We start from the raw sequence: 138,351 nt of genomic DNA on the forward strand, positions 1-138,351 counted from the left end.
ATGAGCCAAATGACACCTTCACTCGCGAGGCGTCACGTGAACGCACGCAGCCCAACAGGAACTGAGAAGCCCCGGGCGGGCCGCCGTGTGGGCGGGGCCCGAGGGGGCGGGGCGGGGCCCGAGGGGCGGGGCAGGGCGGGGCCGGCGGCCAGGAGGCCGCTCAGGGGGCCGGAGGGGGTGGGGCCGGGGGCGGGGCCGGCGGGGCGGGGCCGGCGGCCAGAGGCCGCTCAGGGGGCCGAGCGGGGCGGCGGGGGTGACGTCACCGCGTGACTGGGTTTTTATGAATGAAAGGAATCCTGTGAGTGAGTAATTCCGGGAAGCGCTCCCTACAACTCCGCGCGGCCTCCCGCGCCGCCCGCCCCACAACAAAACTCGGCGCGTCGTCGCTCCCGGAGCCAGGAGCCGGGCTCGGAGCCGGAGAGGAGGCGGACCGGGGAGACGGACCGGGGAGCGGGCTCGGACGGCAGCGAGACCCGCGCGTGCCAGGGGCGCCAGGAGGAGCGGCCCGAGGACGGGTGAGGAGCGCGGGTCCGGGCGGGAGCGGGGGCGCGGGCTCCGAGGCAGCAGGGCTCCCGCACCCGAGCTCGCGCCTGGGCGGGGCGCCGGGGCCAGCGCTGCCTGTGCTGTGTCCCCCGCCGGTCAGTTGCCGGGGGGGGGGGGGGGTAGCGATCCAGGGACCGATCGGGGCCGAAGCGAGCTTGGCCGGGCGCTGGGGGGCTGGGGGCCGGGGGCGCCGGCCGGGAGGCGGGGAGGCCCGGCAGGAAGGGCTGGGGGGGCGGCTGGCGTCAGCGTCTCCCAGGAGGGCGGGGGGGCCGTGTGCACGTACGTGACTCGGTGAGAACATTCCCTGGCCGGGCGCCCGCGGCCGGGCGTGCGCGGTTTGTTTACGTCCGCGGGCGCGCGGCGGCGAGTGCGTGTGTCCCGCCGGGGTGCCCAGCCGCGGAGTGCCCAGCCGCGGGGCGCCCGCGCCGGGAGAGGGCGGTGCGGAGACCACCCGGCGGGCAGGACCCTGGGCCTGCGGACCGGCCGTGCGTACCTGGGAGGAGGGTGCTCGGCGAGGGAATGCGGAATAGGGACCCGAACTGGGGAAGCGGCCCCACTGGTCACACGGCGTCCGGGGATTCTCGCCCCGCTGTCCCCGCTCCACCAGCCGGCGACCCCGCTCTCCCCGGAGTTTCCCAGGCCCGGGGCCACGTGACCTCGGTGTTTGCCCCCCTCCCCGAGCTGGCGGCTGCAGCCCCGGGGCGGGGGCGGGGCACAGTATAAAGACCCCGCCGGCAGGGCTGGGGGGAGAGGAGGGGGCCACCCCCTGGGGGGCTGGCACTGCTCAGGTCCTTACCCCGGGTTTTCCTGCCACTTGGGGCAGGCAGACCCTCAGCCTCTCCTTCGTCCCCAGCCAGCCCTTCAGCCTGGGGTGGAGGGGGGAGTGGGAGGGTCAGGACACCCCGAGCAAAGTGGGAGCTGGCACGGGATCCAGGCTTCTGTGTGCTGGGACTCCCGCTGGCCCGGGTTTCGGAGCTGGTGCTGCTGGGTCTGGCAGGGTGAGACCGGAGGAAGGGGTGGGGCTGGTTTCTGTCCTGCTGCTGGTTTCAGTTACATGTGGGACTAGTCAGACATACCTGTGGATGGCCGGACCTGAGGAGCTAGTTGAGGGCCCGGGCCAGCTGGTGTGCCCGGAGTCCTCCCCCGGGGGCACGATCAGCAGGTGGGGCAGGTGGCCTTGGTGGTGAAGGGCTGATGTGTGAGGGTGAGGGGCCCAAGCCAGCCCTGAGCCCCTTTATCAGCCCTGGGAAGCTCCCCTTCGCCCAGTAAGTAGCCTGAAGGACAGGCTGGGGCTAGGGAGTCCTTGGTCCTATCCTGCCCTCCGTTTTTCCCACCCGTGGCACTACTGAACCATGGGGGAGGGGGTCAACTGAGCTTGGGGGGTGAGGCACCAGCTGATCTTTGAATCTGTGAGCCCTGGTGAGCCCTGCGACCGCTGTGGGCAGCCTCAGTGTCCCCGCCTGCAGCACCCAGGGCGGGAAGGGGTGAAATGGGAGGAATGGCAGTCTCCACATGGAGCCTGTTTCCCAGGGAAACTGGGGGAGAGAGAGCGGAGCCTGCGGCCCCGGCCAAGGCCTGGCACGTCCAGGAATGTGTGGGGTTCCGTGAGGCCCATCCTCAGAGCGGGCGGGAACATCCTGAGCAGGTTGGGGGGCCGGGGACGAGGAGAGGCGGCTGGCTGCTCTGTCCCCCGTGCAAAGGCTTACCCTTCCCTGGCTCCCCCTGGGTCTTCCCGAGGGCCGGGGACCCCACAGGCCGCCCACGGCCCTGCGCCTCCCTCAGTCCCCCTGCTTTCGGCTCTGAGCCTGTCCTGGGCCAGAGGCTGGGGTGGGACTGTGCCCGAACCAGACCCCGAGCCGCCCTCCGCGAGCTCAGGAGCTTACAGTTGACTAGAGGAGCCGTGGTTAAAGGGAGAGCCGACAAAGTAAATACAGAGCCGCGGGGGAGCTGGCTGTGAGGGGGAAGTCTGTGGTTTGCAGTCTAAGCAGCTAGTACGAAGGCATGCAGGCCGCTGTGCGCCTCGCAGATACCGTGTCTCTTACTGCAGGTCAAGCAAGCACCAGCACCCTCTTCCCAACAGGCCCAGGTGACGATCAGCATTTTTTTTTTTTTTTTAGCAACGAAGAATTTTCTAATTACGATAGGTACATGTTTTCTCAGGTATAACGCTATGGCACACTTCACAGACGGCCGGATAGCGTAAGCGTCAGTTGTGTGCACTAGGAAACCAAAAGCCTCCTGCTTAATTGCAGCGCTTGCTTTATGGCTGTGGTCGGGAACCCGACCCACAACATCTCCAAGGAGTGCCAGGGACAGGGCTCCGGCGTGCCCGGGGCAATCACGGAGGGCTCCCCTGAGAAGGTGGCCAGGGACCCAGGTGGTCAGATGGGGTGAGTGATGACTGTCTGTGGAGCCTTTGAGGGCCTTCAGAGCCTGGCAGAGTGGCTGCTTTTTGTGTTGGCCGATCGAAGGAAGGGGCACTGGGTCCAGGGGATCCTCGGAGGTAGTGAGTGGGAAAGGGACACGGTGGAGGCCTGACGGCCAGCTCTGGGCAAGGAGGGAGGCTGGCATGGCAGGGTTTTGACGGGAGCCAGCCAAACACAGGCTTGTAGGCTTTCTCCATGACGATCCTCCTGACGGCCTTCGGGAGAAGGTGGTGGGGGGTCGGAGGTGGAGACCAGAAGCCAGTGAGGGGGCGGCTGTGGTCATGGAAAGACCAGAAGCCAGTGAGGGGGCGGCTATGGTCACGGTTCAGCTGAAAGAGGAAGTGGTCTCTGCGCAGAGGGATGGTCCAGTCTCCGGGTTTGTGTTCTCATTCCCCTGCCTCCAGGAAGCCTTCCCTGATTTCCTTTCTCTTCCTCTGGGACCTCCACTCTGGCAGTGGTGGTCCTGTCGCTCTATCCCGGGCCCGGATCGGACACGCCAGACTCCGAGACTGCCAGGTGGAGGTCTGACGTGCTGGGACACTGAGGCCCCGAGAGGGCACGGCAGGGAGTGTGCGTGGGTGGCACAGCGGGAACTGGGTGCCCGGCTCCTGCTTTCCTGAGGGGCTGGGTCCTCCCGGCTCCACTCCCCCTGCCAGCAGGGAGGCGGCTCCACCAGGGCCGCTGCCAAGGCCCCAGGAAAACACATTTTTTCCCTCTGGCCTCACAGAGGAAGCGGAGTGGCTCCGCAGCCAGAGGAGCCCGTGCCAGGGGGCAGGCCGTCTGCAGGATGTCCCAGAGCGGAGAGGGGAAGGGGGGGCAGGGGGTGTGGGAGGCCATGGCTGCAGACTGGGCAGGGCAGCTGTCAGTCCCCCAGGAGGAAATTCGTTCTCCGTGCCTCAGAGAATTGCAGGAACCTGCAGCGCCTGGCACGAAGGATGCTCTCTGGCCTCTGGGGGAAAAGGGGGGGGGGGCATTGAAGAAGGAGCCCTGAGCTCGGGGGTCAGGACTCCTGGGTTCCAGCCCACCACTGCCACCGAACAGCTGCTCGGCGGTCTGTGACAGAACGAGGGGGTGCACCAGCCCCTGGCTGAGGCCCGTGTGGCTGAGCGGCCGGCGGAGGGCCAGGCCCCATGGCACAGCGCAGCGGCCCGGCCGGGGCTGGCAGCCTGAGTTATCAGAAAGTTCCCCCTTCTTGTGACTCTGAGTGCCCGCTCTGCTGAGCTGGGGACATTCCTGGGCAAACATGAGAGCCTCAGCTGACACCAGGATGTGGGTGAGGGGGCCGAGGCCAGAACACGAGAGGGAGGGAAGGCGAGGACAGGTTTGGAGCCTCGGGGCCCGCAGGGACTCAGCACCCCAGCCAGCCCGCGGGCGGGGCTCCGGCACACAGAACGGGACCGGCCAGCAGCTCCCCTCCCCGGCCTCCGGGAGGCTGTGCTGAGGGGGCCCGGAGGCTGTGTCCACGCTCAGGGGAAGCAGGGCTGTGGGCGATGCGGTGTCTGTGTGGGGAGTGGAGGGAGGGAGGATGGAGAGAGAAGCGGACCGTTTGCCACTTCTGCTCTTGTCTGAGCCACTTGTGTGTCTCACACGAACGCCGTTATAATCGTCCCCATTTCACAAGGGGGGGGTCTCGGCGCAGGGAGGGAGAGGGACTTGTCTGAGGGACCAGTCCCCAAGGCTCTGCATCAGCCCCGACACCCAGTGCTCAGCACCCAGCACCCAGCACCCAGCAGGCTCGGTGAACCCGTGCAGTGGGGGAGACTTGCCCTCTCCCCCGGGTCTCTCTGTAGAGCCCGGGCTGCGGCATCACCGAGCCCCCACAGCCAGCACAGCGGCCTGACTGTCTGCTGTCTGTCCGTCTGCACACGGCCAGGCCATCAGAGCAGCGGCCCGTGGGGGCTGGGGAGCCACCTCCTCTCCACAGAGTGGGGGGCGGAGCGGTGCCCGGTGAGGCCATCGTGGGGGGAGGCACGTGGCTCGGCGTGGCCTCCGTCCTGGGCCCCACCCTTTAGCTGTGTGACCTCGGACTGCTCTCCTGACCTCTCTGGCCATCACCTCACAGGGCTGTTGGGAGGGTCGGGGTGATGAGGGTGTGAAAGGGACCAGGATTCAGTGTTCAGAATCCTCCTGATTTGGGGGGCAGCAGCCACTCACCTGCTGTGTGGCTTCTTCTCTGGGCCTCCCCCCCCTTGGGCAGAGTGAGGGGGGGCCTTTTCTGTGTGACCCGGCCAGCGGTTAGCGGGGAGACGCTGTGGAGGCGAGGGCCAGTGACTGCTGCAGGCCTGACCCCTCCTGGCCGGCCTCGGCCATTCCCATAACCCCCCACACGCGCACTGACCTGCCCTCGGCTCCACCAAGACTGGGCGCAGGCGCTGTGCTTCCAGATGGGGACGTGGAGACCAGAGAGGTGGGGCAGCTTGCACAGGTCACACAGCCTGGAGAAGGAGATAGGACTCAACCCGGAGCTTGGCTTTCCATCCAGAGCCCCTTTCCTGTTCCCCATGCCGACCTGGGCCAAGCGTGGTGAGGACAGGGCCCCTCCCGCGCCCGCCCCTCCTCCCGGCCTCTGTGACAGGCGCTGCCATGCAGAAGCCGGGAGGCGGGGGAAAAGGAGGAAGAAGTGGGGCCGGGGCCAGGTTTTTCTCTCAGTGGCACTCACCTGGGCTTGGGCTTGGCCCTGACAAGCCAGATGGCGGACGGTGTCAGAGACTGCCCCCATCCACACCCCGTGGGGGCCTGCCCCCTGCCTGGCCCCGCGCTGGCGACATCAGCACCCAGACCACCTCGGCCTGGGTCCTGCCCGTGGAGCGCCCTGTCTGGTGGGCAGACGGGGAAACAGACCATTACACCGAAGGGAGAGTGCTGGGTGGTCAGTGCCCAACAAGCCCTAGCAGTCAGGGAGGGCTTCCCGGAGGAGGAGGCATCTACACCAGCGGCTGCCAGATAGGTACGGTGGCACAGGGTGAGGGCGGCACAGGGGCCAGAGGGAGTGGAAAGGTCCACGTGGCTGGAATGCAGGACGCAGGTGGGCTGCGGTGGAGAGGGAGCCCGGGAGCCGGGCGGGTGGGCCTGGCCCCGGCCCCGGGGTGGTAGGGAGCCGTGCGAGTCCGCGTGTGGGTGGCGCCAGGTCAGTCACAGGTGAGAGGACGTGCTGTGTGTGGGACCGGGGCTCCCCAGGTGTGTGTTGGGGCGGGTGGGCTTTTCACTGGCCTGTGTTTTGGTGGGGTCTGTGGCAGGGTAGGGTCCTGACTGGGGCTCTCTGGGCCTCAGTTTCCCCCAGCTGTCCCACAAGGAGCTCAGGTTGCTCCTGGAGACCCTCCTTGCCCGAGGGCCCGGGTGGCTGCCTGTCGGGGGCTCTCGCAGGGCCGACTTCCCTTTCCTGCCCCACGCGCTTCCCCTGGCGTCAGGTCCCTGGCTGTGTGGGCCGCGAGGGGCCGGGGATTTCTGAGAACCCTGGGCTGTCCCCACCTCGGCCTGAGTCACGCTGAGGACGCAGCTTCTGCTCTGGGCCAGGCACCGGGGACACAGAGTGGGCGAGACACGGTCTGTGCCGTCCTGAGCTGGCATCCCAGCGGGGAGGCAGGCTCTGAACAAACAGGTGAGATCCATGCGCAATAATGACTCATAGAAGAGCTGTGGAGAGACAGGAGGCGGGGAAGGGAGACAGGGAGTGCGTGCGTGTGTGCGTGTGCGTGCGTGCGTGTGTGTGTGTGTGTGCGCGCGCGTGTGTGTGCGTGTGTGTGTGCGTGTGCGTGCGTGTGTGTGCGTGTGTGTGTGTCTGGGACTGGGAATTCTAGGTCGAGTGAGAACACGAGGTTTGAAGAGCGACCTGCAGGAGTGAGGAAGGCCGCTCTGTGGCTCTTTAGGGGAAGAGGAGGGAGGCCGGGCGGATGGACCAGCCCGTGCACGGGCCCCGGGGCGGTGCGTGCGGGCGGGGTAAGGAGGCGGGTGCAGAGGGAGGCAAGGGGAGCGGAGCAGGAGCTAACGGCAGAGGGGCGTTTGCTGAGCCCCCCCATCCCCCTCCCCCCCCCGCCCCGCCCCGCCCCGTACGTGGTGCCTTGTGAGCCACTGGGATGCTTTTGGCTGTAACTGGAGTGAGATGGGGACCGTGGGAGAGAGGAGTAACATGATCTGACTTAATGCACAGCCACTGGGAGACACCGAGGCGCAGGGAGGCTAACTGATGTGCCGGAGCCCCACGGCCAGTAAGTCGGACTCCCTCCGAAAGGCCATGTGTGTCTCCTGCCGAAGTCCGTGCGCTCGCTTCTCCCCAGCATCTCTGAGGCGCCCGGGCTGCAGAACGGGTCAGACGCGGCCCCACACCGCTCAGGGAGCCAAGGTCTGGACCGGCCTTCACCCCTGCTGCACTCTGTCAGACGGGGGGTCATAGTGAGACCTGGTCTCAGATCTCCACCCCCCTCCTTTGCTCCTCACCGTCCCCTTCGCCTGGGGATTACCGGCTGAGAAAACAGCGGAGACTGATGGGGAGAAGGGCAGGGTGGCCGGGCACAGAGGACTCTCTTCAAAGGGAAGTTGGGGAGACCATCCCTTTCCCCGCCCACAGCAATGGCATTGGCCCGCCGAGTGTGAAATGTCATTGACTAGTACACGTGTTCTGTGCACTTTTCTGTACGTAGTTTGTACTTTAATGAAATTATATGTTTATTGGTTTCAGAGAGGAAGGGAGCAGGAGAGAGAAACATCAATGATGAGAAAGAATCATTGATTGGCTGCCTCCTGCACACCCCACACTGGGGATGGAGCCCACAGCCCGGCATGTGCCCCGACCAGGAATCGAACCGTGACCTTCTGGTTCATAGGTGGACGCTCAACCACTGAGCCGCACTGGCCGGGCAGTGAAAATGCTTTAATAAGACAAAAGGCGTGTGTCTGGGCTCCATGTGGGAGGATTGCTGGGGAAGAGGGAGCATTTGCTTGGTGCAGATTTACCGAGGACTGACCATGAGCCCGGCACTGACAGGCCCATGGAGGCAGCGGTGGGACAGGCAAGGCCTTGACCCTGTAGACTCACAGTTCGGTGGAGGAGAGGTGGGAGGGAGAGAGACAAACCATAAACAAGTCATCAAACAAAATAGTTGCACAACAGCCTGGCCGGCCGGGGCGTGGCTCAGGGTTGAGCATCCGCCCAAGACCCAAGAGGCTGTTGGTCCCATTCCCAGTCAGGGCACTATGATCCCCAGTAGGGGGCATGCCAAAGGCAGCCAGTCGACTGTTCTCTCTCATTGATGTCTGTCTGTCTGTCTGTCTCTCTCCTCCTCCTCTCTGAAATCAATAATAATAAAAAATAATAATAATTGCAAACAGGTGACTGTTATGAGGGTTGGTGAATGGGTTTTATGATATGACACAATGGGGTGTTTTAGCCAGATAGTTAGACCTCTTTGAAGAGGTGGCACCGAGCAAAGACATACCTGCTGAAGGGATGCCACGAGGCAGTAAAGGGACGGGAGTGGCACGTGCAAAGGCCCTGGGGCTGATGTGAGCCATTCGAAGAGGCCGCAGTGGCTGGGCCGCTGGGAGGGAAGAAAGTGGTATGAGATGAGTCCAAGCCACAGGGGCCTTGAGTGGCAAGGAGTGAGTCAGGATTGTGAGTGAGAGGGAGAAAGTGACCTTGGCCTCCTCTCTCCCCTAGGTCTCAGCCCAGAGGGTACCTTCTGCAAACATGTCTGTGGATCCCTTATCCAGCAAAGCCCTGAAGGTGAGGAGCCGGCCCCTGTGGTCCCAGCCCTTCCCTCCCTCCCTGCCCAGCTGAGCTGCCCAGCCCGCTTCCCCTTCAGGCCCTCGAATCCCCCAAGCAGTTCCACGGACAGGAGGCATCATGGGCACTGGCTGGAGACCAGGAGGCCTGGGCTCGGCCAGCGAGGCTGTGTCCCCGGGGCAGGCCACTTCCCTCTCCGGACCGGCTTCCCCAGCGGACAATGCCCGCTGGGCTGTGGGGCGGGAGGTGCTTTCCCGGGTTTCTTACGGGTTCCTGCCTCTCTGCGGGGTCTTAGAACAAGTCCAGCATCTCCGTGCCTGCGGCGGTGGAGGGGGAGCCATCCCCAGCACCCGATGCATGCTGGGCCCAGGGTTTCGGCCCCTAAGGCAAGGACGCGACCCTGGGCCTCAGTTTCCCCATATGTCCCTCTTCTCTTCCCCCCCTTCCCCCGCGCGCTGCCCGCAGATCAAGCGCGAGCTGAGCGAGAACACGCCGCACCTGTCGGACGAGGCGCTGATGGGGCTGTCGGTGCGCGAGCTGAACCGACACCTGCGGGGGCTGTCGGCCGAGGAGGTGGCGCGGCTCAAGCAGCGGCGGCGCACGCTCAAGAACCGCGGCTACGCCGCCAGCTGCCGCGTGAAGCGCGTGTGCCAGAAGGAGGAGCTGCAGAAGCAGAAGTCCGAGCTGGAGCGCGAGGTGGACAAGCTGGCGCGCGAGAACGCCGCCATGCGCCTGGAGCTGGACGCGCTGCGCGGCAAGTGCGAGGCGCTGCAGGGCTTCGCGCGCTCCGTGGCCGCCTCCCGCGGGCCCGCGGCGCTCGTGGCGCCCGCCAGCGTCATCACCATCGTCAAGTCGGCCCGGAGCCCGGCCCCCGGCCCCGCCCCGGCCCCCGGCCCCGCCCCCACCCCGGGCCCCGCGCCCGCGCCCGCGCCCTGCTCCTAGTGCCCGCTGCGCCCCCATCACCACCGCGCCCCGTTCCCCAACCACTCCCCTCCGGCCCTGCTCCTTCCCCAAGTGCCTCAGCGCCACCTGTCCCAGGTGCCATTTCTCTGCAGCCACCAGCCCTGCGGCCAACACAGGGCTCTCCCCGGAGCCTGCCTTCCTGTGCAGCCCAGAGACTGGGGCCTAAGCCCCGGGAAGGGGCAGCTTTGGTGAGAGAGGGGGCAGGTGGGTCAAGGTCTCCCTTGGCCGAAAGCTCCGCCTCCCTGGGCTGGGAGGAGGGATACAGAGCGGATTAGACTAGAGAAGAAGCGAATCAGACTGGAGAAGAGTCGTGGAGGACTGGAGGGCCTCCCTTGGGGAAACTGCTCAGATTGTGCCCGTGGCCCCTGCCCGGCCTGGGCAGCGTTAGGTTTGGCCCTGTATGTCTTGCAGGGCTGCCTGGCTGGGGAGCGGGTGCTCCCCGCTCTGCTTTGGGGCTGGGGTAGTTGCCTGCCCCGTTAGCAGGCAGATGGGAACCGGCCTCCCCCCATGGGCCACCTGAGCTTGTGGGTGAGCTGAAACCTGCAGCCAGGTCCTCCTCCTGCCGTCCTGAGACCCCAGCATGGCCAGGGGCAGTGGACAGGGACTGGGAAGGGGAGGCAGGGCCGCCGTGGCCTGGGAGACTGTGAGACACGGGAAGAGAAGTAGAAGGAGAGAGAAGGGGATGTAGATGGAAGAGAGGGAAGGGGCTGGCTAGCCAATTAACAAAGGGAGGGAGGAGGCAGGTGGGGAGATAAGATGACAGGTCCTGCCATCTTGCAGCCTGGGGTGAGGGGTCCTCAAAAGGGACAGTCCCACCTCTTCCCCTGAGACTGTCCCCCCGCCCCGGGGTGGAGGCTGGCCACAGCCATGGATTGTTCTGAAAGCCCTCGCCCTCCCTCCCTCCTCACACACTGTACACAGCCGCCCCCCGCTGTTATTTATTGCACGAATCTAAGTTATTCTCTCCAGCCGGAGCCCTAGCGCCCTCTCCCTGGGAGAAGTGGCGTGTGGCCCTGAGCTGGACTTTATATTTTATATCTGCAAATAAATCACATTTTATCTTATATTTAGGGAAAGCCGGATGGCAACAACCAAAAAAAAAAAAAAAATGTTTTTAAAAAAATTGCCCCGGCCTCCAGAATTTATTTATTTTCTGACTTACAGTAAGCGAGTTATCCGCCTTCTGTATTTTGTAGACTTTCTGAATAAAGTCAAGTTCTCTTTTTCCACAGTGAAGCGCGTGTCCTGAGCTATGGTTTGTTTGTTGTTGTTGTTGTTGTTTTTTTGGGGGAGGGGCGTTCTGAGGGGCCCAGGAAGGAGTTCTGCTCTCCGGACCCTCTGCTGGGTGGGAGGGCTAACTCCAGTTTGCAGGTGAAAGAGAAGCACCATCCTGCTCTGCGCGCACTGGGGGTGGGCTGGGGGTGGGACCCAGATGGGTGATGCCAAAACGTCCTTCCTTCTGGGCGCCCCAGCCAAGGGTCCTCCGTGGGGAAGGCAGAGCCAGGAGCACAGTGACATGTCGGGCTAAGCTTCCCGGGCATCCCTTTAGCAAAAAAACAGCCCTCTCCGAGAGGAAAATTCCGATGGAAGCCATCTCTCCAGCACTTTCACGTCCAGGGCTGACCGTCTACAGCCAAGTAGAAAATACTTTCCTCATGTTCCGGAAGGCACGGGGTGGGGCGGGAGGGCGGGGGGGGGGGTGGGGGGGGGTGCTTCCTCAGCCCCAGCCTGCAGGCCTACCGCGCAGCCGCGTCCCATCCTGGGGCCCGGGACAGGGTGCAGTGCGTCAGGGAAGTCAGGGCTTGAATCCAGATGTGCTTTCCTGGCTCTGTGACCTCTAGTGACTTATGTGGCTTCTTGCAGCCTCGGTTTACCCGTCTGTGCCAGGAAGGTGCTCTGAGGGCACAGGTGACGCGCGCCGGGAGCGGAGTGGATGTTGACAGGGGTGCGTGTGCTTCGCCGTGAGGATCTGAGTGGCTGCCGCGGGTGTGGAGGTGGCGGGGCTGGGAGAAGGCCTGGACGTGGAAGCCGGGGAAAGGCCAAACCACAGAGGTTGGCTTGATCCACAGGCCTCCCTCCTCTTCCTCCTCAGGTTGGGGCCCTGGACCCTGGATGCTCACCCGACGCTGCGATGCTGCGTTCAGGCCTCAGGAAAAGGCAGCCGGAAGCTGCAGGAGGGCCAAGCAGAGGCTGGGAATTTCCCTACCCCCACGGCATTCCTGAGGGCCCGAGTCAGCAGCCAGCACACACACACACACACACACACACACACGCACACACACGCACCAGGCCCGGGAGCGTGCGGAGGTGGCTGCAGGAAGGTGCCCTACCCAGCAGGCCCTGCTCCAGGCCTGGCGCCAGGGGGAGGCCCCCAGGGCCCCACAGCGGAGGCTGGATTCAGGGGGGCAGTGTTAGCCTCTGACAATGTGCCGCCCCCCATCACCTTCACGTTCACACCGAAGGTCAGGGTTTCCTGGCATCCCTGCTCCCCACCACGAAGCCCACCCCAGCACGGGCGTGGGAAGAGGAAGGAAAAACTCACCCGCAGGCAGAGCAGGTTTCAGTACAATCTATATTATCTCATATATATATATTTCTTCCTCACTTTATTTGCTCACTTCTGTCACGCGTTTAAAATGTCACAGAGACCAAAATAGAGCGACTTTCTGGTGGAGCTCACGGCAGTCATACACGAGATATAAAACTAGGGGGCTCTGTCTTCTCATACATCATACAATTAAGTTTTCAAGTATTTCTTATGTACAAAGAGCTACTCTATTGGGAGGAAAAAAAGTTTAAAAAAAGACAAGGTGGGTTACGAATCCCAGGAAGTAGGTGGTGTGGTCAGGCCGTTCCCAGCCCCTCTGCTCTGGGCCTGGCTCCCGCCGGGAGCTGCAGAGCAGACGGGCAGGAAGCAGCCGCACACTTTGGCCTGGAAGGAGGATCAGAGGAGCACAGGGAAGGGCAATGGTGGGAGCGAGGGGGAATGGGGGGGGGGTGCGCGCAGAGGGTGTCTCAGGCAGCCGGCACCGGCCTGCCTTCCCAGGCAGCTTGGGGCTGGCTGGCCAAGCCCACCAGACAGGGACCTGAGAGCTGGCCTCCAGTACCCCTCCCCTCACGCAGGCCTGGCCCCGCCCTGCCAGGAGGGCTGCTTGGTCACAGTGCCAAGTGCTCAGGAAGATGACGGGGATGGAACCCACCCGAGCCCGGGCACAGCCCTCCCAGGAGGGGCCACGGGGAAAGGTTCCACCGTGAAGTCTGAAGCCGCAGGCAGGCCTTCTCCCTGCCCTTCCCGCTTCTCCGCTGCCGCCGCCCAAACTCCGCTCTCGGGATGGACGCGCTGCCTGTCCAGACAAGCCGTGTCCATCAGCCTCTTCCCGGCGGCGCCGAGGTGAGCCCAGGCTGCAGAGGGCTCTGGCCCCGGTGTGTGGGTGTGGAGGCGGGAAGGGGAGGGCCTGGTGTCCTGGCCACTCGAGGCCGGTCCGAGGGCGCCCGGCCAGCACTGCAGGGGCCTGAGGCCAGCAGCTCAGCGGGAGCCCCAGGGAGGCCGGGACAGACCGAGGCGGGGAAGGGGCGTTCATTGTGACTAAGGCACAGAAGAGACGGGCTGGGCCAGGTGAGCAGGGCGCCAGGCCTGTGGGCTTGGGGCCGGGGCCCTGCTGCAGGCCCAGCCCTTGGTCCTCCCTCCCACAGAACCGTGTCCTCCGGAAGCTGGTCTGAGGTGTGGAGACTCAGACTGTCCCTGAAATGGGAGGAGAAGCCCAGCAATGACGGGGACCGGAGAGGCCTGACTGCTCAGCCGGGAAGGAAGGTGGGAGCCCTGACCCTCTGAGCAGCCAGGCAGGGAGGGCTCTGCCCAAATGCTCCCAACAGACCCAGGAGAGGGCAGTGCGGCTGCCCTGTCCTCTGCAGGCCAGGAGGACGGGGCGTGCGAAAGAGGAGCAGCCGGAGGACACCCGGGGGACGCAGGGGCCTCACCTGAGGCCACACGCACAGAAGAGGGGCCCGAAGGCACCTGAGCGCCTTCCTAGCGGGACCTGTGGCTCCTGGCGTCTGGCTGAGCTTGCAGCAGGCCAGGCAGGCCGGGTCAGGGCTCCACAGACGGCTTCCTCTCCTCCCCCCCATCTCCGCCCAGCAGAGCTAATGCCGTGCGAGGCGGAGGGAGCGGGGGCAGAGCTGAGGGCACGGTGTTTGGGGAGGAGCTGAGTCTCTCGGGGACGGCAATGAGCTGGGGACAGAGCTGAGAAGCTGTGGCCACTGTCCACGCCACAAGCATCAGGGCCTGGGGCCTGGCTGGTCCCACCACGCCGCCCCGCAGCGCGAGCCGCCGGGCACGGAGTCGCTCGGTGTCCCTGCTCCTCGCCGGGGCCGGCGTGGCGTGTGGAAATGTTCCTGAAGGCTCGGTGAGCCTGGCTGTTCTCTGGGCGGACAACGAGGCTGTCCTCGGGAAGCGACGTGTGAGTGCTCTGGGCCAATAAATTAAAGGCGATGCCCAAGGGGGCAGCCTGCGCCGGGCCGGGAGGGGGGCCGGAGGGCGCACCTGCCCTGGCCGAGGGCCACCCTCCCCGCAGCGCTTAGAACTCGTCGTCCGAGCTGAGCAGGAGCGTCTTCTCGGTGTCGCGGGCGCCGCCGAGGCTGGCGCGCAAGGGGCCGTGGGCGCCGTGCCGGGCCGGCCCGGGCTCCAGCGTGGCCTGCTGCGTGTACTGCTGGTAGGCCGGCGAGAAGTTGTGGATGGCGTCCTGCACGATGTCGTGCGGGTTCATGGTCTCCTTGAGGCTGCTGGAGATGCTCTTCATGGGCGCGCAGCGGCCTGCGGGCGGAGGAGGGTGAGGCTGGGCGGAGGAGGCGTGGGGCTCGGCCCCAGGTTGTCATCCAACCGCCTCCGATCCTGGAACCCACCCCCAAGGCTATCCACCCAACCACCCCTCCTGGGGCAGAGGGTGCAGGCAAAGACACGGCCCCCTGGCGGGCAGAGCGGAGAGCACCCTGAGGGGGAGGTAGGCAGCCCTGGGGCTGAGGCCAGCAGGTGGGTGGGCCGGCCAGAGACCACCCGATGCCGCAATGAGCCCAGGATGCCCCAGGAGGCACGCCAAGCCGCCCGAGTGGAGGCGGGAGTGCTGGGACGGGGCTCACTGCTGGCCCTGCCCCTCTCCGGAGGCAGTGGACCAGGGACCCGTTTCATCGGGGCAGCTGTAGGGCTGGACCTGGCCGTGAGGAGCAGACATCTCCAGCTCACCCGAGAGGGCGGGAGCCACTGCCAATAAGCTCATCTTACTCCCTCTCCGATGAGTCACCCAGGCCAGGCACACTCTGAGAGGTGAGGGAGAGCTCAGCTCGCAGCCAGGTCTCCAGACTCACACACGCCTGCCCTTTCTGCCTGCACACCTCCGCCATGGACATACGAAATGGCCCTGGTTTCCCAGGAGTGGGTGCTGTGCCCCAGAACCACACAGGGCACATGCCAGACGACAGGCCGAACAGAGCGGGCTCGACAGAGGGCGGCCCTTGGCAGAGTGCTCTGGGCACTGCCTTCAGGTGCCTGTGGTGACAGAACCAGGCAGAGAGGCGTGCCGGTGACAGTGACCAGGACTGACATGCAGGACAGACATGCAGACAGAGAGCAGAACCTACCGTAAGGACCATACGTTGGCACTGCCCATGGCCAAACCCGGGACAAAAGCAGGGCGGGCAGGGAAGGGGGGAGAAGCAGGAGAAATAGAGAAGACAAGAGACAGCTGAGTGAACACCACGGCCCACCACCGAGGCCAGGGCACACCACGCCCCCTGCGGCCCACCCCTGGCCCTCTGGCCCCCCGGCAGCCCCAGCTTCCCCTCGGGCCTGGCACACTGACCACCGGAAGAGGGCCCTCCTGTGGCACTCCCCTCTGAGGGCGGACAAACAGCGGACACCAGAATGGCGGGCCGAGTTCACCTCGCCCCAAAGTCAGGGCCCCCCCCCCCACTTCTCCAGCTGAGGCTGGAACTGCTAAGCCTGTGCCTTGTGCACACAAACCTCTCCCCACTTCACAGACAGGAAAGAGGCTGGGGCGAGGGTTCTTGTGCAGCTCCCACGACAGAGCCAGCTCTGCACCCGCGCCAGCCTGGAGAGCTGAGGGGCCGGGCACCGTGGCTGGCGGGCACCGTGGCTGGCGGGCACCATGGCTGGCGGGCACCGTGGCTGGCGGGCACACGGCCGGCCAGGACCACGCGGAGGGGCAATGGCAGCAGCAGCTTCCCCTGGCGGCAGGGCCCGCGCACAGCCGCGCGGCTGCGGGTGGGTGTGTCGGGAAGACAGCCCAGGCCTCCAGCGGAAATGGTCCTTAAACCGAGCCCCTCCCAGGCTCTGGGCACAAAGGGGCTCTCCCAGGGACAGGGTCTGTCAGGCCCAGGCCAGGGGCATCGCCCTCAGCACTGGAAGCTGACCCTCCAATGGGCCTTGGTGGGAAGCAGTGGCCACCAGGGCAGTGCTGAGTGGGCAGCACAGTGGCTGGCACTGACAGGGTGCGGTCAGACGCGGAGAAAGCACCCCCAGCCCAGCCAGCGTGTTGGGGAAACGCGGCCGGGCCCACCAGTCACGAGGCCTGCAGTACGGTCAGCAGCTGCGCAGGCCCCCGAGGCCTCCCACCAGGGAAAGAACATGGCAGGAAGGGGTGGGCGTCGAGGAGCCGGCCACAGGCCAGGCGGTCCTCTGTACTCTCCCAGGACGTGGCTGCCCGGCCCGGGTGGGCATCAGTGCTGCGCCTGGGAGGTGGGCTTCCGCTTCCAGCCACGTGGGAGGGGCGGGGCAGCAGCCGAGCCCAGGCAGAGGCCTCCCTTCCAGGCCCGCCCACTCCTCCCATCACCCAAGCAGCCAACTCCTCTTCCTGCTCCCCCTGGGCATCCTCCAGGCCCGCTGGCAGCAGAGGCACCCAGGCCGGGAGCTCTGCCAGGCCGAGCCACATCAGTTACTCCGGAGCCTCTGAGGTGGCCCAGCACGGAACTCTGTCTGGTTCTGCTCTGGCCCAGGAAGGTCAGCAAGTGTAAAAGAAAGCTGTTCAGAGCTACTGCCACCCACGTCTGCTTCTGAGAGGTAATCAGGTAAAAAAAAAAAAACACAAAAAAAACAGAACACTTAAGAGCAGAGGATTCTGGGACAAATGGAGAACGGCTCATGTCGGGAACCCTGAGGGACTGCTTTTCTAGAATCTCCGTCCTGACCATCCCACAGAGGTACTGCGCCTGCCAACTTCATCTCCGTACTCCAGGCCGGCTGCCAGAGACAGGGGGCCTCGCTCCCGGGGCCTCCCTCACGTGACCAGGACGCCTGGCCCCTCCGGCCTGCAGGACGCCGCGGGGGGAGGGCTGGCTCTCACCTTGCGCGTCCAGCCTCTTGTCGGCGTAGACCTTGTAGGTGAAGGCGTGCCGCAGGGCCAGCGCCGCGAAGAACATCTCCACGCAGATGATGAAGTCCTGGTAGCCGGCGGCCACGGTGCCCTCGCCCACCGACACGCGGGCCGAGTGGATCTTGGGGATGGCCCCGCACTTCTCCAGGATGGCCAGCAGCAGGCCTGGGGGGCAAGAGGGTGTCAGACCGCCTCCCAGGCCCTCCTCCTCCGTGCAGCCCCCAATGCCCGGCGGCAGAAGCAGGGGCCCTGGTCGCTCCTGTGAGGCAGTGTTGCCAACACAGGCTGAGGCCCCTTGGGAACCCCACACCCCCTGACCCTTTCCAGCCACTAACACTGAGATGTCACAGATTATGTGGGGTCCCCGTGTCCCCCATCCATGAAGCAGCCCCACTAAAGCTCTGCCCTGGCTCCTAGGGCCCCTGAGGGACCAGTCTTCTGCCCGAGTGGGCACCCAGTGGACGGAGGCCCCTTTGAGCTCCAGCTGGGATCCCCAAGGACAACCCCGGGGCCTGGGCCCCAGGGGTCCGGGGGTGGCAGGCAGGAGGAAGGGGTGCGGGGTGGCAGCAGGAGGAAGGGGTGCTGGGGTGGCAGCAGGAGGAAGGGGAATGGGGGTGGCAGGCAGGAGGAAGGGGTGCGGGGGTGGCAGCAGGAGGAAGGGGTATGGGGGTGGCAGCAGGAGGAAGGGGAATGGGGGTGGCAGGCAGGAGGAAGGGGTCCGGAGGTGGCAGGCAGGAGGAAGGGGTGCGGGGGTGGCAGGCAGGAGGAAGGGGTATGGGGTGGCAGCAGGAGGAAGGAATGAGGTTCAGGGGACAGCCCCTCGTGGGGCGGGGCGGAGCTCACCCTGCCAGAAGGAGAGGAAGATGACGGACTTGACCATGAAGAACTTGAGGACGGGGCTGTAGGGGCTGAGCAGCTCCCGGGTGGCGAAGTAGAAGAGGAAGAGGGCGTAGAGGGCCAGGCTCACCGAGACGTTGTAGATGATGGTCACGTACAGGTAGCCGCTGGCCACGCTGCAGAAAAGGGAGCGTTCTGGCTTGGACAGACCCCCCGAGGGACAAGGAGCCCCCCTCCCTGGGCCTGCCGACGCCGATCCCCACGGCTCTGGCCGGGCTCCCCAAGCAGCGCTCCCCGAGCCACGGTGATCCAAGGGGCCAGGACGTGAGGCCGGGCCCCTGCCTCACGCAGGGGTGTCCCCCACCTGCCCGCAGCTCTGCTGGGGGACACGCCCCGGGCGTGGAAGCCAGGCTGGCCTGGGTGAGGGCTCAGCCTGACGGTCAGATGGCGGTGTCAGCGTGACGGGAGCTCAGCCCTGCTCTTTCCAAGTTGAGCAAGTTACATCCCACTGAGCCTCCGTTTGCCCCCCTGCCCTGCGGGCTGCTGGGCACCGTCCAGCTGAGCCTCCGTTTGCCCACCTGGCCTGCGGGCTGCTGGGCACCGTCCAGGCGGTGCTGCCGAGCGCACGCCAGCACACGGCCACCCGGTCACTTCCCTCACGCCCAGTGAGGGGCTGTGGGCAGCCCGCCATCCGAGGCTTTCTACACGAGGACTCAAGGCCGGCCTCCCGGGCTCCAGCCCCGCCGCCTGCCTGGATGGTCACTGTCCCTTCTGCCCCAGGTGCCCCCACCCCCTATGCCAAGGGGATGGACGCGGAGGGCTCCTGTGCCAGAGGCAGGCCTCGTGGGCGCGGAGGCGGGAGGAAGGCTAGGAACGTGCGTGGCCTCCATTCAGAGAGGTCCTGAGGGCGTGGTGTGGCCGGTCTGTGGCCGCCTCCTTCCCTGGCCAGGCACTGCCTCTGGGCAGGGACATCTACCCTGGCATCAACTCCCCCCACGCCCCTGCGGGGCCCGCTGCTTACTCAAAGTCGCCGTCCTGGTACTTGCCAAAGGCCTGGAGGATCACGGTGCTGACGGCCATGAGCGGCTTCACCACGCAGAACTGCAGGGTAGCCTGCGGGGGAGACGCCCAGGGTCAGGATGGGGACAGACTCCGGAACAACAGCTCCTCTGGCCGGGAGGCCTGTGGATGCTAGGCCTGGGGGAGCCCAGGGTCCTCCCCGAGGGGACTGCTGTCCGGAGAATGCAGCGTGAGGGAGAGCAGCTGGGTGAGAAGACGGATGTGGAGGAGGGGTGTGGATGGATGGTGGAATGGAGGAGAGGGGACAGGAGATGTCCCTGGAGCAGGGGCAGCAGGAATGGGAGACAAGGGACAGGCAGAGGGGACAACTCACACCGAGGCCAGAGGCAGCGTGGATAGGCATGGCCTCGTGCTGGGCGGGCGGCAGCAGCAGCGAGGTGGCCAGGGGAGTGGGTGGGGGAGAGCAAAGCCGGGGCCTGCTCCGGGGACTGGCCACATGGGAGCAGGGTTGTGCCATGGTTTCCTCTCGTGCCCCTCGCCCGCCCCCGGGGTCTGGCTCCCTGCCCCTTGCTCTGGGCCTGGGCCCAGGGTTTGTTTTGAACCGGTGCTGCTGGGGACGGAGATGACTTAACAGGAGCACAAAACAGGCAGCCACCCAAAGCCAAGGTCTGGTTTTGACATCTGAGTTTGAATGCGGCCTCGCCAACTACCAGCGACAGACGCTCGAGCGGGCGCCACCGAGCCTCTGGCGGGTGGACGTAAGCAGCCGTCGTCACAGGGCGAGCCCCTGCCCCGGCGAGGCCCCGGCGGACGAGGGGCACCCACAGTGCCCGTGTGTCACTAGACTCGCCTCTCTCTCAAAGTCAAATAAATCTAAACGGGGCCTTCTGTGGAGGCGGGAGCAGCTGAGAAGGCTAAGCTGGTGTGGCTCCAGATGGGCAGGACCCCAGAGGGGAGAGCATGGCCTGCTGAACCCAAAGTTGTGGGAACCGGTGGCCAGAGCTGTGGGGTGCCACCAGGAGGGAGAGTGTGTGACGGGGCTAGAGGGGTGATACTGTCACACCCCCCACAGAACCTCCCCCCCTGGAGGAGGCGGGACTGCACCGACAGCCCAGAGAGGCAGCCCTCGCATGGAGTGAGCCAGCGAGGGAGGGAGCGTTAAGAGTCAGGCCATCGGCTGGTGGGCCCCGGTCAGCCACCCGATGCCCACGTCCCTGTGGAGCCTGACACAGAGAGGGAACTGAGGCACAGGGACCCTGAAGTGCAGCGAGGACAGCAGGAGGTGGTGCCCTGGGACAAAGCTGCCACCCCGGGGGGGGGGGGGGGGGGGGGGGATTTGTTCTCTCCCCTTTTCCTACCTCTCCCTGCCACCTCCAGGAACAACGGTGGATATTCGGGAACACCCAGCCCACAGGCCTGGGGGTAATTTATAACAAGGCGGCTTGGAGCTAGTGATCTGGGACCAAAACTTTGTACACAATATAATCATCAAAGAGGGCATGAGTCACCGCCCAGGCGCCCAGCCCTGGGTAAACAATGGCCCTGCGAGCCCCACCCTGAGCCCGGGACAGTTTAACTCTTTCCCTGCAGGTCCCTGGGGGAGAGTGTGAGTTGAACAACAGCCTCAGGAAGGAAGACCTGGAAGCCGACCTGGAAACCCAGGTCCAGGCAGGCGCTTGGGGGGGGGGGGGGGGGGTGCCTGGCCCTACCCAGGAAAGCCAGCTCCAGCGGGCAGTGCCCCGCTGTGGGCTCACCTCCCCTAGGTTACTCTGGCGATGCCGGAGGGGCTGAAAGGCCTTGGAGGCAGAGGAGACTGAGCTGAGGTCCTGCTGCTGGGCATGACACCTGACCCTCCCTCCCGAACAAGAGACGGGGGCTCTGTGCCAGGTGCCAACGCCGTGCGAACACTCCGTACCCACCTCACCTGTCCTTTAAGCCATCCCTTGAGATAAGTCACATTACGCACATTTGACAGAAGGAACTAGGCTGAGAGGTTAAGTAACGACCCAAGGTCACAGTCAGAAGCTGGAAATCAAGCTCAGATGGTCAGATGCGCAGACCCATGCACTTCACCACCACATCACACTGCCCCGCCCAGCCTTCCTACGCTGGGGGGGGGGGGGGGGGGGGGGGGACCAGCAAGGAGAACGAAGCTGCTGGCAGCCAACCGGGAAATGGGGAAGGGACTGGAGACTGCACACGCCTGGTTCGTCATGTATCTTTTTTTTTTTTTCAATCCTCACTTGAGGATATTTTTTTAAATATATGTTTTGATTGCTTTTAGAGAGAGAGGAAGGGAGAGGGTTAGAGAAATAGAAACACTGAGGGAGAAACATCAATTCAGCTGCCTCCTGTACGCCACCTACTGGGGATCGAGCCCACAACCGGGGCATGTGCCCTGACCTCTTGGTTCATGGGTCGATGTTCAGCCACTGAGCCACAGCAGGGCTGGTCTTGTATCTTTAATGCAGAAGCCCTCCTGCCTTCTAGCCCCAGCTGATGAGAAGTTTTCAAACGGAGATCCCAGAATCCCCTTCACATCCTCTGATTCTCACACACACAGAGACATGGTCAAAAAGAACAAGAGTCTGCCGGGACCGGTTTGGCTCAAGTGGATAGAGCGTCGGCCTGCGGACTGAAGGATCCCAGGTTCGATTCCGGTCAAGGGCATGTACCTTGGTTGCGGGCACATCCCCAGTCGGGGGCGTGCAAGAGGCAGCTGGTCGATGTTTCTCTCTCATCGACGTTTCTAGCTCTCTATATCTCTCCCTTCCTCTCTGTAAGAAATCAATAAAATATATTAAAAAAGAAAAAGAAAAAAAAAAGAACAAGAGTTGCCCTAGCTGGTTTGGCTCAGTAGATAGAGCTGATGCCTGTGAACTGAAGGGTCCCAGGTTTGACTCCAGTCAAGGGCACATGCCCAGGTTGTGGGCTTGATGGAGTGGGGTGTGCAGGAGGCAGCTGATCAATGATTCTCTATCATCATTGATATTTCAGTCTCTCTCTCTCTCTCTCCCTTCCTCTCTGAAATCAATAAAAACATTTTAAATAAATAAGCAAATAAATAAATAAATAAAAGGAGCAAGAGCCTGAGACCACTTCGTGCCCAGGACGCCTCTCCCTCCCCTGAGCACACCTGTGAATGCAGGGGCACCCCAACTGTGTGGGGAGTGGGTGCTGGTACTTGGGGGGCTCACAGGAAATGGGGACTCCAAGGCGGAGCCAGGGCAGCCGGGCAGGAGCTGGGCACACACCTGCTTGCAGAACCGCAGGAATCCAATGGAGTACGTCTTTCCCCAGAGGCAGCAGGTGCCGTACATGCAGCTGGACCTGGAAGAGACCACGGAGGGGTGGTGAGCAGAGAGCTAGGACTCAGGGGAGGGGGGCTGGGGGCTGCCCTCCCTCACATCCAGACAAGCCAGGGCACGGGGGGGGGGGGGGCGCGGGGGGACGACAGCTTTGAGCCCAAGGCCAAGTACAGGGAGACTGCGGAGAGCATTTGGAGAAGCATCAGGGAGAGGCTGCTCCGGCCAGCCTCGGGGTGACAAACCACCTGTGAAGGCTGAATGTAAACAGTGCAGGAGGGAAACAGAAGCAGGGAAAGATGGGGAGGCAGAGGAGAGAGAGCCGGGACCCTTCCAGAAGTCCCACTGAATGGCCCTGCTGGGGGAGTCCGGGCCGCAGGCGCAGAGGGGCCGTGTGCGGCCGCCGCCAGGACAGCGGGGAGAAAGGCAGGCAGAGGCAGGCAGCGGGCTGCAGGGCTGTACTCACTCGATGGGCTTCCCCCTGATCTCTGACATGATGGCGCTTTCTCCGCCGAGGTACTCGTAGCACAGGCTCAGGAAGTTGTAGATGACCAGGGCTGTGAAGAGAGCACCCACAGTGAACCCGGTCACAGGACGGTAAGCAGACGGTAAACAGACGGCAGGAATCTGAGCAGCAACGGAGCACCCCAAGGGCCAGGAGAACCCACGCGAATACTCCATCTCACCCGGACCAGGCAGAGACAGCTCATATTGTCCAGGGATGCGTACACCCTGCTGCTCACTCTGTACAGCACGGGAGTGACTACCACCAAAGTCAGGGCTGTGTGGGGAGACGGGAGGAGGGCAGGTCAGGATGGGCACGGAGGGGACTTGGGGGAGATGGCAGTGTACCAGCTTTCTAATTCACCCTACGCTCTTCTCTACTGTGTATGGGCCACAGAGTTACAACAGTGACACCCTCTCCAGGGGCATCTCAGGAGACCCCTGAGCAAGGAGACAGCGGCACCTCCGCCCGCTCACAGCCGCATGCCCGTCTGCAGAGCTCAGGAGAGCGCGGAGAGAGGTGCGATGCCGAGCGGCTGGGTCAGCTCCCTGAGGCAGGACGCGCTGGACACCCCGCAAAGACAAAACCTGCGGGAGGACCGCGCCGCGGAGAGGTATGTGGTAAATTCTACGCTATAAATAGAGCAATGCTCCTGGTCGGAGAAGTCTGCTGGCTCAGCAGAGTGAAGGCTGTGCCAGGAGCGAGGAAGGAGAGCAAGCGTGGAAGAAAGAGTCAGTGTGGCAGAGGGCACCACGAAGGACGGGGCAGGAGGGGCAGGGGCCGAGAGCAGGGAGCAAGGAGAGGCGTCCAGCCAAAACCGGTTTGGCTCAGCGGTAGAGCATCGGTCTGCGGACTGAAAGGTCCCGGGTTCGATTCCGGTCAAGGGCATGTACATTGGTTGCGGGCACATCCCTGCTGGGGGGGTGTGCAAAACACAGCTGGTCGATGTTTCTCTCTCATGGACGTTTCTAACTCTCTCTCTCCCTTCCTCTCTGTAAAAAAATCAATAAAATATATATTTTTTTAAAAAAAAAAGAGAGGTATCCAGCAAAGCAAGGCCAGTGCAAGGGTCCAATGGGGCCAGAGAGGCCCCTTCTCCTCTGCCCAGCGGCCCCTGCAGCCCGGAGGCCTCGGGGCTCCCGGCGCAGCCCCTGGTTTGCCACTCAAGATCTCCCCACAGGTGCCGTGGTCCCTGCCCGCCCCTCACCCTTCCTTCCCGGCAGCACTGGGAGCCCCTTGCCCTCAGCAGTTATTGCTTTTGCACTGGCTGTTCCCCTGCCTGGGGTGCCCCTCCCTCCGCACTCCCATCAGACGAGTCCTGGCCACCCTAGGCCAGTGCTGTCACCAGGGCCCCGCGGACGTGCAGACGCTGTGCAGACCTCAGCACGAAAGCCTGGCACAGCAGCCAGAGGCGAACGTGGCCTTCAGTTTGGAGAGGAAGGTATTTGGGTGTTTTCTGCCACTCACAGCTGCTCTAACCTACGAAGGGCTCATGTCTCAGCTGGGATAGGACCCCAGGGAGCACCCTCTATAAATATGGCCCCTGGCACCTACCATATGTGCTGGGACCATCCCTCAGCAGACACAGAGCGGAGGGTTTACCGCCTGGGTCTGCCACTGGGTTAGCCGTGAGCCTCAGTTTCCTCATCTGTTAAATGGGGACAGGAGTCCCTACCTTCCCAGGTGGCTGAGAGGTTGGAGTGAGTGTGCAAAGAGCTCGGAAGAGTGGGCAGCGCTCAGCAGCGCTGAGTGTTGGCTGCTACCTGCCTGTCTCCCTCGGGGGCCAGCCTCCCTGGATAGGCTGGGGACCCTGTGCTGTCTGCCTGGCACAGGAGCAGCTCAGGGTGGCTGGTGACTGCAGGCATGCCCACTGATCACTCAATGACAGCAACTACTTTGGGGTCTGCGGAGGGGGCATCTAGCCAAACCCAGTCAGCCTGCTAATAACCTTTGTCCAACCCACACAAGGCCCTGTGGAAGGGGTGTGTCCATCCCGGGCTGGGGCCAGCCATATTGTGGCCGATGGTATTTTCCAAAGACGGCCACACCCTCCGACACTGATAACACCGCTGAGAGATGGGGTCTCGTCATTCCGCTCGAAGATGGTGGCCCGGGTGACAGCAGAAGCGATGCTTCGTGACATCTGACTCTGGGGTCAGAAGCCTCTTTCCTCTGTTCTTTCCCGAGATGCCTGCCCTTGGGCCCAGTCACCGTGTGGGAAGCCCAGGCTGACCCCCATGTAGGAGGAACCAGCACCCACTGCCGGACACATGAGTGAGTCAGGTTCCAGAAGGATCTGGCCAGCTGAGACCCGGTACCGCGGGCAGGGGCAGCCCATGCCACGTGCGCCCCGATGCCTGGCGGCACTGCCAGCAGAGATGGACGTGGTTTTACACGGGCTGTTTGGGATAGTTATCTACACGCCACGTAAGTAGAACCTTTACATAAAACCACTTCCGGCATGTGCCCGCTCTCTAAGCCACACATTGAGTCCCTCTGACTCTCAGAGAGAGCCCGCTGAGGGGCCGCCTTCTCCTTGGCGGCCACCTCTGCCCTGCGGCCATGCTCACTTCCCACACGGCGAGCTCTCTGCACCCCCGATCCTTCCAGCACGGCGGCAGCGTGAAGCGGCAGGAACGCAGGGAACGCCCAGCCAGACCTCCTGGGCGTGGGCGTGGCTCTGCCAAGGAGAGCTGTGTGGCCTCGGGCAGTGTCCCTAGACCTCCGTGCTGCCAGGACCCCTCCTCTTGGGGCTGCTGGGAGGCCGGAGGGGATGAGCACAGCCCCCGCCTTGGATGAGCCGAGCTCGCACTGAGCAGAGTCCACAGCGTGTGGCCTGCTGTTCCTCCCAGACTGTCAAGTCCCTGCAGGTAGAAACGGAGCACCACCCCCAACAGCTGCCCGAGGCCCGCGCTTACACGCGGTAAACACGGAAGAGATGAGTGATGGGCGTGGGCCAGGGATCCGGGGAGGCAGAGCTGCAGGGCAGGCAGCCTCGCCCACACTCAGTTCTGTGCCAGGTTCGCCCTCTCACGGATGCTGAGCAGCCTTCCGCAAGGTGATCGGACTTCAGGCCCGAAAGACAAAACCCTCCCGGGAACCCCCAGGGGCTGAAGTTCACCAGCCCCTCCGCACGGAACCACTCCCACAGGCCTCCTGCCCTCCACGGAGAGGAGCTGGCACCTGAGCCCACACCCTCCCCTGCACCACGTACGCCAGCGTGCAGCCGAGCTCTGCTCCGCGGGTCAGTACCGTCCGACCTCACCCACCTCTGGGCTCAAGATCCTCCACCTTTTACCAGAGCTCTGGCCGGCGAGTCTGCGTCATACCAAGTTGGTGACACTTCCATTAAAGAATCATGAGTGAGTCGGTCATGCATTCTCAGAGAAGGGAGGCAAGACAATCTCTCCCAGATGGTCCAACCAGCCCACGCCGGACCGTCTGGACAGGCCCATCCCTTCCCAGAAAGTTACAGAGCCGCCCAGCTCCGGCGAGGGTGTGTAAACGGACACGTCAACCCACCCAGCAACAAACGGAGGTATGCTGGCCCTGGACGCAGGAAAGCACAGCGGGTTGGAGTGAGGTTCTCAGCCAGCGGCCTTGTCGCCTGACTACCCTCTGGCCATGCTTTCAGTTCTGGTCCCCCCTGGAGAGGCCTCAGAGAAACCAGAAAAGGGGGGAGGGAGGGAGGGAGGGAGGGAGGGAGGGAGGGAGGGAGGGAGGGAGGGAGGGAGGGAGGAAGACATCAATTGGTTGCCTTCCACACAGGCCACAACCTGGGTATGTGCCCTGACCAGTATGAACCCCTGAACCCACCACCTTTTGGGGCACGGGACAACACTCCAACCAGCTGAGCCATACCGCCCAGGGCACGGCAGCCACTTAACAGACATCATAAAGGGGTCTGAGCAGCTGACAATTCACAGGTCCTTCCTTTCCAACCCGGGACTCCTGGCTTTCTTCCTCACCGGCAGCGTCTCTAACCCTGAGCAGCTGGACAGGAAGCCGCTGTCCACGGCCCTGCTCTCACCAGCCCCGCCGGCACGCCCGCGGAGAGACCACTGAGCGGCACCGCCCAGAGGCCCGGGCCGCACGGAGAGGCCCCCGAGAGGAGCCCCGGGCCAGGAGTCCTCATCGCCCCCCACCACAGGTAAGTGAAGCGCTCTGGCTGCTCCAGACACTCCTGGCCCCCATGTTGTGCCCTGGGTGCCCCTGGCCATGGCGGCCCCGGGGCCTCGCTGTCTTGGCTACACAGAAACTGGTTATTTGGAAAGACTTGGGCATTCTTATTGCAGACAGCTCATGAGGAGCCCGGAAAACTCTTTTTGAGCACTTGGACAGAAATCTCTGCTCATAAAGAGGCTCAGGACAGGCTTTGCTCTTTTCTCAGTGACTGATGGTCACACGGACAATAAAGGGCACGATGTGCTACAGCCATGGCGAGGCGGGCTCTGCCTGGGAAAGGCCCCGGGCCCAGCGATGCTGCCAAGCTGTCCCTCCTCTCCCCCCTCACCCCCGGGCCACGTCTGCCCTTTGCCGACCCTGCTTCCTGCCCCTGGAACGCTGTTCTCTCCCGGGACCTTCTGCTGGTTTCTTCTGCAAACCTTCCTTTGTTCCGAGCTCCTGAGCGTCCTGGCAGCACGGCCCGCGGGCCTCCTGTGGCCGTGTTTGCGGCTCTCGGCTGGGCTCATCCTGGCTACACTCTCTCCACCGAGAGTTTCATTTGGGGCCAGGCTCCAGGAAGCTGACCTTGTCCAAAATCTGAAACTGGGTGAACGAAGGGGCACTCTTTAATCGTTTCATCCAGGCCTGTAAAATCTCTTCCCCTAACAGGAGTTCACAATCCTCGCTGAGAAACGCATCCTGTGTTCCTTCACCAAGCCCGGCACCGGGCGAGCCTGGCCTCGGCAAGCACCCAGGAATCCCGGGCCGGTTTCTTAGCCTCCCGGATTCCTTCCCACGGTTGTAAAACGGGGGTGACATGTACTCCTCTGGGCCCTGGGAGGTGAGAATGCGCTAAGAGGAATGAAAAAGAGGTGGTAAAGCGTGACGGCCACAAACGTTACTGGGACACAGCGCTGCATAAGGCGCGGGGAGCATCTCCTCTGCACCCTGCCTCCTCACCCTGCTCAGCTCCCAGCTCCTCAGGCTGTCTCAGTGTTGTCTCTAGGAGCTCCCTCCCACCCCGCCCCAATCACTAAACGCAGGAAGGGGGCTGCTTTCTCCGCTGCTCCTCAGCCTTCAGCCCGGCTGTGCGGTGTGAGTTACAGCCTCACCAGATGGCAGACACTCGATCAGAGGGACCCTGAGCTGGCCGTTTACTTCTCTGAGACTCAGCCCTCTCCTTGGAAATGGCAATATTCCACCCATCCACGCTGTTTATCTCCACTCTCCCTCCTCCTCTCCCCCCAGAATGCCACTAGGATGAGAATGAATTGGTGGAAAAGTACAAGCCTTCAAGGACAAGGAGATGGCACTGGAGGCAGCCGACAAGCAATGCTAACCAAAGCTCTAAGATACAGAATGGTGAGCGCGGTCCCTGACCAGAGGGGAGGGAGCTGGCCAATGAGAGCCTCGAACCTCGGGCCTGCGGGTGAAGGTGCAAATGGAAAACCTGGCTGCAAGTCTGCACGCGGCTTTACCCTCCAGGAGAGGGGACAGCGCCTCTGAGAACTGAGCTCAGCGAGGGCAGCAATGAGCACACCTGCAGCAAACAGACGAGGTCTGAGTGCAAAGGGCGAGGTGTCTGGGTCCCTTCCCCCAACTGCACCCTTACCTCGGCTCGCCCAGCGCTTACCACCCAGGGAACATTATCATCCGGGGAAACAGGCCCAGAATAAAAATAAAAATCTTCATCTGGTGCCTGTGCCCACCACTGCACAAAAACGGCACCGGAAAGCCGTGTCCTGTCACCCAGCTGGGAGGCTGGCCTTTGAGGGGAGCTTCCAGCACAAAGGTCAAAGGCCAAGACAAACACACAGGGAAGTCCGGGACAGATAATGCAGGGAACAGAAGAAAACTGCAATCAGCGTCCGGGGGAGGGAGATACTCTCCAACACCAGCACAAGGGACTGTAAAATGGAACGGAAAGAGCGCCTGACGCTTTACAACAAGATAAAGAAAACAAAACCTTCCGTAGAAAGGCTCAAAGGTAAATATTTAAAATGAAAGTTTAAAGCTCCTGGGAAATAGAACAAAAGAAACCGTAAAGAAGACTTAAAGGTCAATCCAGAAGTGCAACATCCTACTCACAGGAATTCCAGAAAGGAGAATAAAGGGGGGGGGCCTAGCATAGGAACATGCACGAACACCGCTCAGCACTCAGAGAGGGGCCCGGGCACCCACACAGTGGACATCCCGTCTCCTTTGAGATTTCAGAACTCTGGGGGTGAAGATCCTGGAAGCGAGGGTTAAGCAGGTCACATACAGACATTAAGCACCAGGATCCAGCCCTGGCCTGGTGGTTCAGTTATTTAGTGTCGCTCCACTATGCCGAGGTTGTGGGTTCCATCCCTGCTCAGAGCACATACAATTAACCAATGAGCGCATAAACCAATGAAACAACACACTGATGTTTCTCTCCTCTCTCTCAATTTAAAAAAAAAAAAGAGAATCAGAATCCAGCAGACTTTCTGAAAACAATGCTGGAAGCAAAAAGACTGAAAAACACGCCTTCAAAATTCAGAGGGAGAATAATTTCCAACTTAGAATTGTACTCCCATTGATAACTAACCAAACAAAACAATATCATATGTACTTTAGACAATTTTCAGGTTTCAAAAAACTGAACTCCCACACCCCTCTCCTCGGGAAGCTCCTGGGAGCCGAGCTCTCACCGGGAAAACTGGCCCCGGGGCCCGGCGGTCAGCACAGGCGCGGGAGCCAGCCCCGCCCAGAGCCGGGGCAGGCGCAGGAGGAGCAGCGCGGAGGAAAACCCAGCGGGAAGAGGTGTGTGCCTCTTTAGAGAAGGCATGCTTCTGATCGGATGAGGCGTTAGGGAACAAAGTGATGACAGATACATAGGAAGCAGCAAACCAAACAGCACGGCAAGTGGCAAGAGGAAAAGCAGACGAACAAGGAAGTGTCACCTCGAGACCCCAGCAGGCTCAGCTGAGCCACGGTTACAGACACGGAGCCCCGCAAACACGAGCTGCGGCTCAGAAACGCCTGTCCCGCCTCAGAGATGGAGCAGGAGAGCGTGCGGGTGTGCGTGCGGAGGTGAGCGCCTGAGTCCCAGCTCCCGAGGATGCCTTCCCACCAGGAACACTGAGACATCCACGGCAGCAGCCGCCGCACGTTTGTAGGTTATTCAGGGGGAAAGTTTAAAGAACTGAAAGTGGCCCTGGCCGGGTAGTCCATTGATTAGATGATCATCCCGATTTTAAAAAAACAATAAAAATAAAAAAGAGTTGCAAGTGCAGTGAATGTGGGAGTCAGAGGAGTTGGGGCAGCCTGTTTCATCCCTATGCATGTGTGACTTTAATGAAAGTAAAACGCTAGTCGTTTTAATTTTATTAAAAATAAAAGCAAATGCCGCCTTATGGCCAGTGAAGAGGAGCTCCTCGGCCGTCCGGCCACTCCTGCCTTCCCGTCTCGGGAGACTGGGAGGAAGGGGGGCCGATGGGGCCGCTTTCTGAGCTGTGAGGGACGCGCCACCACCACGCCTGCTGGGCAGGTCCTGTGGGGCTCAGCACTGCAGACACAGGCACGAAGGGAGAGGGTCCCAGAGGCGGAGCAGAGGTGCGGGAAAGGGCGAGGCGAGGGCCGGGCGTGTGGCCTCTGGTGGCCTGTACACTGCCTGGGAGGGGCGGGACAATCGCGCTGCTAGGAGATGCAGACTTCCTACAGCCCTTTCTGAGCTGGGAGGAAGGACTGGCTAGGCAGGGCCTGAACAAAGAGGCTTCTGAGTGGGAGGAGCCGCCAACCATCTGCTGCTGCCTCTGGGGCCGGAGTGAGGGCCATGCGAAGGCTCCCTGGCTGTGCCCCTTCTGCCATGCACCCAGCCTGCAGGGCCTGTCCCCCCACCACAGGAGCTCCCCTGGCAGGCACCGCTTCTTTATTCTGAACGAACAAGAAGCAGAGGCTGCACCACGCGGGGCTGGCAGGTGAATGGAAAGGATTCTGGGCTGCCCCTTCTCCACCCCCAGCCTGTGTGGCTCCCCGGTACCAGAGGTCTCGCTGAAGGTTCTGCTGCTTCCAGGAACATCGGGACCGGAGCCCCCCCCCCCCCGCCTCGGCACCCTCCCCTGGCAGCGAGGCAGGGACACCAGCCAGGGACTTAACGAGGCTGCATGTGGATGAATGCAAGGCTCATAGCAGGTGCTTCACCAAGTCCCTTCCTCATTCAAACTTCCAGAATGGGTAGCACCTGCCATGTGCCCGGCTCTGCTGGCACTGCCCTCAGGAGGGGAGAACCAGCCAGCACTCCCTGCGAACCGCACTTCACTGCACAGGGTCTGGGAGTGGAGCCGCCGGGAAGCCTCTCTGAGGGGACACAGGGTCCAGATGGAGGAAGAGGAGGGGCCGGCGGAGCAGAGCTTGCGGGCACTGGGCAGACGCCCGCTGCACCCAGACCGGAAAGGCGGCCAGTGTGGCTGAAGGGGCAGTGGGCGCAGTGTGCTGGGCACGGAATTTCCTCACCGGTCCTAAGGCACCTCCTGGCCCTGTGAGTGCCCAGGGACACGCAGGTTCAAACTGGGACGGAAACAGACTCGTTTCTCGGGGGATGAGCGTGAAGCCCAGGGCCAAGGACCACGCTCTCCCCGGCCAGGAGGCTGACAGCGGTCACGGCCAGAGCTGCCTGGTCACAGCCCAAGAAAAGATGCTTCTGGTCACTTTACCAGAACAGCAGTGCAGGTGCAGGAGACGGGGAACACACGGCCGTGAGGGGGAGAGCATCAGAAGGGATCTTGAATCCAAGGACCCCTCCTCCCCCACCTGCTGGCCGTGACCTGTCCTGGGCCTCTGGCCCCTCCGTCACCCACAGTCCACGTAGAGAGCTTTGGAGCCTGCCGTTTCGCATCATGCTTTTATGCATCAGCAGTAAGAAAGAAGCTCTGGCTTTCTCTGTGCGGCCTGCAAGGCTGTGTATGTCCCGGTCCCTGCCTCCCGGTGCAATCCCTTCTCCAGCCCCCGGCCCCCCACAGCCACCCACCCTGGCTGGGCACACGGGGACTCCTCCCTCCCCTCAGTTTAGCTCTCCTCTCGGCCCAGAATGGACTCTGCTCCTCGGCCAACCTCTGCCGGCACCAGCTCATTCTCCACGCCTTAGGCCGGAGGCCACCTGCCCTGCGGTGGCTGCAGGTGGCACAGGCTCTGGGAGGGCTGGCGGCCCAGGGCCTGGCTGGGCCTGGAGCTCGGCACCAGAGCTGGTGATGCTCCCACGTCACATGCGAGAGCGGAGGCCCCAGGAGGCACCTTCTTGGGTGGCACAGCAGAGCGCCTCCAGGGCAAAGCGCTCAGACTTAAGGCACATGGAGGGAGGCCCAGCGCTGCCCGCACACCAGACCCCAGAGAAACCCCAACCACCTGCACCTGGAGCTCCTAGCTACACGGGTCCTCATTCGCTGCCTGTGCACCCATCTGACACAGAGCTGAGAGAGGGGACTCTGGGGTCTGTGACGCTGCTCTGGGAGCCCCTCGCAAAGGGCATCTGAGGGGGAGACCGGCCACACCTGTGCTGTCACTGTCCCTCCAGGCCTGACGGTGGGTAAAGGAGGGGCGGCCCCTCGAGGAGAAACCAGGAAGGGGCCCGCGGCTCTCAGACGCAGGCGGGAGGGGTGCCCCCGGGAGGGCCGCCACAAGTCTCACCCTCGTAGCAGTCGCGCACGGTGCCGAAGTACACGTAGTACTGGTCGTTGGTGAAGAAGAGGAGGCTGAGCCAGGAGTCGAAGGCGTAGATGGGCACGATGAACAGGATGCGCACGATGTAGCGCTGCTCGTTGGGGCAGCTGTAGCAGCGCAGGTGCATGTAGATCTGCGGGCAGAGGGCAGCATCAGCGGCCCGTCCAACCACCCTCCACCCCTCCGCCCCTCACTCCTCCGCCCCCCACCCCTCCGCCCCTTCGCCCCCTCGTCACCCACCCCCCGCCCTGCACCCCCCCACCCCTCCTCCCCTCCGCCCCTCGTCACCCCCCCCCGCCCTCCGCCCCTCCGCCCCTCCGCTCCAGGGGAGGAGGCGGCTGGCCGAGGGGTCTGGCTCAGCCATTTTCTAGATCTGTGACCGAATTACTTCCCCCCCGCCCCCCCAAGCCTCAGCCGCCTCCTCTGCAAAACGGGTTGATGAAGCTTCCGGGTGAGGCTGCTGCAAGCATCAGACCCCGGGGTGCAGAGAGCTTGTGGGGTGCAGCGAGCTTGTGGGGTGCAGCGGTGGCACCAAGGCCGGCCTCACTGACACAGGAGCATGCGTCCACGCCCGAGGCTGTCCAAACCCGAGCCGGGGAGCCGGCTGAAACCAGCACCCTGGGCCCTCGGCACAGCCAGGCTCGTGTGGTGCAAGAGGCTTCAGTGTGGTCCCCACCCCCACCTTCCGAACACCTGGTCCCTGGAGCTTCTCACAGGCCAGGGGTGGGTGCCCACGGGGGCCCACCCTCTCCCTAACGTAAGACGGGGCCGACGGGGCCTCACTCTGCGCAGGGTGGACGCACTCCCTGGCGAGCGGCTGCTCGTCCTGTCTGACTTCCCACGGAGCAGAGGCCGCGCTCCTGCCGCCCGGGCGGTTGGGAGAATGAAACGCGGTTTTCAGAAAGCAGGGAAAGAAAAGCTACACACAATGCCAGGACCTGCTCTAGCCAGGATCCCGTCCCAGCCCGATCTCCCAGCCCAGCCTCATGACTTCACACTTGGCCCAGCCGAGGGGCTCGGGAGGAAAAGAACACAATATTCCCGTCTGCAGGGAGCCAGCTGCCTTGGAAGCCACTGGGCTCTGGAAAGGAGGGGACGCAGGGCGGCGGAGAGGGGCTGAAAGGCACTGAGCGAGCTCAGCCTCCGTCTTTGCCGGAACCTTCCGCCCTCTCCTTGCTCGGGCAGCCGAGGCCCGTCTCAGCCACACCAGGCTCCTCTGGCCTGTGAGCAGGGGGACGGGACACCCCAGCTCTGCCAACGACGAAGGAAATAGGCTAGTCCTCCCCCTTCTCCCTCTCTGGGCCCCCATTTTCTCATCTGCCAAGGGTGCTCACGCACAGTCCCGGGCCCCTGCAGCTCAGGATGGCCACGGACCAGTCCTGGCGCAGGGACAGTGAGCAGAAAGCGTCATTTCTGGATCCGGAAAGGTAAACTTCCCAGAGTGCCTGCCCACGTGACCTCCTCCCAGGGCCCGGGTGGGTGATGCTTGGAGCTGCCGGACGCTGGAGCCACAGGCGGAGCCGGAAGGCACTGGGCTGGGAGGTGAGCCATCCCCTCTCCAGAGGAGCTCGGAGAGCAGGGTCTCTCTGCCGCTGCACGCTGGCGCCTCCTAACACCTTTCGGACCAGAAACCGCTCAGGACCTCGGCTCGGGTCGGGCTCCTGGCCGGTACCTGGTGGCAGGTGAGGAGCAGCGCCGTCCACACGAAGAAGCCGGAGATGGCCTGCGCGGCCGTCGTCATCAGGAACACCGGCTGCTCCATGGCCGTGGGGCTGCCCTCGGGGATCCCGGAGACGCTGGGCGAGGCCGCTGCCGTCGTGGGCGCCACCGGGCCTGGGGCCAGCGCGGCCCCCCTCACTGTCATGGTGCCGGCCGCAGGGGCTCCCTGAGAGGAGCCTGGGAGGAGCGAGGAGCCGGCCTGGAGAGAGGAAATCACAGAGTTAGCCTCCTCCCTCTCACAACTTCCAAGTCCAAGCGGCTATCCTCAGCCGAGCTGACCCTGACAGGAGCTCTCCCTGGGCCTTCCCGGGTGCAGCGGGCCCGCAGCCTGGCCTGTGGGTGTCTCCCCACACTCCCGGCTTTGTCCCCCTCCGCCCCAATGTCGCCGCATCCCCTCCCACCATCCACACCGTGTGCGCGCTTAGCGGTAAGCTTCACCCCTGAGCGCCCTTTACATGTCTATTTTCCTGTAAAAATAAATTATCTCTAACACACCGACACGGAGATGTATCTAGACTAGAAACCCAAATGGAGAAGATATCTATATAAAGAAACTCAAAAATGGAATTGTCTATATAAAGACTGGTGACAAGCTTTGAAAAAGAGACACAGTGACAAGTCTAAGAATAAATAGTTCCTGTAGGAATGACTGCAAAATTGAAAACCAAGTGCCAGAAATAGTCCTTAAAAAAGGAGACTTGGGCCTGGCTGGTGTTGCTCAGTGGTTTGATTCCCAGTCAGGGCACATGTCCGGCCGGGTTGCTCAATCCCCAATAGGGGGCGTGCAGGAGGCAGCCAATCAATGAGTTTCTCTCATCATTGATATTTCTCTCTCCCTTCCACTCTGAAATCAATAAAATTAAAAACAAAGAGGAGACTTGGGTTGTAAATCATCTTTGCCTAGCATCCCAAATTAGACGAACAAAGGAGAATCGAAGGGGGATGGGAGGAGGTGGTACAAAGACTCCTAACTCCTCACCTTCTGAGCAAGCGTGTGTCAGGGCTGTTTGCTCTAAGGCAGAGCTGAGAGGGCCCTGGGTTGCCTCCCCAGCCAGGCCCGTCTCTGAGCTCGGACCTGCCCCCCAGAGGGGGCCCAGCAGCTCCAGGCCCAGCCTCTCCCCGGGGCCTTGTCACTCACACTCAGTGCCTCCCGCTTAGCCCAGGTGACACTGGACACTCAGCGTTCTCTCCTTCCCTCATGTAGTCACCCGTTCACAGGAAGAAGTCCGCTCAGGGGCACCTGCTCCAAATCAGAGCCGGGGCTCAGACGCAGGTCCTATAAACACGCTGCCTCCCACAGGCCGGGGGAGCCAGAGGAGCTGCCTCCACTGCAGAGCCCCCTGCAGACAGGGCCCCGTCCCAGCATAGCGGGCTGTCCTCACAGGAAGGGGGGCTCAGGGAGGGGGGCCACGGGGCCGACCCACGCCGCCATGTTGTTGCGCCGTGCCCTGTGGCTTACAAATCATTTTCCCAAACATAATCTCTCGTTTCCTCTCACAGCAACTTTGAAGGAAGTAACATCTCCAACTGGGAAATGAGAAAAATCACGTGGGCTTGGGTTTGCAGTCTCCTGGGGTAGCACGGAATGATGTGAAGGTTTCCATAATATCCCCCCAAAGCACTTGATGCAGTACTGTCTTTTTTATCAGTTTCTTTTTTAAAGCATGTTTTTATTTATTTCAGAGAGAGAGGAAGGGGGGAGGAGGAGAGAGAGAGAGAGAAACATGGATGAGAGAGAATCACTGATCGGCTGCCTCCCTCAACTACATAATTGACAAGGGGGTTGTTCTGCGTTACATAAGTCCCCTTAATCCAAGGACACAGAATAAAATAAAAAAGGACCATTTTACAATTCCTAGTACAAACAATGGATGGGGACCTGGTCCTCAGTGGATGATAAAACCACCAGGTGAACGGCTGGCGGGGAAATTGGTAAGGGATGGATCGGGCTGCAGAGGCGAACCCAGTCAAGATCAATGTCACTGCAATGGGGCCCTGGAAGCGTCGGGCCTCCTCATGCCTGCACGGGACGCGCACAGCCTCCTAAGAAGGACCCTTGCCCAAACAGTGAACTGGGATGGAAACCAGCCTCTAGAACTAATCACCAGGACCAGGAAATATCGAGGGAAGTGGATCAGATTAAATGATGCCATGGGGCCCTAGCTGGTTTGGCTCTGTAGACAGAGCGTTGGCCTGAGGACTGAAGGGTCTTGGGTTCGATTCCCAGTTGTGAGCTAGATCCCCAGTAGGGGGCATGCAATGATTCTCTCTCATCTTTGATGTTTTTTTTTATCTCTCTCTCCTTCTCCCTTCCTCTCTGAAATCAATAAAACTATATATTTTTTGAAATGATTCCATGAGCAAACAGCAGCCAAATCTAGACCACAGAACAGTCTACAGGATGAATGACCTGGTTTTTCCAACAAATTAATGTTTTACCAATAAATGTGGTTGGGGGATTGTTACAGAAAAAGAGACTCTAGAGACACTACACCAAATGCCATGTACGGAACTATTGGGTCCTGAAGCTAAGACATCTTAAAAACACTCAGCATATAGAACTCCTGTCGGTTTGGTCCAGTGTGATAATGGCATGGCGGGTGTGTGAAAATAAAAGGCCTTACCAATGAAAGAAGAATAATTTTTTCAATAAATAGTACTGGAACAATTGGATATTAGAGACAAAAAAATTTAACCTTAACCTAAAACTTTACCTCTTACACAAAAATTAATTCACAATGAATCACGAACTTAAATGTAAAATGTAAGACTATAAAACTTGTAGAAGACACAGGAGAAAAATCTTTAAAACCTAGGGCTAAAGTGTTCCTAGACTGACACCTAAGCATGACCCATAAAATTGAAAAAACTGGACTTCACAAAAAGTGAAAATGTAGCCAAAGCCGGTTTGGCTCAGTGGTAGAGCGTCGGTCTGCAGACTGAAAGGTCCCAGGTTCGATTCCGGTCAAGGGCATGTACGTTGGTTGCGGGCACATCCCCGGTAGGGGGTGTGCAGGAGGCAGCTGGTCGATGTTTCTCTCTCATCGACGTTTCTAGCTCTCTATCTCTCTCCCTTCCTCTCTGTAAAAAAATCAATAAAATATATATTTTTTTAAAAAGTGAAAATGTACAGTGATTCAGGTAAGAGATTGAAAAGACAAGCCACATAGTGGAAGAAAACATTTGCAAGTCACATATCTGACAAACGATTAGCATCTGGAATATAGCAAGAATGGTCAAAGCTCAACAACAAAAAAAAGCATCAATCAAATTGGAAGATGGGCAAAAGACATGAATGGACATTTCACTTAAGAAGGATATATGGCCACCCTAGCCGGTTTGGCTCAGTGGATAGAGCGTCGGCCTGCGGACTGAAGGGTCCCAGGTTCAATTCCGGTCAAGGGCACATGCCTGGGTTGCGGGCTCGTTCCCCAGTGGGGGATGTGCAGGAGGGAGCCAATCGATGATTCTCTCTCATCATTGATGTTTCTCTCTCTCTCCCTCTTCCTTCCTCTCTGAAATCAATAAAAATATATTTTAAAAATAAAAAAAGGATACATGGCCAATCCTCCTATATAATAAAAGGGTAATATGCAAATCAACTGAACCCCAGACAACCAGTTGCTACGATGTGCACTGACCCCAGGGGACAGATGCTCAATACAGGAGCTGCCCCCTGGTGGCCAGGCTCACTCTGGCGAGGGCAGTGGCAGTGGCGGGAGCCTCTCCTGCCCCATGGCAGCGCTAAGGATGTCCGACTGATGGACATCCCTCAGAGGGCTTCCGGACTGCGAGAGGGCACAGGCCGGGCTGAGGGGTTCCGCCCCCCCCCCCCACAGTGCACGGATTTTGTGCACCGGGCCTCTAGTAAATACATAAATAGCAGCTGTTTCACATCCCTAGCCATTAGGGAAATGCAAACTAAAACCACAATGAGTTGTCATTACACCTTATAAATAAAAAGCAAAGACAACACCAAATGCTGGCACAGATGTAGAGAAATGAGCTCATATCCAATGCTGGTGGGAATACAAAATGGTACAGCCACTCTGGAAAAAGTCTCTTATGAAAATCAGTCTCTTATAAAAGCAACACGCACTTAGCACGCTAAGCGCTCTCGGGAAATGGAGAGTCAGGCTCACACAGAAACTGTGCACAGGAGCACGGCAGCTGTACTTACCATCGCCAAAGCCCGAAGGCAACCCCAATGCCCTTGGGCAGGTGAAAGGTTGGACACTGGCGCGTCCTGACTATGGAGCCCCTCGGCAACAAGGGGAACTCCCACTGGCACAGGCAGCCACCCAGATGGACTCGGGACGTGGTATTTACTGAAAAAACACCCCCCCGGCTGCCTCGTTCCCACCGGGTAACATCTTCAGAACGGTAAACCTATACCGATGGAGAACAGGTGACTCGCAGGCGCAGAACAGCAAAGGGGCGCATGGACACAAAGGTGCTGAGTCTCTGTGTCCTGATGGTGGTGCTGGCTCGTCCACAGGAGAGGGAATCATACAGGACCACACACATGCAAAAGCGGCGAAGGCTGAGTACCAGGTACCTGCATTGTCCTAATGTCCACTTCCTGGCTTTGATACTGTCCTACCGCAACTACGTCACCATGTGGGGGAAGAAGGGTCTGTGGGACTCGACATACTGCTTTGGCAACTTCCTGTGAGCCTACAAGTACTATTTCATTTTTTAAAAAATATATATTTTATTGATTTTATACAGAGAGGGAGAGAGACAGAGAGTCAGAAACATCGATGAGAGAGAGTCTTGCACACCCCCTACTGGGGATGTGCCCGCAACCAAGGTACATGCCCTTGACCGGAATCGAACCCGGGACCCTTTGGTCCCCAAGCCGATGCTCTATCCATTGAGCCAAACCGGTCCCGGCACAAGTACTATTTCAAAATAAAAAAGGTTTTGCCTGAACTGTGTTCACAACGGCCATCGCTCTCTAACGCCTGCGCTGCCCCCGCTCGCCGAGCTCCAGCGTTAGGAGAAGCGGGTAGGAGGTGTCTCTCTGTATCATGGCTCCTGCAGAGCAGACTGCCCACAAATGGACCAGTGGTAAAGCAGGGAGGAAGCAACTGGCTACCAAAGCCGCTCTCGATGGTGCGCCCTCTATTGGGGGGGTGAAGAACCCTCATCGTTAGAGGCCTGGTACCCTGGCCCTTTGTGAAATTAGACGTTCTCAGTCCACTGCTCTTCTGGTCCCCACGTCTGGTGCAAGGAATGGCTCAGGACTTCACACCAGACCTGCTTCCGGAGAGCAGCCTGCGGTGCTTGGCAGGAGCAGGCGGCCTGTCTGGCTGGCCTTTTAGAAGACACCAACCTGTGTGCTCTCCATGCCACACGTGTGACAAGGATGCCAAAAGACAACCAGCCAGCACGCCACTGACGTGGAGAACGTGCTTAAGAACCCACTGTGATTGGAAACATTTCATTCTTTTCAAATAAAACTTCTCTCCTACCTGCTGTTGGTAGTTCTGAGTGTTAAGTATCTTTTCCCATGGGGTCGAAAGGTACTAAGGATATGACTGCAAGTGGAAAAGAGGGGACAGAAAGCAGGTGTTGGTAGTTTTTCCACTTTCATTTGTGTGTGAACTTTTTAAATATAAACGCAAGTCAAATGTTTCAGTGAACGCGTTTCAGCAGTTGAACTTTATAACAATACAAAATAAGACTTACAGTAGATACCATCCATTCACTATACTTCTTTGAGTTGTCCTACATGCAAGTACATGTTTTTAATGTTGTCTGTCTTCTGTGCTGTTCCTGTAAGTTTGCTATTAAAATATATTAAGTTACTAAAAAAAAAAAAGTTTTGCCGAAACCGGTTTGGCTCAATGGATAGAGCGTCGGCTTGGAGACTGTACGTGCCCTTGACCGGAATCATGTACCTTGGTTGCGGGCATATCCCCAGTAGGGGGTGTGCAAGAGGCAGCTGATCGATGACTCTCTCTCATCGATGTTTCTAACTATCTCTCTCTCTTCCTCTCTGTACAAAATCAATAAAATATATTTTTTTTAAAAAAAGTTTTGCCAAGCTGGCATGGCTCAGGCATTGAGTGTCAACCTCTGAACAAGGAGGTCATGGTTCGATTCCTGGTCAGGGCACACGCCTGGGTTGTGGGCTCCATCCCCAGTGTGGGGCATGAAGAATCAATGGTTCTCTCTCATCATGGGTGTTTCTATCTCTCTCTCCCTCTTCCTTCCTCTCTAAAATCAATAAAAACATATATTTAAGTTTTAAAAGTAGAGATGTATATTGAACTATTTGAGGGTGGAAAATAACACGAAGTCTGGAATTTATTCTTTAAAAGGGGAGAGATAGATTAATTAATTAAATAAATAAAAGGGGAAAGATGAGATGCAGGGCACATGCCCTGGTTGCGGGCTCGATCCCCAGTGTGGGGTGTGCAGGAGGCAGCCAATCAATGATTCTTTCTCATTACTGATGTTTCTCTCTCTCTCTCTCTCTCTCTCTCTCTCTCTCTCTCTCTCTCTCTCTCTCCCCCCTCTCTTCTTCTCTGAAGTCAATAAAAATATTTTTAATAAAAATATTTTTTTAAAAGATTGCAAATGTTGCTAATTTCGAATGAAGTGGCTGACAGGAATTCATTATACTATTTGCTCTATTTTTGTGCATTTGAAAATTTCCATAATAAAAACTTTAGACAGTAGAACAGCAGAGTTTTCCACAAAACTTGTAATGGGATGGGCAATAACTCAGGAAATTGTATCAGAGACTGACTGCTTATCTTACAGAAAAACAATTAAAAAAACACTTGTCCAACCTAATGAGCGAGTTTAGCACAGTTTCTTTTACAAAAAAACTGCTCCAAATTTGCCTCTTTTTTTCTACCACCAATGATTGTCAGAGATGTGCTCCTCGGTGATGTTTTCAAAATATGTGTAAGCGTGTTTAGCATGTTACCACAATGTTATCACAGTGAACGGGAAAGGCACAGCTCTCTGGAAGAAACCTAGGCTAGTGCTATTCAGAAATGCTTCTACTGAGTAGGATTTCGTTACCAAAAACACTATCAGTCTGTAACTTACAAAAACTCTCATGTCTGAAGTCCTATGAACCTATGTGACGCAATTTTATGATCTGTTTAAAATTTCCAAAGCATTTCAGTGGGTCTGGGACTCCTTTGTTGAGAACTTTAAAATCAAAATAAAATACCTTCCATTTCGTTTACAAGGACATCTGGCAGCAGGGAAGATGGAAATGTACTAGGCAAATTTCAACAAATCCCCTGCACACGCGGGGGACAGGATGGAAAGATGAGGAACTCGATTTAGAAAGAAAGCCAGTGATGCGTTTCCTGTGTGCGGCTGCGTGGCCGGGCAGCGAGCGATCCTTGCCAGGGAGGGCAGCCCTAAAGCCAGGTCTCTGAACCAAACGAACGTAAGAGCCAGGCTCTCAGTAAAGCACCATTCCCAAAAATAACCAAGCACATGCAGACAGAAGGCTTTTTATGCCACCAACAAAATGATTTAAAATGTTGGTAATGATTTCATCCTCGGCTTGTCCTTCGGTTTCTGTTTTTGGTGCGGGTTTTATTACGCACACAGTGTGACAGTAATGTAATGCATGCGGACAGTTATGAGCACATCGGAGTAAGTGGCAGGGGTGTGCACGCCAAGTGTGAAGAGCAGGGCCGTACGCACAGGAAAAGCTGGGGCCGGCACCTCCCCTCTCCTCCGCACACGTCTGCCTCTCTGCCCCGTCCGCGGGGCGGGCAGGCAGCACGGTCAGGGCCTCTGCCTGGAGGCCCATCTGCCAGCCTGGCGGCTCCACACCCTTGTCCTGACCTGCATACCACCCGGAGGCTGTGAAGAGGCCAGGCGCAGTCTGTGCTGTCCCAGGGACACTGGGCTCCGAGTCAGGGACCTGGGCCGGAATCCCGGCACCGCACTGCCACCGGCCGCGACGGGGCAGGTAACGGGCTCTGAATTTGTTTCCTGGGTGCACCGTGCGGCAGCCAGGGCCCCTGGGCCACGTGAGTTTAGGGATTCCGGGTTTTTCAGATTTTAGAAGGACTGTCTGTGCTGCTGTGTGTGGTGTGTGCGTATGGTGACACCCTCACAGGGGTGTGGGCAGCATCCCAAAATCAAACACAGAGTATTTCCATAGAGAAACGTGAGATATTTTTAAAGACCATAATTAGTCTCGCATCAATTCAGGTTACATTTTTGCCACAAAATTAGTTTGTTGCAGACTTAGGAAGAACCGCTGGGACTTCAAGTGTCCTGGATTCCAGGAAGGTGAAGGTGAAGGTGAAGGTGAGGGTGAGGGTGAGGGTGAGGGTGAGGGTGAAGGTGAGGGTGAAGGTGGGGGTGGAGGTGGAGGTGGAGGTGTGGGTGGAGGTGTGGGTGAAGGTGAGGGTGAAGGTGAGGGTGAAGGTGAAGGTGAAGGTGAGGGTGAAGGTGAAGGTGAAGGTGGAGGTGTGGGTGGAGGAGTGGGTGAAGGTGAGGGTGAAGGTGAGGGTGAGGGTGAGGATGAGGGTGAAGGTGAAGATGAAGGTGGAGATGTGGGTGAAGGTGAGGGTGAGGGTGAGGGTGAGGGTGAGGGTGAGGGTGAAGGTGAGGGTGAGGGTGAAGGTGGGGGTGGAGGTGTGGGTGGAGGTGAGGGTGAGGGTGAAGGTGAGGGTGAGGGTGAGGGTGAGGGTGAGGGTGAGGGTGAGGGTGGGGGTGGAGGTGTGGGTGGAGGTGGAGGTGTGGGTGAAGGTGAGGGTGAGGGTGAGGGTGAGGGTGAGGGTGAAGGTGAAGATGAAGGTGGAGATGTGGGTAGAGGTGTGGGTGAAGGTGAGGGTGAGGGTGAGGGTGAAGGTGAGGGTGAAGGTGAAGGTGAAGGTGAAGGTGGAGGTGTGGGTGGAGGAGTGGGTGAAGGTGAGGGTGAAGGTGAGGGTGAGGGTGAGGATGAGGGTGAAGGTGAAGATGAAGGTGGAGGTGTGGGTGGAGGAGTGGGTGAAGGTGAGGGTGAGGATGAGGGTGAGGGTGAGGGTGAGGGTGAAGGTGAAGATGAAGGTGGAGGTGTGGGTGAGGGTGAGGGTGAAGGTGAAGGTGAAGGTGAGGGTGAAGGTGAAGGTGGGGGTGGAGGTGTGGGTGGAGGTGTGGGTGAAGGTGAGGGTGAAGGTAAGGGTGAGGGTGAGGATGAGGGTGAAGGTGAAGATGAAGGTGGAGATGTGGGTGGAGGAGTGGGTGAAGGTGAGGGTGAGGGTGAGGGTGAGGGTGAGGGTGAAGGTGAAGATGAAGGTGGAGGTGTGGGTGGAGGAGTGGGTGAAGGTGAGGGTGAGGGTGAGGGTGAGGGTGAGGGTGAAGGTGAAGATGAAGGTGGAGATGTGGGTGAAGGTGAGGGTGAGGGTGACGGTGAAGGGACGTGGGCCGGGCCATCCTCAGGCCGCACGGAGGCTGCTGCTCAAGCATGAAGGGATCAGTGTGGTTTGTTTTTTCACTTTGTTTTCAAAGTGACCAAGCCCCTCCCCTGCCTTGCGAGCCTCTGAGAACATGAGGATCTGGGGGAGCTGCAGGCCAGACTCCGCTGCAGAGCCCAGGGCCCTGGCAGCTGGTCCCACCTCCTGCCTCTTCCCTGCAACACTGGTCCCTGCACACACAGCCCCACTGGACACCAACGTGCCCTCCCCTTTGCCCGGTCCCCGTGGAGAACGCCAACTCTTCACTCCGCGTCACCATGACATCACGGCCCCACCCGGGGGCCTGCAGCTCCCGCCCCGCGGACTGCGCTGGTCCTGGAACTAACAAGCCAGTTCTGACCAGGCTCCTCCTCCCACACCCGAGTTTTCCATCTCTAGCACCAGGCGGTGCCAGCACACAGTAGGGGTTTAGAAGAGAAGAATCAGTCCATCAACAGAGTGACTGAATGCCTGCCATGGAGCCACCTGCCACACACCGGCTTCCCGTTGCTCAGTCCCCTCCCCACCACCGACACCTCCAGAGCTCGGCCGGAGAAGGTGGACACTGGGCTGGAGGGAGAGAGGGATGAGGAGGGCAGGCGGAGGCTGAGTCACACCATCTCACTCATCTTCCAACGTGGAGGCCACGCCAAGGAGGGCAAAGGACTTGTTCCACATGTTCCATCAGGACACACCTGGTCCCTCTGATGGGAGCAGCAGGAAGGAGAGAGATTTTTTGTTTGTTTGTTTGATTGTTTTTGTTTAGTTGGTTAATCTAAACCCGAAGGTCCTTTTCCATTGACTTTGGGGGAGAGTGGAAGAGAGAGGGAAAGACAGAAACACTGATGCGAGAGAAACACATCATTAGTTGCCTCCTGACCAGGGCCTGGGCCGGGGAGAAGCCTGCAACCAAGGTATGTGCCCTAGACTGGAATCGAACCTGGGACCCTTCGGTCGCACGCCGACACTCTATCCACATCCACAGAGCCACACCCACCAGGGCTAGTGATGTTTTTAAGAACGGTCTAATCTGGGGGAGATAAGAGATCAACCGAAGGACTTATATACATGCATATAAGTATAACCAATGGACACAAAACTCTGGGGAGGGAGGGGATGTTTGGGGGGGGGGGCAATGTTAAAATATGTACACAGATAATAATTTAATTTTAAAAATGTAAAAAAAAAAAAAATGGGTCTAGCAATTTCTGGTTGTTTCTAAAATAAGGAGGCTCCCAATCAAAGAGGACTAGAAGGCCCGGAGCAGAAACTGGTGGAGGGACCTCTGTCAGCAGTTTACTCTCGCCAGTCTTCTCCCCTACTGGCCTCAGCCTTCCGGAGGTCGGGGGCCATGTCTCCTGTGCAGCTCTGATCCCCAGCACCTACCTCCGAGCCTGGACAGTTAGCACTCAATATGCTCTGCCTGGATGAGGAAACATTTGCCCTTTGCAGTTTCTTCCAGTTCAGTTCTCAGCCTCTGTGCTAAGCTCCACCACCTCCGTGTCAACCTCGGGGATGGAACGTTCTCTCCCCACCACCACCACCCTTTTACCCGCCCTGACAGTCATCACCTCTGAGATCTATTACAGTCTGTACGTGGCACTGACCACGCTGTGATTAGACTTATTCCATCAGCGCCCTGTGAGTCAGGCTGCGTGCGGGCAGGGACCGTGTGCCATGCTGAGGTGTGTGCTGCGTGATCGGTTTGGGGACAGAGGAAACAGCAGGGACAGAGGCACGAGACAGCACGTCAGCAGACACTCGGACAGAGTGTGCCAGGCTGCTAACTAGCCGCGTGGCGGGCAGTGTGACCTGAGGGACTGCCCTCCTGGTGGCAGTGAAGTGGGTGTGGAAGCCACGGGGAACGCCAGGACACAGGCCCTGTGAGGCCACCAGCCACCGGCTGGACAGAGCTCATCTCGGGCCAGCTTTAGGGTCAGGGGATCAGGATCGGGCACAGCCGGCTCACAAAAAAGGAGGAGTGCCAGTTTACGCATGTCCTCTATCAGGGGCCAGGGAGCTAAACCGGCCGCCAGTGGGGCACCTGAGAGTACAGAACCGAGGACAGGAAGTGAGGGCCCTTGAGCAAAATTCAACCAGGCCCTGGCACGGCCTGATGAGCCAGGACACCCAGAGAAGAACGCAGAGGCGGCAACAGCTCCCCTAAAGCAGGCCCTGCCCCACCTCCTCCAGGAAAGACGCCTTTGGGGTCCCCCCTTCTGAGATTGCTACCGTTTCCAGAAAAGCTACGAAGCCATGGGCAGTACTCACTGAACTAGGCCACCGGCCTGGGACGTAGGTACGTCAGAGAGTGTCTCACCGTCTCACCTGTGCTGCTTTATTCTGTCATTTCCACCTCGTGCTGCGGGGACACCTGGCTGCTGCCCGCGCCCTCCCCCCCCCCCGTAGGGAAGGCTGAGTAATGGCCTCCACAGATGCTCACTCCCAACAGGTGAGATGTTTACTTTCCGTGGAAAAGGGACTTTACAGATGTGATCACAAGAAAGATGAGCTCGGATTACCTGGGGAGGCCAATATAATCACTAGTGTCCTTATAAGAAGGCGGCAGGTTGCCGAAACCAGTTTGGCTCAGTGGTAGAGCGTCGGTCTGCGGACTGAAAGGTCCCAGGTTCGATTCCGGTCAAGGGCATGTACCTTGGTTGCGGGCACATCCCCGGTTGGGGGGTGTACAGGAGGCAGCTGGTCGATGTTTCTCTCTCATTGACGTTTCTAGCTCTCTATCTCTCTCCCTTCCTCTCTGTAAAAAATCAATAAAATATATTTTTTTTAAAAAGAAGAAGGCAGCAGGCCCTGGCCGGGTAGCTCAGTTGATTAAAGCCAAGGTTACGGGTTCAATCCCCAGTCAGGGCACATACAAGAATCAACCAATGAAGGCATAAATAAGTAAAACAACAATCAATGAATTAATTACTTTTTAAAAAAATATATTTTGATTTTTTACAGAAAGTAAGAGAGAGGGATAGAGAGTTAGAAACATCGATGAGAGAGAATCATTGATCAGCTGCCTCTTGCACAACCCCCACTGGGGATGTGCCCGCACCAAGGCACATGCCCTTGACCGGAATTGAACCCGGGGCCCTTCAGTCCGCAGGCCGACGCTCTATCCACTGAGCCAAACCGGTTTCAGCATGAATGACTTTTTTAAAGAAGAAGGCAGGAGGATGAACGTGTGGAGGAGACAGTGTGACAATGGAAGCAGGAGCAGAGACTGGGAGATGCTACGCGGTTGGCTTGGAAGTCGGGGAAAGGGCCACAGCCGAAGAACACCGGGGCCTCTGGAAGCTGGCAGAGGCAAGGAGACAGAGTTCCCTGGCGCCCCAGAGGGCACAGCCTGCCGCACCCTGACTGCAGCCAGTGAAATACATAATCCTGAGCTCAAAACGGGAAGATGGTAAATGTGCATTTTAAGTCACCGAGTTTCTGCAGTTTGTTACGGCGGCGGAGGAAATGCATGCACTGACTGACAGGTGAGGAAACAGAGGCTTGGAGGGCACAGTCCTCTGCCCACAGTGCCCGCCTAACGGGGTCCGTCCCTCTGACCTGGCCGTACCGCCAAGGCCACAGACTCCCAAGGGCAGTTAGACAGCGCGGGCTCCGGGCCAAACCACCCGCTGCCTTGTGTCTGTGGGCAAGTTGCATCACCCCTCTTGCTTCCGCGTCCTCAGCTGTAAAATGGGGCTGCAGCCACACCTGCCCCGAGAGAGCCGTGCGGAGTAAACAAGCGGACACAGGAGAGCCCTCTGAGGACCACGCTCCTGTTTCAGTCACTCCACTCCCGTCAGGCCGAGAACACACGTTCCCGGCAGTCTGAGGCCCAGGCCAGCCTGTCTGGCCGTCTGCTCTTTTTTAAACCTTCTGAGGTCATCTTTTCATTCATCAGCTTCAGGTCCAAACCCTTTTGAGCTTCAGCCATGAAGTGCTCGCTCGGGCAGTTGCCACACAGCCACTGGCTGAGCGTAGCTGGCAATCCCCTCGCACACACGTCTCCAGAATATTAACGTGGCCCGAGAGGGATCAGTGTTCCTTTAGCTGACAGACACGGAGAAGCTCCCATCTCACCACAGCTCCGCACAGAATGGGGCTTGGGCTCCGTGAATCAGAGCCGGGCACGCTGCTCCCCCTCGGCCGCCTCCTCGCCTCCTGCCTCCAGGATGCCTGCCGCTGGGAACGTCTGTGCGGCTGGTCCGCAGGAGGGAGGTCACAGCCCCCGGTCCGGCCTGGCGAGCCTTTGGGAAAGACCACAGGCCCTCAGGAGGGGGAGGGTCCCTCTCTCAGTCCCTCTCCCCTTCCATCAGCCCACAAGCAGAAGCCACTCTGGGACTCCACGTCTCTCCCCTCTCCTGGGGCCAAGCTCCCATGAATCTGTCCACCAGGAAAGAAAACCATCGAATCCTGTACCTATCCTTCACTCTTGGGGGGGTGGGGGGGGGACAGGAATAAAGTAAACGACGAAATAATCCAAAAACCTTCAACGAGGACAAACTTCCGTGAGGGCTCCCTTCCTTCAGCCTTGTAGTTGAGTCTTTTTAAAATATATATATGCCAGGCCAAACTGTGACACCCACTTTTTTCCCAAACAGGGAGATGAGCCAATGCTCAAGCCTCTTCAGCTGGGTTTTGCTCCCTCTGAGTGCGACCACCTTCCCAACCAGCTACACCATCCAGCACTGCGCAGGGGGCCCCTTCGGGTGGCGAAGCACCTAAGAGTCCACTGCCCTTGGGAGCCAGTCCTCTAAGCCAAGTCCCCTGAACCTGCCCGACCCCGGGCCCGTCAGCAAGCAGCCGGCCGCTGCCCAGTGTGCGGCGGGGAGGAATTCCGCCTGCACTTCGCTCACACCGGAGGGACGGAGGGGGTGACCAGCCTCCGCCCTGAGCGAATGTCCGCCCAGAGTCCACGTGTGCCCGCAGGCAGGACAAGGAGCTCCACAGCAGCCCGTGTATCGCAGCGGGAGGCTGGGCACACCCAGACCCCCACCCACGGGAGCGGACCTGAACAGCGGACTCCCGGGCGCCATGGGGAAGAACAGGGCTGCTGCCCCCACCTGCATGAAGCTCGCCGGAGGGTCTCTGAGATTCCATCTCCGGGAAGGCGAGGAGGCGGCAGTGTCACCTCAGGAGGGCCGGTGACAGGAGGCGGCCCAGGGAGCCTTCCGGGGCTGCGACTGCTGGCAGCTCCACCTGGGCCGTGGTCTGCACGGGCTTCACCGACATAAAATCCACTGCGCTGTGCACCCAAGATCAGTGTGCTTCACCGCAGCCCACAGTAAGTCAACCCTTGACAAGCTGGGGGTTTTCTTTAGGTTTTTTTCTTTTTCAAATAAATTTTATTGATTTTTTACAGAGAGGAAGGGATAGAGATAGAGAATTAGAAACATCGATGAGAGAGAGTCATCGACCAGCTGCCTCTTGCACGTTCCCTACTGGGGATGTGCCCGCAACCAACGCACATGCCCTTGACGGAAATCGAACCTGGGACCTCTCAATCAGCAGGCCGACGCTCTATCCACTGAGCCAAACCGGTTTCAGGTAGATTTTTTATTGATTTTAGGGCCAGGGAGAGAGAGAGGGAGAGGGAGAAACATGAATCGAGAGCCAGACATGAATTGACACCGGGGCATACGCCCTGACCAGGAATTTAACCGGCAGCCCTTCAAGGCACGAACTGACGCCCAACCAGCTGAGTCACCCGGCCGCGGCCAAACCTCGAAAAATTTAAAAATATAAATACAGCCTTGGCCGCTATGACTCGGTTGGCTGGAGCATCATCCCGAGCACCGGAAAGTGCTGGGTTTGGTCCCGTCAGGGCACATGCCCAGGCTGTAGGTTCAGTCCCCAGGTGGGGCGCATGAGGGAAGCAACTGATCAATGTTCTTCTCTTACACTGATCTCTCTCTCCCTTCCTCTCTCTAACATCAATTTCTGAAAAAGTATAAATATACACCTTTAAGCAGCTTCTATGTGCTAAGTCCAAAGGGCATCTCAGACAAGACTGGCCTTTTAGCTCACAGTCCAGCGGGGGGGATACACTGAGTAACATGGAAAGGGTCCCTGGCCGGTGGGACAGGCGGAGAAGGGCCACGGGCACGGGTCTTACGATTTGGGGAAGGTGGTGAACTGATGAAACATCGTTTCGGAGGCAGCCAGCCCTGCGTCCAGATCCCACTTCTCACTGTGTGGCCTGGGCAAGATGCCCTGCTCTCCGTCCATAAGGCGTCACAGCAGCTGGCCCTCCTGGGTCCCCATGAGAAGGCAAGGGAAGAATGCACTCTGGGCACTCGGCCACCAGACTGCTGTTATTCCTGCTGTGAGGCCGGGCCCGCCGGTGCCAGGCACCCGTGTTGTTTGTGGATATGGAGCAGGCCCTGCCCCCACAGCCCCCAATCCCACCAGGAAGAGGGCAGCGGCATTCACCCGCTGGCAAACATCTAACAAATCAGGGGCCGTGAGCCTGCCGTGGCCTCGGCCCTGAAGGAGCCCGCAGCCCCGGGAGGAACCAGACACCTCGCACACAATGTAAAAGAGCTTAAGTGTCGGCGGAGAGGAACAGATACAGAAGCGGGGGAGGTCAGAGGGCCATGCGGAGGTGGAAACTGAGCTGGGCCTTGACAGGCAGATAGGATTTGAGCAAAGGCACAGGGATGGAAAGCCGAAGTACCTGGAGGCAAGGGTGACCAGTCACGTGTGGCTCAAGAGGGCCCGGGTTTTGCAATCAGTGGGAGGTTTCAGAGCTTTAAAATGGCAGGCCAGCTTCCCTGGCTGGTGTGGCTCAGTGGTTGGAGCGCTGTCCTGTATACCAAAAGGTTGCAGGTTCCATCTTTGGTCGGGGTGCCTATGGAAGTCAACCAATCGATGTTTCTCTCTCTTTTGAATCAATGAAAACATATCCTCAGGTGAGGAGTAAAAAATAAGTAAAATAAAATGACAAGCCAGCCAACAGCAGTGTTTCGAAGGGGCCAGATGGGGGTGGCTCCATTTCCAGGGCTGGGACTGGTATCATATTAACCAAGAAACATGCAAACGCTCACACCCAGTCCCTTCCCTTTGTGAGGCCCAAGCACACTTATTTCACTAGATGGCGATCGGGGGCCTGAGCTAGGCGGACTGAGCCTTGACTTTCCTGCGCTGGGCGACAGGTGAGGATACACTTCTTATGGCTCTTGTTTATATAATTTTATTTTAAACTTTTTTTAAAACATCACATAGTCACGATGTGGAACTCAAAAGGTACGAAGCATCTGCAGTGCGAGCCTCCCAGAACCAACCGCCACCCAGAGGCACCACCATCACTTCTTGTGAATCCCACGACCTTGTTTACCAGCAGAAGCAAACGCTTTCCAGTGACACAGACGGAGGCATCCCAGTCGCGGGCCCTGTACCTGCTCCTTTCACAGCAATCTATTCTGACGGTCGTTCCATAGCTGTGCATGGAATCTCCATCTTAATTTTTTTAATATGTTTTTATTGATTTCAGAGAGAAAGAGAGAGGGAGAGAGACGAACATCAATGATGAGAGAGTCATTGATCGGCTGCCTCTTACATGCCCCCTACTGGGGAAAAGAGCCTGAAACCCAGGCATGTGAACTGACTGGGAATCAAACAGTGACCTCCTGGTTCATAGGTCAACGCCCAACCACTGAACACTGGCCGGGCTCCATCTTATTTTTTTTAATATATATTTTATTGATTTTTTTTTTTTTTTTTTTACAGAGAGGAAGGGAGAGGGATAGAGAGCTAGAAACATCAATGAGAGCGGAACATCGACCAGTTGCCTCCTGCACACCCCCCACTGGGGATGTGCTTGCAACCAAGGTACACGCCCTTAATTGGAATCGAACCTGGGACCTTTCAGTCCGCAGGCCGATGCTCTATCCACTGAGCCAAAGCAGTTTCGGCTCCATCTTATTTTTCATGGCTGCACAGTATCCCACGGTTGGGACAGACTGCCATTTGTTCCAGGCCCCCTGTTGACGTTAGGTTGCCTTCTGCTATTACAAGGAAGGCAGCAATGACAAACCTTGCAAGTAAGTCACTGTGCACATGTGTTAACACATCTGTAGGATAAATTCCTAGAGTGAGCTGCTGGGTGAAGGTATAAGTAGCTGTAATTTTGAAAATGTTGCTAGAGGCGGAATGCACTTACATCACTCATCTAAGAAATAAGCCAGATTACTGGGAGAAATGCTGATAATGTGTAGTTTTAAGGATGCCCAGATGAAGAAATGGCAGAGAAAAACCCTCTTTCAGCAAACAGAGTGCGGGTCAGGAGATGGTTCGGAACCTGGATCAGCCCGTCCTCGCCTGGTACCCTGATCCATGAACTTGCATTTCCTCACCAGGAAGTGACACCCAGACCCGCTCGGCCCCTCAGCCCTTCCCAGCGCAGAGGGCTCTGACGCCCTGCTCCCGCGGCAGAGGGACACAGCGCCCAGCTGCAGCTGGTCTCCCTAGTGCAGGGGCCATGCCCGGGGGAGCAGCAGGCAGGCTGGGGTGTGCACTCAGGGTCCAGTCTGGCCATCAGATGAGAGATAAGCCCCTCTTGCCGCTTCCCCTGCATGGCACACTCACACTGCACAACACGCAGCGTGCACCCGGGGCTGTTACACAACGTGTGCCTGAGAGCAATGGCCGCCTAACCCTAGGTCTGCAAGCAGGCAGCTGGGGAAGGACAGGCGGGGCTCCGGACACCTGGAGGCCTCCCCGAGGGAGGACAGCTGCATACACGCAGCAGCGATCCGGACAGGGCTTCCTCCCACGCCCACAAATCCGCCCACACTACTGACCACTGTGCGTGAAAGCAATGGGGGGCCCCCAGGTGAGGGGATACCTCCGGGCAAACCCGGGCAGCGCTGAGAGGAAGAACCCTGCCAACCGCCCACTTCCGCCGCGCAGTGTTCCCACTGAGAGGGCCAGGACTCCTGCGAGTCACACCGCACTCAATGCTCTGAGGTTATTGCTACTCAACTTTTCTAACGCACACACAACACGCCAGCCTCTCTTTGTGAAGCAGGTACTGGAGTGTGCTGTTTGGTAAATCCAGATTCCCACACATCCTGTTTGTTTACAATTGTGGGCAAACTCGTGTAGAGATGCACCTCCTCTGCATGGAGGTGAGGCCCTGACCCCAAACACCCCAGGAGAGCTCACCCCGCCTCTGCTCCCCAACTCCCCGACCTGTGTCCCCCACCCCTGTGCATGCTGGAGGTGGCCCTTCCCTTCTCCACCTGCCACCTCCACTGTCCCTCAGCCAGCCCAGGGCCCCCACCCCACCTCAGCCAGAGCAGCTGCTGTCCCCGAGGCCCCCACAGCTTCGACCTGATCCTCTAAGTATCTACTTTCCAAGGCGAAGCCACAATTCCATCCTCTGGGAGCTCAGAGCAGCAAGGGCACAGGGTTTGATATCGAAAACCCGGGTGCTTCCTTCCAAAGGATCTTAGGCAAATTGACCCTTCTGGGCCTCAGTCTATCCATCTACAAAACAGGCGCAATAATTCCAAGGTCCCAGGGCTGCTGGGAGAATTAAATGAACAATATAGGTGAACTGTAATTTGCAAACTGCAAAGCCCTACCCGAAGTCTGGAGAAGATAGTAACATTCGTATTAACTGGTATGTCAATATTAACTAATGTTAATATCCTCACACATATCCCTTCACCAACACCTATCACTGTGCCTTGCAGGCACTCAGAATGCTTGCCAATGGAACCCCAGATTCTCTGTTCATTCTATGTGGGCTGAAACACAGGTGCTGGAGGCGGAAGCCAGGAGGGAGGGAGGGAGGGAGGGAGGGAGGGAGGGAGGGAGGGAGGGAGGAAGACATCAATTGGTTGCCTTCCACACAGGCCACAACCTGGGTATGTGCCCTGACCAGTATGAACCCCTGAACCCACCACCTTTTGGGGCACGGGACAACGCTCCAACCAGCTGAGCCATACCGCCCAGGGCACGGCAGCCACTTAACAGACATCATAAAGGGGTCTGAGCAGCTGACAATTCACAGGTCCTTCCTTTCCAACCCGGGACTCCTGGCTTTCTTCCTCACCGGCAGCGTCTCTAACCCTGAGCAGCTGGACAGGAAGCCGCTGTCCACGGCCCTGCTCTCACCAGCCCCGCCGGCACGCCCGCGGAGAGACCACTGAGCGGCACCGCCCGGAGGGCCCGGGCTGCACGGAGAGGCCCCCGAGAGGAGCCCCGGGCCAGGAGTCCTCATCGCCCCCACCACAGGTAAGTGAAGACTCCGGCAGCTGCCGTGGGGTTATTTTCCCTCAAGCTTTCCTGTCAGTAATGGCCCGGAGGGCTTTGGGGAACAGCGCGGCCAGCAGAGCGAAGGTTCCTAGCCACCTGCCAGCAGGGCAGGGCCTCCCCGGGTGCTGGCTGTGCACAGGGGTTGGAGCAGAAGACAAATAAAAGTATCAAACTGGCCCTAATCTGTTTGGCTCAGTGGATACAGCATCGGCCTGTGGACTGAAGGGTCACAGGTTCGATTCCAGTCAAGGGCATGTACCTTGGTTGCAGACACATCCCAGTTGGAGGTGTACAGGAGGCAGCTGATTGATTTAAGTACCAAAATGCATGCATGTCTTCTTCCAGAGTGGACAAATAAAGTAACTTCCAGAGATCTCACTCCACCCCTTTATTGGGTGGGGGTGGAGAACAGCCATCCTGGGACCATCATGGCCACAGGCACAAGGTTCAAGACCAAGGCTCCCCAGCAAGGAGACTAACTAGAGTGTTCAGGCATCACCAAACAGATTGCAGGTTGGAAAAGAAGTATCTCTTTCTCCCCCCACCCCTTCTCTCTCTCTCTCTCTCTCTCTCTCTCTCTCTCTCTCTCTCACACACACATACACACACACACACACACACCCCTCCTTCCATCTTCATGCAACTGTGAAGACCTCCTCTCCCTACAAGCCAGGCCCCTCCCATGGGGGGTTTCTAACCTGGGACCTTGAGCACCAGAAGGTGGGCAGAGACTCACTGCTGACCAAGAGACTCACCCAGGCCACCCCCTGGTTCTCTGCCTCTCCACTCCGTGCTCCCGCCCCTCGCGTGTGAGATGAAGCACCAGGCGCTGTTGTGGAACTCTCACTCCTTTGTATCATGGCTAACTTCTCAGGTCCATGGCACATGCTACGGCCCGGTGCTCTGTGAACGATGAGATGACGCAGGAGCACGCCTAGGAAGCAAGCGCGCCCAGACTTCGACAGGGATCACTTCTTGGTTATGAAACACGGGGTGATTTTTAGTCTAATCCCTCACTCTTTTCGGTGTTCTAAATTTACGATAATCAACAAGTACTATTTTCAAAACCAGAGAAGCCTGTTGCTTTCCAAAGGCTGAAACGCCAAGATCAGCAATGCAAACACTGCACGGAGTATTCGCTCAGTACGTGTGCGAGTTTTTCTGAGCGCGGCAGGGCTGGGGGTGACGCGGGTCAGGCACAAAGGCTTTCTGGGTGGGACCTTCCCCTCTGCTTCCCGCCCCAGAAGAGGAGGAAAAGGAGGCGACTGTGGGGCTTCCTGCCGCACCGCAGCCCGGGCCTGAGACCGCCCAGACCATCGGACAGAGCCCGTCGGAGGGCAGACCCAAGGCTGTTTAATGTGCCCCATAAGCTCGTTTCTCATAAGCAATCCTATTCTGATTGGCCTTAGCATCTGTCACTTCTCAAGAGTGGCAATGACATTAACCCGTCCGACTGTCTCATTTGTTTAGTCAAAAACTATTTCAGCTGCTACTCCCTGCAAGGCATGGTGCCAGCCACGGAGCCATCTTTAAACCAAGACTGGAAAACAACCAGCCAGAGGCTCCGTGTCATCCTGCTATGCTCTGCCCAAGCGTAGGGTTTCAGCTGCTAAAACAGCACCAGGAATGCGAACAAATGCTGCCCGGGTGTGCCGCCTGCCTAATTCCTGCATCTCAGCGACTCTGCACAGGGCCCCGAGCCCCGGTCCCGGGCCTGCGCTGCATCTCACTCGGCAGAGGCAGAGGCAGAGGCAGAGGTGATGGGAGGGAACCTGAGAAAACTCGAAACTTGGTGACCATCCGATCCTCTTTTTTTCTTTTAATTGACTTCAGAGAGGAAAGGAGAGGGAAAGAGACAGAAGCATCAACAATAAGAGAGAATCATCGATCATGCTGCCTCCTGCATGCTCCCTACTGGGGATTGAGCCCAAAAGCCGGGCATGTGCCCTTACTGGGAATCGAACTGTGAGCTCCTGGTTCAGAGGTCAACACTCAACCACTGAGCCACTCGGGCTGGGCCATCCAATTCTTCTGTGCATGGCTCCTTCCGGAGGCTGAGAAGATCACGTTCAATGAACATTTACTGAGGGCCTACTAGGTGTCGAGCCCCAGAGTCAAACAATTTTGTAGATAAGAACTCAGACCTTAGCTTTGCACATGCTCTTCATTCTGCCTGGAACCCACTTCGTCCCCTCACACATGGGGACAGCTTCAATGTCACCTCCTGCCCTAGCCAGTTTGGCTCAGTGGACAGAGCAACAGCCTGTGGACTGAAGGGTCTGGGGTTTGATGCCCATCAAGGGCATATGCTCGGGACGTGGGCTCAATCCCCAGTGGGGGGCGTGCAGGAAGCAGCCCATCAATGATTCTCTCATCGTTGATGTTTCTTTCTCTCTCTCTCTCTCTCTCTCTCTCTCTCTCTCTCTCTCTCTCTCTCTCCTTCCTCTTTGAAATCAACAAAAAATATTTAAAAAAAAAATATATATATATATATATATATTATATAAAAACACCGCCTCAGAGAAGTGCCTGCCCAGGCGAGAATGACTTTCTCTCAGCGTATCCGTGACAATGCACCTGCTCCCGTGTGTGCTCTTCCTGGCTGGACTCATCTTCTGAGGGGGTGGCCTGCACACTGGCAGGCACAAAGGCATGCAATACCTCTTTCCTGAGCAAATCAACAGCCTACAGAGCACGGACAGTCCTCAAGTTACGTCAGACTCGATGTACGTCATTTCGTGGTTACGTCGCCATTTCCATTTACAAAAAAAAGGTTCCGTCATTTCGACGTATGTACATATGTGCTTTATGTTTTTTATTATTTACTGTATTTACCACAAGTAAAGGTCAGGAATGGTCATCTCTCTTTTACATTTTTGTACTGTTTCACTTCATCACTGCTGTGTATGTGCTCCATGTGAGTGACATAGGTGCTTATGTTGGTGGGTTCCGGCTTACAGCGAAAATCACGTTATGTCACCTGGACCTTCTGTGATAATAAAAGCCAGTGTTTACTGAGCACATGCTGTATGCCAGGGACCGTGCTGAGCTCCAAGCAGACATGGGGTCCTGACAGTCGCCTGATGGCTGCACCATTATTACTCCCATCTTTTAAAAATTGATTTGAGAGAGATGTGGGGCGGGGGGGGGGGGGGGGGGGGGAGAGAAACAGCACTCCTTTGCTCCCCCACCACCCATGCACTCATTGGTTGATTCCTCATGTGCCCTGAGAGGGATGACCCACACCCCTGCTTATTGGGACAACTCTTGAGCCAACTGAGCACCTAGCCAGGAGGCCTCCCAATTTTTAATGAATGGGAATTAGAAGCTGGTAAGCAACCCGCCCTAGGCCACAGGGATAATAAGGAAGCGAGGATTTGAACTGCACCTCCAATTCTCTCAACATGCCACTGGACTGCTCTCGCCAATGCCCAGGGGGTGTTCCTTTCTCCTGTGCTCCCCGTGACTATTTTGTACCCCTCCCCAATTCTTGGCCTCCCCTCCAAAGGCACCCAATTCAGAAGAGTTCCCCAACTCCTCCCCTCTCATCCCACACCCATCAGCTCCCACACCCCACCCAGAGGGACCCCTCAACTGTGCTTCAGCACTGACCTAGTGCAGAGACAAACCCCCAGCCTTCCGGCCCCGAGGCCCAGCGGCGAGCGCAGTGCGTGAGTGCAGGCAGCCAGACCCCAGCACACAGGCAGGTGGGCAGGCACCTCCTCAGCGAATCCACGTGGGTTCCGGGCCCCACTCCCGCCTGTATTTATAGTGCCGGGGGCGTGGGACGTGGACGGACGCCCACCGCAGCTCTCAAACGGGAAAGGGAGCAGCCCACGGCATTCCAGACCTGCCGTCTGAGAAGTCGGTGAGAACCCGTGGGGCCCAGAAAGGACGTGCTTCTAGGGTAGCGGAGAAGGGAAAGGCAGCAGAAACTGAAAAGAACGCCAGTGAGCCGAGGGAAAGCAGAAAGGGGAGGCCGCGTCTCCCTGTGTTCTCTGTGGGAATATGGGGAGGAGGAGGGCGGTGACCATACTGGCCTGGAATACACAGCTGAGGACGTCACCTCCTTTACGAAGCTTTTAGGGCTCCCGATGGCCACGCCACGGTCAAGTTCAAACCCCTCAGCAGGGCCTTCGGAGGCCTGCATGCCCAAGCCCCACAGCAGGGTCTGGGAGGTGAGGTGTTTCAAGCCTCCACATCTCCGTTCCTCTGCCTAGCAAGCCCCTTTCTGCAGGAGCCTCGAGGCGCAGGGCATTCTGTTTCTAGAAGACTTCGGGGACCCCCCAGGGTTGGTGGGGGAAGAGCACGGGCTCCGAGACCAGACCCACTAGCTCAAAGCTCGGCTCCACCACCCAGCCCGGCTTTACCCTCCCAGGCCGCGTCCTCTGCAGAGTGTGAAGGTAACTGCTCCAGCGCACTGGGCGGCGGGGAGCTGAAATGCCCTATTTTCAGAGAGCGCTTTGAACTGCGCCTGGCACACAGTCAGTGTTTAATAAACAAGCTGTTGTTCCCATTGTCCTCCGGTCCCTTTGGGGCCGTTCCTCCCACAAGGAGGGCACTGTCTCGCACATATTGGTTGCACTCGGGATCCCGTAGCCAACCACGGCCTTCCAGAAGGCACCACGCACAACTCGGGCCTCTCCTCCCGGCCTAGCACAATGCCGGGCACGCAGTAGGTCTTCAGGGAGTGCTTGCTCCCCGTCTGTGAAGGTCCTCCCGTACACCCCACACCGAGCTCTCCCAGGGCCCAGCACACACCAGATCCCGCCGAAAGGCCCCGCAGAGCCAGGACCTTCGCTGTTACTGGGTTTCAAAACAATGAAGAGCTGCATGCACTCTGCCTTCCCAAGGCCTTTCCACTCCAGGGAGTTGACGGGAGAAACGAGCACAGCAGGGACCTGGAATAGAACTGAGGCCTTCTGGGGAGAGAGCCGGCTGGCCCGCCAGAAACCAGGAGCAACAGCTCAAAGGCCACGGGGAGAAGGCGGCCTCCAGACAAAAGCCCGAGCTGCAGAGAACGCGGCCAGCGGGAGGAAACTAGGACAAGGGGTCACGGGCGCCCGCTCTGCCCTACGCCTCGCCACCTGGAGAGCTCCAGAAGGGGGTCCCTGCACAGCCCACCCCCAGGCGGGAACAGCTTACCACACATCCAGAACCCCCAGGGCTGCAAGCAGGAGCCCCAGGGTGCTCGTGTGGTTCTCGGCGGGGAACTCGCACTGCCTTCTCCATCCACGCTGCCTATCAGGGCCCCATGCCCGGATTGGGGTCACTATTCTTGTCCATCTCCCCAACAGACGTGGAGCTGCGAATGGCTGGGCCCAGGGTCTCATTGATCCTCAGACCCCGTGCCCCCAGCATGGTGCCAGGTATGCGGCAGATGCTCAGTAGTTACAAGGCAGCAGGAGAAAGGTCCTGGTTCAAGGATGACTCCACCCAGGCCTGCCATGTACCACGGACAAGCAAGCCACCGGTGGCCCACGACTCCCTCTGCGTCTCCGTGTCCTCACTCACCAGAGAGCTATAACAAGTTCCGTACTCACACAAGTGCTGAGAACGAACACGTAGAAAGCATGAAAACACATGCTAGTCACCTTTCAGGCTCCAGCCCAGCGGTCACCTTATGTCAGTCATGTCCTTTCTGCTGGCCACATTGCCCCTCTCCGGCACAAAAATCACTCTGTACACCCTTTATAGTCTTATATGAGTCACATCTTTGCAATGACTTGTTTCTTTTTTTTTTTTTTTAAGATATATTTTACTGATTTTTCAGAGAGAAAGGGAGAGGGATAGAGAGTTAGAAACATCGATGAGAGAGAAACATCGACCAGCTGCCTCCTGCACACCCCCCACTGGGGATGTGCCCACAACCAATGTACATGCCCTTGACCGGGATGGAACCTGGGACCTTTCAGGCTGCAGGCTGACGCTCTATCCACTGAGCCAAACCGGTTTCGGCGAGATGACTTGTTTCTGAGTTGGAGTCCCTCGCTGACCTGAGAGGGCCTGTACCCAGGGGACAATATGTGTTTGTGTCCAAGGCCTGATAAAACGGGCACTGGGGCCTGGCTGCTTGGGCCCTCCCGCCGCACGGCCCCAATTCGGATGCACACAGCACCTTGGACAGGATGTCCTGCCGTACAAGCCCCGGGGCCCACTGAGCAGGCAGACGGGGGAGACGGAAGGGGCACCGCAGGCAGGTCTCGCCTCTGAGCTGTGCCTCCTCTGCAGGTGCAGGTGAGCGTGTCTGCCTGGCTGGCTCGGCAGCGCAGGGGCCTCCGGGGCACAGATTGCTGCTGCTTGCCTTACATAAAGCACCAGGCGATCAGATGAATAATGCATGGCCTTCAGCTCACACACAGGTACTAGGCGTGTGAGCACTCGCTTTGCGACAGGGTGCCCTGGGTGTGTGTGTGTGTGTCTGGCTCTGCACAACCCCTGGGGAGATACGACTTGGGCACAGATAGTCATGTTCACCCACAACCTCCATGCCTTGCGGCGGTCTGGAATCAGTGCACCGGGAGGAAACGCACAACCCACAGGACGGATACCCACACCCTAGCCCAGTCTCCATGGCCTCTGTCAAGGCGAATGAATATCCTTGGAGTCCCAGGTTTCCGTGGGTGCCCTCCGAACAGCTGACCTCTATGCGAGGCCAGTCCACCCTCCATGCAAGCATCCCCATGGGCCTCGGCAGGCCAACCCCCTTCCCGGATCACAGCCCCGAACAAGCACGGATGCCTCCCCCTCTCCCTAGGCGGTGCCAGGCGCCAGCACACCCACCGGGCACACAATCCCACTTGCAGGGAGGCTGCCCATCCGCCCGCCGGCTCCCCCGGCTCCCCCGGCTCCCCGGCTCCCCGGCCGCCCCCACGGCAGGTCCGATTACACGCCTGGCGCCGGCGCCGCCACGCTGGCGAGGAGGGGGCCGGGCACACCCACGGGCGGCCCCCGACCCCGCGGGGAGGGCAGGGGACGCGGGGCAGGGCGTGCGGGGCGGCGGCGGGCGCTCCCTGCCTTCTAGCCGGGCCGGCCGCCTCCGGTCCGAGGACCCGCGGTCACAACCAGCGTGACCCGCGGGGCGCCCCCTGCCCGGGCCTCCCCCACACCCAGCGGCCCCCGCCCCCTGAGCCCACAGCCGACCCCCCTCAGGGCCTCCCAAGCGGGTACCTCAGGAGCCCATGGCGGCGTGGCGTGTGCTGGCGGGCGACGCGCAGCGCGGGCGGGCGGGCGGCACCGCAGCCCCGGAGTCTGGTCGCCGCGGCCCGAGCGTCCCGGGCGCCGCCGAGTGCCGCCGCGGTGCGCATGCGCGCTGAGCGCGCCCCCGGGGAGGGCGGGGCGGCGCGCGCGGGGCTGAGATCACCGCGCGGCCTTAAAGGGGCCGCGCCTCGAACCGCCCCTCGCCGCCCCGCCCAGCGATGGGGTCAGCCAAGGTTCTCCAGCGGCTCGCTAGCAAAACAAACAGCCTCCCCCGCCTCCATCCCACCCCCCAACCCTGCCCACCGCAGCGTGTCTGGGGGGGTAGGACCCACAGGTTTGGGGCGCCAGGCTCCGCTCCAGACATCTGTGTCTGGTGTTTCACTTCTCTTTACCCTCATTAGCTCCACGTAGGCCTGTTTGGAAGATAAAACAAGATGCTGGCATGGCTATCCGTGGACGGAAGGGTGCATGTACAACTGAAACGAATGCAAACCGAAGCGCTGAGCGCAGTCGCGCCCCAGTGAAACTGCAAAGCCGAGAGAGAGAGAGAGAGAGAGAGAGAGAGAGAGAGAGAGAGAGAGAGAGAGAGAGAGTGAGAGAGAGAGACTCTTCCTTCCCGCACCGCCCTGCGGCCCCACCTCGCTCTCGGCAGCCCAACTTGCAAAGTTTTGCAGACATCATCAAGCCGCCTAACCCATTGCTGTTTCTGGCGTCGCTGTTGCTCAAGATCCCCAAATTTATTTATAGCCCAGCCCAGACTCCTCCCCTGAGCTGTTAGCGCAACACCTAACAGGCATCAACAGGCACCTCAGAGTCAGCATGCCCACAGCAGAACCCATCTCTCCTCCGTGGAGGAAAGGAGCCACATGCCAACCTGACAAGCTCAGAGACCTAAAGTAACCACAAAGGATGGTGAGAAAATTAAATATTTAACTACAAATAGGTTATAGTGGGTAGTCATGTCCTAGGCCGATATTTTCCCTGACAAAGATCAACTTAGATCTTTACTGACCCATTTGCCTTTTTTTTTTTTTTTTTTTTTTTGCCTTTAAGATAACATATCTGTGAGGTGTCTGGGTAACTTGTAACTTCCCTTTTTCTGGAGCCCCTGGGGCACATCCAAATGCGGTGAGAGCCAGGACAGATGCCTCAAATTCCTTCTTTATCATTAAGGTGACCAGACCTCCAGATTTGGGCGGGACAGTCCCAATTTTTTACAATTTGTCCTGCTTCCCGAGCCGTTTTAAAAAAGTCCCGATTGAAAGACAAATGGAGACCTTAATTATCATGTTAATTGTTCCTGTACCCACTTAAGTATGTGTCCATCATTTTACTTTTTATCCAATCCCAGGGGTTTCCCACCGCTTTGCTTTCTCCTGCCTCCTTAATTCCTCACCAATGAATTTCATGTAACCCACCTATGTCCCTCCTTTTATATATATGTATATATTTTATTGATTTGTTACAGAGAGGAAGGGAGAGGGATAGAGAGCTAGAAACATCGATGAGAATGAAACATCGATCAGCTGCCTCCTGCACATTCCCTACTGGGGATGTGCCTGCAACCAAGGTACATGCCCTTGACCGGAATCGAACCTGGGACCTTTGAGTCCGCAGACCGACGCTCTATCCACTAAGCCAAACTGGTTAGGGCTATGTCCCTCCTTTGATGGCAATGTATAAATACAAATGTAACCCGCCATTGTTTGGAGCATTATCTCAATTCACTGAGGTTCTGCTTCCCGGCATATGTCAATAGTTCGGCTCAAATAAGCTCACAAAATTCTTTACAGGTTTCAATGTTGGTTTGTTTTTTCATTAACACCTCCCAAAGGCCTGCTCCCTCACAGATTCCCTACAACCGGCATCCCATTCCCATCCTTCCAGGGCCCGGGCCAAAACCCCTGGAGTCATCTTTAAATCCCTCCCCCCACTCCCTTCTATTCGCTCTACGTGCAAAACATATCTAGCCTCTGACCCCTTCCACCCCATCTCCACGGTACCAACCCGAAGGAAGGCTGGGAAGGTTGGGAACAGATAGTCCTGTTCACCCACAACCTCAATGCCATTCACTTTCTGCCCAGGATGATTGCAAGTCTCTTGCTAGAGACCGATGTTTGTGTCCCCCCGAAAATGTGAGTGCTGAAATCCTAACCCACAAGGTGATGGCACCGGGAGGTGGGGCCTTTGGGAGGGGTTAGGTCAGAAGGTGGAGACTACAGGAATGGGATTAGAGTCTTCACAAAAGTGACCTCTAGCCTTCTTTCTGCCATGTAAGGTGTCCAGACATGTAGAGAAATTTTTAAAATATATTTTGATTGATTTCAGAGAGGAAGGGATAGAGGGAGAGAGAAACATCAATGATAAGAGAGAATCATTGATCGGCTGCCTCCTGCACGCCCCCACTCCCCCACCCCCCCAATGGGGATGGAGCCCACAACCCAGGCATGTGCCCTGACTAGGAATCAATTGTGACCTCCCACCCACCGGCAGAGAATTTTTATGAGCTTATTTGAGCCAAAACTGATAACAATTGCCAGGAAGCGAGATCTCAAACACTTTGAAGAGTGACAGTTTTGCTGTTTCTTTCGCACATTTGAAATCAAGAGGGGAACATGAGGAGGATTACATGGAGGTGGGAGAAAGCAAAGCAGGGCTTGGACTTCCAGAGAGTTAGGAGTATGTGTTCTGTTGAGAGAGTGATTAGGCTTATTTCAAAGGTGTGTTAACCAAGATGCCCAAAACAACAGACCGTTTCTAACTCTCTATCCCTCTCCCGTCCTCTCTGTAAAAAATCAATAAAATATACTTTTTAAAAATAAAGAAGTTATATGCCTGCATCCTGACCACCCAGTTAGGAATTTATGATCAAATCACCTTGTGAGGTCACTTTTCCTAGAAAGCCTCCTTCATTCGCAGAGGATACCAGTCAGCAGTCTGCAACCCAGAAGAGCAATCTCAACAGAACCCGACCGCGCTGACCTCAGACTTCCAACTTGAGAACACGGAGAAGTGAATGCCTGCTGTCCGTAAGCCACGCCGTCTGGAGTACTTCGCCACAGCAACCCAACTAACCAGGATCACTGCAATGTCCTCCCAGCCTGTTTCTTTTCTTTCTTTCCTCTTTTTAAAAAAATATATTTTATTGATTTTTTACAGAGAGGAAGGAAGAGGGACAGAGTTAGAAACATCAATGAGAGAGAACCATCGATCAGCTGCCTCCTGCACACCTCCCACTGGGAATGTGCCCGCAACCAAGGCACATGCCCTTGACCGGAATCGAACCCGGGACCCCTCAGTCCGCAGGCCGATGCTCCATCCACTGAGCCAAACCGATTAGGGCCCAGCCTGTTCCTCTTTCTCCAGCCTTGTCTCCTGTCTGGTCTATGCCAATGTAGGAGCCGGAGGGATTCTTTTACCTAAGTCAGAACATGGCACTTCTTTGCTCAAAACCTTCTCTTGGTTCCCATTTCACTCTGAATAAAAGCCCAAATCCTCACCCATCTCTACAAAGCCTAGCTTGATCTGACATTTTACCGACCCAAGCACGCCTGACCTCATTTATCCCCTTCTTTCCCTCCACACTGACCCCTTGCTGTTCCTCAGACAAACCGGGCACCCTCAGCCTCCACTCCTTTGCACTGGCTGTTCCCTCTGCTGGGATTGCTGTTCCCTCAGATACCCAAATGGTGCCTCCCTCAGACGTTCACCCCTCCTCAGGCCTGCCCTGACCGCCACAGTGAATTGCCAAGCCCCTCAGCTGCTCTACCCCCAACCACGACATATCACTTAGTTTCTGTCATAACATATAGTTTGCCTCTTTTTTCATTTGTCTTCAGCTGGTCAAACGTAAACTCTATGAGGACTAAGATTTTGTTTCCCGATATAATCCCAGTACAAGAGCTGACTGACAGAGAGAACATGCTCAACGAGTCTGTGTGGCATGCATGCCCAAGGATCCTCTAGAAAGAGTCCAACAGAGAAAATCCCGCCCAGCCTGCGTGGCTCAGGGGTTGAGCGCCCACCTATGAACCAGGAGGTCACGGTTCGATTCCCAGTCAGGGCACGGGCCTGGTTGCCGGCCTGATCCCCAGCGTGGGGCGTGCAGGAGGCAGCTGATCAATGCTTCTCTCATCATTGATGTTTCTACCTCTCTCTCCCTCTCTGAAATCAATTAGAAAGAGGGAGGGAAGGAGGGAGGGAGGGAAAGAGGGAGGGAGGGAAGATCTTTCCCAGACCCAGCAGACCCAGGTGAGAAGTTGCTCAGGGCTACCCCAACACCAAGGAGGCTTATCTTACAGTCATTTGCTTGATAATCACTAGTTTATGACTTCCAGCTCTCCTGTCTCCCACGTAAACACCTCCAGGGCAGAGTCCTTGTCTCAGGTATGTGGCAGCGTCTGCTTAGCTCACCGACCAGCTAATTCTGACATCACTGCCCCCTCCTGAGCGCTCAGGCCAAACAGCACCCACATTCAGGCTCTGAGCCCTGCTCATGAGAGCACTCTTGGGTCTCAACTTACAGAGACCCGGGGCAGAGGCAGATGGTGAGTATTTTTAGGCTTGTAGCGCTGGGATGGGCTCAGAGACAGAAAGTCACCTGGCCCCGTGACACGGCAGGTCAGCAGGTGGCCCTGGGACTGTTGGTTGGCTGCTCCCAGCCGTTCCGTGTCCTCTCCTCCAGGCTTTCCCAAGTGAAATGAACACCCGCCCCTCTCCCCACGCCCTCCCCCGTGCAGCTGCACATCCATCCGGGCTCCATGTCGCTGCTCACTTTGGTCCCTCCCCGCTCCCAGCCTGACAGGCCCTGGTTCAGGCCCCCTTCCTTCGGGGCAATTAAAACAATCCCCAGCCCACCACTCACCTGGGCGCCCGCCCACTGGCTGCTGATGCCTCTTTCACTCCGGCAAGCAGCTGTTCTTCCCTGAAAGACAAATCAGGTATGGTTTGGTCCCTCTGGATCCCGCTCAGTCTCGTTAATCCTCACCGAGGATATTTTCCCATTGATCTTTAGAGAGCGGGGAAGGAGGGGGAGAGACAGAAACGCCGATGTGAGAGAGACACGTCGATGGGTTGCCCTGCATGGACCCTGGCCAGGCTGTCTCCCGCTGTTTCAGTTAGTTTCTCCCAAATAAAAAATTTAAAAAAAGGGGGGAAATAATCTGAAACTCATCAAAGAATAGTTAAGTCAACGATGGCAGATCCACACAATGGCATACTGTGTAGATGTTAAAATAGCCTCTTTACACATTTCAAATAACATGGGGAAGTGATTAAGAATAACAGTGAGTAAAAAAAAAAGCAGTAATAAATTTGCAATGACAGCCTGTTCTGAAGTCTGTTTAAAAAAAAAAAAAAAGCTTAGAAGAAAAATTGGAAAGAAATGTAACAAAATGTTAACAGTGGGTTCTTGTGACAGGGTTATGAATATTGATTATCTTATCTCTGCCCCCTTGGTTTCTTTCTATTATATACATATATATATTTTTTAATTGATTTCAGAGCGGAAGGGAGAGGGAGAGAGATAGAAACATCAATGATGAGAGAGAAGCATTGATCAGCTGCCTCCTGCACGCCCCCCACTGGGGATCAGGCCTGCAAACTGAGCATGTGCCCTTGACTAGAATTGAACCTGAGACCATTCAGTCCACAGGCTGATGCTCTACCCACTGAGCCAAACCATCCAGGGCAGTCCCCTTTGTTTCTTTGTATTTTCCAAAATCTGTTTGCAAAAGTATTCAATATTTTCAAAATAAGATTTAAAAATCTCCTTTACAAAATAGAAAAAAAATAATTTTCTTTAAAACTTATTTTAAATGATTTTTGTTGTTGTTAATCTTCATGGGAGAGTATCTTTCAATTGAGTTTTAGAGAGAGTGAAAAGGAGAGAGGGAGAGGGAGAGAGAGAGAAAAAGAAAGATGGGTGTGAGACACATCAATTGGTTGTCTCCCAAATGCGCACTGACCGGGGCCAGGGATGGAACCAACAACCCAGGTAAGTGGCCTCGACTGGGAATTGAACCTGAGACCCTTCGGTGTGAGGGTCTAACCACTGACACTCTAACCACTGAGCAACACTGGCCAGAGCAAGAAATGATTTGTTATTCCCTTCTGGTTTCCTCTTGTGTCTCACAATCCATCTCAGAGTACCCGACTCCACACCATACTGAGGACATCTCAAGGGTACAGGCCAAGCTGAATTCTCTTGGCTTCCAAAATCCACCCCTAGCACCTGGCAGGGAGTGCAGAGGAAGGAGCAGAGGCCTCCGCCGTGCCCGCTGCTGCGTGGCTGGGAGCCCAGAGCTCCCCAGATCCATTTCCCTGCAGCCTCGTGCCTCGCCCTGTCCCCCGGTGCTGAGGGAGCCCTGGCCCAGGGCAGCGTGTGGAGTGGCGAGCAGAGCCAGGCCAGCTCCCTTGCCTCCTGGCAGACACGCTGGCATGTGGCTTTGCCTCTCTGAGCCTCGGGCCCCCAGCCATCTGCATACAAACGTTGGTGCAGCTCTCAGCACACCGCTGGCTCTCACCTGCTCTTTACGGACCCAGCTAACTTCTTACTGAATTAGACCCTTTTGGTTTCAATGGACAAAAACTCGATTTAAAAAATATATATATATATATATATATATATATATATATATATATATATATATATAAAATTGATTTTTTATCAGAGAGGAAGGGAGAGGGATAGAAAGTTAGAAACATCCATCAGCTGCCTCCTGCACCCTCCCCAGTGGGGATGTGCCTACATCCAAGGCACATGCCCTTGACCGGAATTGAACCTGGGACCCTTGAGTCCGCAGGCGGGCGCTCTATCGACTGAGCCAAACCAGTTAGGGCGACAAAAACTCGATTTAAACTGCATTGAGCAAAATAATTGAAGGACTCTTCATTAGGAAGTGCTTGGCACAGCTGGATTTGAGGTCTCACATGTGGTCATTGGGACACTCTTACTCTTAGTGTGTGTGTGTGTGTGTGTGTGTCTGTGAGTGTGTGTGTATGTGTGAGTGTGTGTGTATATGTGTGTATGTGTGTGAGTGTGTGTGTATGTGTATATGTGTGTATGTGTGTGAGTGTGAGTGTGTGTGTGTGAGTGTGTGGTTTAAAACTCATAGAAAATGTCTGGAGGATGGGCCCTCAAACAGGGCAAGCAAAAGGGACTTGGTCCTGATCATCTTTGCAGGCCCAGAACCTGATACACAGAGGCTGGCCTTAGTGTCCCTTCGTCTCTACCATTTATTGAGCACCTGCTACGTGCACTAACCTCTTTATTACGTCAACAAGCAGCGGCGACCGTCATTCGGCAGACGAGGAAACTGAGGCACAGAGAGGCCTTATTGCTTGGCTAAAGTCACACCCGGAGCAGCCTCGCACCCTCCGGTGCGCCCTCCAGGGCACCCTCCTGGGTGTTTGTCAAATGAACCAGGCCCCACTCCGGGCCCCACAGGAGCTGGGAAAGCCGGGCGGCAAGAGGAAATGGCCTGCCTTCACGCAGTCCCTCAGGGTGGTGTCACTCAGGCCCAGGGCCCCAGCAAGCAGAGCACGGCCATTCCCAGCGAGGGGGGGGGGGGGGGGGGGGGCGGGGCGGGGGGCGCGTGAGAACAGGGACGTGGCTGGCGATGGCGCCCGGGTGGCTGTGGAAGAGCCGGAGTTGGAGACAGAGGGAGGAGCGTCCTCTTCCCGCCTGTCAGTCACACACACACACACACACACACACACACGCACACGTACCTCCGACCCAGGTGAGATCAGTTGCACTTCCACCTTACCTCGCCGGAACCAACCAGCAAATGAAACCGGGCCAGAGACAAGGATGTACTGCCAGTTTCCTTGGAGTCATTAGAAGAATGTCTCGGATTCTTTTACTTTATTTTTTTAATGAATTTTATTTATTTATTGTATTTTTGAATATATATATATATATATATATATATATATATATATATTTTATTGATTTTGAGAGGGAGAGATAGAAACATCAATGATGAGAGAGAATCATTGATCGGCTGCCTCCTGCAAGCCCACCCACTGGGGATCAAACCTGCAAGCTGGCCATGTGCCCTTGACCGGATTCGAACCTGGGATCTTTCAGTCCGCAGGCTGACGCTCTATCCACGGGTCCAAACCGGCTAGGGCAATTTTATTTTTAATGAATTTTAGAGATAAAGGAAAGGAGAAGGAGGGAAAGTAACAATGTGAGAGAAACATCAAGGGACTGAGCCCACACCTGGGCTTGTGCCCTGACGGGGAATCGAACCGGCATCCTTTTGGTGCACAGGCTGACGCCAACCAACGGAGCGACAGCGGCCAGTTTGCAGCAACCACCCTGAAGCACGGGCACCCGAAAGGCAGGTCCGCTCAGGTGGGGGCACTGGGAGCTGGGGCGGCAGGGCCAGGCCTCCCAGAGAGTCTTTCATGAGGGGGAGGGGGGGCAGAGGAAGCCAGAGGCGGAGTCCCAGGTGGAGCTTCAGGGGTTTGGGGAGTGAACCGGGGTGGGAAGACTTCAAAAGGCCCCGCCTTCATCACAGCGCTTTGAAGAGGCTGCGATGAGAGGCCTGTGGAGGCTAATTACCGGAGCTTCTCCCAGGGCCTGCAGGGGCCCAGGTACTGGCTGTGGGGACCTGTGTGTGTGTGGGGGGTTTCCTGGAGGGGGGGCACTTAAAGGGACAGCGCCCAGGGCTGGGCCCTCCGCTCCCCTCCCCCAGCTGCTGGCTGACCGCTCTCCACCCATCAGCCTCTCCTGCATGGGCCGGCCGCCTCCAGAAACCAGGCCCTGGAGGTGCCGCGTCCTGAGCCTCCCGGCAGCGGGCTGTGGCCTCACCCGGGACACGGGAGGACAGAGAGGCTGGCCGTGCCGCAGGGTTAGGGCGAGAAAAGAGGTGGCAGGGAGCCGGCCGGAGGAAGGGGAGGAGGGGGAGGTGGCGCGGTGTCACCATGGCAACGTTTATGCTGCACACCGGACCTCTCTCCCTCAGCCACCCACGTGTGGGCAGGGATCCGGGCCCCGAGAGTGTGGCTGGAGAGCGGAGGGCGTCTGGGGGTCGGCAGTGCGAGCTGGAACTCGGGAGAGATGGATGTGTTCCTGGGCCGCCCGTCTGGCAGGGTCCGGGAAAGAGGTGTGATGTGGGGGCTATTCCCACCTCTGTTTCCGGAAGAGAGCAGGATGGGGGCGGGGGGAGATATTGGAGCAGAAGGCCCTGGCCTCAGGGGTCCGCCTGGCCAAGGCCCATGGCAGGCCACGCACCAACCCGCAGCCAGAAATGGGAGGCCGCCGCCTCAGAGGGAGCGGCCCTGACGGGTGACGCCTGCTTTTCCAGGTGATGAGACGCACAGGGGAAGTGACTGAACCAGGTTCCTGGGAGCTTAGCCCCACTTTTGTCCTGGGCCAAGTTCTCCCTGCCTCCCACGCCTCCGCCTCCCAACCCTCTGCTGTCCACACACGATACCCGCCCTGAGGGCTCTGCAGCCTCCTCTGTCAGGCGGGCCCACCCCACGGAGTGTCCCAGCCCGGGCCTCCTCTCCCTGTCCATTGGTTCCCTCTGCCTCCCTGCTTTAAAAAAATTTTTTTTAAATTGATTTCAGAGAGGAAGAGGGAGGGAGAGATAGAATCATGAATGACAAGCGGCTGCCTCCTGCACACCACACACTGGGGATCGAGCCTGCAACCAGGGCATGTGCCCTGACCTGGAATCACACTGTGACCTCCTGGAACATAGGTCAATGCTCAACCACTGAGCCACACCAGCTGGGCTGTTTTAATTGATTTTAGAGAGAGGGGGAGAGGAAGAGAGAGAAAAACTGGAATTAAACCCGCAACTGGGCATTGAACTGGCGACCTTTCAGGGCATAGGATGATGCTCAACCAACTTAGCCACACTGGCCAGGGCTCAGAGACCTTTGAAACACATTCCTGATGACTCCTGACACATTCCCTCCCTCCAGGATTCTGGTTTGGGACGAGCCGTTTGCTAGTCTGACTAGGCTGGGAGCCCCTGGCAGCCAAGATCACACCACATGTTTGAAATATGGAGGTACTGCCCAGCCGGTGTGGCTCAGTGGTTGAGTGTCGACCTATGAACCAGGAGGTCAGTTTGATTCCCGGTCAGGGCACATGCCCGGGTTGCAGTCTTAATCCCGTGTGGGGTGTGCAGGAGGCAGCCGATCAATGGTTCTCTCTCATCATTGATGTTTCTATCTCTCTGCCTCTCCCTTCCTCTCTGAAATCAATAGAAATATATTTATATAAAATAAATAGGTAGTTCCAAAAGGTGAAGGGGTAAAGAAATTGGCAGTTACAAAACAGCCCGGGATGTGAGGTATAGCATAGGGAATTAGTCCCTAACACTGTAGTAACCATACGTGTCAGGTGCTGCTAGACTTACCACGTGATCGCTTTGTAGGCGATGCAAAGGTCTAGTCACTGTCACGCACCTGAAGCTGATATAATAGTGAATGTCAACGGTAACTGAAAAAAAAATTAAAAATAGGTAGCCCTGGCCAGGTGGCTCAGCCGGTTGGAGTGTTGTCCCATACACCAAACGGTTGGTTTTGGGAGGGAGCATCCAATTGATGTTTCTCTCTCCCTATTTTTATTTATTTATTTATTTTTTAAAAATATATTTTATTGATTCTTTACAGAGAGGAAGAGAGAGGGATAGAGAGTTAGAAACATCGATGAGAGAGAATCATGGATCAGCTGCCTCCTGCACGCCCCCCACTGGGGATTGACATCACAGCCCAGGCATGTGCCCTGACCGGGAATAGAACCGTGACCTCCTGATTCATAGGCTGATGCTCAACCCCTGAGCCACACCAGCTGGGCCCTTCCTCTCGTGTTACCACGACTGGGCATTTCATGGGCTGTGGAGCCAGGCAGGCTTCTCTGGGCCTCAGTGTTCTCATCTGTAAAATGGGCATCGTCATACACCTGCCTGCGGAGTGGATGAGCACAGGGCTGGGACCAGGGCGAGGCACCTGAGCTCTCAGTGACCTCAGCCACAACTTTCTAAAGCAGGTATGACCACCCCCTCCGCACAGAGGAGAGACCCGAGACCCAGACAACGCCCAAGGTCACCGAGGGGCCGAGCTGGCCTTCGGTCTCCGGCCCGTGCTCCTCAGTTCTCACCACTGTCCTCCGCTCCCCCTCTGCCAGGCGCGGGCGCCCACATAGCCAGCCGACGTCTGCTGCATGAAGTGAAAATGACTCACTCCGTGGCATGTTTGGGCAGAATTCCCTGGCGATTTCCTGGCGTTATTATTAAAATAAATTGACGGCATGGCTGACACATCCTGGTCACCCCTCTGGCCTCAGCTGAAATGCCACTTCCTCTGGGCTGTCAGCTGCCACCCACCCGTGGGCCTCACTCCCGTGGGCTTCAGCTCCCAGAGGGAGGAGCACAGGAAGCAGAAGCCAGAACGGGGGGGATGGTGGGTGGGAGCACAGTGGGGCGCAAAGATGCAGCGATTCTAACTCTTCTTATTGCTTCGTTTTCATACACGGCATCTCCAACAAATAACATTAAGCCAAAAAGGGGGGCACGGACTCGTCATTAAAATCAATGAAAACCCCACGGAGAACAGGGTGATTTTAAGTCCCTCTGGCCCTGCACGCTGTGGCACAGCCTCGGAGGATCCCGTCCAAGGTCAAAGTCCTCCAGGGAGCACTTCCGATCCTGCTTCCCGGCAAAGTCCTCCTCCGTTTGGCTCAAGTCAACTCATAAAAATTCTCTGCAGGCTTGGATGTTTCTTCACCATTTCCCTGGCGTTGCTGGCAGGGTTTGGAAGGAGCTGCGCAGGCCCACCCTGCGGAACCAGACCCGGTGCCGGTACCGGCGTGGCCCATTGGGCCCCAGGGGCTCTCGCTTCACATCCGGTGAACTTGGAAAGGACTTCAACTAAAGGGACACTCTCCCTTCTCATTGGGAGGGACCTTTCCAGGCACCTCACCATGAAGGGACACCTGCCCTTGCCTTCCACCTACAAGGGACATCCAGGCTCCTCTAGGGTGAGAAGCTGGTGGCCAGAGGCAGGCAAACAGCTATCCCAACACAAGAGCACCCCACGAGACCCGTCACCTTGTCCCTCCCGAAATCCAATCCCTGCCTGGCTTCCTCCCACCTTCGAGTCATCTTCCTTCACGCCTTCCCCATTCCAAACATATAAAACAAACTGCAAAACTGGGATTCTTCGGAGCAAGATTTGAGATCTTGCTTTCTTGGCAATGTTGTCAGTTTAGCCCAAATAAACTCTTATTTTTTCATAAAAAGAAGTTCTTTTGCCCTAACTGGTTTGGCTCAGTGGATAGAGTGTTGGCCTGTGGACTGAAAGGTCCCAGGTTCGATTCCGGTCAAGGGCATGTGCCTTGGTTGCGGACACATCCCCAGTGGGAGGTGTGCAGGAGGCAGCTGATCAATGTTTCTGACTCTCTGTCCCTCTCTCTTCCTCTCTGTAAAAATCAATAAAATGTATTTAAAAATAAATAAAAATAAAATTCTAAAAACATTAAAAAAAGGTTCTTTGCTCCATAAGAGTACCTTTTAGTAGTAATATTAAAATTAAAATTCACATATGCTGTCAGATAGAGCAAACAAGCACAGTAGTGTTATAAGGAACTAAGATTTTCTTTAAAAATGTATTTTTATTGATTTTAGAGGAGGGGAGCGGGACAGGGTAGATAAAACATCCATGATGAGAAAGAATCTTTGGTGAGTTGCCTCCTACACACACCACACTGGGGATCCAGCCTGGGCATGTGCCTGGAACTGAACCCCGACCTCCTGGTTTGTAAGTCGAAGCTCAACCACTGAGCCACGCAGGAACTAAGATTTTCACTAGAAAATATTTAAAAAAGGTTAGCTCCTATCTCCCCCTCAGGGCCCATAGTTGGCAATTTCACTTGTGTCTGATGTTAGATGCCCCCCCACGAGGTCCTGGGGCTCGGGGGGAGGGGGGGCAGAGGGGTTTGGGATCAGACTCTATGGCCACCCCACTCTAGAAAGTCAGGTCCCTATGGGGGCCTGGGGACACCGCCCCCCCCCCCCCCCCCCCCCCCCCCGAGCCCTGGTGGCTGTGAACAAGGACCTGCCTTTGCCTGAAGCTCCCTGGAGGGTCAACAGGAGACCATGGCCAGGCCGGCCCAGGCTGTGGGGCCACAGCGTCTCCCAATGGCAGTGAAAGGGGGTGGGCATGGGATAGGAGTAGGACCACTATGGTTTAAAGATTATTCACTGAGGTTTTCTTACAGACCCTGCAACCTGGAGGGGGTGCTGCGAGAAGGGAGAGCTGTAGGAAGATGAGGGATGCTGTGGGGCTGATGGGTCCACTGCTCAAAAAACACATTTGAGAACAAAGGACAGGAAGTGCTTTGATTTGATTACTGTGCCAGGACCCTGACCCCCTCCAGGAGTTTGCCTCAGGAATGCTGACCTTTCTCCAGGCCTTTTGTTGTTAATCCTCACCTAAGGTTCTTTTTCCATTTTTAGGGAGAGTGGGAGAGAGGGAAAGACACACATCCCTCCTGCACAAGCCCAGACCAAGGCCCGGCCGGGGAGGAGCCTGCAGCCAAGGTTTGTGCCCTCGACCCTTCGGTCCATCATCCACTGAGCCAAACCGGCTAGGGCAGGAGCTGGGTTTTAACACCATTGAAAATTAATTATCTTGATATCAGGACTTCAAGCTCCTGGAAGGAGACCCGGGGATCACAGCCCCTGCAACCATTATCCTATCCCCATTCCCCTCGTACCCAGCTTCCTTCTTTATCCCCGTATAGTCTGCCAGCTCGCGGCTGTTAAGAACTTACATGATGACCTGCTGCCCTCCCATACTGCCCGCATTATTGGAAAAAAGGCTCATACGATTCACTCTTGGCCCAGGAGTCCAATTAGGCAGAGATAAGAGTGCATCGTATGAGCCTTTATTCCAATAATCTGAGCCTTTATTCTATCCACTTCGTGTCCTGTATCACCAGCACTGGAAGGGACCTCACTCTAGGGGTTTCGAGCTATGCCCAGGGCTTCAAAGTGCCCCAGGGTACCTCTGAGCCCTCCAGCACCTCCCAGGCTGACCCAATCGGTCAAGCAGAAACAGGAGCAGTAAGCTGTGTTGGGTAAATGCAGGCTGACAAATTCTTTCATAAGCCGGTGAGAGACAGGCAGGCTGGGGCGAGGGCTGCCCGTTACCAAGGCTCCGGTGAAGCCACCACCAGTGTTACCCGTGGTACAGTCGCCACTGACCCCGGACTCCAGGCCCTCCCTGGCGGGGCTCCTTGGCCAGGGCTGGGGCTCAGATCCTGGTTCTGCCACCAGAGCTGTGAGCCTGCACCATAACTTCCTCTCTGCCGCTCCGTCTGAAGGGAGAGGAGCAGACCTGACTCGGATTCCACTGTGGGTGAGACAGGTGGGGAAGAGCTGTCCGATCCTTTCTCTCCTGCGCCCTGGGCCTCGGGCACCCCCGGAGCTGGTGAGGATGCAGACTCTGAGGCCCCGGCCCTGCCCGCGGGGCCAGAACTTGCTCCGTGGTGGGGTGTACTGGGTTCTCCCCCCCAGGCCTGCTCAGGAGAAACCCCCGAGCAAAGAGGTGGACTGTGGGCTGCCCACGTCACTTTATCCTTTTCTACTTTATTACTTCAAATTAACAACCACAATAAAGCTCAAAAAAGTCCAATATTTACACAGGAAAAAAGTACAAAATTCCCCCCAAAGTTCTTCAGTATTTTTTTTTCAGTTTTTTAAATTACAAAGTTATAAAAAGCTTTGCTCTTTAATTAAAAAAAAAGAGAGAGAAGAGGAAAAGAAGGGGAAACAGAGGTAAATAAATTAGGAAATACACACACAGGAGAAAACAGAAGTAAAAACGGGTGTTAACTAGGAGGGGTGGTGGGTAAGGCCAGCGCCCAGCCCTGACCCGGGTCCTCGCCAGAGAGGCCGGTGCAGGGGGGTGGCCCCTGGGGGTGTCAGGACCAGGGAATTCATCCACCCCCAGGAGCCAGGTGCTTTCTGGGAGTCTCAGGCCTTGGGGACAGGGCTGCCGCGGGCGACGAGGGGCTGGTGGTGGCCAGGGCACTCAGGCAGGCCGTCACCACCCGGAGTCCTGGGTGGAGGATGAGAACAGAAACCCCGCCTGCTGTCCGGGAGACACAGTTCACGTACGCGCACACAGGCACGGGGACGCTCAGCCGCCATCGCCTCACCACCCACAACTGAAGTCCCCTTGCAAAGGCAAAGGATGGCCAAATGCTCAGGGGGCTCTGGGCTCGGGGGGCACCGGGCTCGGGGGGCACCGGGAGAAGCCCCGCGGGAAGCCAGCCACCATGGCCCCGGGCAGCGGGGCCGAGTCTCCTATGGTTCTGAAGCTCAGGACACCCAGTGAGACCGTCTCTGCCCAAACAGTCCAACCATCCCCAGGCTCCTGGCCGCCTCCTCGTGGCCCCTCCCCTGGCCACAGCGTCACCGGGCAGGGCCTCGCGGGTGCCCAGCACACGCGGCAGCCGGAAGGCGTGGGCGGCGGGAAATGCGGAGGGACAAGAATCCTCGGTGCTGAGGGCATCTCATCTTCTTGCCGTTGGCCAAAAAAAAATTAATAATAATAATAATAAAAATAAAAAATTAAAGAAACAAAATCCATCGTCGCTTTTGTGCTGGGTTTTTGTCGTTTTTGTTCTTTTGAGTGGTTTTTCCCCCATCTTTTTGTTGTCTTTTGAAAGGAAATACAGTGAAGACACTGAAAAATGAGAGAAAGGAGACAGATGAGCGGTGCATTTGCCTCTGACCACCCGTCTGCCCAACGCCCAGACGCCCTTCAGCTTCTGTCTCCTCCTCCCGAGTCTCTGCACTGGCCCCTTCTGGGCGCACAGTAGGTGGTCCTTTTCCGCAGGAAGGACACTATCGCTCTCCCCTGTCCTCCCAGTGAGCAGCCACCCCGGCCAAACGTGTCACGGACTGGCTGGTTCCGGCTCGGTCTGTGCCATGACCTCCTCGGGGGCGAGGCCTAGCCCCAGACTCAGACCCGCACCTCCCCCCGCCCATGCCCAACCCACAGGGGAGCTGCTGTACACCCTCAGGCGGCCATGGGGTGCCAGGAGGCTCAAGCCCACCCGGGCTTGTGGAGGCCCAAGGTCTTTGCTGATTGTTAGAGCCGTGGTCGGCAAACTATTAGTCAACAGAGTCAGATACCAACAATACAACGATTGAAATTTCTTTTGAGAGCCACATTTTAAAAAAAGATTTTTAAATATATTTTTATTGATTTCAGAGAGGAGTAGAGAGGTAGAAACATCAATGAGGAGAGGGAACCATTGATTTGCTGCCTCCTGCATGTTGGACTGAGCCTGAAACCCAGGCATGTGTCCTTGACCGGAATCGAGCCTGGGACCCTTCTGTCTGCAGGCCAACACCCTATCCACTGAGCCAAACCGGTGAGGGTGAGAGCCAAATTTTTTATTTTTTTATTTAAATATATTTTATTGATTTTTTACAGAGAGGAGGAGAGAGGGATAGAGAGCTAGAAATGTCAATGAGAGAGAAACATTGACCAGCTGCCTCTTGCACACCCCCTACTGGGGATGTGCCCGCAACCAATGTATATGCCCTTGACTGGAATCGAACCTGGGACCTTTCAGTCCACAGACCGACGCTCTACCACTGAGCCAAACCAGTTTCGGCGAGAGCCAAATTTTTTAAACTTAAACTTGATCTAATGCCACTACTTCAAAATAGACTTGCCCAGGCTGTGGTATTTTGTGGAAGAGCCACACTCAAGGGGCCAAAGAGCCGCATGTGGCTTGCGAGCTGCAGTTTGCCGACCACGATGTTAGAGCAAAGAGGGTGTGGAGGACAGGGTGAAGGACAGGGAAAGGGGTTTCCAGCAGAAATTGATGGATGTGGGCCAGGCCTGCTCAGAAGGTCCTTGAAGGTCCTTGGCTGTGGGGTCCCTGGTCCCATCTGCGACCCCCTTGCCCCTCCACACACACACTGGCCTCCTCCTGGGGCTACGGGTGCTTCCGGAGCGGGCGGGCTGTGCTGACCGGCTGTCACTCACCTAAGCAAATACTGGTCCGATGGAGCCGCCCTCACTTCCCGAGGTGGTCAAATGGCACGCTTGTCTGGGGGGCGGGGGAGAGCGAGAGGGGAAGGGATAAGCTGCCGGCCTTGGGGCAAGTCTCCCACGGAGCTCCACCCCACCCGCCGAGGCCCAAACCAAGGGCAGGGTGCGTGACCTCAATGACCCCAGGATGCCGCTGCAAAGCAGCTGCTCCAGGCCATGCACAACCGCGCCCGGCCACCCGATGCCCAGCTCCTGGCCTGACCTGCTGAGACCCCTCCACCGTGGACCAGAGCAGGGCTCCGCCCACCTCTGCCAGGACACCCTTCTTGGTCACCCAGGATTCCCCTCCCCCACCTTTCCTGGCCCCAAACAAGGCCCCTAGGATCCCCCCAGCCTCCATCCGGTGCTACGTGGGACACGGGGGACTTCCTGAAGGCAGGGACTGTGAGCCCCTCCCCTGCGAGCCCCCGCTGCCCACCAGGCCTCCCCCTGCCGGAGCAGGTCACGTCTGACTCTGCTCAGTGGGGCCAATGAGATGGTGGAGGATGAGAGGCCGGTCCCTGCTCCCAGGTCGTCGGACTCCACGGACGGGGAGGAACCGGGGCTCTGGCTCAGCGGGCCGCACGGCAGGGCCGGGGAGGGCGGCTCACCTGTGAGGCTGAAATCCGGGAGACCTCTTGCCGCCCAGTAAGGTCGGAGGATGAAACGTTGGCCGGCGCGCCCCTGTGTAGCCTCATGCTCACCTTCCTCTCTCTGTCGACCCGTGAGATCGCTCTGGGAGAAGTATTGCCTGGAGGGGAGGCAGGGGAAGCCGCCTCAGTGTCCGCCCCTGCCTGCCCGGCCCCCGTGGGCTCAGCGCGCCGCCCGGGCCCCCGCTCACCAGCTTGCTGGATACGGGAGGCCGGGGTAGAGGCCACAGGCTCGGCAGCACTGCGCAGCCGGTTGGCGGGGGTCCCCGTGGGCGGGCCGGGGGGCAGGGCCCGGGTCGCAGAGCCCCGGAGCTGCCCCATCCTCTCCTCCCGCTCGTGCTCTCGCCGCTCCCGGTCCACGTCCTCGGGGTTCCGGGCTGCACCCTGTGGGGAGGCAAGAGGAGGCCGGTCAGCCCCGCAAGGTCAGGGCGCCTGGGCCCGGCATCCCCGCGGGGCACCTCGCAAAACCCTCTGGTCCACCTCCTCCCCCTGCAGGAAGCCGGAGAGGCCAGCAATGACCCACGATCGCACAGCAAGAGGAACAGAACCACAACCTGCCCAGAGGAAAGAGGAAGCTGGATACGAGAGGGGAGGGAGGTCACTCTGCCCTGGTCTCAGAGGGCCAGCCAGGCTGGGGGGCGGCTAATGTCCTAGCGCCCCCCCCTGGCACTCCCAACCTGGTCCCCTCCGTGAACAGAGAGCTCTCAGCTTCCCAGCACCACAGGGCAGGTGCTCAGAGGCCAGAGAGGGAGCTACAGGCTGCCGAGGCCAGGATGGGACTCGAACCCGGCCTCCCAGCCGGGGAGCTTCCCAGAGGGCTGCCTGTCTCCTGCCCCTGCCCTTGGCAATGGCTCCTGGCGGATGCCGAGGGGGCCGCCACCCCACAGATGCTGCCTGCACAGGGAGCTAGAGAGGGAAGGCGCCCGGAGCCCACGCAGGAAGGAGACACCGAGCAGGCAGGCGGGCGGAGGGCTGTGAGCCCGGGGCTGCCCTCCGCCACTGCCACCCCGGCGAGAGGACAGGGAGGCCCGGAGCGAGGAGCGGCGTCCGGCCGCGTTACCTAGTTGGTCCTGGGGTCGTCCACAGGGAAGGGCGGGGGGCTGGCGCGAGGGGGGCCGCATCTGTGGAGGAGAGAGCTGGGGGCTGAGTTGGGGCCTGCTCATGGGCACGGGGTGCGGGCTCTTGCAAACCCCGTGTCTCCCGGGAGCTGGCCGAGAAGGCCCCGCTGTCTCTGGGGAGCAGGGGAGGCCTCGCCTGTAAGTAATCTGGGAGGTAGTGGCCGGGGATCGAAACGATCCCTGGATCCTAGTCACTGAGGCCCAGAGGCCTCAGGACCCGCCTGGGCCACAGCTCAGGGCAGAGCCTGAGTGTGAGCTAGTCCCGCTCTGCTCCCGCTCCCCCAGGCTGAGCAGGACATTCTAAAAGTGAAAATCCTGTCCTCGCACCCACAGTCTGTCCGGGTGGGCTCCTGCTCCTGACCTCAGTCCCCGTGCCCCCTGGCTCCCACCCACTTTTCCAGGCTGCAGAGCCGCTCAGCGGAACCACCCGCTCAGGAGCCCCCAGCGGAGTCAGCACCCACTCCCGGCGGGCACTCCGGCGCCGGGCTCGGAGGCGCACAACCCGCCCTGTGTGGCCGCAGCCCTGAGGCTGCAGGCGGGCTCCTCTCCGTGCTTCCATCCAAGCCAAGTGACGCCTTGAGAAACGAGTACCAAGGAGGTCCCTGAGCTTTATCTTCCACAAGAAAAGACACGGTAACCACCCCGTCACAGCCTGCACTGCTTGGACCGTCCCAGGCCCGGCCTTTCTCCCTGGCAGTCGGTCGGCCTCCAACAGTGGCGAACGCAGCATCCAGACTCCGGTCTGCAGCTCCAGGCCTCGCCCTTGAGGCTCCAAGGGTCTCCGTCAGGGCGGATCTTCCTGCCGACCAGCCTGGCCCGGCTCAGAGTGGCACCCATCTGCTGGCGGGTGCTGCAGGTTTTCCGCAGGGGGCGCTGTGCCAGCCCTGGCTTCCGCTGAAAGGCGCTAGGTCCCCAGTGTGTCTGCAGGCGCCTCTGCCCGGGGCGCCTCTGCCCGGGGCGCCGGGAGCATTGGCTGAGCTCGGCACAGCAGCGGGCCTCCAGGGGCCGCTCCTGCCCTGGCCTTCACCGAGGTCAGAGCTGGAGGTGCCGCCTGCACCTTGCTCCGCTGGACTCCAGGGCCTCTTCCAAGGAGACCCCAGGACGGGGCGGGGGTGAGCTCTGGCCCGACGAGACGAAATCTTGCCGGCGGATGATGTGATGGGAGGCTCTGAGGAGCCTGTAGCCAACACTCCACAGCTCTTCGTGACGGCCAGGTCCACGTCGGCTCGCAGACGAGCCAGCCCCGCGGCTCCGGAGAACTCCAATGTGGCGAGTGTGACGATGCGTGACATTCCCAGCTCGGGTGAACTCGAACCAATGAAGACGTAGCCCTCGAAGCCAGGGCTGCCATGTTGAAGGACAATGTGGAACCGAGACGGGCCGAGCCACTCCCAGACCCAGGCTCTGGACGAGCCCCACACGGTGAGCGAGGTCCCACGGCCGACCCCCTGGAGGTGCCCTGAGACAGGAAGAGCCGCCCCGCCCTCGGCCACACCCCCCGCTGGGAGGTCCAGGTGGAAGGTGCTCCCTGCCACTCCACCCTCTCCCCTGGGGCCCTGGGCCCCCGATCCCTGGTCCTGGCCCAGCCTCCGCCCCCTCCTTAGGGAGCAGGCCCAGGCCACTGACTGAGGCGCAGGGCGGAGGCACAGACCACAGCTGCCCCCGGGTCCTGAGCAAGGCCCGGGTCCTGAGCGCCTGCCGAGCGGCAGAGGCGAGAGGAAAGGAGAGGCAACTCAGCGAGGCGGGTGCAGGGGGACGTTTAATGAGCTCAGGTTCGTACAGAGGCTGCTGCCGGGTCTGCCGAGCGGCTCCCGGTGCCCGGTGCCCGGTGCCCGGCCCAGGCCCTCCAGGGCAGGGAACCACCCCTCCTTCCGGCTCTGTCCATCAGGCCGCTGACTCACCCGCAAGAATCTCTGGGCAGGGCCTTCTCCACCATGCCCCCCCTACTGCCCCCTCCCCCCCACACCAAGGGACACCTCCTCAGACCCGGCCCCGACGGGCTCAGGCACCGGGTGCTGTCAGAACTGGGGCCCTGGCGTCCAGACCATAGCCCAGCAGTTTTGGGGGGGCAGCTCCTCCACCTCCTCCACCGGCCTACCTGCAGGGCCCGGGGTGCCCAGGGGCGCCGGGCACCTAGAAGGGACAGAAAGCGCAGCGGAGGCTCAGCCTCTGGTGCTCAGCCGGCCCAGTGGTGAACCGTGGAAGGGCCAGGCCGGGGGTCCTTACCAGTACGTGTGTGAGTGCGCGGGCCCGGCACTGGGAGGGGGGTGGGGGCAGGGCGGCGCGATGGCCTCGCTGTCAGGGGGCTGAGCCTGGCTCGAGGAAGCCCCCTTTCCCAGGAGAGACGTGAACAAGTCACACGGTGTCTGATGCCAGAGCTCCAGGCATGACTCCCTCCCAACCCCCCGCCAGGCCCTCAGCAGAGGGAGACACAGCAGCCGCCCAGCAAGGCGCAGGGGCCCGTGACCAGGAAGAGAGAGACCACGCTGAAGGGGTCCGGGCTGGCCAGGGGGGCCGCGGTGAAGGCGGCCGCCTGGGCCGTGCAGAACAACAAGAGCAGGAGGGTGTAGGCGGCGATCATGACGGTCGGGGGCCCCGCCAGCGCCACCCAGGCCCGGCCGCGGGGGCCCAGGAGGGAGCGGAGGCCCAGCCATGTCCTCCGGGGTCTGGTGGGGGGCAGTGGCTGGCCGTGGCGGTACGCGCCGTCGGCGTTGACGAGACAGGAGTGGGGGCAGCGCGGGGGCCCGGGGTCCAGCTCGTAGCGCCTGTCCTCCGGGAGCCCCGCCCCCCACAGGGCCACCTTGGCCCAGTGCGTCAGGGCCTGCCCCGCCCGGCCCCCCGCGCCCGCCGGGGCCTGCGGCTGACTCACGAATTTGAGCATGTTCCAGTCGAAGACGTAGTCATAGGAGAAGCCCTGCCGGTGGAAGAGGTTGCGGAAGAGCTGGCGCAGGTACGAGTAGTCGGGCTTGTCGTCGAACCGCAGGGAGCGGCAGAAGTTGAGGTACGTGGAGAACTCGGCTGCGGGGCGGACAGAGGCCACCGTGAGGCCCGCGCTCCGGCCCCGGCGCTGTCCTGGCCGCCCGACCGCCCCGCACGTTCTGTCCGGGAGGGCAGGAGGACAGAGGGCCGTGGCTCTCCCTCCGGGAACAGGGCCCTGAGGATGAGGACAGAGGACGGTGCGGCCCCCCCCTGGGGCTGGGAGGTGGCAGATCAGCAGCTGCCACGAGTTCCAAGGCCAGCCAGGGGCCCAGGGGGACTCCCAGCGTGACCTGAGCCACAGGGAGGAGGGAGACTTCCATTTCCTCCCTGAAATTAGGGGCGAGAGGGGCCTTCGTACGGGAACAGAAAACTTCCACGTTGGTCCCTGGCCCCGAGCGCCTCAAACCCGGGTCACGTCCTAAGCGGTAAGAACAGTCCTTGTCCTAATATTTGGTCTCTGACCCTGTCCTTGACCCGGGGCTCCTACATCCCTGTAACTTCTAAGTGGCAGGAGCACCAGCAGCATCTCTTGTCCTATGGAGGGGACGCGGGGTGGGGTCCTGGGCCCAGAAGGACAAGCCACGGTCAGGAGCTTGGAACCTGCGGTCCCTCCCCGCCTCCCAACGTCCCTAGAGGAGGGAAAGGGCTAGAGATGGAGTCCTCTCATCGAGACCTTCCAGCGGGTGCACACCCCAACGCCATGGGGAGGGAGAGCCTGCACCGGACCCTCCCGGGTCTCGCCCTGTGCCTCTCTCCACCGGCCCGCCCCCCGTGTCCCTCATCACACCCTCCATAACCCGCTCCCGGGTCTCGCCCTGTGCCTCTCTTCACCGCCTGCCCCCCGTGTCCCTCATCACACCCTCCACAACCCGCTCAGTGTGCTTCCCTGAGGCCTGGGAGCCGCGTCGTTCAGACTCGGGGAGGGGGTCCCGGGACCCTGGGTGTGGGTGGGAAGCTCGGGGGGACTGGCCGGGGGCATCAGTTAGTGACAACAGTGGTGGGACTGAGCCCTCGGCCTGTGGGGTCTGACCCTACCTCCTGGGAGACAGTGTCAGGATCGAGGAAAATGGCAGGACACCCAGCGGGGGCCCCGGGAAGTGGGGGAGGGGGGAAGAGCCCGCCATTTGGTGACCAAAGCGCCAGGCGTGGGAGTTCGGGGAGGGAGGAGGGACGGCTCCTTGTCCCTGACGCTGGGGCCCTGGGTGGGAGGGGGGCAGGAGCTGGGGGCGATGCTGGGCGCCTCCCAGCCAGGCCTCCCGCCGCGCCCGCGCCGCGCCCAGGCGGTGACGGAGCTCGTGGTTCACGCTCTGGTGCCGGGGCAACGGCACCCCAGACGGACGCTGCGGCCCGTCTCCCCCTGGAAAGGGCCTCGGGGCCCCGCTACTCACAGGGGTAGCCTTTGCAGAGGACCTCGATGGGCGTGGACATCTTCTTCTCGCTGATGCGCTCGTACTTCTGGCGCTTGGTGGCGGCCTTGAGGCCCTGCCAGGGCAGGGAGCCCAGGTTGAAGTACATGAGCACGTAGCCCAGGCTCTCCAGGTCGTCCCGGCGGCTTTGCTCTGCACGGAGGGGCGGGAGCACCGACACATCAACACGCGTGCACCTCGCATGTCCTCGGCTCCAGGACATGCTCCGTGCCTGAGGGGCCCCGCGCCCCACCCCCTGCCCCAGCCTGCTGCAACCCTGTGACCAACAGGCCATCTCTGACTCCTCCTACAGAGGAGGAGCCTGAGGCCCAGCCTTCTCAACTCAACCTGGGCCTACATTTTTTGGTGGTGGAGGTGGGCGCTAGTTTTTCCAGGGCAACCATTCATTCGGCTGCTCGGGCCTCCTTGCCTGGCCCATCTTGCAGGCAAGCTGTGGCATCAGACACAGCTGGGGTCAAATCCGGCTTTGGCATGTGCTGAGCCAACAACCTTAAGCAACCCTTGTCACCGCGTGAGCCTGTGAGCGCGAGGGGCGGAGTCGGGCAGGAGAGCCTGCTGGGGGCGCCGCAGCTCTTCCCTGAAAGGGAGGGCCTGACGCTGTGGGAGCGGGGGAACAGCCGGGGGAACAGCCAGGCTGCAGTGTGCCAGGATGCTGGCCGGCAGCCCTGACACTCACCGATGCCCAGGTGGGTGTTGATGGAGGCGTAGCGGGCGGTGCCAGTCAGGTTCTTGTTTTCCCGGTAGGGGATGTGCTGGTGGGTGCGGGCGTCCCGGTACTTCTTGGCCAGCCCGAAGTCGATGATGTACACCAGGTTGCCCTTCTTGCCCAGCCCCATGAGGAAGTTGTCGGGCTTGACGTCCCGGTGGATGAAGTTCTTGGAGTGGATGTACTCGATGCGGCTGATCTGGGGGGCGGGAGGGGACAGACAGCACGGCACTCAGCCGGGCTCCACAGGCCTGCGCCGTGTGCCGGGGGAAGAGGCTGGTAGGTGATTTCAGGAAGCAGTCAGGGAGGGCTGCCCGGGGGAAGCGCCATGAGGAAGCGGCTCGGGAGGAGGGGTTTGCTGTGAGTCCGAGAAGAGAGCGAGGCGGCAGGAAAGCTGCAGGCGAGAGCTGGGGGCATCCGAGCCCACGGAAGCCGCTCTGCCTGGCTCTGCGCCCTCCTCGGACCCGGAGCCGGAGTCAGGGCATCTGGAAGGCTGTTCTGGCGACAGGTTGAGAGGGAGGGGGGAGAGGGAACTTGGCAAAGGTGAGAGAGGACCTCACAAGGACAGGCTCCGCCTCCCGGCCTAAGTGCACCGAAGTCAGCGGGCCTAGAGGCCCTTCTTTAACAATTTACATAAAAAATAAAAAACAAAGCCCTGAATTAGCATATATGCACACAATCTGTCCTCTGGCAGGCCAGTCCCTGCCGGGCCTCGGCCTTCTGTAATCCAGGCCTCCCCCGCGCGGCCAAGTCTTTCCTAAACCTCTGCTTCTCACATCCTACGAGGCTGACCGCCCTCCTGGGCACACATTTAGCCGAAAATCGCAGGTAATATTTTTATGTTTGTGTTGATTTCAGAGAGGAAGGGAGAGGGAGAGACAAAGAGAAACATCAATGGTGACAGAATCACTGACTGGCTGCCTCACTCTGAGGATGGAGCCCACAACCCGGCAAGTGCCCTGACCAGGAATCTAACTGTGACCTCCTGGTTCACAGGTGACGCTCAACCACGGAGCCACGCCGGCCGGGCTATTTTATATTGTGAAAATATAAAAATATATTTTCAAATATATTTTTGAATTTATAAAGGGCTTTAAGAACCGAGGATGCTGGGCGGTGGGCGCCCCCTCTGGTCCTGGCACTCTGAGCATCCCGCTCGACGTCATGACAACCCGCAGAGGGGAGAGTCTCACCTGAGGGGCTGAGCCTTACCTCACGGCAGTCACCTCCCAGGACGGACCTGGACCACAGGCTGTACATCACCCGCTTAGACGCTACCTCCCCATTTTACAGCCGCGATTAAGGAACCAGGCCGGTGCCACGGCCCCGTCCCCGCCTCCTGCTCCGCACCCTCCGGCTGGCACCGCGGCCACGGGCGCCTGGCAGGGCCCCTGGCTCTGGCCGGCCGGCCATGGACTCACCATCTGGTCGGCCAGCAGCAGCACCGTCTTGAGGCTGAACTTGCGGGAGCAGAAGTTGAAGAGGTCCTCCAGGCTGGGCCCCAGCAGCTCCATGACCATCACGTTGTAGTCGCCCTCGGCCCCGCACCACTTGATGGACGGGATTCCCACTGGGGGCCAAGAAGGGGGACTCTCAGGGGCGGTCCTTCCTGGCCCCGGACCAGCCTCCAGCCGCCCCTCCGCCCCCACGCCCCCCAGGCCGCCTGCGCCCTCCCCCTGCCGGCCGGCCCTCACCTCCGCCCTGCATCATCTTGTAGAACTTGCTCTCGATGTGCAGCTGCGGGTGCTTCGTCTTCACACATTCCAGCTTGATGGCAACTTCTTCACCAGAAGCGATGTTGGCACCTGCCAGGGGGGTGGGAAGCAAAGGTCAGGGTCCCCTCGGCTGGCGGGCAGCTGTACACCAGCACCAACTGTGCCTGTGCCTGTGCCTGAGCCTGAGCCCGAGCTGGCTCAGTGCCCTCGGGGCGGCAGAGGGCTCAGCACTGTATCCGAGGGAGGGAAGTGGAGGGAGCTGTGGGCACAGGGGGGCACCCGAGCCAGCTTGGGGGGAGAAGAGCATAACTACAGCCGCGCAGGGGGAAGGGGTGGGGAGAGGGCCGATGAGAGAACCGTGGGCCGTGCAGCAGGGAGTCCCGGTTCCAGGGGGGACAGGCGGGGCTCAGAAGGCTCACAGACCCCGTGAGGGGAACCTTATCCTGGCGGGTGGGGGCCACGAGCTGGAGAGGTGAGGCCAGTGGGGACCAGGCTGTGGAGGAGAGAATGGGGTGGGCAGGCTCCCTCTGCCCAGCTAGGATAAAGGGGGGGTCGTGCGGAAGGGCTGGGAGCTGGGCTGAGAGGCAGCCTCCTTGTCAGGACAGCAGGTCTAACAGTGTGGTGTCAGCACACAGGCAGACAAAGCAGAAAGGCCCGAGGAGAATTCCCGAGGATCAGGCTGGCACCCCACAGCAGGGGAAAGGCTGGGGGTGCAGTAAGCATCCTGGCACACCTGGCTAGCCACGTGACAGTCAGCCCAGCTCACGGCACATTCAGGGAGGAAGCCCAAGTGGACCAAAAGTTTCTACTAAAAATAAAAAAAAAATAAAAAGTGGGGTGGCCCGGCCGGTGTGCTCAGGGGTTGAGTTTCAACCAATAAACCAGGAGGTCATGGTTCAATTCCAGTCAAGGGCACATGCCCAGGCTTTGGGTTCAACCCCCAGCAGGGGGCGTGCAGGAGGCAGCCAATCAATGATTCTCATCATTGATGCCTCCATCTTTCTCCCTCTCCCAAATCAATAAAGATATACCGTATATAAAAGAGGCTAGAGGGGGTCAATCAGGAAAAGGGGGGATGTGTATCATTTTCAGCAATAAAGACTTAATTAAAAAAAAATAGCATATCCTAGGATAGGGATAAATAAATACCTACACACATAAGTTTTAAAAGCTGGGGTGTGAGTTGGCCCAGCCACTTTGGAACCAGGTTGGCGTTTATCTAATAAAGGGAAACACGCATGACCAAGCAAGCCAACCCCCAAGTGCATGCTCTTCAGAAACATGAGCACCGGGAGGGCAAGAACGAACACAGCAGCGACGACCCCAATGCCCGGCAGCTGAGAACGGCTTCACCCAGAGGCGGGCGAGGAGAAGGTGCTGCGGGCGCCTTAGCACCGAGTGCCGGAGAGCAAGGAGGCCCCAGTCACAGCCAGAAGCGCCCATACCCCGAGGGGCCGTGGACGGACATGTGGGTAACACATGTGCCTACGCCGAAACTGGTTTGGCTCAGTGGATGGAGCATCAGCCTGTGGTCCCTGGTTCGATTCCGGTCAAGGGCATGTACCTTGGTTACGGGAACATCCCCAGTAGGGGATGTGCAAGAGGCAGCTGATCGATGTTTCTCATCGGTGTTTCTAACTCTCTACCCCTCTCTCTTCCTCTCTGTAAAAAAATCAATAAAATATATTTTAAAAAAAACCACAAACACATGTGCCTACATGTGCAGTGGGCTATTACTCAGCCATAAAAGGGAATGACGTACTGACACATGACACAACATCAATGAACCTTAAAAACATGTTACGTGAGTAAGCCAGACACGAAAGGACAAAATACTGTATGGTCCCATTATACGAAATATCCCGAATAGTTCAGTCCCTGGAGAAAGAGAGCAGATTGGTGGAGGCCGGGGGCGGGGGCAGTGACATGGGGAGTCCGCCTGTGTAATGGGCACAGGGGTTCCCTTTGGGGTGATGCAGACGGAGCAGAACCAGGCTGCACGACACTGGGTCTGCATCGATGGCCACCGAGCTGACTCAGCTGGCTGGAGCCACCTCAGCACCCAAAGGTTGCAAGTTCCATCCGCAGTGGGTCAGTCAGGGTGCACATGGGAGGCAACCAATAGATGCTTCTCTCTCACATCAATGTTTTTCTCTCTCTCTGTTCAATAAACATATCCTCCAGGGAGGATTTTTTTTTAAAGATTACTTTTATGTCATGTGAATTTCACTTCCATTATGTTTTAAAAGGAGAAAGGGAGTGACAGGAAGGCAAGCACATTTGTCTCCATTTCAAAACAAACAAACAAACAAACAAACAAACAAATGCAACACCAACTGAGCATCAACCTACAAACCAGGAAACCATGGTTCAATTCCTGGTCAGGGCACGTGCCCACTTTGTGGGCTGGCTCCTAGCGTGGGGCATACAGGAGGCAGCCGGTTAACGACTCTCATCACTGATGTTTGTATCTCTCTGAATTATCTTTCCTCTCTGAATTATCTTCTAATTTGGGGCCAGGCAAGGCTTTTTACTCCAAACTCCGGAAGCCGTTAAAAAGAAGGAAAAAATGGCTTCCTCACCTCCCAAAAATGGAATCCCTTCTCCATGGAAAAATACCAGAAACAAAGTCCTAAAAAACATACACTTGGCCGGGACCGGTTTGGCTCAATGGATAGAGCGTCGGCTTGGGGACTGAAGGGTCCCGGGTTCGATTCCGGTCAAGGGCATGTACCTTGGTTGCGGGCATATCCCCAGTAGGGGGTGTGCAAGAGGCAGCTGATGGATGACTCTCTCATCGATGTTTCTAACTCTCTATCTCTCTCCCTTCCTCTCTGTATAAAATCAATAAAATATATTTAAAAAACAACAACAACAAAAAAAACATACACTTGAAACCCTCTCTCAGCAGCGAGGAGCTCGAATTACGTGGCTAACCTATAATAATAAAATCTATAATCTATAAAAATAATAACATGCTAATTAGACCAGAGGGCCATCCGGACATCCTTCCGGACGAAGCCAGGGTGGAGGGAAGCCAGCCCGGGTCCCGGTGCCTGTGGGGGCCCGAGGGAGGCAGCCCGGGTCCCGGGTGCCTGTGGGGGCCCGAGGGAAGCAGCCCGGGTCCCGGGCACCAGCGGGAAGCTGGCAGCCAGGGGAGGCCGGCCTACTCTTGCACGAATTTTCGTGCATTGGGCCTCTAGTATAGCACAACCAGCTCCGAGAGGCCAGTAGGAAAAAGAGCAAAGATTCAATAGCAAATAGGGTAAAAGACTGGAACAGACACTCCAGAGAGAAAGAAATCATTAATGTAACAATGGCTTCCAGATATGAAAAGATGTCCTATCTACCTCCTTGTCAGAAAAATACGAATGAAAATGCTCCCAAGACCATTTTCCAGCTACAATTGGCAAAAGCCCCACCAGAAGTCGACAGGCTGCCCGCTGTGAGGCGGTGGGGCAGTGGGCACTCCAGCCCAGGGGGCCCAGGGGAACCACAGATCCCCGCAGGGGGCCATCTGCCACTCTGGAGATTCCTGGGCACCCTGGCCCGGTGCAAATACAAGGCCGGACCAGGCGGCCCACTGTGGGCTGTTTGTAACAGCAAAAGCCTGGAAACAGCTGAGATGCCCATCCCTCTGGGGCCCGGTTATGCAAAGAATGAGCCATCCACAGCGGGACTACAATGGAGAAAGAATGAGGAAGCTCTCTGAGCAGAAGTTGAAAGATCTCAAAGATACAGGAAGTGAGAAAGCAAAGCACAGAACACTATGTATCTTATGCTCTCTTTTTGGTACAAAAAAAAAAAAAAAAAAAAAGCAAGGAAATAATGTGTCTATGTTTGGTTGTATCTATATAAAGAAACACTGAAAAAAAACATGAGCGCCAGGGAAGACACTGCGCTGGCTACTCTGTTGCGCTATCATTTTTTCCTGCGCCTGGAGAGGATGAAAGTCCCATGCTATACAATCACTCCTTCAGTGTACAATTCCGTGGTTTTTACAAGGTTCACAAGATTGTGCAACCAACCCCACCGTCAATTTTAGGACATTTTCATCATCCCAAAACACTCCTACCGCGAGGAGTCATTCTGCCGCCCCCCTCCCGCCCCCTGCTCTAGCAGCCTCTAATCACCTCCCCGTCTCCGGGGACAGCCTCTTCGGACATTTCTCAGAAACGGAGTCATACAACATGTGGCCTTTGGGGACTGGCTTCTTTCACGGCGTGTGCTTTTGTGTCTTGGCTTTTGGGTTTGTGTGTTTTGGTTTTTTGAGCCACATAAAACGAAATTAAAGTAAGAAAATAAAGTAAACAGATTACTAAGTCCATGAGCCATGGGAGAGAAAAGTGCCTTGTTAAACCATAAAGTGCTTTTGACACATCAACATTCACCACTGGGGGGTGAGGATGTGGCAGGGAGCAGGGCTGGGCTTGGTGCCATCTGCCAGGCCGGCCATGCCCCCTCCCCGTCCGCACAAGAGCAGGAGAGCACAGCAGTTAGGACTGTAGGCCCCAGCGCTAGCCGGTTCGGCTCAGTGGTTAGTGTCGGTCCTGGGGCCAAGGGTAGCAGGTTCAATGACGGTCAAGGGCATGGACCTCGGTTGCAGGCTTGATCCCTGGGCTCTGGACCCTTGGGGGAGACAACCGATAGATGGATAGATGTGTTTTTCTCACATTGATGCCTCTCTCTGTGTCTCCCTCCCTCCCTCCCTCCCTCTCTCTCTAAAAAAATAAATAAAATCAGTGGAAAGAATTATCAACAACAAAAACAGAGCAGGCTCCAAGCCCAAATCCTGATTCTGCCACTTCCTGCTCAGGGGACCCTGGCAGTCGCTTTACCCCTCTGTGCCCCAGGCACCCCAGCTGTAAACCAGGGATGACAGCACCTGCTCATGGCTTCTGAGGTGCCAGCAGACTTAGCTGCGTGCCTGGCACACTGTAACGTGCTCCAGGAACATGGGGTGTGGTGACCGGGCCCAGCTCCAGAGATGAGCCTGAGACGCCCTGACCATGTGGGGGACAGGGAAGAAAAGAGCCAGGAACAGCATTCGGTGGGAAAAGGAGAGGTCCCTGCACAGAAGGCTGAGGGGTCCTGATGCCTGGTCGGGGCTGAGCTGGACAGCGACCACAGCCCGACAGGAGGGGGTGCAGAACCCCAAACTGAGCCGAGGATGACAATGAATGAGGAGAGCAGGGCGGAGATCCGGTCTCAGAGCCCAGCACAGATCATGGCCGAGAGCCTGAGACTCCAGGAGCGAGTACAGGCGGCTGCTCACAGGGTCTCTGGGCCTCGGAGCTACTGGCAGCCTTTGTCCTGAGCACCGGAGGGCGCCAGCAGCCCTGGCCTCTACCCATCGGGGACCGTCGTACCCCCTTCCTAGAGAAACAACATCCACAATGTCCCCAGACCTTGTCAAATGTCCCTTCTCCCTCACTGAGACCCAGGAGTGAGGACTGGGGAGGACCAGAGGGACCCTTGTCCAGAGAGGGCGGACAGCGGCCCACCCAGGCGGGCAGGGCCTCCCGCAGGGAGCAGAGGTGCGGGGAGAGTGCCCCCCCCCCGGTGGGGAGGTGGAGGGAATAGCCCCTATGGCTCTGAACTCCTGCAGCATCCTGCGAGCACCACTGCTCAGATGCCAAAGGTCAGTGACTGAACGCCGCACAACTTCTCTGGGACGGGGCCCAACTGTTAGGCAATGTTCCGACCCCACCAAGTGCTGGGAACCTGTCCCAGCTGCTTCCCCGGGGTCCCGCCCCTGGACCCGTGTGCTGCCTCCATGTTCTATCTGGACGCTCCCGTGTTCTCTCCACCTCCCTCATTCTCACCACGGCTGGCTCAGAGAGCTAAACTAACTGGCCTGAGGCCACACGGAACTGGTCACAACAGAGCCAGGATTTAAGCTAAGCCCTAAGGCTGGTGTGGCTCAGTGGCTGAGCGTCCATCTGTGAACCAGGAGGCCACGGGTGGATTTCGGGTGAGGGCACAGGCCCCGGTGGCAGGCTCCATCCCCAGGGGGGTGTACAGGAGGAAGCCGATGGGCGATTCTCATCGCTGCTTTCTCTCCCTCTCCCTCTCTCTGCAATCAATGACACCCAGCCCCAAAGCCCCTCTTTGTTCTCTATTCCAATCCCGTCACCACATTCATCACGCAACAGACACGGACCGGGCCTGGACCGGTGAGGCGGGCCTGCCTGCAGCTGAGCTCCCTGTGGGAGGAGCCGAGGCTAACTGTGGCCGAGTAAGAGGTGCCGCCAGCCAGAAACGGGGGCCTTTGGAAGGGGGGGATGGTCTGGTCTGAAAAACAAACTTGGTCACAGGGAAGGGCTTGGTCCCGGCCAGCGCTGGAGGGTCTGGAAGTTCTAGCTGGGAGGGCTGCCTCACACTGGGCTTTGCTCGGACACCCACACAGACACACGGACAGTCAGGAGCCGACTGGACCGGAGGCGGAGGGCGGAGGGCCTCCATAACCACCTGGTGGGAGCACCATGCCCTCCCTACGGAGCCAAGGGCCAGAGATTTCTAAAAGATGCCGCGCTCCCGAGGGCACATGGCCAGTGGCTGGCAGAGTGGGCACGGGCCTGGCCAGCTCTGGACCCCACGAGCCAACCTGAGGCCCTAACAAAGCCGGCCCCACGAGGAGCTGGGGGCTCACAGCCGCTTCCACAAGGTGTCCGTTCGCCTTCGGGGGATCCTGGGGAGCAGGGCCACCTGGAGTCAGGCCCTGGCACTGGCCTTGGCGGCAAGAGTGTGGCCGGAGCTCTGAACAAAGGGAGCTAACGAGGCCCGCCGGGGAGGCCCTACAGCAGGGGTCTTCAAACTACGGCCCGCGGGCCACATGCGGCCCGCAGAGGAGTCTGATCCGGCCCGCCAGGTTTTTTGGGCAGTGAGCGCAGCCGAGGTGTTACAGTAGGAATTAGTAGTTCATATAGTCCGGCCCTCCAGCTCTCTGAGGGACCGTGATCTGGCCCCCACTTTAAAAAGTTTGAGGACCCCTGCCCTACAGTCACCACTGTCCTCGCGCCAGAGAGACAGGGGCCCAGGAAGCAGCTGGCAGGACACGGCGAAGACCGGACAGCCAGGGAGAAGGGGCTCCCCCTTCCCCCTCAGCCCAGGACGGACCAAGAGGACAGTAGCAAATTCCCGGGAAGACTGAGGGTTAATAAATAAAGAGCACGACAGCCGGGCCGAGCATGTGCAGGTGTTTCGCACACTGTGATCTAGCTCATTACTTCTCACAGCTTTGGAGGCCTCACGCCCATTTTACATATCGGAAAACCAAGGCTGGCAGAGGTCATCACTTACACAAGGGCACACAGCTAGTAAAAGAAATGCCAGCACCGAAAACCCTGGTATGATTTACTCACAGCCTGTACAGCAGGAGGAGACCTGGCCCTAGGGTTTAACATGAGCTAGATGAAACACACAAAAATAAGAAGAAATAAAAGGAACTAGATGACTACTAGATAAACAGGAAGTCCTGCCCCCAGGCTGGTCCTGCACGTGGACCAGGGGCACTGGCTTTCTGAGTGACCCTGGCCTGGCCCTTCCTGTCTCTGGGCCTCAGTTTCCCTTAGAGAAAAAGAAGGCTCTGGACCGGGCTGTCCAGGAGCAGGTGTGTGTCTGTGCCAGAAGCTGCTTCTCTGGGCCCTTTGCCCTCAAGCCAGCGGTTCCAGGCTTCAGTCCAGAGCCCCAGAGCCTCAGGGCTGGTAAGAGGGTCCTTCATACCTGGCCCAATTTCACAGGCAGTAAGGGTGTGGGTACCCCTTTCACAGGTGAGAATGCTGAGGCTCAGAGGGAGAACGTGACATCCTAGTCACACAACACATGAGGAGGCGACTGGGGACCTGAACCAGGACCTGCCCCAAGCCCCAGCCCCTGCTCCCCGGCTACGGGAGGCCGCTCCCTGTGCCTGCGCCCAGCCAGCCACTTCCTCCTCCGTCCTTCCGAGAAGCTCCACCAGACACCCACTCTGGGCAAACCACACGCTGGGCTCCAGGGACAGGGTGGGAACCAACCGATGCCGCTGCCCGGAGGAGCTTGGCGTCAGAGGAAAACCCTTAGACAGCTGTGCCATGCACTGCGCCCTCCTCCCCTCTGCGCCCAGCGGTGCTCGAGGAGGGTAAGCTACGAGGCGATCGGCAGGGAACCGGACGGCCGGCTGGCGCTTCGGTTTACGATGCTTTCCCGTGCCACGTGTCACGCCACTCTGCCTCCTGCCAGCCCGTGGTCAGCCAGGCGGCAGATCACACACTTTCCAGATGGGGACACCAGCCCGGCACAGCCGCCCAGAGCAGGCCTGGCGCCCGCGCTGTCTAATGCCTCCCTCCCACGTTCTGTCTCCACGCTCCGTCCTCCCTGGGGGCTGGCGTGAAGGCACCGTGGGGGCCGCTCAGCCCTGATGCTCCCGCTTCCCCGTGTGGGGATGGGGACAGCGCAGCGCCATCGCTAGAGCTGCTGACAGATCCACTCTTCAGCAGGGAGCAGGCACTGAGACCATGCGCCCTCCCCCTCCATCCCCGTCCCCTCTGACAGGCAGGGGAGGCTCCCTGGTTAGCAGACTTCATACCCAAGAGGCGGGGACCTCACCCCAGCTCTGAATCAATCCGGGAGCCCAGCACACTGACTGGCGCCCTCCTCCTTTCCCAAGGTCACGGACGGGGCGAGGGGACACAGGCGCTGGCCGCTCGCTCTAGCAGCTCCAGTCCAGTTACCCACACAGACCTCCTCTGTGAACAGCCGCCAGGAGGGCCCCGACTCCAGACCGGCCCCTCGGGCGGCTGGGAAGCGGCTCTGGAAGGCACGGGCCTCTGCCTCTTCACTCCCGGGCCAGATGTCAGTGATTTGTTTAAAACAACAAAACCAGAGCAAACTCAGACTTCCAGCAGGAAGCACATCCGGAGAGAGGGAGCCTAAAAGCTACGACCCCTGCTCCCCCTCCCCCGAGGTTAGTGGGCAGCCTGTGTCATTCCCAAGCCTGCCCGCGCCGAATCCGGAGGCCGGACCCAGGGAGGGGCCTCGCCGTCCACCACATCCTGCTCCCAGGAGACGAGGCCCGGGGTGCTCACCCAGCCTGGGCTTTCCCACGCCCGCTCGAGCCCAGGGCCCATGGCGGGGAGCGGAGCTGAAAGCACCCTTCTCTGCCCAGCCTGCAGCCAAGGGAACCCCTGCCTGCCTCACCCAGCCTGCTGCTGCCACCCCCTAGGAACAAGTGACCAACACACGCCGCCCCAGAACCAAGTTCCGACTTCAGAGCCTCAAATCCCTCCTCTCTATCCCCACAGTTGTGTGTGTGTGTGTGTGAGGGGGGGGGGGGGGGGCGTGGGGGGGCTCCAGAGCCGCTGAGCTGGAGGCAGGACACTTACCCAGGTAGATGTCCCCGAAGGACCCGCTCCCGATCTTCCGGCCCAGGCGGTACTTATTCCCCACACGGAGCTCCATGGTTCGCGCTCACTGTGGGGGGAAGCAGACACACGGGCTCAGCGGAGCTGGCAAAGCCCCAGGAGCCAGGAGAGCAGCATTCCCTCCCACTGCCAGGAAGGCGGCCTGGCCCCCCGGCCTGAGGAGAGCCTCCAGGTGTGGGCAATGGCTGAGGCCGCTGAGCAGAGGCGTCAGCTGGGCCAGGCAGAAGGTGGGATTGGAGACAAGGCCCGGGAGCAAGTTTTGGGGGGCCCTCATTCAGGGACCCTCCAACTGGAACCCCTCAGGGGCAGGCCAGTCATGAGCCAAGACCCTAAAAGGAAAATCAAGGACAAAGGGGGGGAAGGGGAAGAGGGGTGCAGGAGCTGATGGGCCAGGTGGTGCTACCATGGCAACCACCAGCAAGTTCCAAGCTCCAGGGATGGGAAGACACGCTGAGCAGAGGGGTCCCTAAGCTCCGAGGTCCCTGTAGGGCTCAGCAATCACAGCTGTCCCGGCCCCATCCCCACCCCAGACTTCCAGTGCCAAGAACCAGGGCCGGGCTTCCACAGCTGGCCTGCCGTCCCCAGAGGCCAGACCTCGCCAGTCTCCAGTGTGCCCGGCAGGAGGGGCCCCTTCCCCCGTGGTCTCCTCCTCGCCACCTCACCCCACGGAGCCTCCCCCACGGACTCCTTCTGGACCGGGACCCTCCGGAGGGTCTCCTAGGAGGGCAGCTGAACAAGGGAGGGACCGAAGCCGGGTTCTGGCCTCCAGTCTGAGGTCTGTGGCAGGGGGGGAGGGGCTGCTGGGAGAAGGATACTGATTCACAGCTTGTCTACATCCTGTGTCCCGACCCCGGTGTCCAAGCCTGTGGGACCTCAGGGTCCCTGGTGAACACCCCCTGCTCTGGCCTGGAGGCTTGGGGTCCCGGCCCGGGGAGGAGGGAACCCCACAGCCGGGAGGGAGGCAGTGTCTGCTGTGGGGGGAGAGGAAATGGTAGACCACGAATGAAACTGGGAGAGGAGTAGGGGACCCTGAGATCTCGCTGAGTCTACAAGAAGGCCAGCGTACAAGACTACCAGAGGGGCCTTCGGCCTGGCTGGTGTGGCCAGTTGGTTGAGCACCATCCATACACTGAAAGGTCGCTGGTTCAATTCCCGGTCAGGGCACATGCCCGGGTTGTGGGTTCCGTTCCAAGTTTTCTCTCACATCAATGTTTGTCTCTTGTCTCTCCCTCCCTCCCTCCCTTCCCTCCCTCCCTCTTGGGGGAAACAAAAAGGGGGGGGGGCCCTTCATCGGCAGCCAGGAGCGCAGGCCCCGGAGGCCATGCCTGTCCACCCGGGCCACAGCAGCCAGTTAGTGCATCTGCTCACACCACCAACACGGGTTCCTGCCTCCCCTCCTGGAGGCCTGCACCCCCACAAACAGGACTTAATTCATGCCAGGGCCGGCAGCTGTGCCAGGCACAGAGGGCCTGCCCCTTCCCCAGGCCCAGAGCTGGCCTCCTCCTCCAAAGCCAGCCGCCCCGGGAAGGAAGAGGAAGGACTGGCCCACAGAGGGCCAGGTCCCGTTCTGTCCCTGGAAGAGGCACGGTGCCAGAGCTCCTGCCCGGGAGGCATCCCGCCGGCACCTGGCTCCGGGGAGCCACCACCACCAGCCCTTCCCAGTGGCCACAGGAAGCAGTCTCCACCCCAGAGCGGGCCAAACTCGGCTCCTAACCACGGGCCTCGGGCACAAGCCCGGCCGGTCCCAGCCGAGGTGCCAGGCTGCCAGCTCACACGCTCCATCCACATCTGCAGGAAACCCACAGCCACACGCCGCACATCCACGCAGCCTGTCCCGTGTGTACGCTCGCGCGGAGAAAGAAGGAAAGCGCCCGCTGGGGGAGGGGGTGCGGGCCTACACACTCGGGGTCCCCCCCCCCCACGTCTGCGCTCCACCGACGCCAATTCGGAGACCACGCGTGGCAGCCGGGAAAGCCGCAGGTTCGGAAAAGGAACATAAATACACCCGCATCCTATATTACATAAATACCCACGCCAGGTTATATAAATACCATGCCCTCCGTCTGGGTGTCTTACATAAATATACGCACATGACCCCCCAACCCTCCCCACGCACGGGCTGCCCGCGGGGAAGGGGAGGAGAGAAGGTACAAACCATCCACCCCGCTCTGTGCTGGCCACCCAGACCCCGGCAGGAGCCCGGCCGGTCCCAGCACCCCCCAACCCCCCCAACCCCCCCAAGGAGAGGAGAAAGGACTGAGTCAGGAATGGGAGAGGCTCTCCAGTTCTGAGCTGCTTCTCCCTCGGGGGCGGGAGAGGGGGCAATAAACCAAGTATTTAAAAAAAAAAAAAAAAAAAAAGGCAGACAGGAAGACTCCGGAGTTCCAGCTAGTTACAATCAGACAACTACCAAGCCACACAACACACAGTTTTCTAACTCTCTGTCCGCCCCCCAACACCCGGACCCCCCAGCCAGGGCCCTGGTCTCTGGAGGAACATGCTAGACAGAAGGCAAAAGAGCCGAAACACATTTGGGGGTGCAACTTAAGATACTCTGACCCCCTCCCCTCTCCCCACATCTCTCACCCGAGGGAGGAGGAGGCTGCGCCCAAACCCGCAGGGAAACTAAGGCAAAGTTGGGAGGGGGCCCACCCCACTGGAGTGTGGGGGTGCTGGAGCCTGGGAATCCTCTCCCCGGAGACACCCCGGCGCACACGGAGTTTTAGGTTCCACCGAGACTCGCAAAACACGGGTTTCTCCCGAGCAGAAACGGGAGAACCCGAGCTGATAAATAACCCCCACCCCTTTCTTCTCTCCACAAAGGAACACAGACCCGGTGGCTGGGTGACTACACACCCCTCCCTCTCCGCGCCCCCCCCCCCAGGCGCCCCGTCCCACCTCCGGGAGCAGCAGCCTCGCTGACCCCCCAGGCCCGGAGCACCCAGCCAGGGAGGGGGCGCTGCTGACGGTCCGGCCAAACAGGCAGGAGCCCCGGGTCTGACGGAGCAGCTCGAAAGAGCAGTATCGGTGCCCCCCGCACCCCAGGCCCGGACCCCCTCCCTCCGGGTCCCCAAATCACAGCCTGGGGTGGCCGCAGAGGGCTGGCTGCACCCTTAAAGGGTCCCCGCTGGGGGAGGGGGAGGCGGGCAGGACTGGGGGGCCTCGCCCCATCCCCCCTAGAGCCAGCAAAATAATGGTGTGCCCCCCCCCCTCCGCGCTCGGCCTCAGCGGCGCCTTTGTCCTCGCGGCCGGGCGGCCGGCCGGGCGGCGCCCCCTCCCCCCGGCCCCGGGCGCAGCGCGCGTCCCCTCCCTCCCTCCCGCTCGCGCAAACACAAAGAGGCGGGGGGAGCCCCGTTTCCCCCGGGTTTGCGCCCCTCCGCGAGCCCCGGGCCCCCCAATATTTACCCCGCCGGGAGGGCGCCGGTGCCGGGCCGCTGCTCGGGGGGCCGCCGCGGGCGGGAGCGGCCCGCCGGGCCGGATGCGGGAGGATTCGCGGGGCCGCCCGGCCGCCAGCCTCTCCGCCGCCGCCGCCGCTCGCCCCGCCGGGCTCCGCTCGGGCTCCTGCCGCCGCCGCCGCCTCCGGGCGCCCAGCCCGCCGCCCCCGCCGCCGCCGCGCTCCCGCCCCGCGCGCGCCCGCCGCTCCCATTGAGCGGGGCCCGCCCGCTGACGTCATCCCCGGCCCGCCGCGCCCCGGAGGATTTAAAGGGCCCGCGCCCTCCGCTCCCGGGAAAAGCACGGCCCCCCAGCCTTGCAGGAACGCGGCCTCCCGGGCGGGGCCGGGGAGCACACACAGGCACTGACCTCCCAAAAAAACGAGGTGGGGTGGGCCGGGGCGGAGGAGGGCGCACACAAAGCTGGGGTGTTCTAGACCCAAATCGTCTGACCCTCCGGTCCCCCGTTGGGCGCGCGCTCTCTCAGCATCACAGGCCCCTCCGCGGGCCCTGGACTCTCGCCTTACTGCACAAGGGGAATGTTCAGAGAGTTGGGGTTCACTCGACTTCCGGCTCTGAGTGCTGCAGAGACCACAGGCCCGATTGGTTCGGGGGAGAAAGATTTGACAGGACAACAAGTGGGGCCGGTGTTGCTCAGTGGTTGGGCCTCGACCTATGAACCAGGAGATCACAGTTCGATTCCCAGTCAGGGCACATGCCTGAATTGCCCATCAATGATTCCCTCTCATCATTGATGTTTCTATCTCCTTCTTGGAAATCAATTTTTAAAAATTTAAAAAAAAGAGATGGAAGGATTCTGACTAAAGGTCCAGAGAGAGCCAGGGCTCAGCCATGCTTCCCCCCCCCCACCCCCCCAAGAAAAAAATCAAAGGCAAGGACCTTTTTCTCCTCCCTCTGCCCTCTCCCAGCAGCTCAAACTGAGATGGGCACAGCAGGCTCCTTTCCCCGATCATTTCAGCAGGGACCCCACAGAGTCTTGAGCCAGGGCCCTGTGTTCTGGGCTGAGGCCTCCCTATCTGCAAATCAGGAAGGACCCCTCCTGGGGTTTGCTGGGAGGATTATTCGGGCTTCCTGCTGGCTTCCAGAGGAGCCATGGAAGCTTCCAGGGCAGAGTCATTAAAATAATGGTGTTTACACCGGGCCATGCGAAGCCCCACGTGATGACACATCCATTCACACGCACAACTGTGACCGACACACAACACGCAGAGTGTACAGCACCCCAGCCCGGAGGCGTGGCTCCTGGGAAGAGTCACTTCCGTAACAACCGCATCCTCAGAGCCCGAGGGACTTAGTCACACGCTGCCCAGGCTTAATCCCACAGACCTGGCTGTCTGAGCGGAACAGGAAGCTGGCCCAGAGAGGAGAAGGGTCTCGCCTGGGACCACACAGCGCAGCAGGATGCTCTGTTCTCCCCATGGCCCCTGGGAAGCTGGGTCTATGATGGGCTCATTTCCAAGGGCAGGAGAGTGAGGACCAGCCTCCCAGGGGAGGGCTGCAGCGGGCACTGGGCCGCCTCTGCCAGGACGGGGCGGAGGGGGTGGGAGTGGATGAGACACAGGTGTCACCAGCCAAGGGAGTGGGTTTGGCTCGGCCTGCCTGGTGGTTTTGGTTATTTCTTTCATTTTGTTAATCTATTCCCAATGTTTTAAAATGGAAAGATTTCATATGACAAGTCCCTATTCCCTACTTTTTCTCGAAGCTCTGGGAGAACAGGCAACTCTGGCCACACAAGCTGGCCTGGGCAGCAGCCGCCCCTCGGTGACAGCCCCAGGGTCCTGTCTTGTTTCCTCACAGCGTGCTTCACCCACTCGTGACCCCTTCGTCCCCGGAGGTCCCGGGTGGCCCTGTCCTGGAGGCCGCACCGGTGCCTGCCCGTTATCCCGTTTTCATCCCCGTCTCACTGACACGGACCCTGGGCCTCCGTTTCCAGCGTCAGGGATGCCAGCCCTCCCCGTGGCTGCACATTCTCCGAAAGTGAGACAGGGTGCCCAGCGGGGGCCCGAGGCAGAGAGCACCCCTGCACCCCCATCCTCACCACCCCGACCTCCCCGCCCGGGTCCTGCCTCCCAGTGACAGGCCCTTCCCCAGCACCTACTGATCCCGAGCCCCTGGCACAGGGAGAGGTGGTTATAACACCCAATCCCCTCCGACGGCAGATTAAACCCTCTGTTCTCTAAGGAGAGGGATCCCAGGCTCCCAGAGCGCTTGCCTCCGGGCCCACCGCAACCACCAGCGGCTGCGCCCTATCTTGTCACACGCTCCCCTCCCCTCCCCAGAACCACCACCCCTTCTGCGCTGAAGATCCTGGGGGGTTCCCTGGGCCAGCCAGTCTTAAGACTCACTCCTCCCTTCAAAGGCCTGCGGTCCCCACCCACTGTCTCCCTTGGAAAAAGCTCCTCCCCCTGGCCAGTGTGGCTCAGTGGTTAGTGCCCAGTCCTATGCACCGGGAGCTCCTGGGTTTGATTCCCGGTGGTCAGAGCACATACCTAGGGTGCAGGTTCCGTTTGATCCCCAGTTGCTGACTGATATTTCTCTCTTGCAAAGATGTTTTCCTCTCTCTCTCTCTCTCTCTCTCTCTCTCTTCCTCCCTCTCTAAAATATCAATTAAAAAACAATTTTTTAAACCTCTCCAACCCCTCCCCTACTTAGCTGTGTTGTGCACCCAAGTTATCCTCCTTCTTACTTCCCTCAACGACCAGAGATCCTTCCCAAGAGCTTTGCAGCTCAGCTCTAAGGAGACACAAAGCCAGCCGAGGAATTAACAGGTTCCAAAGACAAAGAAACCTCCTTACTGAGCCCCAGCAGCCTCCTGCCTGGCTCCTCTCCAGACGGGATTCTCAGTGATTCCTCTGGGAATCCACTCAGGGGTGTAGCCAGCTTGAGCCCCCCTGACCCCCACCCTGCACACCCACCCACCCACCACCCAGAAGATGCAAGCAGGCCGGGGGCCAGAGGTGCCAGTGCAGTCCCAGCTCGCTCTGGGCCCCACCCTGGGGTTCAGCTGCTCCGCACGGGGCCAGGAGTGGCAGTCCCTCAGCGCCTTTACCATCTGAAATGTACACCTGATTCCTGCCCCAGCCGGTTTGGCTCAGTGGGCAGAGCATCGGCCCTTGGATTGAAGGGTCCCAGGTTCGATTCCGGTCAGGGACATGTAACTTGGTTGCAGGTTCCCTGGCCCCGGGGTGCGTCGAGGAGGCAACAAATTGATGTTTCTTTCTCTCTCTCACTTCCACCCTCTCTTTATTTATTTTTATTTTTTAAAATATATTTTATTGAGAGGAAGGGAGAGGGATAGAGAGCCAGAAACATAGAATGAGAAAGAAAGATTATCAATCAGCTGCCTCCTGCACATCCCCCACTGGGGATGTGCCACAACCAAGGCACATGCCCTTGACTGGAATCGAACCTGGGACCCTTGAGTCCGCAGGCCGATGCTGTATCCACTGAGCCAAACCAGCTAGGGCCTACCCTCTCTTTAAAAAAAAAAATTGCCCTGAACAGTTTGGCTCAGTGGATAGAGCATCAGCCTATGGACTGAAGGGTCCCAGGTTTGATTCTGGTCAAGGGCATGTACCTTTGGTTGCATAGAAAAATATCCTTGGGGGAGGATTAACAAAAATAAACAAGTAAATTAAAATATATACCTGATTCCTTGGCACCCAGAGCACTGGGCTGGGGCCTGGAGGACAGCCGGGAATTGCTATATGATAATACGGACACCACCACTGAAGCTGTATCAGGGAGGAGGATTTCAGTCCTCCCAACGGGATCTGCACCCGAGTCCCAGCTGTGGGCATCGGGTCCTACAATCCGTCCCGGGGTGGTCCTCAGCCTCGCCTTCGCCCCGCTGTTCCCACTGCCTCGTATCTTTTCCCTCAGGCTCCTCAGGCCCGCTCCCTCCTCCCTCAGGTCGGACTCTCAGTCACCGTCATGGAGAAGCCCGCAGGGCACTGCCTCCCCTTCTCTGCCGCATTTCCCCTGGCACTTACCACACTAACGTGCTCCATGTGGCACTCATTTGATTTTTTTTTTGCGGGGGAGGTGGAGCAGGTCTGAGTCTCCCACTAGAAAGTAAGCTTCCTGAAGGCAGGCATCAGTGCTGTCTGGGGCAGCACTGTCACCAGCACCAAGGACAGGGTCTGGCACAGAGGCGGTGCTCGGCAAATATTTGCCAAGTGAGCGAATGCAAGAAATGTGAAGGGGCACCCTCCCCTCCCTCAGGTAAGTCATCAAGAGCTACCATCGTATTGAGCACCTACTGTGTGCCAGGCCCTCTGCATTAACTCCTCCAACCCTCACCTCCACCCTCCGCGGACAGTGGCCTGGCAGACCCACACCCTTAACCAGGCCACCCAGCGAGTGGAGGAGCACACAGTTCTAGACAAGCCCCCACCCCTTCCTTCAGATCCGGGCCCCTCCGCTAGAGAAGCAGTTCTGGGTTCCCGTCCGGGGCCACGAGGGCCTGTGGGGCTCCTTCACGCCACCTCCAGCATCTCACAGGCAGGGGGCCCGAGGCGGGAGCCCGCAGTGGCTAAGAAGCTGCCTTCAGCCCTAGCTGGCTCGGCTCAGTGGATAGAGCGTTGGCCAGCGGAAGGAAGAGTTCCAGGTTCGATTCCGGTCTGGGGCATGTGCCCAGGTTGCACGCTCAATCAGAAGGCAACCGATCAATGATTCTCATCATTGCTGGTTTTTTTTCTCTCTCTCTCCCACTCCCTTTCTCTCTGAAATCAATATATATATATATATATATATATATATATATATATATATATATATTTTATTTTTTTAAAGAAGCTATCTTCAAAATGCTGACTGCCACGTTTACCTGTGTGGCCTTAGGAAAGTTCTGGAAACTCTCGGAGCCTCATTGTAAATGGGGCTAATACAGAGGACCGTCCACAAAACCACGTGGCCCCGAAGAAGCCCTGGGCGAGAGCAGAAGCTGACACCACCCCTGTTCCGAGGAGCAGACGCGTGACCTGAGCCACCAGCTCCGCCTTCCAGCATCCCAGTCTCGTCTCCCGCTTCTTCCCGTCCTGCTTTCCCCGCCCCTGGAGGGCCCCCAGCAGCCCCGCTGAGGGGGGTGGGGTGAAGGCACACGGACCTGCGTGGCCCGGGCAGCCACTGCCTGGCCCACCCTCTGCTTTTCCCCGTGGCCGTGGCTCAGGAGGCCCCTGCAGACATTTCTCTGGGTTCTCCCCTCTTCCGAGAGGTGCTCCCACACCTGCCGGTCTGAAGGTGCTGCCCTGTGACACCTCCTGGCCCAGCGAGGCCCCAGCTCTGAGCCCCCAGACCCTTCCACGACGTCCCTCACCTCTGCCTGCAAGGCCACCCCCAGCAGGTCCTCCCTCGTCCTCCCTCTCCGGCGGGGACGCAGCAGGGCAGCAGGAGGCCTGGCCGGGGCCCCGAGGAACCAGGAGAACCACAGCCCCTTTGGGGGCTGGACAAGGCGCTCTCTCCAGCTCTCCGTCAGCCTCCCTGTCTGTAACTGAGGGCGCGCTGGCTGGCGAAGGCCTGTACGCTCCGCATCTGGGGTGCTCTGCTGAGGAAGATCCGGAGATCACACCCCCTGGGCTCAGAGGAAAAGGGCCCGCTCCCCGCTTCACCTCCATATTAGAACATGCGCCTTCCCATCCCCTCTGCCTCCCGGCTGTATTCCGAACCAGACCCCTCTCACGTGTGTCTTTCACTCGGCTACCACAGAGGTCTGCCGGTTGGTAAGATCACACCCACGGCTCCCTCCGGCCTCAGGGTGAAGTCCATGTTCTTTCCCACCTGCCTCTCAGACCTCATCTCGAACCTGGCATCCTACCCCAGGGCCTTTGCACTTGCTGCTCCTGTGCCTGGAATTACCTCCCCTCAGTTCTTCAGAGGCTGCCTCCACTCATGGTTCAAGTCACAACTCAAAGTCACCTCATCACAGAGATCCTCCTGACCACACAACCAACCTTCCTCCCTCCCTTTCTTCCTTCCTTCCTCCCTCCCTCCCTCCCTCCTTCCCTCCCTCCCTCCCTTCTTTCCTTCCTTTCTTCCTTCTTTTTGAGAATAAGGGAGAGGTGGAAGAGAGATAGAAGAGAGAGGTAGGCTGGAACCGGTTTGGCTCAGTGGATAGAGCGTCGGCCTGCAGACTGAAAGGTCCCAGGTTCGATTCCGGTCAAGGGCATGTGCCTTGGTTGTTGGCACATCCCCAGTGGGGGGTGTGCAGGAGGCAGCTGATCCATGATCCTCTTCATCGATGTTTCTAACTCTATCCCTCTCTCTTCCTCTCTGTAAAAAAATCAATAAAAGATATTTTAAAAAAAAAAAAAAGAGAGAGAAAAGAAAAAGAGAGAGGTAGAAGTTTGTTGTCTCAACCATCTGTGAATTCATTGGTTGGTTCTTGTATGAGCCCTGCTTGGGGAATCAAACCTGCAGCCCTGTGGTTCAGCGATGATGCTCTAACCAAGTTACTGGGTGAGGGCAGACCACATAATCTTTACTTTTTCAGTTAATCCTCACCCAAGGATATTTTTTCCATTGATTTTTTTTGAGAGTAGAAGGATGAGAGGGAATGGGAGGGAGGGAGAGAAAGAGGAAAGGAAGGAGGGAAGGAGGAGGAAGGGAGGGAGGGAGGAAGGGAGGGAAGGGAAGAAGGAGGGAGGAAGGAAGGGAGGGAGAGAGAAAGAGAGAGAGACCACTGGTTGCTTCCCATACCCGCCCTGACCAGGGCCAGGATTGAACCTGCAGCAGAGGTATGTGCCCTTGATAGGAAATCAAACCCATGACCCTTTAGTGTGCGGGCTGATGCTCCAACCACAGAGCTGACCACAATCTTAAGTGGGCCCCCTGCCCCTCTGATCCCTGTTGCTGGCTTTGCCGGCCCCATTTTCTTTATGGCACTTATTATGGGCTGAAAACATCAAGTTGTGGGGTTTTTGTTTGTTTCCATGCCCTTCCGAAGCTCCAAGAGAAAGAACTCCTCCTGTGATGCTCCTGTGGGTGTCCAGTTGGCAATGGGCGCACATAATAATTGTGCAACTAAGGAATTCTGCCTCAGGCGTGACCACGCGGGCGGCCAGGGCTTGGCACTCTCAGGCCCCTCCCCACCCTCCACTGGGTCTCACAGCGGCCCCCTGCTGGGCACAGCCTCCCTGTTTGTACCTCTGCCAACTCTCTCCGCACCTCCCTCCTTCCCTCCTGCGGGAATTCCGGGAATGCCGTTCCCAGGACACAGCACTCATTAGCTGGCCCGGAATGAAGGTGATGGCCACGGCCAATAATCCCGATTCCCACAGCCCTTCTCCACGCAGCCCCGCTGGGCGCTCATCACCTCCGGGCCACGTCACGTGTCTGTCCACAAACATCTCCCCATGGCAGCTCCTCAGGGGCCTGGGCGGTCGCCCCGGGCCCTGCTCACCAGGTGAGGAGCCTCTGGGGAAGCTGAGCAAGCGCGCACGCGCACGCACACACACACACACACACACACACACACGCGCGCACACAGATGGACTAGCAACGTTAGAGAGCATGCCAGGCGGTGAGTGCCATACACAGACCCGCCTAACCTGGGGCAGGGAGGCACCAAGGGGTGGATAACCAGGGTCTTCTCCGTTTGTTAAATATATTATAGGAAGGGGGGAGAGAGAGAGAGAGAGAGAGGGAGGAATATCAATGATAAGAGAGAATCATTGATCGGCACGTCCCACACTGGGAATCAAGCCCACAACCTGGGCATGTGCCCTGACCAGGAATCGAACCGTGACCTCCTGGTTCATAGGTTGACGCTCAACCACTGAGCCATGCCGGCCGGGCTAACCAAGGTCTTCTTAAACCTCACATGAAGCACTACACAAATGTAGCATCCGGACAGGTCCCTTATTATTGTAAGATAATAATATATTATCTTATTTTAAAAATATATTTCTATTGATTTCAGAGAGGAAGGGAGAGAGGGAGACACATCAATGATGAGAATCATGGATAAGCTGCCTCCTGCATGCTCCCACTGGGGATCAGACTATGACCTGGGATTGTGCCCTGACCAGAACTGAACCAAGACCTTTTGGATCGTAGGTGGGTGCTCAACCACTGAACCACACCGGCCGGGCCATCAAGCCCCTGCTATAGAGAAATTCGGGAGGTGCCCCTGGGGAGGGTAGGAGGAGGCAGGGCTTGAAGGTGGGCAGGTTTGGAGGGTGGCAGGCTGGGGAGGAACAGCCTGAGTGGACACTGTGGTGGGAACCTCAGACATATGGGGGTGAGGGGCCACTCTGGGGAGAGCAGTCGAATGGGACCCTGGAGGGGGCGGGGGGAGAAGGCTGAAGAGGAAGGAGGCAGCAGGTGTCCATCTCTAGCACCTGAGTGTGGGGCTGATGCACAGGATTTGCTCAGAACAGCTTTGTTTCCGAGCGGAAGGGAAGAGGGAGAGAACCAGCAGACTAGCGTTTATTGGACAGTGTGCCAGGCGCTGCCCCAGGCCCTGACCCCTGGGTCTCGTTCATTCTACACCAGCCCTCCGAGCCGGAGACCACCCACCTGCTTTACCTGTTGGAAACCGGAGGCTGAGCGAGTTTAAGAGAACATGACCTCCTGTTTATAAAGGCTCTGAGGGCTCCAGGTCACCCTTCAGATCCCAGGAGCCCCCTGCCTCGGCCTGTGCCCAGGCTGCCTCAGTCTCCCTCGGTGTGTGCCCACTGGGACTGCTCGGGGTTCTGAGGCCACACCCCGTGTGTCCCTAGGACACTGCGTCTGCTCGCTCACTCTGCAAGCATCCGAGGGATTCTGGGGACCCTGACAGGGCTGTCTCTGAAGCAGAGTCCTGTGCTCGGGAAGGTGCCTGAGGGATCCACGCAATAACAAACACACACATGCGATTACAGAACGCACGCTCAGAAGGACGCTTCCCGGACAGAGTGCCGCTGAGGTCCGCATGAGCGAGCGCCTGAGGATCCTGCAGGGGGTTCTCTTCAGAAGCAGAGAGAACTGCTCCAGCCTGCTGGGTTCAAATCTGCCCTCCGCTACTTCTGGGCCCCGTGGCCGGGGAGTTTGGAGAGCCTTCGGAAACCTCCCTTTCCACTTAGAAACGGGCGTGGCACTAACACCCCCTCAGGGGATTAGAGCAGATAACGCACCTAAAGCTATAGCCCAGAGCCTGGATGCAGTTGCAATTATCACTAACCCCGCCGATAATCCAGCGATAATCCAGCCACCGGGATCGGAGCTAAGGCCTGGCCCTGCGGTGGGCACTGCCCCGAGGAGGGCGGCTGCTGAGGGGACCCGAACAGATCCTGAGAAGCCAGCATCACCGCGGAGAAGGCAGAGATCACAAACCTGTGGACCCTTTTTCTGCCAGAATCCTGGGGGGCAGGAGAGGACTTCCTATATAAATTAGCTCGAGTAACCCTCACCACACCTGGGCAGTAGCTGCATGTGGCCATTTCCCAGATGTGACACCGAGGCTCCGAGGGCAGAGGGCTCTCCCGGGGTCCCGGGGACCGAGGCAGGGCCCGGGGTGAGCCGGAGCCCCTGTGCTTCCTGCGACGCCTCCCTGTCTCCGGTCTTCACCCCCGAATCCTTCCTCCGAGTGTTTAGCATGGTACCCATCCCTCAAATTAACATTAGGCAGCCATTAAAAATAATAATTACACACGCACAAGTGACTAAGAACAACACGAGAAAATGCTTATGACACCATCGTCCGGGGGGGAAAGCAAGACCCAAAAGTTGTAAATAAAGTACAATCGGTTTATATCCAAAGGGTTGTGCCGAGAAAAGACTGAAATGCACCCAACATGCATAGCGGGCCTCTCTGTGGGTCAGGACCCGGATGCTCTTTCCCACTTTTCTCCATTTACCGGCCGGTAACTTCGACAACGAAGAGCCATCACGTCCCAATAGTAAACACACTTGTGGCTGCGCTGTCAGCCTGCTCTTCTCTTCCTCTTCCACTCCCCCCCGCCGTCAAACCCCCCAAAGCCCGTGCTCCCAGGACCAGAACCAGGAGCCCCCACAGGAGTTTGGGGAGCACCCAGCGCCTCCCAGACCCACGCAGCCCGTCTCTGCGGCCAGCCTGCCCCCCTCTCCGCGGAGGGAGGCCCCCACCCTGGGCCTCCTCCCGGACCCCGCGCGGGGCTCCCGCCGATGCTCACCTGGCTCTCCAGCCGACCGCCGACCGCCGACCGCCGACCTCCGACCTCCGATCTCCGACCTCGGAGCAGGAGCGCGCGCCTCGCCCTCCGGTGCCGACTCCGCCGGGACGCCGCGCGCCGGGGAGGAAACCCGCCGAGGGGCGGGGCAGTGACGTCACCTCCCAGTCACGCCCCCGACCAGGCCACGCCCCCTTCCTGGCCCCGGGGCTCGTGGCTCTCGTGCCTGCGGGGTGAGGTGCGGGGACGCTTACCCTGTGCGCGCGCCCCCCGTGGGCCGGGCCGCGCCTGCCAGAGGGGCCTCCGGGGCAGCGCTGGGGGGGTCCCCCCGAGGGGGGCCCTCTCTTCCAGAGCCTGGGCCCCTCTGAGGAGCCGCGAGAGAGCGGGAATCCCACCCACACCGACCGCCACCCCACCCCCCACCCCCCACCTCCCACCCCGACCCCACCCCTCACCTCCCACCTCCCACCTCCCACCTCCCACCTCCCACCTCCCACCCCCGACCCCCACCTCCCACCCCCCACCTCCCACCCCGACCCCACCCCCCCAACCCCACCCCCCACCTCCCACCCCGACCCCACCTCCCACCCCCCACCTCCCACCCCGACCCCACCCCCCCAACCCCACCCCCCACCTCCCACCCCGACCCCACCTCCCACCCCCCACCTCCCACCCCGACCCCACCCCCCCAACCCCACCCCCCACCTCCCACCCCGACCCCACCTCCCACCCCCCACCTCCCACCCCCGACCCCCACCTCCCACCCCGACCCCACCCCTCACCCCCCACCCCCACCTCCCACTCCGAGCCCCGCTCCAGCCCAGGTTAGAAGTTGCAGCCTCCCGTCACCTGGGTGAGGAGTGACGCCGGCGGGACCCGGAGCTCTGCTTCTCCCAGTGGCTGCTTGTCCGGATAGACCTCCCCCTCCAGCTCGGGAAACGGGGGGTGGGGGGCCAGTGCCCAGAGGTGCGGCCCCCGCCGGGGGGTGGAGAAAGTTGCCCTGGCACCTGACGCCCACGGTCAGGAAACCGTTCCCACCTCTGGAAGATCTGAGATGGTTTCTGTTCAGCCAAGTTCTGTGCTGAGACAGCCAGCCTGCGGGTGGTGGAGAAGCAACAACCAAGTGGCTGAGCGTCGCCCTGTGAACCAGGAGATCGCAGTTCGATGGTTCGATTCCTGTCAGGACACATGCCCAGGGTGCCCGCTCCGTCCCCAGTGGGGGACATGCAGGAGACGTCCCATCAATGATTCTCTCTCATCATTAATGTCTCTCTCCCTCTTCCTCTGAGATAAATAAAAATGTTTTTTAAAATAAGATAAAAGAAAGGGCATCATTTCTTTGAAAAGGCCATTAGATTGCACCTAGCCATGAGCTTTATAAATATGCTGGCCATTGGAACCTGGAATTCCATTCTGGACATCGATTGGAAGGAAGTAATTCAGATTAGGTGCTCATTGCGGAGGTCTTCATAACAGCGAATCTGGAATTAGTCTAAGAGTTAACACCTGAGGGAGGGAGGGAGGGAGGGAAGAAGGGAGGGAGAAGGGTGGGGGGAACTGGGGGTGGGGTGGGGTGGTGAAGGGCACACACAATGGAATATTATGCAACCGTTTAAAAGCTGTGTTTGCAAACAGCTTAGAATAACATGCGGAAGTCTGTTAAAATAGTAAGAGGATAAAAGCAGGATATAAATGTGTGGTGACAGCAGGGTTACAGTTGTATTTAAAAGTAAAACAATTTACCTGAAATTTTTAATGCATTTATTGGGGTGACATTGGGTAATAAACGTATATGTTTCAAGTGTACAATTTTTTTAATTTTTTTTTATTGATTTCAGAAAGGAAGGGGGAGGGAGATATAGAAACATCAATGATGGCCCTGACTCGTTTGGCTCAGAGGATAGAGCGTCAACCTGTGGACTGAGAGGTCCCGGGTTCGATTCCAGTCAAGGGCATGTACCTTGGTTGCGGGCACATCCCCAATAAAAGGTGTGCAAGAGGCAGTTGATCGATGTTTCTAGCTCTCTATCCCTCTCCTTTCCTTTCTGTAAAAAATCAATAAAATATATCTGAAAATAAAAATAAAGATAAATAATAGTAAAAAGAAAGAAAATATTGTATATACTCATCAGGAATTTGCAAAATGTATCAACATTTTCCATTCTTGTTTTATCCATCACCCCACATACATTTTTAAAAAGGAAATTCCAGCCAAGACCGGTTTGGCTCAACGGATAGAGGCCGTTGGGGACTGAAGGGTCCCGGGTTCGATTCCGGTCAAGGGCATGTACCTTGGTTGTGGGCATGTCCCCTGTAGGGGGTGTGCAAGAGGCAGCTGATCGATGACTCTCTCTCATTGATGTTTCTAACTCTCTCTCTCTTCCTCTCTCTACAAAATCAATAAAATGTATTTAAAAATAAATAAATAAATAAAATAAAAAGGAAATTCCAGAGACCATGTCATTTCACTTATAAATACCTCAGTAATTGTCTCTAACAGCTAAGGACTTTGTTAACAAATAAAAAACACACACACAATACCATTTTTACACATAGCAAAAGTAACACCATCTCTTTCATTCAATCACTTCATATGCAGTCCATGTTCAAATTTCCCTAATTTGTTCCCAAAATGTACTTTTATAATTGGTTTGTTTAAATCAGTATCCACCCAAGGCCTACATATTATATCTGGTGATATATTGTTTAATTTCTCTCTCTTCATTGAGATATAATGCACAGACCATAAAATCCACCGTGTTAAAGTGTACAATTCTGGGGCTTTTAGTAGATTCCCAAGGTTCATTACCGTTACCACCATCTAATCCCCTTACACTTTATCACCCAAAAACGAAACCCCAAGCCTACTAGGAGTCACTCCCCATTTCTGCCCTCCCCCAGCCCCCGTGCCCACTAATCCGAGTTTGTCTTTTGCCTATTCTAGCTGTTTCATATAAATGGAATCATAAAACGTGTGACCTCTGTGTCTGGCTTCATGCAGCCTGTTTCCCAAGCTTAGCATGTGGTGGCATGTACCAGCGCTTCATTCCTTTCCGTGGCTGAATAATATTCCAGGCTGAGTTTCCCACAGTCTCAGGTTGGTGGACTACATCCCTGTTGTGTCTTTTAAAAAATAAATTTTATTTTTTTATTTTTTTATTTTTAAAAATATGTTTTATTGATTTTTTTACAGAGAGGAAGGGAGAGAGATAGAGAGCCAGAAATGTCGATGAGAGAGAAACATCGACCAGTTGCCTCTTGCATCCCCCCTACTGGGGATGTGCCCACAACCAAGGTACATGCCCTTGACCGGAATCGAACCCGGGACCCTTCAGTCCGCAGACCGATGCTCTACCACTGAGCCAAACCGGTTTGGGCTAAAAAATAAATTTTATATATTATTTATTTATTATTGATTTCAGAGAGGAAGAGAGAGGGACAGAGAGATAAAACATTCATGATGAGAGTGAATCATGGATTGGCTGCCTCCTGCAAGCCCCCTACTGGGGACCGAGCCTGCAGCCTGGGCGTGTGCCCTTAACTGGAATCGAACCCTTTAGTCCCAAGGTCAATGCTCTATCCACTGAGCCAAACCAGCCAGGGCCCTGTTGTGTCTTTTAGCATGCTCCATTATCCCCCAAATTTCCTAGAAACTGGCGATTAGACTCAGACTCTAGAAGCTGGAGGCTTGATTTGGACTCAATTATTTTATTAAGCCTGGCTCATAGACGACGCTGTGGCCGGCCGTGCCTCAGACAGGACCACAGGGTGGCTGCTCCATGTCTGAGGGAGGCTCAGGGCATCAGTGGCTCTGGGTGTGAGCCTCCTCCTTCCCTTTCAAAGCTCCCCATCAACATGGCCCCAGTGGTTTTAGCAGCCACTGCTGGTCATGGGCCGGGTCTGTCTCACCCTAAAGCCTTTAGAGAAGGAAGCAGGTGGGAAGAAGAGAAGTGGCCCAGCCCGCGAGGCTCGGTGGCTGCGTGTCAGCCTATGAACCAGGAGGTCACGGTTTGTTCCCAGTCGGGGCACAGGCCCCAGGTGCGGGCTTGATCACCCCCAGTGTGGGGCGTGCAGGAGGCAGCCGATCCATGATTCTCTCTCATCATTGATGTTTCTATCTTTCTATCTCTCTCTCTCCTCCATTCTTCTCTGAAATCAATAAGAAATATATATTTTTTTTAAAGAGAGAGAAGCCAAAACTGGTTTGGCTCAGTGGATAGAGCATCAGCCTGCGGACTGAAGGGTCCCAGGTTTGATTCCAGCCAAGGGCACATGCCTGGCTTGCGGGCACATTCCCAATGGGGGGTGTGCAGGAGGCAGCTGATTGATGCTTCTCTCTTATTGTTGATGTTTCTATCTTTCTCTCTCCCTCTCCCTTCCTCTCTGAAATCAATAAGAAACATTTTTTTTAAAAAGAGAGAGAAGTGATGTGTCCAAAGTCACAGGATTCGCACCGTACTACGGTGTACTTAATAGCTGCCACGTATCAGCCTTGCTGTGTGCCTCACACCATGCTAAGTGTTTTTGTGAACTGGCTCATCGCATTGAATCCTCTCAGCGGCCCTTTATTGGCTTTACATCTTGACCTTCCTTTTTCTTTTTTCTTTTTTAAATATATTTTATTGATATTTTACAGAGAGGAAGGGAGAGGGATAGAGAGCTAGAAACATTGATGAGAGAGAAACATCAACCAGCTGCCTCTTGCACACCACCTACTGGGGATGTGCCCGCAACCAAGGTACATGCCCTTGACTGGAATCAAACCTGGGACCTCCCAGTCCGCAGGCCAACGCTCTATCCACTGAGCCAAACCGATTTCGGCGGGAAGACATTGTTCTTGCTCCGTCAGTACAGAGATGGATGAAGGGACGAGGACCACGGAGAGGAGGAGGTGGAGGCACAGACGCCGGCCCTGAGGGGGCCTCCCCGGCCGTGGCCTCTCGTCCGTGTAGGAGTTTGCCCGGGGAGTAAAGGCAGAGGCATGAACCTCCTTGTGAACAAGGCCTGAGTGTGGCGTGAGCTGCAGCCAAAGACTCCACGCCTCACCGGGACAGACTCCCACAAATGTCTGCCCCGGGGAAGGAGGAAGAGGAGGGTGTGGCCTGGCCCGTCGCATGCTGAGAGTATGCAGGCACATTGCAATGAGGCGTGCCGGGAGCTCTGGACTAGGAGTCTGAGGGTGAGGACTCCATGGGCTGTGAGAGGCCTGGATACTGTGCCCGGGTGTGGTCCCTGCCCTCAAAGGCCTGAGGAAAAAATGACGGAGATGGACCTGCAGGACATCAGCTCCTTCCCCAGAAAGGAGAAGGCACCAGTCCAGGCCCTCAGCTCCAGCCCGCAGATTCTGACAGAGGGTTCCCCTCAGACACTGGACCTCTGAGTAATACTGGTTCAAAGTGCCCATGATAATATATATGCATTTGCTCCTGTGTGCATAGAATTCCTCTGAATAACAATATTTGTAAAGCATGCTTTTAATATATAAAGAACCCCTAGAAACTAATAAGAAAAATACCAACAATATAATCCTATATAATAAAGCCCTAAAATGCAAATCAACCGAACTGCAGAATGACAAGTCACTATGACGTGAACTGACCGGCAGGGGGCAGACGCTCAACTCAGGAGCTGCCCCCTGATGGTCAGTGTGCTCCCACAGGGAGAGCGCCTCTCAGCCAGAAGCCAGGTTTATGGCTGGTGAGCACAATGGCGTTGGTGGGAGCCTAAGGACCCATTGGGGGATGTCCGACTGTTGGCTTAGGCCTGATCCCCATGGGCAAAGGCAGGGCTGAGGGACCCCCCAGAATCCCCCAGTGCAGGAATGTCGTGCATCAGGCCTCTAGTATAGAAATGTCTGAGAATGTGAACAGACTGTTCCCAGAAAACTCAGGTAAAGGTGGTAGTGAGCCAGGACGCAGGAGAGGACATGGGTGGCGGGGCTAAGGCTCGGAGGGAGATTGTTACTCTACCTGAGCCTGGTAACTTTTGAATACTGACCCTCCTGAAAATATGTCTATTCCAAAAGTTATCTTGGATTAAAAGTGAAGGGTCTGTATCACAGAGTTGCAGGTTCCTCTCCTGTAAGGCTCCAGGGGAAGGGGCGTGGGGTGGGGAGGAGGTGTCCTCTGGGAGGGCACCAACCTCGGTTTCCTGATTAATCCTCACAGCCGCCTCCCCGTCTTCCAGATGTGGGCACTGAGGCTCAGAGCTGGAGAATGCCACACTGAGGGCATGGGCTGGGTGGAGGGGCAGCCGGGGACCAGGTCACGCATGGCTCCTGGCCCTCCCACCGGCCTGGCACACGGCGCCACCCTGGCTGGCCAGCAGGTGGGACAGACTTCTCACCCAACTGGCACCTGACATTCCTCCTGGACTTGCTGGTCATTTGACCAAATGACCAGCCTGAATTACACTTTATAAAAAGAGAGAAATAGAGAAAGAGAAAGAAGAAAAAAAGGAAGAGAAAGAAAGAAAGAAAGGAAGGAAGAAAGAAAGAGGGAGGGAGGGAGGGAGGGAGGGAGAGAAAGAAAATCAAGGATAAGCCGACTGAAGGAGCGGTCATGGGCAGGCCTACTGGGCTGGATTATCAGGGACTCGCCTCAGCCGGCCCGCCCACTGGGTTCTGTGGGAGTTTAGATGCAGCAGGCGGAGGGACTCCTGGCTTTTTGAATGAACAGGCCTGGACGTGGAAAGAAATTCAATGAGGTGATCCTCTGACTAAATTCACAGGATGGCTTTCTGGTTGAATTGTGGCAGTTTCTTTCCAGACCGAATTTGCCTCTGAAGCTTCCGAGACCTTAGCAGAGATTCTGGGGGAGACGGAGGCTCCTTCCGTTCCAGCTTTGCTCTGAGCAGCTGCTGCTCCCAGGTCCAGTCCTGGGCCCCCTTCCCCTGGCACCCCCACCCCACCCCTCCCCACAGCAGCCAGGCCGCCTCCTGGCTCACACGGCAGAGGCGCAGGGTTTGCGCCCACCTGTCTGTGGAGGCACAGGCCCCGGTGCCGGGCGCAGGTCTCGGCCCAGCACAGGGCTGCTGGCCTGGCAGGACGAGCCATTTAGCCCATTGACTGACCCCCCCCCCCCCCCCCCCCCGCCGGCTTCTGACTCCAAGGCCAGGACAAGCCTCCCTCCCTCTGCGGGGACCTTCGGCTCCGTTCTGCGTTCTGCGGGGAGGGGTTTCTGACCGGCCCCGGGGGACCCCCCCGTCCTTCCGAACCCCACTCCCCTTCCTGCCTGCCTCTCTCTGCTAATGGGGTCTCCCAGGTGCACCGGCCTTCACCGTTTCTGAGCTCCCCACCCTCAGAGCAGAGCAGCCCATTAGGGCGGGCTCTCTCCCTCCTTTTCAGCTGGTGTTCAGGGGCTCAGAGAGTCAGGGCCTGGCCGAGCACCGCACAGCCGGTGGGAAGGGGATGCCGGGTCCCCAGGCTCCCGGAGGGTACAGGAGGTGTGCGGGGTGGTGAAGAGATTTTTTTTTGGGGGGGGGGGTAGGGGAAGGTGGGTCCTCCCTTGCTTGAAGGGCAGAGGGCAGAGGGCTGGGAGGGTCTAGGGTGGCGGGCACAGGCCTGAGCTGTGAGACGGGGAGCGGAAGGCCAGGGAGATTCCTCAGAGTCCTGGGCGGTGAGGCTGGCCGCCGTGGGAGGCGGAAATGGACGGGCACTCGCTCATCGGACCGGCAGCCGGCAGCAGGGGAGGGCGGCTCAGAGTCAGGGGGGTGAAGGGGGGGGCGCCCGGCCCTGCTCTCAGGGGGGCGGGGGCGGGGAGAGGAGGGGCGGGGCGGCAGCTGGCCCTCACCTGGCAGGAGGAGGGGCGGAGGCCCGGGAGGATGGCCGCAGGCACTGAGGGAGGAGGGGGCGGAGGCCTGGCAGGAAATGCCCGCTCTGTTAGCCGGCAGGCAGTCGTGAGCGCCCGCTGGGCGCTGGCCCTGGGCTGGGCGCTGCACGCCTGCCCGGGGAGCCTCAGGCCCGCGGGAGCTGGGCTCAGCATCCTCTCCAGCCGCCGGAGAACCCAGGAGGAGAGGCCAGTGATTTGTTCAAGGTCACAGGGCTGATGAGAGGCAGGGAGGCTCCCGGATCGGCCCTTCACCCCGCAGAGGGTCACCCACCCACCAGGCGGGGACGGGGCCCCGGGCGCGGAAAGGGGCCGCTGGCAGAGCGCAGACTGCTGCTTCCTGCTGTCTCCCTAGGCCACATGTGTCAAACACACGGCCCGCGGGCCAAATCCAGCCCGCCAGGCCTTGCAATGTGGCCCGCACCGCGCTGTCATCACTGCACTCCGCTGTCAGTTTTATGACATTGTCAGTTTATGAGTGTTCAGTAAACCATTCGGCCCGCGATTTAGGCTGGATTTTAGATTTTGGCCCCTTCTCTGATTGAGTTCGACACCCCTACCCTAGGCAGAGGGTGAGCACACTGAGGTAGGAACCCTCCTACCTCACTCACGACTTCTCTGGGCCTCAGTTTCCCCCTTTGTAAGACGGGGGAAGAGCCCTCGCCAGTTGGCTCAGTGGATAGAGCGTCGGCCTGCAGACCCAAAGGTCCCGGGTTCGATTCCGGCCAAGGGCACATACCTCAGTTGCAGGCTCTTCCCTGGCCCAGGCCCTGGTCAGGGCTCTTGCTGGAGGACCCAATCGACGTGTTCCTCTCACATCGATGTTTCTCTCCGTCTCTCCCTCTCTCTGCCACTTTCCCTAGAAATCCATGGGGAAATATCCTCCGTGAGAATTAACAAACACACACACACACAAACCAACAACAAAAGGTGGGGAGCGATGCTTTGAAGCCTGATGCTCAGCAGGTGCTCAGCAAAGTGGGGTTCCTCCCCGCCCTGCACCCCCAGGAGCTCAGGGACACAGAGCAGGGCTTCCCTCAGCCCCTTCCAGGCCCAGCCGGCGCTCAGAGCTGGCGTGCCGGGCCACAGGTGCCCTGAGAGAGGAAATGCTTTGAACTCCTTGTGTGTGATGCGGGCTGACGCGGACGGAGGATGGCGGTGATGAAGAGAGCAGTGTGACCACAGGTGGTGGTGGAGCTGAGGGAGGTGACGAAGCTCTGTCCCCGCCCTGACATTCCAGAGGCCCCGGCAGGAGCATGGCTCTGGGCGTGTGTGTGTGAGCGTGTGTGTGTGTGTGTGTGTGTGTGTGTGTGTGTGTGTGAGCGTGTGTGTGTGTGTGTGTGTGTGTGTGTGAGCGTGTGTGTGTGTGAGCGTGTGTATGTGTGTGAGTGTATGTGTGTGAGCGTGTGAGTGTGTGTGAGCGTGTGTGTGTGAGCGTGTGTGTGTGTGTGTGTGTGTGTGTGTGTGTGAGCGTGTGCGCGCACCCAGGACACTCCGCTGTAAGAATGCTGGCCTTGGCTGTCCCCGGCAGCCCCACCCACAGGTCATGGCCCCTGATGCCTCCCTCTCCCTGCCCCTCCTGCTCTGACACAGCATGTCCCTGGGACCAATGCCCAGGAGGCCACCTTTCCTAGAAGGCTGTGACCCAAGCCCAGAGCGGGGAGCCCCTGCCTGAGGCCTCACAGCACGTCTGGACCCGCTACCAGCCCCACCTGCTCCTGCTGAGCCCGGAGGAGGGAATCCTCTGAACTGCCTGACTATGTGCGGGTGACGATGAAGAGAACAGTGTGAAGGCTGCTTTACGCCAATCCCTCAGCAGGGTAGACTTCGCCTGAGCCCCTACTGTGTGCTGGCACCTGCGGCCCTACTGTGTGCTGGCACCAACCCCTCAGCAGGGTAGACTTCGCCTGAGCTCCTTCTGTGTGCTGGCACCCGAGCCCCTACTGTGTGCTGGCACCAACCCCTCAGCAGGGTAGACTTCGCCTGAGCTCCCTCTGTGTGCTGGCACCCGAGCCCCTACTGTGTGCTGGCTCCAGAAAGGGCTGGTGTTTGTGGAGAGGGGACCCTGCCTGTGGAAGCTGGTGGGCCTTCAGGAAGGTGCCCCAGCTACACAGGAGGCACTCAGAGGCGGAAGCAAGGTCAGCCGTGGAGGGTGGGAAAGGGCCTTCCTGAGGAAGGGGCAAAGGCAAAGGGAGGATGAGCAGGGCAGCGGCTCCTGCGAGGCTGGCTGCACCTTAAGGTGGGCACGAGTACCCTCGGGGCAAGTCCAGGGCCTGGCCCAGCACCCTCTGGGGCGAGGGGAGAGGTCAGCTGGGGCCAGGCACCCAGAGTCTTCAATGCCACCCTCTGGACTGCATATTGTGGACCATGGGGGTCCGAGGAAGTTCCCCAGCCCCTTCCCAGGGCCCAGCCGGGCAGAGGACAGACCCAGGGTCATCCAGGAGGGCCGGGTGTGAGTGACAGCTGGGGTCGGGGGTCAGACAAACTGTAAGACTCTAAGACTCCCCGAGTTATGGCAGCTAAGAGGTCTTAGGGGCCTGGAGTGTGACTGTGGGGGGGCTGGGGTCTCAGGAGGGGCTGAGGGGTCGGGATAATGGATGGCTGTGAGGAAGAAGTCAGGGGGAGGGAGAGGGAGAGATGAGAGAATCATTGATTGGCTGCCTCCTGCACACCCCTTGCTGGGGACCGAGCCTACAACCAGGGCAGGTGCCCTTGACCCGGGCCCCTGCAGTCCGCAGGCCCGGCCGTAGGGCTGGCCATCTTTAAGTGTACGGTTTGAGGCACTAAAGTGCACTCACATGGTGCAACCATCACCCTCATCCTCCCAATGGAAACGCTCCGCCCGCTACACACTAGCCTTCCGCCTCCCCTCCCCTCCCTAGCCAGGCCGCCACCCTCTGCTTCCTCTCTGCGAACTCCACTCCTCCGGGTGCCACAGGTCCCATGGCATGGACCGGGCGCCTGTTCTTTTTTAATAATATATTTTTATTGATTTTTTACAGAGGAAGAGAGAGGAATAGAGAGTTAGAAACATCGATGAGAGAGAACCATCAGTCAGCTGCCTCCAGCACCCCCCCCCCCCCCCCACTGGGGATGTGCCCGCAACCAAGGTACATGCCCTTGGCCGGAATCGAGCCCAGGACCTTTGAGTCCACAGGCTGACGCTCTATCCACTGAGCCAAACTGGTTTCAGCCAGGACAGGCCCCTCCTCTGAGAATTCACGCGATGTCACAGGCCCCGCCGGCTCCCTGTCCCCCAGCAGGGGGCCCCAGAGGGCGCCTCACCCAGCTCCAGCTTCCCGTGAGCCGGCTGCCCCTGGGCCAGAGAGGAAATGCTTTGAACTTCTTTGAGGTGGCTGATGGTGATGATTATGGTGATGGTGATGGTGATGATGATGGTGATGGTGATGGTGATGATGATGGTGATGGTGATGGTGATGGTGATGATGATGGTGATGTTGGTGATGGTGATGGTGATGATGATGATGGTGATGGTGGTGGTGATGGTGGTGGTGATGGTGGTGGTGATGGTGATGATGGTGATGATGATGGTGATGGTGATGGTGATGGTGATGGTAATGGTGATGATGGTGGTGATGGTGGTGGTGATGGTGATGGTGATGTTGGTGATGGTGATGTTGGTGATGGTGATGTTGAGAAAGAGGGAGGAATCTCTGGCCTCCTGCTGACTTACTGCTCCTACTAGGGCAGTCCCTGGACGCCACTGCCTGGGTCTGAGTGCAGGGTGGAGGAGGAGGATGGAGGCACCATCACCATGACAACCACAGCCCCTGGTGGTCCTGGTTGTGTCCTCTCCTCTCATCCAGCCTGGGCGGCCAGGAAGCCTGGCCTACGCAGCTCTCCCTCAACACCAGTCGCTGGAAGCCTCTCTCTAGCACTTTTGGGCTCTGCGTGGGTAGGGCGGGGGAAACCGAGGCACAGGGAGGTACTCCGACTTGCCCAGGCCACCCTAGAAACCCGCTCCCCTTGGGGCCATGGGAAAGCAGCCTGCAGGGCCCCTGCCCAGGAGGTAGGTCAGACCTGGGGCTCAGTGCCAGGTGTGGGTTCAAATCCCAGTCGCCTTCCTCCGTCCTCACCTGTAGGGGGCGCCTGGTGGTGCTGCCGCAGGGTGGCTGGAGCACCCAGTGAGGGGAGCACTCGGGCCAGAGTGGGAGCTCAGCAATATCCCCTCTGCCCCTTCCTGCCCTGCCACGTGCAGGGACAGCTCAGGGGTGCAGACAGGCCTGGGGAGACAGGTTCAAGTCCCAGCCCTGTCTCTGACCTCCTCCGAGCCTCCGTGTCTGCATCTCCTCGGCCTGAGGGAGACGGAGGGGTCCTGTGTGGGCTGGCCGCAGGCAGGTCCTGGCAGAGGCCAGGTCCCAGGTGCAGGCCCTCCCACCGGCCCTCCGGCCCTCTCGCTTCCGGCTGGTGCAGAGCCAGCTGCCAATCCTGTTCGGCTTCATTTTCCAAATCAGGATAAGAGGGGGTGGGGGCTGCTCAGTCCTCAAACCTGCAGAGAGGCTCCTGGAAAGGCCAGTGGGCAGACAGGGGAAAGCTGGGCAAGCCCCTCTCCTTTGGGGGCTCAGGTGCCATCCCTGTGCATGGGGTCAGGGGTCAGGGGTCAGGGGTGACAGCAGGGGACTCACCTCCTCTCCGGCCTGAGAAGCTGCCAGACCAGTCAGGACCCCCTCTGTGCTGCGGACGCCAGGAAAGAGCTCGCTCCGGGGTTGCTGGGGGGGGGGGGGGGGGGTGCCGGGTCAAAGGCCCTGGCTGGCGGCCTGGCCCAGTTCAGTTGATAGATGGGAAACGGAGGCTCCAGGAGCGAGGCAACCTGCTGGGGTCCCAGCGTGGGGTGGCGCCAGGCCAGCCCAGGCCAGGTCCCCCCTCTCCCAGGCGCCTCCCCACCTCCCTCCCTGCAGGGTCCGCTGGCGCCCACGGGGCTGAAACCCCGCGGCGGGCGGCGGGGCGGGCGCTCGCCTGCTGCCCCCCTGTGGCCGCCGCGGGCGCTGCAGCCGCCCGGCCGCGGCGAGGCGCTCAGTGGGGATCACGGGGTCGGGCCCTGATGGGTGCTAAGCGACGGGCAGACGCGGGGCAGGGGCGGAAAGGAGGTGGGTTCTGACCTCTGGCCGCTGGGGACGCTCGGTCTGAGGCCGTGGCCCTAGCGGTGCCCTGAACACATTCGGTCACCATCGGGGGAGCGAGGCATGCAACTGGGAGGCGGTGTCCCATGGCCGCTGCCTGGGAGGGGTCCGCCGCTGAGCTCTGTGCTGGAAACAGCCAGGCCTGGAACCTGACAGAGGGGGCTCCCCGCTTAGCAGCTGCCCCTTGACCTCTCGGTGCCCCCCTTGGCTCAGGGGAAAAGTGGTGCACACACCTGCCTTGAGGATTAACTGGGGTGGTGTTAATGCGCCCAGCTCAGACCCTGGACCCAGGGGTGGTGCTGGGCCCCCTCCCGCCCTCCCCTCCCTGCACCTCCCGGGCAGAGCACCAAGCCCCACAGCCAGCGTCTGCCTCCTCAGCGGTGGTCACCTCGTGGACGGTCCTCGCGGTGACGAAGGCCCCGTCGAGTGCAGGCGAGTGGACAGCTTCCAGTTCCCTCTGCGGGGCGGCCTCGGGCCCGGGCTCCCACCGCTGCCTGCTGGGCGGGGCGCCTGGCCGGACTGACACACCCGCTGGCCTCCCTGTGACTGCCACCTGCGCCTTCTCACAGGGCAAGTTGCCACTGGTTTCCAGTCATGGTAGGGAGAGAAGTTTTCTTTAAAAATAAGTTCATTTAGCCCTAACCGGTTTTGCTCAGAGGACAGAGCGTCAGCCTGTGGACTGAAGGGTCTCAGGTATGAGCTGCTCTAAGAATGGATCGCGTTAAAGTCTGAGTATTCCGAAGGCTCACAGCTCTGACAGCAAAGGGGCCGCGGGTGAGAAGGACGGCAGCTGGCACTGGGAGGTCTCTCCCTCCCACGGCCAGGGGGTGGGGGAGGAGGCTGGAGCCTCATTCTGTGGCGTCAGCTCAGGCCTTCAGCCCAGCACCCACTCCGTGCCGAGCCATCGCCCACCGAGCGTCCTCGTTGGTAGGGAGACAGGCCCAGCGCAGGCTGGGTGCCTGCCAGGCCGGGCACACCCCATCCTGGATGGACGTCAGGGAGTGAATTGAGCTGTCGGGTCAGGGACAGGGAACCCTTTCTGGCTGGGAGACTCCGGAGGGCTGCCTGGAGGAGGAGGCAGGCTTGACCATACAGGCTGGTTCAGAGAGACCCAGGGAGAGCACAGAGATGCCTCTGGGGTCTCCCACCCCCTGGGGGCCCCGAGCACCAGGCCGAGGGGTGTGGACTTCAGCTGCCCTCCAGGCCCCAGAGAACCCACACCTCCAGCCTGGAGGAACGAGCCCGTCCCCTCTCAGCTCACACCTGCGGGTCCGAGCCCGGCCACCCTCCATGGGACAGACTTTCCCATCCCCTCCCCCTGCGCTGGGCAGGCCCTCGCTTCTGGAAGGAAACCAGCCTTTATTGGAGATTGCTCTGCTCTCCTGGTTACGTGAAACCAGGTACCATGGCCACCGGAGGCTATGAGACAGGGTTCTTTTTTAAAAAAATTTATTATTTTTTTATTAAGGTATTATATGTGTACATATCTCACTATTACACCCCTCTCCCCCCACCTCCTGAGAGAGGAGTTCTTGCTGAACTCAGGTATCTGGACTCAGAGCCAGGCACTGACCACTGGGCAACACTGCCTTATGCGAATGGCTCCCCGTCTTGTGTGAGCTCCTGGGCCAGGTCTCCTCTGTGCCGGGCCTGGGCCTGGAATCCAGCGGGCGCCTTGTGGATTCGGACATGAACGAGGGACAGTTTGGTGTGTGAGTGACCCCGAGACACCGCCCTGAGACTCCGTGACGCCGTGGACCTGAGAGGTCTGAGGGGGTCACCTGGCAGTGGGCAGAGAAGCTTCCAGAAGGATGCGCAGGCGCTGGTGCTGGGCACGGGGGTGGAGAATGAGGAGTTGGGACCTCGCTGTTCTGTCTGAATGTTTACGTGGCATGTAATAACGTGTCATAATTATCACACATCGCATGTGCCCGCTCAGGGCCGCGTGCGGAGTGAGTGAGCATGGCGCCTCACCTGCAGGCTCTGGCCGCAGCCCCAGGGGGGCAGCAGAGGGACCGGCTCGAGCTTTCTAGGTGGCTCTGTCACAGGTGGTTCTGGACCCCGCTCCGGGGAACAAAATCCCAGCTGGGCCCTCTTCCCGCCGGCCACCAGCTGGGCTCATTTGCATGGTCGTTTGCATATATTTGCATGACTTCTCTGTTAGCCTTTATCCTCCTTTTTGTTTGTACCCCTTCCCTAGCCCTATCCTCATCCTCGGACCTGCACAAGCCCCGTCCACCTCACCAGCCAAATGCCCTTTTTTAAAATATATTTTTATTGATTTCAGAGAGGAAAGGAGAGACAGGGAGACAGAAACATCAATGATGAGAGAGAATTATTGAGTGGCTGCCTCCTGCACGCCCCACACGAGACCGAGTGCACAACCCAGGCCTGTGCCCTGACCGGGAATCACTGTGGCCTCCTGGTTCATAGGTTGGTGCTCAACCACTGAGCCACACCAGCCATGCCAGCCAAATGCCACTCTTTAACCCTGTCTCCACATTCTCCTAGTCCCCCGAGGCCTGACACACACACATCACCTCCCCACCCCCAGCGGAAAGTCTGTTCCGAACCCCACACTCTATCCCGCCCCTAACTCCCCGAACACTCGTGTTTGTTATGAGTGTCCCTGTGCACCGAACACCCACTGTGCACCGAGGCTGAGCCAGGCCTCCATCATCTCACCCCCGGCTCTCCGAGAGGTCCGGAGGCCCGGCCCAGGAGCCACATTTGGCAGAGGAGGGCGCTGAGCCCCAGGGAATCCACGAGATTCGACCCGCCGGGAATTCTCTCTCTCCTCCCACCCCCTGCGCCTGGAATGCCTGTGGGTCCTCACTCCTCGCGTGTGAAGGGTTCTTGGGTTTTGTTTTACTTCACTCCTGTAACTGGGCCTTTACCGTTACCGAGGTCATACACACTTACTGCAAAAACATGCAATGCTTCCAGAAATATGTGAAATGAAGTGAGTCCCCCCGACCAATAATACACAGTGGATAGAGCATCGGTCTGCAGACTGAAAGGTCCCGGGTTCGATTCCGGTCAAAGGCATGTACCTTGGTTGCCGGCCCATCCCCAGCAGAGGTTGTGCAAGAGGCAGCTGATCAATGATTCTCTCTCATCGATGTCTCTAACTATCCCTCTCTCTTCCTCTCTGTGAAAAATCAGTAAAATATATATTTAAAAAAAACCAATAACACTCTCTAGAAAGAGCCATGGGAACAGTCTCCTTCAGCCTCTTACGCATTTACACACCGATGTGACGTGTGCCAGTGTACAGGCAGAGCGTTTGCAGGACAGACCGAGAGAGGGCAGAAAGGGCTCAAGCCTCAGAAACCGAGCACACAGCCTTCAGTCCCCGGAGCCGCCACGGGGCGGCGCTGTGGGACGAGGAACCCTGGGACCGCGCAGCCCGGCAGAGCTGTGTCCGGCCTGGACGTGGCTGGGAAGGGGAGCGAGGGGTCATTCTGGCGCCCCAGTGGCAGGAGGAACGACTCCCCCCTTACCTGACCCAACCGGCAGCTGCTGTGGTGGGAGGGCCTCAGTGCGCCCAGCAGCGGGGACCCCGGCCCACCATTCCAGCTGCTGAGGCTGCTTTCTTTTCTTTTTTATTATTTTATTTTATTTTTATTTTTTAAATATATTTTATTGATTCTTTACAGAGAGGAAGGGAGAGAGATAGAGTTAGAAACATCGATGAGAGAGTCATCGATCAGCTGCCTCTTGCACACCCCCCACTGGGGATGTGTCCACAACCAAGGTATATGCCCTTGACCGGAATCGAACCCGGGACCCTTCAGTCCGCAGCTGACGCTCTATCCACTGAGCCACACCGGTTTCGGCTGAGGCTGCTTTCTCACCGGTAAAGCCGGCCCCAGTCCCCAGGGCAGGAGCAGAGCTCCTGTGATGCCAGAGAGGGGCTCTGCCACGGGGCTGGCGCCAGCAAGACGCGCAGGGCACAGCGGCGTGCAGCGACCGAAAGGTGGGCGTGAGGAATGGTAGTAAAAATAGCTGCGTTACGGAGCTGGGTGCTACGATTGCCCTTTCTCAGCGAGGAGAACAAGGGGCTCAGAGGCGGTGCGGTTTGCCTGGGGCCCCAGGGCCCAGCACAGCCCCAGTGCTAACTGGACTGCGATGAGGTGGGAAACGGTGGGCCTTTTCCCACCCTTCTCCGATCCCTGGCTCCCAGTTCCTCCCTCCCTCCCTCCCTCCCTCCCTCCCTCCCTCCCTTCCTTCCTTCCTTCCTTCCTTCCTTCCTTCCTTCCTTCCTTCCTTCCTTCCTTTTGAGCCCTCTAGGCCTCTACCAACTCCAGAGCCCTCTGGGGCTCGGTCTCCCTCAGCCCCTCTGCCTGCGCTCCCTGTCCTGTGGGCGCCTCGCTCAGCCACCGTCTCTCCATCGTCCTCTGACCCCATCACCGGCTGCCTCGGTCTCCCTGAGCCTCTCCCCTCCCCCTCTGTGTCCCCGCCCCCAATCAGTGCAGGAATCCCCTTCCAGTCCGTCGCCCCTCCCCGCCCCGCCCCCTCCTCCCTGGACTTGGCCTCGGCCCCGGCCCGGACAGGCGTGGGCAGGGAGGGCAGGCGGGAGGAGGGAGGGGACTCAGACAGGGAGGACGGTGACCGAGCCTCCGCTCTGCGGGGCAGGGAAGCACCGGGGGCAGGCGTGGCCTCAGAGCCTCGTCCAGGGCCGCGTCCAGGAGGAGGTGACCTGGGGACACGCCGGGCGCCAAGAGCCTGGTCTGGACGGGGCTCTGCACCCGCCCCTCAGGGTGGCACCCCACCCTCCGTGGGCCTCCCTCTGTCCGAGGGGCCCGTCGCCTCCTCCCCACCGTGGGCCCCTGGGAAGCCGGCAGGAGCTCCCACCCCGCAGGGGCTCTTGCCTAACTGCCCCGTTGCCATGGCACCGGCAGCTGCAGTGGACAGCCATGGCGACCGTAACCAGGGAGCCCGCTCCGCTGTCCAGCTTGAGCAAGAGTTGCCCACGGGCCCAGCAGAGGCCTCGGCACCCACAGCCCACGGGGGAGGCGGAGGCCCTGTCTGGCTCGGGCCTGAACTCTCTCCTCCGTGCTCCCCATCGGTGCTCCCAGCACTTACTGGATTGGATGGAGGGTGAATGAGGGCACAGAGGCCTCTGCAGTCTGCGGGCCCAGCGATGGCAGGCCCCGGCAAACGCGTCTGGCGGGGCTCCCGCTGGGCCGGGCGGGGGTTTACTCCAGGTCTGAGGCGGTGAGCGTGGGGTGAGGGGCGCCCTGGAGGAGGCCACAGGCACCCTCCCAGTCGCTGTCTGACTTTAACGATGGGGAACCGAGCCCTGACTGTGTGGCTCAGTGGATAGAGCGTCGGCCTGCAGACTGAAGGGTCCCGGGTTCGATTCCGGTCAAGGGCATGTACCTTGGTTGCAGGCACATCCCCAGTAGGGGGCGTTCAGGAGGCAGCCGATCATTGATGTTTCTATCTCCAACTCCCTCTCTGAAATCAATATCTATATTTATATATTTAAAACTGGCAGAAAACAAAACACAGCACAAACATGTTAACCACGGCCCTGGCGATCGGTACCAGGAGATAGAGGAGGAGTGAGACACGAGGGGCAGAATGGCCGACAGCTCGTCAGAGGTCGGCTCCTGGGAGGGGCTGGGCTTGGCCGAATGCTCCGTGGCCTCTGTCTTGAAATTCTTTTTAAAAGGTAATTTTTATTGAACCTACTGGGTGACGTTGTTGAAACTCTTGGCGGTCCCCTTGAACTTGTGCCCTCTCCCCTCTCTCCCGCCTCCCGCCCCTGCCCTGGGACTGAGGGGGAGAGGCCAGATGAGCAGGGGCCCTTCAGCCGGCCAGTGTCCATCCCTCCAAGCCGTGACACTGAGGTCCTCACCCCCGGGCCCCGCCATCCCCCTCTTGGGAGCGCGGGAGTCGCGCGGGGGGGGCGGCAGGTGGGAGGCTGTGAGGGGAGCAGGTGGGAGCAGGAGGTGAGTCAGCGGGAGCGAGCAGAGCCAGCGGGTTTGCAGCTGAGCCCAGCCTCCCTGCAGGGCTGCGTGCCTCTCCGAACCCCGCACCCCGCGGCCCCTCCCCGTGCCCACCCCGTGCCCACCCAGAGCCTCCCCGTGCCCATCCTGTGCCCTCCCCGTGCCCACCCAGAGCCCTCCCAGAGCCCTCCCTGTGCCCACCCAGAGCCCTCCCTGTGCCCACCCTGTGTCCACCCAGAGCCCTCCCCGTGCCCACCCAGAGCCCTCCCTGTGCCCACCCTGTGTCCACCAAGAGCCCTCCCCGTGCCCACCCAGAGCCCTCCCCGTGCCCACCCAGAGCCCTCCCAGAGCCCTCCCCGTGCCCACCCCGTGCCCACCCAGAGCCTCCCCGTGCCCATCCTGTGCCCTCCCCGTGCCCACCAAGAGCCCTCCCCGTGCCCACCCAGAGCCCTCCCAGAGCCCTCCCTGTGCCCACCCTGTGTCCACCCAGAGCCCTCCCCGTGCCCACCCAGAGCCCTCCCTGTGCCCACCCTGTGTCCACCAAGAGCCCTCCCCGTGCCCACCCAGAGCCCTCCCCGTGCCCACCCAGAGCCCTCCCAGAGCCCTCCCTGTGCCCACCCTGTGTCCACCCAGAGCCCTCCCCGTGCCCACCCAGAGCCCTCCCCGTGCCCACCCAGAGCCCTCCCTGTGCCCACCCAGAGCCCACATAGCACTTCCGCTCGGCATCCAGGAAGTCCAGTCCTTGCTTTGGGCGCTGGTCAGACTCGCCCTCCTGTGCCCGTCACTCCATGCTAACAGAGACAGGCTCCAGCCGAGGCGCAGGCAGCGGTGTCTGAGCCGGTGGCCACCTGGGGACCAGGAGATGGCCTGGGGACCCTGAGGTGTCCCACTCCCTCTGGATGGGAGGCCCTCTTAGGGGCCCCGAGGGTACCTCTTTCCCCTTCCCTCAGGGGTCCCCTGGGCAACCTCTGAGATGGTCCCCGGTGGAAGGCTCAGCATGCCTGAGCTCCACACCCCCCGCGCCCGTGCCACAGCGTCAGTGAGAGACCCCTGAGGTCCTCCCAGGCCTGCAGGCTGGGGAGCCCTCTCTGAAGAGGCCCCTGGGGGACAACCAGGGCCCCTGGGAGACACGGTGCTGGCCCCTGGCAGAAGGCACCAGGCCCTCTGGGAGCTGGGAGCTGGGAGCTGGGCTTCTGTCTTGCTAAGCGGCCCCTGCAGCCCTCGGAGGGGCCCTCGGGAAGCCCTGGGGGGGGTGAGCCCCCCTGCTCCCTGAGCCCCTGCCCAAGGGGGATGGGGGAGGGGGCTGAGGGCCCCGTCCCCGTCCCCCCTCCCTCTGGGCTTTGGCAGGAATCCCGGGAACTAAGGGACGTGAACAATGTGAGCAAAGAGGGACGAGGTGACAGCCAGTGTTGGGGGATTGGAGCCCCGGTGGCCTGTCTCCGGAGACGCCGCAGGCTCCTGACGGAACCGCTGAGCACACGGGTGCCAGGGTTTACCGGCCGCAGCCCCGCCGCCGGCGCTGGTGAACGTGGCGGCCCACGGAGCGCCCGGCGGGGAGCTCGCCCGCTGGCTCCGTTTCCGAAGGTCGCGGGCACCTTTGCGTAGAAGATTCCGGAGGAGGAAGAGGGTGCCCTCTGCTGCCTCACACACCCAGCGCCGGGCGCGCAGTGGGCCTGCAGGGCAGAGTTAGAGCCGGCGGTAACCCTCCGACTCAAAGCTCGGGGACAGACCCCGAGCTGCAGCCACACTCCTGGCGGTGCCACAGACCTGACAGCCCCCGAGAGGCGGGCCCCGATCCCTCCCTTTGGACGGAGCCTGCCGCGTGGCCTGGGGTGGCCACGGAGCACAGCGGAGCGATGGTATGCAAGTCCAGGATCTCAGAGACTCCTCCCCACCCTCTGAGTTTCCGTCCTGAGATCCCAGGAGGCTCTGGTGCTGGAGAGGCGGCCCCACGGGGAGCCACGGCTCTGGCTGACCGCCAGCCCGTCCCTGACATGGTGAGGCCATCTGGTCCTCACGGCCGAGCTGACGTCCCAGCTGGCGTAGCTGCTGGAGTGAGCCGGAGGAAGCTGGACAAGCAGCCACCAGGCCCCAAAAACGCTTAAGAAGAAACCCTGTTGCTAAGGGGGATGTTTGTTTCTCAGCACAGGCTGACTGAGCCAGAGGAGGGAGGGACTTACCACGGTCCCACAGCAAGGCAGAGGCAGGCCTGGCTCTCCGGGAGTCCCAGCGGCTCCCAGGCCCTCCCACCGCGGTGTCTGCGGCCACTGACCAGCCCCGGTGTGATGTGCCTGGTGTGAGGGGGTCCATCAGGGCCCTCCCCCCGTCCCCGGGCTATAGAGGGCTGGCTGACTTCCACAGGAGCCTCCTGTCCGCCATCTCCGGGAGGGAGGGATGCTCACCCCACCCCCCCCACCAGTGTGAACTGAGGCCGAACGATGGACCACCTGCTGACACCACAGCAGGGACAGCAAAGCTCTGACCCAAACCCACTGGGCTCTGAGGCCACTCAGACCCTTCGCACGGGCTCCCAGGAAGGAGAACGGCAGGTGATAGAGGTTCCTGCAAGGCCAGTGTCCACAAAGGGCACAAATGTCCACACACATCCATATCCACACAGGCACCACACCCACCCACGCCTCACACACAATGCACAGGCATGTTACACACAATACACGTGCATGCATAACACACATCCATATCCACACAGGCACCACATCCACCCACGCCTCACACACAATGCACAGGCATGTTACACACAATACACATGCATGCATAACACACATCTATATACACACAGGCACCACACCCACCCACACCTCACACACAATGCACAGGCATGTCACACACAATACACGTGCATGCATAACACACATCTATATACACACAGGCACCACACCCACCCACACCTCACACACAATGCACAGGCATGTTGCACACAATACACGTGCATGCATAACACACATCCATATCCACCCAGGCACCACACCCACCCACACCTCACACACAATGCACAGGCATGCTACATGCAATATACGCATGCATACCACACACACCCATATACTCACACAATGCATAGACATGTCCCATGCAACACACATACATGCATAGCACATACACATCCATATACCACACACACCCATACCACATACACAATGCACAGGCATGCTACATACGATACACTCACATACAATACACACATACATAGCGCACACACCGCGCATATACATGTCATACACACACCCATACCACACGCAGACACACTCTCATTATGTTGGTCTCTCTCTTCTTCCCAGCCCTCCATCTTCAGTCAGCCTACCCCGGTGGGCCATATACTTTATTAAAAATATAGAGTTACAAATCCATGGTCGGTCGGGGCTGGGTCCGGGGCCGGAGACACTCAGGGAGGGTGGCCCTGGGTCCCCCCGGGGGCTCCACCTCCACACTCAGACCAGCACCATCGGGGCGAGGAGCCGGCTCTGAGGGCTCCCGGGGGCAGCCAGGAGGGCAGGGCGGGGCCGCCCGTGAGGGGGGTGCACGGAGGACGGCGCTCCATGGATCCGCGCCTCCGTCCCCTCTGTGTACAGGGATTTACAAAAGAACGTCATGAGCAACAGGTCACAGTCATGCAAAGACACGCGCCCCCCCGCCCCCCCCACTCCCCCGCACCCGGCCCCCTGACGCCGCCCTCCACAGCCCAGCGCGTCCCCAGGTTCTGAGAGCAAAGGGCTCGTCCTTGGGGGTCGGTGGGGGAAGGAGTGAGTCCGGGTCCCGGAACCGCCAGCGGGCAGGCGCTGGGCAGAGGGCGTCCGGTGCCCTTCCCGGTGTGGGCCCCTGAGTCAGCGGGAAGGGGTCCCCAGCTCTGAAGCCCGCCTCCCTCCAGGGGGTCCCGGGAGCCCGGTCGGCGCCGCCCTGAGAGCGGAGGGGTGTCCAGGCACCGCACCCCCCGCAGAGGCTCCCCGGAGGCGGGCGGGCGGGCGGGCCCCGGGTCAGATGGCCGACTCCCGGCGGTAGGCCATGCTGTCCAGCGGCAGGGTGGCCTGCATGCGCGCCAGGTCCAGGTGGCTGCCGAACTCCAGCATCCGGATGATGCCCGCCTCCTCCTTGGAGCCAGCCTCCAGGCCCAGCCCGGCCGCCACCGCGGCCGCCGCGGCCGCCGCCTCCTCCTCCAGCTCCTCCTCCTCGGGGCTCAGCAGCGCCAGCTCGTTCTCGTAGCAGAAGGCGCTGGGCGGGGGCGGCGGGGCGGGCAGCACGGTGATCTTGCTCTCCTGCAGCTCCCGGGCGGAGCAGCAGGGCGTGCCGGGCACCTCGTAGGTCTTGTGGAAGCGCGAGTAGTCCACCTTGTAGTGGCTCTTCTCCTCGAAGACCACGGGCTCGAAGCGGTGGCCCCACAGGATCTCGCTGGCCAGGTAGGAGCTGCGGGCCTGCGTGGTCATGGCCGTGGCCTCCACCATGCCCTCCAGGATGACCACGATCTCGAAGTCCTCAGCCTCCAGCTCCTCCTTGCCCATGCCGTACAGCGGGCTGTCCTCGTCGATCTCGTGCACGATGATGATGGGCGACACCAGGAAGATGCGGTCCAGGCCCACGTCGTAGCCCACGTTGAGGTCCCGCTGGTCCAGCGGCAGGTACTCGCCCTCGGGCGTCATGTAGGGCTTGATGAGCTGGGCCCGCACGTGGGCCTCCACGATGTGGCTCTTGCGCAGGTTGCCCACGCGCCACATGAGGCACAGCTTGCCGTCGCGCACCGAGATCACCGCGTGGTGGCTGAACAGCAGCGTCTGCGCCCGCTTCTTGGGCCGGGCCATCTTGGCCATGATGGTGCCGATCATGAAGGAGTCGATGACGCAGCCCACGATGGACTGCACCACCACGGCGATGACGGCCAGCGGGCACTCCTCCGTCACGCAGCGGAAGCCGTAGCCGATGGTGGTCTGCGTCTCCACCGAGAACAGGAAGGCGCCCAAGAAGCCGTGGACGTGCATGATGCAGGGCTTGGGGGCCGCGGGGGCCGCCCCGCCGCCGCCCGCCGGGGCCCCGGCCGCCGGGCCCGCCTCCAGGTCCCCGTGCAGGAAGGCGATGCACCAGAACAGCAGGCCGAAGAAGAGCCAGGACACCAGGAAGGCCGCCGAGAAGATCATGAGCATGTAGCGCCAGCGCGTGTCCACGCAGGTGGTGAAGATGTCCGCCATGTAGCGCTGCGACTTGTTGCTGAGGTTGGCGAAGTACACGTTGCACTGGCCGTTCTTCTTCACGAAGCGGTTGCGGCGCTTCCGCCGGGGCACGTGGGCCTGCCCGTTGCGGCTGTGCCCCAGCATGTCCCGAGGCGGGCGGGCGGGTCCGCGGGGAGACACGGGGCCTGGGGGGGGGGACAGACACGTGAGGTGCTGGGAGCCCGGCTCTGGGAGGAGGACAGAAGGGGAAGCGCCTGGCCTGGCCCCCGGGGCCTCCTCCGCCCGGGCAGCAGCATGTGACAGGGAAGGCGGCTCTGACCACAGGGAGGGTGTCGGGCCCTGGCCGGTGTGGTTCAGTGGATAGAGCATCAGCCTGCGGAATCCGGGGTCCTAGGTTCGATTCCGGTCAAGGGCGCATGCCTGGGCTGTGGGCTCGATCCCCAGGGTGCAGGAGGCAGCCAATCGGTGATTCTCTCTCATCATTGATGTTCTCTCTCTCCCTCTCCCTTCCTCTCTGAAATCAATAAAAATATATATTTTTTAAAAAATAAACAAACAGGTAGGGGTGTCGGGACCCGAGCCAGCGCCTCCACAGCCAGCCCAGCTCCAGCACTGGGGTCTCTGCCAGGCCAGGAGCCGGGCCACCAGGATCCAGGGCCCAGGCCCAGCCCTCCCGCTGCCCCCCCAGCCCTCCTCTGCCCACCGCTCCAAGCCCGGGCTTCCGGGTGCCCAGCCTGCCACCAGCGCCCTGAGCAGAGGGCGCTGTGAGGCTCCGGCCCCCGCTCACCCCCCGGCATCACCCTCCGCCTTTGGGTCTTTCCGGGCAGGCTGTGCTGTCAACACGACAGCCGCTGCCACCTGTGGCTCCTGGCATTCGCGAAGATTAAAACTTAACTCAGTTCCACAGTTCCACTAGCCACATGTCACCGCCAAGTGCCGTGGCTGCCGGCTGCCACGCTGGACGGCTGCCAGGACACGCCCCTCACGCAGGAAGCCCCGCTCAGCTCCCGCCTGTCCCAGACTCGCTGGGAGCAGTGGGGGGGGGGACCCCGTGGCGGGCCAGACAGGGAGGGGACCCTGCGCGTGGCTCCGTGTGGGCACCGCCATTCCCACGTCACAGGAAGCGGGGCTCCGAGCGGGCCGTGACCTGCCCCGGCCGCACAGCCGGTCAGCGGGCCACGCCCGGGGGGTCTGCCTCTGTCCCCACGTGTCAGCTCCGGTGCGTCCAGCCTGTGGAGCCTCAGACGGGGAAGGTCCCACGCCCACCGACCGTGTCTCCTTGGGGCACCTGATCAGCCTCACTTCCTGCGTCTGTAGCCGGAGGAGACGGTAGGTGCTCGCTCTCCGGCGCCCTCCGCCCCCCGGGGGCAGGGGAGCGGGCGGAGGCAGGCCGGGCTGTCCGGTGCCCAGCTGTTTGGGCAGAGGCAGCCCCTCCCCCCGCGGGTGGCAGGGCGTGCCAGCTGAGCCCGTGGGGGGTGTGGGGGCAGACCCTCCCTCATCCCTCTCCTCCAGGGGCCCCTGGCAGAGCCGGTGCTGCCGGGCCCCGGCGGCTGGCAGGGCCGGCCCGCGCCTCGGCTCCCGGTAGCATTTTGGCCCGGAATTACATAAGGCTGAAAGTTTCTATTTTCTGTGCTATTCTTCCTCCTGATCTAATTGTGCATCTGTGGCAATGTTTATACACTTCCCCGCGCAGGACAACTCGGTTGCCGCAGCAACCGTGCGCGCCAACGCTGTAATTTAGAGATCAGCGGCTCCGAGCCTGCCTCTTCCCGGGAGACGCCCTCTCAGCCCGGAGCGCCCGCCCCTCCCCCCGGCCCCCTGGGCTCCTCTCCCTTCGGAGGCCTCCCGGCCCACAGGCCCCATGGAAGTCCCAGGGCCACCCTGTAACTGAAGCTACTGGCCTGACCCGAGCCTCAGTTTCCGCATCTGGGAAACGGGACGAGTGAGACCCATCTACCTGAAGACCCAGCTGGTGACGATGCCCTGTGATGCCGGCCCTTCAGGGGTCACACCTTTTCCCGGGCACCCCAGGCTCTCTCCGCCACCCCCCCCCCCACCCGCCAGGGTGCCAGGTGCCTTCTGGCTGGAAGCAGTTTCTAGGGAGGTCTTCCTTCACGAGCGTCCCTGTCCCTGCTCTGTCCCTCCCCCGTGCCTGCCTCCGTCAGCACCACGGAGGGAACTGCGGCTCCCTGAGGTCCAGGCCCTCGTGTACGTGAGCCCGGGAAGCCCGGAGCGGGGACAGACCAGCTCGGAGGCCCGGGATGAGGCCGGGGCCGCCCAGGTGCTGCTGGGAAGAGGGGCGACCCCCCCCCCCCGGAGGGCACAGGGGTGAGGCCGGGGCCGGGAGGGGAGGGCAGAGGGGGCGGGTGGTGACCCAGCCTTGCACGGAGGAGGTCACCGAGGCCCAGAGAGGGTGAGGGCCTGGCCCAGGCTCTGCCCAGAGGGGCTGTCCCTGACCTGGCGAGGCCGCCCCCTCCAGCCCGGCTCCTCCCCGGGCACTTCCTGTGGTCTGGGCGCGGCCCGGGCTCCCTTCCTGGGAACGGAATTTCTTCGGAGAAGGAACGGGGGTGGGGCGTGCCGGCCGCGTTTCACAAACTTCACGTCCTTCCTCGGCAACGTGAGGGCTGACCTGCTGTGCCAGTTACCGATTAAAAACAATGTACCGTGTCCTGGCCGGTGTGGCTCAGGGGTGAGTGTCGACTCGTGAGCCAGGAGGTCACGGTTTGATTCCCGGTCAGGGCACATGCCTGGATGCAGGCTCAACTCCCAGGAGGCAGCCGATCAATGATTCTCTCTCATCATTGATGATTCTCTCTCTCCCTCTCCTTTCTTTTCTGAAATCAATAAAAATATATTTTTTAAAAATTTTACTACATTGCGAACATCTAAAATCTGAGGCCCCCTAGTCCAGACTTCCCTGGACAACTAGGGAAACTGAGGCAGAGAGCAGGGATATGGCACAGCGAGATGGTGCAGGTGAGCAGCAGAGCTGCTGGGGGAGGGAGGGGGGGAGACCTGCCGGCCAGGGGTCCGAGGAAGTAGGAAGGGCCCCGCTCTGTCATCTCCTACATTTTCCCTCTGACTCTGTGGCAAAGCTGGGGTGCGATCCCTCGTCCACACCACTTTCCGGAAGGAAAGCTGACAGGGCGGCAGCAGCCCCCGGGGTCCCAGCACCGGGCACGTCTCCGGTGCGCACGCTCACCACGCATGGGAGGCGGGGGCGGTGCCTCGGTGGCCCCAACCCCAGGCAGCAGCAGGGGCGGGCCTGAGCCCGGGGCAGGCTCGTCCACACTCCCGCCGCGGGGCAGGAGCCACACGAGGACACTCCGCCGCCTGCAGGGCCTTCCTGCCTCTCCTGGTGGCCGGGAGGGGAGGTGACTCCGAGGCCACACAGCTCGGCCGTGGGACCCACCGAGGCATCGTCTGAGGCTGCTCTTAGGGAGCTGACCTCGGACGGCCGGTCCAGCTCACGGAGCCTCAGCGGCCCTCCGTTTGCCGAACTGGCATTGGCCAGGCCCCGCCCTGCAGGGGGGGGGGGAGAGGATGTCCCTCCCGCTGAGGAATCGCGGGCGGGGGGGTCAGGGGGAGAGGGATGGGGACGGGGGTCACACGGTAGAAGTGGGAGAGCTGGGGTACCCGCTCAGGTCTGGCTCGGTCCAGGCGCCTGGCTCAGCCCGGCCCCAGCCCCCAGCCCCCAGCCCTCGCCCCGGCCTGGCCCCGGCCCCTCCGCTCTCCAAAGCCCTCGCTGGCTGCACTGCCCCCTGCCTCCCCTGAGCCCGGGCCGCGCTGTCCGCACGCCTGGACTGCTTTCCGCTTTATGGAATTACGTGCTGGCTGGGCTCTTGTGTTTGGGGCGGCGAGGCCTGGTTCCTGCTCTCAGCTCTGTCACCTCCGAGCGTGTCCTCTTTGGGCCTCGGTTTCTCCATCTGCGAAATGGGGATGCTGATCACGGTATCTACCCCCCGGGGCCACTGTGGCGGCAAACACCATCAGCGCTCGGCATCGACTCCTCGGCTGGGGTGGCCACAGGTGTTGGAGGGAAAGGCACAGGATAGGGAGATGAAGAAGATGACGAATATGTCAGAAAACCTGGCTTCCAGTCCTGGTTCGGCCACTGACTGCTCAAGCCGATGCTCCTCTCAGTCTGCACAAAGGGGAGGGGTGTGGCCGCTCCCTGGGGGAGCAGGGAGGATGGAATGAAAGGAGGTGCCCAGCATCGTCTGCAGCGGGAGACTGGTTCTGCCAGGGGGAGCAGGCCCGGGGGCAGCAGGGCAGAGGGACGCACCCAGTGCCCCGAAAGGATGAGAGGGCGGGAGCGGGGAGGAACACACACCGTCCGCTCCCAGCCCCGAGGAGCTCAGAGCCGGCCGTCCGGCCTGAAGGAGGCCACTCACCGGTGTGGCGGTGTCCTCTCCGCTCACACGGGCTGTGCAGGGAGGGAGCGGG

At 59.3% G+C, this 138,351-nt stretch overlaps 4 protein-coding genes across 13 annotated transcripts in view; 1 reads left to right on the top strand and 3 right to left on the bottom strand.

The window, feature by feature from the left end:
- Positions 1-289: 289 nt before the first annotated feature.
- Positions 290-10,887, top strand: MAFF (MAF bZIP transcription factor F). 2 transcript variants are annotated; one of them, XM_084880053.1, is made up of 3 exons: positions 290-515; positions 8,623-8,688; positions 9,154-10,887. In XM_084880053.1, the coding sequence occupies exons 2-3, from the start codon at positions 8,653-8,655 to the stop codon at positions 9,628-9,630; spliced, it is 513 nt and encodes a 170-aa protein (XP_084736179.1). In that variant the 5' UTR covers positions 290-515; positions 8,623-8,652; the 3' UTR covers positions 9,631-10,887. The 2 variants fall into 2 exon arrangements, with proteins under 2 accessions (XP_084736179.1, XP_084736180.1); XM_084880054.1 differs by lacking the exon at positions 290-515 and adding an exon at positions 900-1,028.
- A 1,318-nt stretch (positions 10,888-12,205) lies between these two features.
- On the bottom strand, positions 12,206-61,272 carry TMEM184B (transmembrane protein 184B). Of its 2 annotated transcripts, XM_084880026.1 has the most exons (10): positions 61,124-61,272; positions 34,216-34,461; positions 32,511-32,676; positions 22,662-22,752; positions 22,145-22,220; positions 18,892-18,983; positions 17,877-18,046; positions 17,004-17,198; positions 15,283-15,303; positions 12,206-14,461 (listed from the first exon to the last, which is right to left on the bottom strand). In XM_084880026.1, exons 2-10 carry the CDS (start codon positions 34,405-34,407, stop codon positions 14,226-14,228), a joined length of 1,239 nt encoding a protein of 412 aa, XP_084736152.1. In that variant the 5' UTR covers positions 34,408-34,461; positions 61,124-61,272; the 3' UTR covers positions 12,206-14,225. The 2 variants fall into 2 exon arrangements, with proteins under 2 accessions (XP_084736152.1, XP_084736151.1); XM_084880025.1 differs by lacking the exon at positions 15,283-15,303 and having other exon boundaries at positions 61,124-61,250.
- Positions 61,273-75,740: 14,468 nt separating this feature from the next.
- LOC311619401 (casein kinase I) lies at positions 75,741-109,947 on the bottom strand. 6 transcript variants are annotated; one of them, XM_084877681.1, is made up of 12 exons: positions 109,811-109,943; positions 96,190-96,277; positions 86,807-86,917; positions 86,534-86,682; positions 85,083-85,311; positions 84,368-84,538; positions 82,870-83,018; positions 79,943-80,003; positions 79,074-79,266; positions 78,844-78,983; positions 78,188-78,251; positions 75,741-76,870 (listed from the first exon to the last, which is right to left on the bottom strand). In XM_084877681.1, exons 2-11 carry the CDS (start codon positions 96,263-96,265, stop codon positions 78,235-78,237), a joined length of 1,296 nt encoding a protein of 431 aa, XP_084733807.1. In that variant the 5' UTR covers positions 96,266-96,277; positions 109,811-109,943; the 3' UTR covers positions 75,741-76,870; positions 78,188-78,234. The 6 variants fall into 6 exon arrangements, with proteins under 6 accessions (XP_084733807.1, XP_084733806.1, XP_084733808.1 ...); XM_084877680.1 differs by lacking the exon at positions 109,811-109,943 and adding an exon at positions 99,634-99,843; XM_084877682.1 differs by lacking the exon at positions 109,811-109,943 and adding an exon at positions 99,127-99,145.
- Positions 109,948-132,407: 22,460 nt separating this feature from the next.
- The window catches only part of KCNJ4 (potassium inwardly rectifying channel subfamily J member 4), a 26,240-nt gene continuing 20,296 nt past the window's right edge, over positions 132,408-138,351 (bottom strand). For all 3 annotated transcript variants that reach the window (XM_084880018.1, XM_084880019.1, XM_084880020.1), the window contains exon 2: positions 132,408-134,090. In XM_084880018.1, coding sequence (XP_084736144.1) covers positions 132,721-134,049 — 1,329 coding nt within the window. In that variant the 5' untranslated portion in view covers positions 134,050-134,090 and the 3' untranslated portion in view covers positions 132,408-132,720. The remainder of the gene's footprint in view (positions 134,091-138,351) is intronic.

Source organism: Pipistrellus hanaki (assembly GCF_964339955.1).
Source record: "Pipistrellus hanaki genome assembly, chromosome: 3".
In the NCBI taxonomy this organism is placed as follows: domain Eukaryota; kingdom Metazoa; phylum Chordata; class Mammalia; order Chiroptera; family Vespertilionidae; genus Pipistrellus; species Pipistrellus hanaki.

Excerpts from the sequence above, each read along its gene's own strand:
- LOC311619401 (XM_084877681.1), bottom strand. The coding sequence starts at position 96,265 with ATGGAGCTCCGTGTGGGGAATAAGTACCGCCTGGGCCGGAAGATCGGG. Across the intron at positions 83,019-84,367 it reads CCTCTGCAAAGGCTACCCCT|CCGAGTTCTCCACGTACCTC; the intron begins GTGAGTAGCGGG and ends TCCGCCCCGCAG. Across the intron at positions 80,004-82,869 it reads ACTGGAACATGCTCAAATTC|ATGCGGCCCCCCTCGCGCCA; the intron begins GTGAGTCAGCCG and ends TCTCCTCCACAG.
- MAFF (XM_084880053.1), top strand. The coding sequence starts at position 8,653 with ATGTCTGTGGATCCCTTATCCAGCAAAGCCCTGAAG. Across the intron at positions 8,689-9,153 it reads TATCCAGCAAAGCCCTGAAG|ATCAAGCGCGAGCTGAGCGA; the intron begins GTGAGGAGCCGG and ends CGCTGCCCGCAG.
- TMEM184B (XM_084880026.1), bottom strand. The coding sequence starts at position 34,407 with ATGACAGTGAGGGGGGCCGCGCTGGCCCCAGGCCCGGTGGCGCCCACG. Across the intron at positions 15,304-17,003 it reads CAAGAGGCTGGACGCGCAAG|TGCCAACGTATGGTCCTTAC; the intron begins GTGAGAGCCAGC and ends GGCCATGGGCAG. Across the intron at positions 14,462-15,282 it reads GCCAACGTATGGTCCTTACG|GCCGCTGCGCGCCCATGAAG; the intron begins GTAGGTTCTGCT and ends CTCCGCCCGCAG.